The 144179-nt window shown below is 41.5% G+C and overlaps 4 protein-coding genes across 5 annotated transcripts; 1 reads left to right on the top strand and 3 right to left on the bottom strand.

The window, feature by feature from the left end:
* Window positions 1-38691: 38691 nt before the first annotated feature.
* On the bottom strand, window positions 38692-54670 carry frmpd2 (FERM and PDZ domain containing 2; the record flags this gene model as incomplete). The annotated part of the gene is made up of 28 exons (XM_083994898.1): window positions 38692-38737; window positions 39181-39318; window positions 39433-39499; window positions 40177-40391; window positions 41561-41756; window positions 41869-41954; window positions 42527-42620; window positions 43784-43882; window positions 43988-44169; window positions 45028-45144; window positions 45804-45911; window positions 46071-46151; window positions 48210-48310; window positions 48432-48630; window positions 48733-48892; window positions 48997-49182; window positions 49261-49413; window positions 50055-50193; window positions 50299-50434; window positions 50574-50748; window positions 51241-51312; window positions 51769-51925; window positions 52259-52346; window positions 53027-53102; window positions 53258-53437; window positions 53540-53605; window positions 54052-54215; window positions 54550-54670. 27 exons carry the CDS (start codon window positions 54668-54670, stop codon window positions 39281-39283), a joined length of 3456 nt encoding a protein of 1151 aa, XP_083851024.1. The 3' UTR covers window positions 38692-38737; window positions 39181-39280.
* A 3791-nt stretch (window positions 54671-58461) lies between these two features.
* Window positions 58462-90594, top strand: mapk8b (mitogen-activated protein kinase 8b). 2 transcript variants are annotated; one of them, XM_083994964.1, is made up of 12 exons: window positions 58462-58713; window positions 67054-67235; window positions 69646-69775; window positions 70254-70312; window positions 72042-72180; window positions 74815-74980; window positions 76963-77034; window positions 79658-79840; window positions 81351-81475; window positions 84160-84223; window positions 85195-85272; window positions 85851-90594. In XM_083994964.1, exons 2-12 carry the CDS (start codon window positions 67114-67116, stop codon window positions 86033-86035), a joined length of 1323 nt encoding a protein of 440 aa, XP_083851090.1. In that variant the 5' UTR covers window positions 58462-58713; window positions 67054-67113; the 3' UTR covers window positions 86036-90594. The 2 variants fall into 2 exon arrangements, with proteins under 2 accessions (XP_083851090.1, XP_083851089.1); XM_083994963.1 differs by having other exon boundaries at window positions 85846-85991.
* A 4023-nt stretch (window positions 90595-94617) lies between these two features.
* arhgap22b (Rho GTPase activating protein 22b) lies at window positions 94618-125693 on the bottom strand (the record flags this gene model as incomplete). Its single annotated transcript, XM_083994207.1, has 10 exons — window positions 94618-94840; window positions 96061-97096; window positions 97350-97471; window positions 97677-97750; window positions 97853-97985; window positions 98072-98279; window positions 101081-101209; window positions 111399-111486; window positions 116824-117023; window positions 125651-125693. The coding sequence occupies 10 exons, from the start codon at window positions 125691-125693 to the stop codon at window positions 94618-94620; spliced, it is 2256 nt and encodes a 751-aa protein (XP_083850333.1).
* A 9958-nt stretch (window positions 125694-135651) lies between these two features.
* lrrc18b (leucine rich repeat containing 18b) lies at window positions 135652-137237 on the bottom strand (the record flags this gene model as incomplete). Its single annotated transcript, XM_083994896.1, has 2 exons — window positions 135652-136080; window positions 136980-137237. 2 exons carry the CDS (start codon window positions 137235-137237, stop codon window positions 135652-135654), a joined length of 687 nt encoding a protein of 228 aa, XP_083851022.1.
* Window positions 137238-144179: the final 6942 nt, after the last annotated feature.

Genomic DNA, 144179 nt, shown 5'->3' with positions numbered 1-144179 from the left:
CTGAGTGTAAAATATTGTTTACAGCTTCTATATAAACCTAATATTTTTCTGGCTCTTTGTATACAACGGCACAACAGTGATATGTCATGATCTAATAAAGTTACTGTGCTCATATTTACCTTTGTAAAGGCTCCACTATATCCACCAGCTTACTAGCTGGTAGCTAGAAGACAATAAAGGTGAAGGCCATTGCAGATTTAGAAATACTGACGCATGCAGCCTTAAAGGGACTTATGATTGGTGTGTTTGATTGACAGATCAGACTGGTGCTTAATTCAGGTCCTGACTCAAGGTTTATTTGAGAGAGTCTTATGAATGGTTATACTTTGCTTTGGCCATCTCGTTCTGAGAAAGCATTATTTTTGGATCCAGTGAACAGGGGTTCAGTTCTCCCGTCATAAAATGTGAAACTGAGTCATAAAACTAAGGATGTGTGAGATAAATTTGGTGTCAGTCACACATGCAGCCGTCAGTGTCTGCTGCTGCCCTGTTAAATCCACAGCTTATCCGTATTTATGAGGACAGGTAGAAGGGGCTTAGGAAAACATCAGAGATGACAGAATATGAATATCAGATATCGAAGTTAAAATGCTTCTCCGCAGGCAAAACCAACATCCGTGTGGAAATGACCCAGACACACTTCTTCATCAGGCGTCCAGAATGAATCCTAAAATCCGACATCTGAGGGAACCTGAACCTGTGTGTGTGAGTGAGTGATAGGGGGAAGATGAGAAAGAAAATGATACAGATAGCGGAAGAGTGTGTCTGATTTGTCTGCAAGATTGATTTTCAAGGCCGACATGCAAATAAAAAGGTTTAGCAAATGAAGTGAGGAAGAGACAGAGAAAGGAGAAAAGACAAGCAACGACAGTTATATGAAGAAACGAGATAAGTAGATAGGTGAAGAGAGGAGACAGTTGGGAGAAAAGAAGAAGAGATTGATGGGAAAAAGACAGTGAGAGACAAAAAAGAGGCACACGGACAAAGGCTGAAAAAGAAAAAGAAAGACGGGCAGTTGGACTTAATCTCATCACTCATACAGGTCCATGAGTGATAGCAGCCAAAGGCCCAGTGAGCGGCCCGTCCCCGCCCGCCGTCCGCCCTCTGCTTTATTTCATCATGAAAGTTTTATGCGTGGAAAAATAACAAGACGCGGAGCCAAGAGGCTCGATGGTCGAGAGAAAAGAACGAGAAAAAAAACCCCGAGCCCTTCGAGACAAAAGGCTTCTGTTGTTCCTAAATCAATGTTAATTTGCGAGTTGGCGGACCCCCGGCTGGAGGAAGCTTGCGGTAAAGAAAAGAAAATTAGTCGGGCTATTTTGTTCACATTTGCCATTTGAGGGCCAGAGTTGTTTTTTATGCAAACCCTGTGGTTTAGCCTTAAAGTTTAGATTTCACCTCTGCCCCCACTAACACCCACACCCCTCCCAACCAAAATGACTTTCTGACCAAATGGGAATCAGCGGAGTGATGGCAACGAATCAGAGCAAAAGCTTCATCGTGGGATTTGTCCACATCAGAGCGGTAGCCCTCGTACAAGCCTTTGTCCTGCGTTTGTCCTCCGGATCATTTGTTCTTCAATGCCAGAACACGGATTAAAGTCAGTGCCTTTTAACTTCAGACTCTCATGTCTCTCACCATTGACCAGTTCATGTCACTGATCAAAGGGGTCACAGGAGCAGAGGGGCAAATGTACAGTTAAAGGCAGGATTTATACAGCCACAGTACATTAAACTTTATGGATCCCTCTGTGTTTCACAGTAACAAACTCAGGTTGTGGGAGCTAAGTTATGAAAACATCTTTCCTTTGTGTTTGGTTTGAGAGGAAGACCAAGTTAAATTGTTCACAAGAGTGCAAACTAGAGATGTTCTTAGTAGCAGGGCCAATCTCTCAATCAATCATCAGTCCTTTCTCTGCTTTACTAGTTTTGTCCTTTTCACCCATCTGTGACCAAAGTGTTTATGTAGTTCCAACAAACCCAACACATAACAGTGATCTGTCTTCTCTCTAGAAACAGGCTCTAAGTGATGATTTACTTTACTTCACCTCATCGCTGTAACAAAATTAGTTTTACTATCTTGCAGCTTATTTTACTTTTCTACATATAAAGTATAAATCATGTTAGAGTAAAAACAACTCAAATGATTAAATGAGGATTAACCATGTGACCAGGGCAAATATCCTAAATCAAACATATGGGCCATGTTGTGTGATCAACAGGTGCATGTTGGGGTTGGCTACATGTAGATGCTAAATGCTACAAGATGTAGCAGCTATTTGTTCGTTGTGACTTGATATTACATGAAGTCTATGAACATCCCCTGTAGTGTCCTGGTGTCCCCTTTCCTAGCAATGAAAGTAGCCTGGATAACAATAACACCTCTTTGTACAGTGCAGTTCAGCTCAACAGGATCACACACGTCTTCCTCAAGAATGATCTTCCAGTTAAATCAACTCTCCACCAATTTTAATAAAACCGATTTAGGTGAACACACACATTTATCTATAAGTATGTCTCATAGCCTAAAGGTCCATGTTCCATTCTTTACCCCTCCCCTTCCCCGTTCAATATATATAGAAAAAGGTCCACTCACTTGACAGCCATGTCTCTTAGATGTCTCTTAGGTCAAACACAGCTTTAGGGTCTTGTGCCAAACCATAACAGAAACAACCTAGATGCTGGTGAAAAGCCAAGTTGGATACCAATCCAATGAACAGCTGATATACTGTATGTATTGGGTTGACCCAGCTAAGCGAATCCAGACAGTGAAATAAGTGGCTCCTCATTTACCATCACCGGCCTCTTACCTCAAAGATATCAGTTGTTCCTGTTTTTATCTGCACCAAAAAATGAATTTACTTAACGATAAGTGTCAAAGTATGCCTGGGTATGAAACACAAACATTTACAGATCCACGCGAACTTGCAAACCAAACACAGCCTATATGAATCAAGCAGCCAAAGATAGAAAAGAGGTCGAGAGAAAGTGAGAGAAAATAGCGAGGAAGAAAGAAAACATTTTGCCCCATGTCCTGCTCCACGTTCAGTCGGAGGAAAAGCATTCCTGCTTATTCTCTCAGGTTCAAGACGTGAAATGAGAGAAATTCCATCCATCACCAACGATAAAGACAATGTTATTGCAAGACTCACAGTGTTGGGTTACATGATGTTTGTCTCCTTGGAAACAAGCCCATTGGAGAGGCGGCAGGGTTAGTAGCTGAGGCGAGATCAGAAACAGGTGAAGGCTCTCTCTCAGTCGGATTGTCTCTGCGCTGTAAACTGCACGAGAGATGGAAGGAGGCCCGACGCCAACAGAAATTATGTTCATTGTGGTCAAATATGACAATTTTCCTGTCAAAAGTAGAAGTGCTCAGTGTGTGTTCTGGATGGAAAGGCATTTGCAACTGTATTCAGCTCATCATGGGACACTAAACCCAGATAAAGTCAATTCTCTGAGTCTAAGCAGCTCATAAGTCTACATGGCAGCGACAGAGCACGGACTTTGTGTGACTAAGCTCAGCAACTTTGAGCTTCACCTGAGTGCCATCGATCTCCATTTTCAGGAACTGTGCACGCCGCATGAAAGCCAGGTCTGGACTTGATTGGGAGGCGAGCGGAGAGGCGGCCAATTTGTCATCATTTGGGTGACAACTTGTCTGACTGACGTGCTCCTTCGCTGACCTCTCTTTGTGCTTTGAACCGATAACGAAACTGTATGTGTGCGACTGTGCGTGAAGGGGCGGGGGAAGAAAAATGAAAACGATGAGGGCGCAGGCGACATTAAAGAGAAACGCAGGGCTTCTGGGTTAAATGGTACAATTCATAACTTTTCCAGACTCTCACGTCTTGATTTCATCTGAAGGTTTTGATGTGCATGGAGATTTCAGTTGAAACACAGGCTGCAATCAGATCCTAGACTTTGCTAGAAACCAGACTCACAGTGTGTATATCTTTCAAGATCAACTATATTCATCTATACATGCCTTAACTCTTCATGCAACAGCCAGATTTAGAAGGAATTTCAAGTATAATAGACCATAAAAACAACCACATTTCCTGTGGTTCGACAAAGAAAAGTGATGAGCTGGTGAACATGGATGAGAACCTACAAGCTAAATGAATGCTCAGCCATAGCTTAGTTGAACCAGCTTAAGTTGCCAGGCGTTTGCCTCAGGATGTGGCGAAGACTGAAACAAACATGCAGCCAAGTTGCCGGAAATATGGTCACAGTCTTCCCTCCGGAGGTAGAGCATTGATTACTGGCCAGATTTTACAGAACATAATGATGTCACAGTGAACTTGACCTTTTTAACTATGTGCATGTAAAATGTTATCACCTAATTTTGTCCTAATGGACATTTGAGTGAAATTGTGTCATAAATAGTGAAGAGAACAGCCAGAAATATCTCAATGAAATTCCCTCTTGGTGTTTGTGATATATTCCATACACAATACACGAGATTAACGTGATGTTACATTTACATCTTTGTCCACCAGAGTCTCAAATATGTTTGGGTCCATGGGGATATTTGTGTTAGATCTAAACAAATTACATCACAGAATATCAAACCAAATATATAGTGAGGTCACTGTGACCTTGGTCTGTGATAATCAAGATCTCATCATCAGTTCATCTTTCTTAAAAAGTTGCTAAATGTTGCCTGATGTGGTGCACTAATGTGTTTTATTGTGCTGAGTGTCAGAAGGTGGCAGCTCTTTACATCTGGTACAGCTGTGTTCACTTTTACTGTGTTTTTGTGCAATCGAATTCCCAATAACACTCTCTCCTTATTTACGTGTTTTGAAATAGTGAAACGTGGCCCATTAAGTCAATGTGTTAACCAGCAGCCACTTCCAAGCCATTTCCAAGCTGCTGTGGCGAAAGTGCTGACTTTCTTTCTAAGCACATCACCGTTCTGTGATTTTGCTTAAAGTTAGATAAAAACAATCATTCAGAGACGAAGTTAGAAAAAGCAGAATACAGTAGAATAAGGGATCTGAAAGGTCAGTGTTCCTTCTACAGCTTGCAGCTCCAACCAGAATGGTTAAAAAAACCCCAAACTAACAAAAACTAATTAAAAAACAAAACATTAAGTTAACTCAGGTTAAATTTCAGTGGCAGAACTTTACGGGAATCTGTTTCAAATGAAGTCAAACTTGACGAACTGTAGCGCAATCCTGTTTCTTGTCCAACAATTATTAAAGTTTGTCTACTGGAAGCTCCGTTATTATTCTAGTGCAGCAGTGTTTTGCTTTGACGTGTAAGCTGTCCACTCTGCTCAGCACCACAGTCTCAGATCTGTTTCATAAGTTCACAGTGTTTCTGTGACACACTTGTGTGGATGCAGTAATGAAATAGCTGGCTGGTGTTGCTCTGGCCTCTGCAGAGATGGAGCAAAGCATCACTCCAAATAAAAGCCAGTCTGAGTGTGTGCGTCTGTGTGCGCTTGTAAATTCACCTGGACACACACTTTGTACACATTGGTAATTACACTCTACAGTATATACACACAAGCATCTGAGCATCTGTATTTGAAGGGAAAGGTTTTGCGTGTTTACTCTTAACATCATGTCATATTAATAGTCACCATGATTTCAAGAGTGCTGCCATACTTTATTGCCTGTGATTAAAAAGACACATTAATGTGTCCCCAGACTCTTACTCACACTGTAGTATGTCAGATAGTCCGCGCCATCAGCATCTAAATCAGAAGAAAATGAAATGGCCTGGTTTTCATAACGCTAAGAAAAGCTGTAGTTGATGAATAAACCAAATCTGAACTTGATTACGAGAAGTAATGAGTTGTTCTGTTTCAGAGGCAGCCTTTTTATTTTTTTATTTTTACAAGCAATTGGTAGCTGAGCAAATAACCCTGCGCGGGGAAGCAGCCAGGTACGCAGGCAGGCAAGGCTGCAGGCATTGTGAAAGGTGAATAATTACATCGCCTAAAATGTTTTTTTGGCTTAAAGCATGGAATGGAAGATTAGCTCCCCAGAGAGAGAATTTAACAGATCCAACCTCTCTAACCCCGCTGGCTCGTGCACGACTGCTGAGGCAAACAAGATGTAAGAAAAAGCCAGATTTCGTTTTTTTTTTTTATGTGGATGAATAAATTAAAGAGAAAAGGTAAACAAGCCGCAGGTAAGTGTATGCCAACAGTTTTAAGAGTTTCCCACCTCTTTAAGTTGTTCATGGGTCTTTTGGGGCTCTCGCCGGCCAGAAAAAACGAGTCAAGGACAGAAGGAGGAGATACTTTGGAGCAAATTTCAGAGAACAATTCAGGAAACAGCTGGTGGCTGCAAACATTTGTAAAACAGACAAGTGGAGCAGACAGCAAAGGTCTTCACGGTTCCACTGGGTTCCTGCCAACCAAGACCACACCTGGAACCAGAGCTGGGACAGGAGTTGTTTTTTTATTCACTGTGAGGTAGGCTGCTGCCTGCAGGTCTCAGATCTGTGTGTCAGACCCCAGGTCGTCATCAAGTTTGAGAGTTTGTGGTTTCGATCCCTGGCTCCTCTAGTGCATGTGGTGAAGTGTCCTTGGGTAGGATACTGAACAAAACATTTGCCCTGATGTATCATCAGTGCATGAGTGTAAGGGAGATTTGTTTGTGAGTAAAGGGGTTACAGTAAGTGGTGTGTATGCGCTTTGATTGGTTGATAAGACTGGAAAAGAACTATATAGTCATACATTGTTCATTATCTTCTGTTGTCCAAGTCATACAATAGAAAAAGAGCGGATTTCATGTAAATACTAAGCAGAAGTCAAATCCTGCAGTGGGTGGATGGTGGTCCAGGTGGGCGGGGCTTAGGGCATGGCTGAGGGTGGTGTCTGTTGTGATGTCATAAAGTTACAGAAGTCCAGATGTCCAGTCCTGTCTCAGTTTGTAAAACACGCTGCATGAATTTCTGACCATGTTAATATGCTTTCAAAGTATTCATATAGAACCTAGGCAAATTGGATAACCAAGATGTGCACATCTTTCTTTGTACAACGTGGGACCTTTAAACTGATTTGTCAAATCTTCTGTTACTGCTGCACACATCCTGCAACACACATCCAGTCTTAACATAAAGACTATTGTAAGTGAGTCTGAGACCATATTCAGCATTTTACAGTACAGCCTCCAAGCTGCAATCTGAAACTCTCAAACCGCAGCTAAGGTGGAATATAATAGAAAAGCCACACAAAAGCTAAAATTACTCTCATTATATTCAGCTGCTTTATATCAGTGTAGTTGAAGTAGCTATTATTTCCTCTATCTCCTTGGATTTGAAGTAAACCCAGAGCTTGGTAATTTGAAATGCATTTACACAAGACAGAAAAATTGTTATGGGACTCAGTAGTCATGTCCCAGTTTCATATTTTACACACGTGCCCTTAAAATTCATTCTGAACTTTTCCCTGGTTCCTCTAATTATACAACACCAAGAGGATGAGACACTCTCTTACACAGAGGCCTTGTTTTCATTTTTTGGGAGTATTACCTGTAACAAGCAACATCTGTCTTTAATAAAATGTTGAGAGCCACAGAACAAATATTAAATAAGGCAGACTTGCACAGGACTAAAATCACACACGACAACTGCAATTACAAAACAATAGTTGCAGGGTTTTGTATGATTATATATGGTATATGCCTTTTTTAAAAATATTTTTTCACAAAACAAAGTAAAACTGCCTCCAAAGTATGATGCCCTGAAAACTGCAAACCTGTTTTTTGTCGAAAGCACATGTCCACTGTCCATCCCATACTTCACCCTTTGGAAAATGACAGTGGTGTTATCAGTAGATTGTTCAGCAGGTTTAAGAGAAAGAGACTGCTGCTCTAGGTGGGCTGCATCGGGAGACAACCCCATTGGTCGTTTATTTAGGCTGGAAGACCTGTTGAGTATTTTATGTAAATGCATGATTGCGTTTGTGTTACAGTTTCGAAAGAGCATGTGATGTTATAGGATAAATGCATGGCTCCCGCAGGACGTAGAGACAACAGCTTTGCCACACAGTTCGGTATGCTAACATGTCAAACAGTGGCTCTTTGTTAGCAGACAGAAAACACTCTCCCTGTGCGACCTCAGCAGGATGCAGGCCTCCGAGAAAATACACACGCACACACATAGGCGCGTGCACACATACAAGCTAAAGGAACTTACACATCACAGTAGTCGGCCTCCTATGAATGCTTAATAAGCGAGGACAGGGGCCAGTCAAAATTCACACACACACACACACACACACACACAAACTTAATGAGGGGTGTCTCACACGTAGTGCTTCAACTGACGCCAAGAATGGTGGGAGCGGGGAGGTGTGTGTGAGTGTGTACATGTGTGCGTGTATAGTAGGCCTGCCTATGTATGTGTAAAATGTGGGGGTGCTCAAAGGTGCGAATCAAACACTTAACTAAGTTGCTCCACTCATGATTCCCAGGGCTTCAACAAACACATCATGCTGCCTATCACATTACTGTAGTATAGAGAGTATACAGTATGTCATGGTAACTATACATAACAGACCCAAAATACATTTTTGTAAAAAATAAATAAATAAATAAATACTCAACCTACATTGAACTGTTTTGTCTCCAGATTGTTAAAGTGTTTAAACTCTAAATTTAAATTCCTGTTTCAATGTAGCTGCAATTTACAAAAGACTTTCAGAATAACTTCACGCCAGGAACCTGTTTACACAGATACAAGTTTTCCATCACCTTGTGTTGACGATGGATTTCCAGCAGCCCCGGGGCATGATAATTGCAGGCGCCATGACTTGAGTGTAAAACAAGTGTTTCCATTTCAATTTTGCGAAACGTTGCATTGTTCAGTTCTGTAAAAAAAAACACCTCATGAGAGCATATTTAACATTCTTTTGTGACATTACAGTTTTTTCTTTTTAGTTAATTTGTTTCCATCTCTTGTTTTAAGTGTGCAAATTAAAATTAGGTTAATAACAGCAATTAATTAAATGTAATGTATGACTATATGGCCTTATATCAAGAAAGATGTTGGCATGTAAGGCGATACAGTATTATCACATACATTCTCTGGATACATGATATGAAAGGCATATCATAAACCTGTGCACATGGAAAATATAAACTTTGAGTTTTATATGGCATTATATTTTGCAATACATGTTCACACTGTTTAATTTATATGTGCACATTTATTAAAACAACATAAATCATAAATTGTCATTGACATTTTTCCTCATCAATTATAAACATACATTTTAGTGTGCTTTGATACAGATAAAATATTGTGTAAATGAGTTCACTTTTTTTTGGTCCCAATTAGGGGAATATACAGTAGACAGTTATGTTCTCATCCAAATGGTTTCTACTGGTTTCAAAAAACGTGCAAAAATGTGAACTTGAAGCTTTACAGTAAAATGACCGTTCACACACCAAGCCATCATTCCTCTTCTAGACAATCAAATGTAAAAAGAAACATGCGGAGGTGGAGATTTTGTTTGTTTGCAGCCTTTTAACACCCTCATTGGTCTTGATTGGTGTTTGCCTGTACGGTACACACTGCGGTCTCTGGTGACGTTATTATTTCAAAGGTCGAACATCGGCACGTAGTTAAAACAATCATTGGCATCTAAATATTGTAGATTGAAGTCTGTCAGCATCCAGCATCTTCTGCTCTGCAATTTACATTGTGGTCGCACCCTGAGGGAATTCAGTTCCATAAAAAAACAGGAGGCGGATCAGAGTCTTTCAGACCAAACAGAGCTTTCAAAGCTCCTTCCAGCATGTTTATCGATTAATTTTTCAGTGACATGCGTTTGTAAACTGCAGCTCTAAATTTTATGTGAGAAGTAATTTCACGATAAAGGAAAATTCCCTCATCAGTCACAGGGCTACAGGCCGTATAAGATGTCCAACAATGAAGACTTTCTTAGAATGTGCTTTACCCCTTGTAAAAAATGTATCATCTGCATTACAATTATAATTTGCATTGGCCTCTTGATCTTCTATGTTTATTCTCACTGTCTCTGCCACTATGACTATCACTATCCACACAGTAGCGGCTCTGCAGGGCTCAGTGGCCGGCTCTCCACGGCTCTCCACGCCTCGTTGTTCTGCAGACTCGAGATCAGCTTCATCTATCCCTGAGCGTCCGCACACGTCCTCTCCTGTCGCAGCTATTTGATGAGCGTTTGCTTCCCCCTCAGGCCTGAGCTGTCTCTGCAGCACTCAGCATGTGTTTGTTGTTTCTTGCTGCTGCACAGCCAATTAAGCTTAATGTGACAGACATGACTTGAGCACATGAGAGCGTTTGAGGTTCTCCGAGCAAAATACTTCAGCAGAGAGGTACTCGAAATAAGTGTGTGTGTGTGTGAGAGAGAGTGAGAGAGAGATATTGGACGTACAGGACCTGAAGTGAGCCCGGAGGTTGTAAACAGCCTCCCTTTGAAATCACGAGATTCAGTATTTGTGGAATGCACAGTCGGATATAGAGATGTGTTTATTCATTTTCATCTTTTTAACTCTCAACTTGATGCTCGCTCATTCTTTTAAAATAAGAAAAAAAAGGAGCTATTCTTGTTCCTGCTTTTGAAAACAGCAGATTGTTGTTGAGCTTCGTTGATGCAATTTTTGTTTGTGGGGTATCAAAGAAAACAATTATGGGATAAGGGTAAAAACAAGATGTAACCTTGTCATGGGATGAGTCGACTCAGAAATGTCAATTTCACAGAAACTTTATCAATGTTAGAAAAATGTAGACCCAACAAGCTGCTTGCGTCAAAACCCTGACTCGAGTAAGCGGACAAGAATGTGCTTTATTTTGTTTGTGCAAAAATGACTTAATTACTTGGGGGCCGTAAACGCAACTTGAACGTATTATCACCTTATAAATTTTAATGTGTTAACGTGTTTGTGAATGTGTCAGGAAGCAGAGGAACATTAACAACAGTTGTTTCTTGCCACCCAGCTAGTGTCTCTTTGAGCTCTGTTTTGGTCTCCACCAGCTGCTGTGGGAAAGTCCTGGCTCTGCACTAAGCTGCTAAATCTTTCTCTATACTCACCAGCTAATCAAACTCTGACCCTCCTGTGTAGCTTTTTGGGTCAACACGCTGCCCGTGTTCCAACTTCCCAGTGTGATCTCAGTCTGGAGGATTCTTTAAAAGCAGATGCAGACAGACCCACACAATCGGTGGTCCGGTGCATGACGATCCGCAGCGCCCTGTGGGAAAGTGAATCCTAAAGTGTGCAAAGGAGACTCAGCACTAATCCAAGTTCTCACCTATTAAAACGAAACAGATCACCACCTCAAAGAAAGGGCAAAATCCCCACTAATAGCGGTAAAGGCCTGTGGCGTACCCACACACTCACACACACTGAAGAGACAGACAGTGATGAATTGGAGTGGGAAAATCCCTGCTGTACGGATCCTTCAAAGGCAGAAACCTGCAAAGCTCTTCAAGGCAGATCCTCAGCGCGCTCTGAGAGAGCTCGCTTTCCTCCAGTAAAGAGAATAAACCCGAATGAGAGCACTGGAAAGTCATTCAGGCACTTTATTAAGATCTCAAGTCATAAAGCCACTGGAAAGCCATCGGATCCACGGCCATTTGGCGCCGTGTCCTATAGACAGCAATCAAAAAGCTTGATGCATAGCGTACATCTGGGATAGTGCTTTGGTGCCGAGTCTCCTATACTGCGGACCAGTTGAGAAAACACTCACGGAGGTGAGTTGCACCCAGCGTTCTCTGTGTGCCAGTGCCTTTCAGTCCCGGAGGTTTTTCGTCCACTGAAACGCCGCAGCTGCTGAGACCTGCAAACTTTTTCCACAGCACTTAACTGAAAACAAGGGAACATTGGACTCATTAGGATTAAAGTCAGAATCACGCCAAAGAACCACGGGCTGCTCACAAAGTCATTAGAAGACACCAGATGAAGTGTTAACGTACTGCATCGCATGCTGGTTCAGACACATCAGAACAGCAAAGTACTGGATATAGTAATTTCTAAATATGATATAATCAATATTTTATGTAGCTATGAAGTGGATGTGGTGGATCTCTGGATGTTCAGCCATTTTGGTCCAAAAATATTTTAGCATCTTGAAGCTCTTTTTTTTTTGTTAAAGTCTTTTCATCAACTGTTTTGTCTCAATTTGTCCTCTCTCTGCACACACACATTAAAGGGATAGTTCACCCAAAATTGAAATTTCACTCATTATCTACTCACCCTCATGTCGACTAAGGGCTGGGAGAAGTTAGAGTACTCCGTGCCTTCTCGGAGTTACAGGGGGGCTCGGCGCAGCACTGCATGTCCATATGACGGTTGCGAACGGGGCTCGATTTTCTTCGTCCAAAAAGACACACCAAAAACCATCCAAATACCTCCACACAGCACAGCACGGAGGACTCTGAAACTTCTCCCAGCCCTTAGTCGACATGAGGTTGAGTAGATAATGAGTGAAATTTGAATTTTGGGTGAACTATCCCTTTAACATCTAAATGGTGATCATATGGAGTCTTTGCACCGGGAACACACTGCCTGCATTAGGATGCATGGAAGCTGATGTTGCTAAACTGCTGTAGAGAAACGTTATTTTCAACAGTATAGAGTGTAGTGAAAGCTTGATTTTATATCATGCAGCTGGTATGGTGCACATTTTGTAACAGTAACTGTACCAGTGCAGCAGATGTAGCGAAGCTGGATTTAAAAAGCCTGTACTGCATTAACACAAATACAGTGACATGTCAGTGTTGCCTTTTATTGTGTGAGCAAATGAAAATGTGCAACACTGTGGTAAACTCTGGAACCAGCAGTAAAATTGAAAATTGCTCAATAAAGTACAGAAATGTTGGTGAAAAAAAAAAAGAAAATCAAAAGATGATGGCTGTCTTGAACAGACTCACAGTGTTTGTGTTCTCAGTACACGAGAAATGCTTATTCATAATTACAGTAATTAACACTCCTGAAATGACTGACTCTCCTCCCTGACGATGACAAACATCTTTATGGTTTCAATTATGTGCGCTATGCAAATAGGCATCCTGTAAATTTGTGGTATTTTGAGGTTGTGTACCGATTGCAGGCGGCAACGCCGCCGGCCTCCACGCGAGCACATTTCACACACTGAGACAGACGCACACAGCCTTTTTTTTTTTTACAGCTCTTCAACTCTACAGTCGCAAAGCAGCGGTGATGTTTTTACGAGCTTCACGCAGAGGGAGAAACGCTTTGGCTCGGGTTGTTTTGCGTGAACTGAGCGATGATGACAAATAAAGCAGTGGAGGCAAAGTGTGATTCAGGAATATCATTAAGGAGTTGGACCTGTTTTTGTGCAATCTCATTAATAACCAGTTACACGGTGATTGTAATAAAGTGTTACCACCTGTCTGTCGTACGTTAGAAAACCTCTGCGTATGAAAAACATGAAATTATGACTTTAGTTGCATGTGCAGCAGCAATCTTGAAATTGATCATTCTGATTAGTAAACATTTTAGAAAGCTACTCTTCCTTTCCAAAAATGAAGGACGTGTCGATGCCTCAGTAGCATCCTTTAACCCTTCCTGCTGCTCTCTTAGGTTACACAGCTGTCCCATAAAGTCATCCTCTTCCTACCTCTGTATAACGTGCCCCCTTTTTCACAGCCTGGCCTCGTCTGTGTGTCGGAGGCTTGTAAAGATTTACTCTTACCAGATGCTCTCCGCCTTGTTAACTTCAGCTCATTTGTCCCATTGTGGCTCCGCTTGTTTAATAAGATTTGCATGGCCGATCGTGAAGTCAACAATTCAGGAAGCGAGCCGCAGCTACGTTCACAAGTCCGGTCCACTGAAGGCTTTTCTACGCGGGCTGGAGTATGTCATGAAAAAGACTTAACCGCATGTTGGAATTAAGCCTGGGCGCTGAGGACACCTATATGTGCTGCACACGGTGATCTATGTGTGACCTGATCTGCACTCCTGAATTACACCAAATCTGTCAGCTTTTACAGTATACAATACAGCATGACTTTTACTAAAATGTATAGAGGACACAGGACAGATCTATAGATATTGAATGAATATAAATCTTGCTTAGACACATTAACAGTAAATATTGAAAAAACAAGTGAACTAATTTTAACCTACAGTAAGCAAACTATAATCCATAAAGCCAGTTGTGTGCTGTAGGTGTTGGGTGCAGGAAGGGTTTGGAGAACTTTTGGAGTTCACTTTTGAATCGTCCAAAACACACACTATGAAACATCCAAATACCTCCATTCTGCTTGTCCATACTGACTCAAGTGTCCTGAAGCCACAACATGAAAAAGATGTTCAGAAAAAAATAATTTGATCTCTGTTTTTAGCCTGGCTGCACGAGATGTGCAAGATTTGCTGCAAAGATGTTCTTCTGTGTTTACATTATACATCCAATGGATTACAATGACAAACAAACATCTCGCAGCAAATCTCGCGCATGCGCACAAACATCAACAGAGCCACTGGGAGCTACTGTTACAACAAGGCTAAAATCAAATTAAAATCATTTTTTTTCCAAACAACTTTTTCATGTGGCGGCTTCAGGACACTTGGGTCAGTACAGACGAGCAGTATGGAGGTATTTGGATGTTTCATAGTGTGTGTTTTGGACAATTCAAAAGTGAGCTCTATCCGTCGCCATTATATGAAAATCCGTTGCCAGCCGGACCCCCCCTGGAACTCCTAAAGCGTTTTGATAACTCTGAAAGTTCTCCAAACCCTTCATTAGCATGAAGGTGAGTAGAAAATTGGTGAATTATCGTTTTGGGGTGAAGTATCCCTTTAACTAAATACACTGACTGTATAACCAAGCAGAATCAAGTTGTTTGGCTGAAAGACACCAGAAAGAGAGAGGCCATCCCAAAAACCTCTCAGTTTAAATAGTCTAGGTGTGTCATTCATGTAATCTGGAATACCTGAGAATAACAAAAAACAAATAGGCCAGACCAAATAAGGTAATACACTTACAGTTTGGCTGTGGTGATGTATAGTGTGTGTGTGTGTATGTGAATCTTTGGTTCAAACTGACAGTGTTTGATCATTTCAATGGGAACTATAGGGCCACACAGGCAGTGAATCAGTCAGGCCAACAATATCCAAAGCTGTCTGTGATATGAGCATCAGCATACAGGGAACTTATAAAACTACCTCTTGTGTAGTTTAGCCACGTCTGAGCATTTCACCATATGTGGACCTATGGACGTCAGATAGCTACAGCTAGCTGGACCTCCCATACTTTAATGTGATGCAAACAAAACACTGGTGTGCTGTGTCTTGGAAATGACTCAGCAGGTGTTGAGCTAACGTGAATGAAAGGTTACATCTAATGCAGGAGGTTCCAACTCATTGGTCCAGTTGGTTGAAAAATCTCAAAAATGCTGGTGGCCCACATTCAACCCCGTAACAGGAAGCTCAATTATTTATATTTACTTTATTATAGCTTTTTTTTCCTCCAAAGTTATACTGTTCTGTAAATGGTTTGTTGTCCCACTTGTAATGCTGTCGTGGCTCGCTGGTGGGCCTTGACCCTCGGGTTAGAAACCACTGATTCTAGTGATAATCAGTGCTAAAGTTAGCAAGCTGGTGAACTTGTACTTAATGACTGACAGACTGTGGCATAACTTCTATTCTGCTGAATATTACAGTACCTTCTCTTCTCTAAGTAAGAGTAAATTGCGAGGCAGACTTGACATCAGCCAGACATTGACCAGACTGTTTTCTGACTCCACCTCAGACTGTGTTGAGATGGAGCCGCTACATAACGGTAAAGGCATTCTGTCTGAATCATCTGATAGATAAGATGTGTCCCTCAAGGATATGAAAGGTTTTTAGTGAGACAGTGGAGGCTCCACACTGTAATAACTGTCTGTGTCTGACTGAACCCTTATTGGTGATCTGTTTGTCCATTTGTAAGTTTCTCATGTCTCATCCTTTGCCAAAGAGAGGAAGACGAATTAGAGATTAACAAGACAATGAAATATGATGTTGAAGTGTTGCACATGTGCGAACAATCACATTACATTTTATATAACTGAAATGACTTTTCCCCCTCATCTTTCAGCTCTTCACGGGTATTTGAAGATGAATCATACTTGTAAATGGAGTCGTTTCACTGCTTTAGATGTTGGCTGTCAGTGGCCAGGAGTGTGAGCTTGGCATGGGGACTGGAGGGAGGTGGTTAGCCATTAGAGATTTGACTTCAATTTCAGATGGAAAAAAAACAAAACAGGCTCAGCTGTAAAATTGAAGTGACCTGAAGTGGCCTAATGTTCATCAATGATCTGTTACTGCATGTAAGGAAAAGCCTTCATATGAATACAGCCTAATTTATTATATTATAATTAATAACGTGCCCAAAACAACATTTACTTGCTCTGATAAATGGATATTTAGGGTGAAATGAGTTGCGGTTGTATAATAATAATATAATATAAATAATAAAATGATATAATATACTGACTATGGAATTGAACCATAGTCAGTATATAACCTGCTGTAGATTCAGGACAGTGATCTGCCAGTTTGGAGAAGCAGCAGGAGCCCCAGCACAGAAGCTGAGTTAGAACAAAAAGGGTAGGGTAGTAAAACACTGTAATATGTCCACTAAACAAACCTCTGGCATTATTTTCTCAACTTCCATATCCATATGCATCAGCAGCACAGTATATTACAGCTGTTTCACTCATAAACAGCTGTTCAATAGCAGGGTTAAGTGGTGAAAATATTCAATATGCTATCAGCTTTTTAGTGGGACATTTCTTCTCTTGTATCACATCTCTAAGCTTCTGTCCTCCTGACTGACTGTCACTTCAATACTTAAAATAACAATTGCCACCTTAAATACAATGATTTCCAAAATGGATGTAAAACTGCTCAGTCTGTCAATGTTGAGTTGTATGAAAGCAGCGAGTAATTACTTTGCCTCTTGAATAATTATCAAAGTAACATAATTGATTTTAGTAAGGGTAATATTCAGAAACATTGCCCAACACTTGGCTTTAGTAGTAGTAGCGGTTACTACTACTACTACTTCACTGTGCAAAAAGCAAGCATCTCACTGATTGTTGTGCACACGTGCGCATTGATGCAAATCAGAAAATATCCAGCACTCAGAATTTTTGGGTCACCAACTTTTTGTCACCAGTTCTGTAGAAATAAATTAGAGATTTATGGCTGTGTTGACATTTCTGGAAGTAAATCATCTACTGAATGAGCTTATAAATTAAGTTAGTTGATTTTTACTTGAAATAACCTCAAATACTTTGGCTGCTGTAACTTTTCTGTCCCATTCCATCCACATAGCAACGTGGCCAGCAAAAGAGCAAATCTTGGTTCCAGATTAACAATTGCCAGACAGATATGGATATTAAGACTTAATCACAGTTATACTTCCAAAGATTAGACTTATTATTTTGTAATTTTTTTTTCTTTGCACCCGTTAACATTCCTGGTTCCTTAATGGCCTCTGAAGCTGTTGTCTTTCCTGACTCCTGGGGCCGCCTGGCTGGTGTGAAGTGAGACTGTGGGGGGTGGGGTTGCTCTCGTTAGCATTGGGGCCATTTAAAGCTGATTATATGGAGCTGGCTGTGCCATAAAGCGTTCCTTCATGAGAGATCACCCGGACAAACCGCACGTCCGACTGTCAATATGACGGCTGTTGCCAGGTCGGCCAAACACAGTTTTCTGGAATGCGTGTGTTTAATCAGAAGACAAATGCCATATTTTGAGCAGTTTGTTTTTACGGCGCAGCGGGGAGGTGTGAGTGTATGCATACATAAATGAGTGTGTATGCTTCTTTGAATGTGTGCGGTTTTATATAAACACACAAGCAATTATATCTCTCTTGTTTTTGTGCATTTGCTTTACATGAACATGCATAGATGTGTATGTGTCGCACATTCAGAGAGATGTGTGATGTTGCAGAAGTGAGAGAAAGTTAATTGCATATTTGTGTATGTCAGACTACAGTGTGTGTGTATGCACATGCAAGACAGCATTTATACAGTAAAGGCAAAAAGCTTTTGTGTAGTGTAAGAGCATGTGTGTGTGTGAGAGAGATTAAACTCTACATTGGCACTCTAGCATTTATGAGTAACTGAGTATGAATGTCTGAATGCTGTGCCAAGGGCCCAATGTGGCCACCCATGATGATCGCGGGGCCTCAAAGTAACACAGCTTGAATCAACAGCGAGACAAAACACATTTGAACCCCACTGAGTTTTCCTGTGAGGAGCCAGTTAATGGTCCCGTCCTGAGAGCACTAACAGCACACAAACCCACAGCTCAACACACAGTAGCAACCTTTGTGTGAGTCTGCCTTCACGCATCTATCCTACTTTGACACTTGTGTCTTCAATTCAGAAGAATGTATCGAATAATGCGAACTTGTCCGTGAAGGAGGACCTTCGAGTAAATCTTCTCTGTGGGAAACTGACCTCGATTCGACTAACTTCTGTTCTGGAGTCAGATCAGCTGACCCTCCCACACAACTGGATCTTTAGCCCATGCCAAATGTTGGTGTTGGTGTTTTAGGACACTCACAGTTACTGTCTCACTACCTATACTGAGAAAATCTTCACTATAGTATACCATGTTTTAAAGGGACAATGAGGAGTTTTGGAAAGCGAAGTGTTTTCACACTACATTTCCCATGAGCCTCCGTGCGCACGGTGAAGTTCGTGGACCGGCGCAAGACGGACGAAAGCGAAAACATTTGCCAAGAATGTTTTTCAGTCAATGGTTTCAATTTCATTGATCAAGAATGAAAGTCAGAAGTTCGTGATGATCAGGTCGTAGTTCTGACCATAATCGGCGATTCGGTGGTGTTATTCCCATGACCCGCTGGGCAGCGTCCGCGAAACCAAAAGTAGGAAATGCTGGGCGAGCCGACCACTAAATAATAATAACAAAATAACAATAAAGACAAAACAATATATTAATCGAAAATGGACCCATTAACTAGTGTGGGTAATGAGATTCATCCACATTAATATGAGACTTTTTTATAACCAAATACAAACTCCTCATTGTCCCTTTAAACTAGCCAGCCAGAACTAACACCTTAATGATGAGATGTTCAACCTCATTCATTTTCTGTACGGAAAATAAGTGAATCACTTTTCAAAGCATTGTGGGATTCCAGTAGTTGAAGTGGAAGTGACTAGAAATGCAGAAAGAGGAGTTAAAAAAAGCAAAGAAAAATGTCTTCATGCAAATGACTTGAGGGTTATGTAACTTTCCATATTTCACATATTTTACACATAATCTGTTTTTTATTTGACAAGTTGATCCATAAGAAGATATATTTGTGGTTTAAAGAACCAAAAGCCATTTAACTGTAGTTTTACATCTCCTTCCTCAAGCTTCTCTCAAGCTTAGGTAAAACACTCGGAGAGAAATCAAATGCCACAAGGTTGAATGGTGGGTTTGACTTGTGACATAGCTGAGAGTGGCTTTGTTGTGACATCACAAAGTTACAGAAGTCCTGATGGCTCAATGTCTGAATATAGGCTGTGTAAATTTCTCAGTGGACTGACCATGTTGATACTTGATTTATGATACAGTATTGTTATAAAAACAAGAGCTGCTTTATAATAAAAAATACATGGAAGTCTCACTTTGTAAAACATGGCACCTTTAAACTAGTGTAACATTGTGACCACAACTTTCTGATATTCTGACCCTGCTGCATATGCAGTGTCATAAAATCTGTCTTTCCTCACACTTATATCAGTACTACCACTACAACCTGGCATAGTGATGTACCAAACTGTCCAATGTGGATATTATTCATAAAGAAGCTAGTAACATCAGGGAATGTAATCCAACACCCCACAAAGCCCACAGGCTCAGAACTGCAATCTGTAACTATCAAACTGCAGCTAAGGTGGAATATAATAGAAAATCCTTACAAAAGCTAAAATTACTCTTATTATATTCAATTTCTTTACATCAGTGTAGTTGGAATAGCTATTATTTCCCCCATCTTCATGGATTTGAAGTAAACCCTGAGCTTGGCAATTTGTGAAATGCATTTACACAAGACAGAAAAATTGTAATGGGACACGTCAGTAGTCACGTCCCAGTTTCATATTTTACGTGCCCTTAAAATTCATTCAACACAACAACACAAAGAAACCCACACAATAAATCATGTTTTCAATTTCTGCGGGTATTACCTGTAACAAGCGACATCTGTCTTTAACAAAGTGTGGAGAGCCACAGAACAAATAATAAATAAGGCAGATTTGCACAGGATTAAAATCATACATGGCCGCTGCAATTACAAAATAATAGCAGGGCTTTTGGCAGGGAGATTTACAGGAGAGTGTATTTTTTGTTCCACTGCTTATGTACGATGCAGGGTAAATAAATGCATGATGGTTTTCATGGCAGTTTTTCCTTAAACACATTTAAAAGTCTGGAGAGTTTCGGTGCCAGGTATCCTGGGCTGGCTTCTGTAGATTAGAGGGGAGCTGGTTATGTCTTCCATATTGTCCTTTTCAAACTGTATGGATTCATTTTGTCCTGTAATTGATTGTTGATGCATTTGATTTGAGACAGGTTTGGAATGACGACCTGCAGAAATAAATAAACTTGAATTTCAACAAGCTACTACCGTTGCAGCCAGGGACCTGGAGAAAATATGCATTTAAATCAGTTCCACGCTGAACATATAAACACTATTTAGCATGATTAGATACACCAACCCCAAGGAATGGATGTGGATAACACTCGGCTACAACCACAGAGAATTTGTCCTGTTTTGTCCAAACCATGAACCGCTCAGTGGATGTTTTTCTTCACCCTGATAAGGCCTGATCCTCTCAGAGAACTGACTTTTACTTGAACATCTAGGTTGGAAATGATCCGGGTCAGTCAGTCAGTCAGTCTTTCTCTGGGAACCCGGCCCAGCGCTCGATCTGAATAACCACCAGTCTGTTTCTGAAGCGGAGAAATAAATAAGCGCCTATCGGAAATTCATGTCTTCCCAGTCGATAAGTTCAAACCTTTTACAGGAAAGCTCTATTTCGCTTCCCACTTGACATCAGTAACCTCTGATTGTGTGTGTTGTGAATGTGTGCGTGTGAGAGGTTGTGTATATTTATTAGACGTGTCCAAACCCCATGGCCCAAGGTTGCTGTTGCTCCAAGACATGAGAAGCATGAACCGAAAACCACAAGAGTTCAGTCACATACACAACAATGCTGACCAAACCAAGAGGAGGACACACCCTGAAAACACATGGAATGCCCCGTGTTTGTGGATGTAGCTTTTTGTAATCCTGATATTGTTCCCGTAATTTTACAGTAATTTGTGTGAATGGTTTGTTTTCCTTCATCAGGAGAAACCTTTAATTTCTGTCCTTCCTGAAAAACAACATAAAGGGGGGATAACCCTTAAAGGGATAGTTTAACATTTTTGCAAATTGGCCCCTTGCCATAATCCCTATTAGTCATAGCAGTACAATAGGTTTGTTACCTTTATTTGTCGGTGCAAGCTATTTTTAGAATGGCAGAGCAGAGCCGCAAGCTTCTCAGAGCCACGCTACGGAGGCTCATGGGATTTCTTGGTTTTCTTCATCAAACTCATCTAATACACAATCCAACAACTCCAAAACGCTTTTGTGGACAAGTTCGTAATGTTCTCGTAATGTTCCATTATTATCTCATAGTGTGGTGAATGTGCAGGTCACAAGTTGTCCACAAGAGTGTTTTGGAGTTGTTGGATTGTGTATTTGAGGAGTTTGATGAGGGAAACCAAGAAATCCCATTAACCTCCGTAGCGTAGCTCTGAGCAGCCCACGGCTCTGCTCCGCTGTTCTAAATATAATTTACACCGACAATTGAAGGTAACAAACCTACTGCTATGACTATAGGGACTATGGCAATGTGGCAATTTGTTGAACTATCCCTTTAAAAAAATAACCAGATATAGCTCACTTCACTGTGTGATGTTTTCATATCAATGCTGCATAACGTTACAATCTGCTTCCACCAATCACCTGATGCCCATTGGAGAAAAACAGAAGCAGGAAATAAACCCTCAGAAATGTGCAACTGTGAGAACTTCAGTGCCTCAAGGATCCAAAAGTGGGTTTTTCTCCAGTTATTAAAATAACACTGCATGTGTTGGTCTTGGGTCCCGGTCTAATGAGTCTCAGTCCAAATGTTTTAGGGATCAAAAAGTGGGAGGTTCTTCATGGTGACTGGACAAAAAGACTAAAGCTGGTTTTATACTTGATACAAAGGGTTAATGTTCATTCCAGTCCATAGCACTATAGGATCCTTGCTCTCACTCTTTAATTATATTCCCCACTTTTCTGTGCTTGCTCCATAGTCGTATCCCTGTCTGCCACAGTTGTTCTTCATCGTATCTGATGAAGCTCTGCACAGCACAGTTGTCAGCAGGCCCATGTGTTTACTACTAGTTTACACAGGAGTAAACTCATTTTTGTTGGAAAAGCATGAACCAGCACTGCATGTAGCCCATTGTTCTGCCTGAGCTAACAACTACCGTACTCGAGTCAACATTTATGCCTACAAACAGTTTAGTTAAACCAATCTTTCAAATTCAAAAAGATTCATACAAGCTTAATTGTGATTTGAGGAAACATTCTTTATACACAGCATTTGTTTGGGAAGCCTCTCCTGTAACCCTGCATCAACTTCAAATGCCAACAGGAATCAATGTGATTATACAGTATGTAGGCCTACAGTGAAAATGGGCTTTAGGGTGTAGTTAAGCTACGTTCAACTACTTCAGCTTTGTTTGTCTCTCTGTGGCAGTGCAGTTGTGACACTGAAAAGAAAAGCTTCACAAAGCAAGTTCAGTTGGAGTTTACAGGATGAACGTCATCACTCATCCAAATTCTATCTTGTCCCTTCACAGACACTGTTTACCATGACTTTGCATCTCTGTGGTCGACTGATGGAGCATTTTTGAGGCCAGCCTTGTAAGTTCAGCAACCATGTGCATAAGCATGAGTCCTTAACTTACAATTATACATACAGACATCGTATGATGAATACAGTCATTCTAGCTGCTATTGGCTGTATTAGCATATGTAGCAGTGCTTGGCCTTAATGCTAACATCGGCCTCCTAAAATGCATTACAATCGTAACATACCAGTTTTCAGCAGGTTGTTTGTGAGCAAAGACAACAATGTGGAATACCGTCTCAAAATAACTGCCTTAAAACATGTGGAGCCCAGAGATCTAGTATTTCATAATGTTTTTTTTTTTGTTTTTTTTTGTCAAGGAAGTGTTCTACAGTGTCCTGAGTCTGTAAAGAGAGAATAATGGAGTGTGTTATTGTTCTGTATGGCACTAGAACTGAGGGCTGATGGGAATATTGCCAGTTTCAACCCTTGTGGTTCTTGTCACACATTGACCACTGACTAAGCCCTTATCTTATTATTGTCAGTTTTTTTGTGTTTTTATTTTCTTTTTTATTGCATCTCCCCAGCCAGGGCAGAAATGAAGTCCAAGGTCTGTAAAGTTTATATTTCAAAAAATATATAAAAAAAGAAAGGTGCATGGACAAAGGACTGTGTGTATAATGAGTGAAACATAGAAAAGCAGAGGTTGAGTAAATGGGCTGTAACCTTCACTGACACTGATATCCGTCAGCAATGTAAAATAAATGGCTCCGGTAATGTCTATTCAACGTTTCTCTTCCTCTCCCCGCTGCATTTTTACCCAGCCAGGAAAACCACATGCGCAGCCTATATGATCTAGCCCATATCTAAAAACAATAAAGGCCAGCCTTTTCGGACCGGAGCGCCAATAGAGCTTTTGAATGGCGGTCAAAAGAGATCATGTTTTGTGTCCCATTTAGCGGTTTGGGAGAGGAAAGACGCTGGCGGAAATCAAAGACGTGTCTTTGTGGAAACAAAGATCATCTGTCTCTCGTCTATTCTCCTCTGACAGGAAAAAGAATGTCTGAGGCTTGTGATTAATGAAATTATGGCGAGGATACAGTAAGTTAGGAAACATGCTTCCACGCACACACACATTGGAGACACACAAACAGAGCCTGGGCACCTGGAAAGGAGGCATGAATATAATATCCATCACGGTGAGAAAAGATGACACATTTTCGGAGGTGAAATGTTACCTCTCACCAGCCAAGCTCAGCTGTGTATCCTGGGGCATTTATCTTTGGCAGGGAAACACACACACACACACACACACACATGCATACACACACTCACAGGAGCTGGAGGAGCCTCAACTGTCATCAAAGTTGTGGATGGAATCTTAGTTAGTGAGAATAATGGTGTTGTTATTACAGTGAGGTAATGGCAGATGGAACCGATGTCATACTACACACACACACACACACATCCACGGACAGACAAACACACACTTTAAGCTTCTATACACCTGTTCACATAGAGAGTTCACTCTCACACTCAAACCAAGCAGCGATACACACATAACTTCACGGCTGTCTACACACACAGAGGTTGCAATGGAAATATATAACTTTTTACTGCCACTCACTGTTTTGTGGAACTTCTCTTGAGAACTGAGCACCTCTACACATCCACCACCTCCCCTCCCCCCCATCCCTCCAGACCCACTGCCGGTTCTCACTGCTCCGTTCCCCTGCAGGAAACTGAGCCCAGTGTAAATGCGACATTTGCTGAGCTCCACTCACCGCCGCTGTCAGTGCTCTAGACTTATTTGTGTTGATGTTGGAAGAATTTACGGCTTCAAAACTGCCGCGGAGCCACAGATATTGACACGCGTTGGGCTAAACCTCAGTGGGTGAAGCCAGGGAACCGCAGGGCTCGCTCAGCGGAGGCCGGGGCGCAGAAGACGAGGCGATGGAGATGATGTTGAATCAGAAACCATCAGACGGTCAGATGGGTTGATTTACCCTACAGGTATTGCGACAGATGCCTCAATAAATCTATTTGTGGAGGATGACGTGTGAGGCTGTGTGTTTAGATCGTGTGTGGGTTTCTGTACGTCTTTTCAAGTCCGTTTAGACCCGAGTGCTGACAGGAGTTTGAATCCACCATCCATCTCGCCTCGAAACGCTGAGCCGCAAATTGAGTCGTTGGGACACGTGAAGCCTCGCGAAGGAAACGTGCAATCTCCCCCTAGAACCGAGTAAAATGATGATACTGATATGCATGTCATAACTTTTAATGCTGAGTTGTATAACTTTGTAAGGTAGCTTTCAACAGTGTGTGTGTATTTACTCGGGGAACAGATGGCGACTTGGCCTCGGGCGCTGAACCAGAAAAACAGATGCAACTCTGGTTCACTCTGGATACACCATTACAGCAGGCCGCTAATAATGGAGTTCTAATAACGTCTGTGTGTGTCGGGCCACATATGCACTTGCACATTACACATGCACATACATATATTCATGAATACACACACACACATATGCACGCTAATAGGACAAAAATTTAGCAATCTGATGGTCTGGTAACAGTCAAGCAGGCAAAGACGGAGTTAGATGGACAGTTGCATTTATCTTTAATGGTGACCACACACGCCCACATGCACGCACACACAGAATTCACAAAGTGATCTATGTATATGCACTTTTCCTCAGGTCAAGTGTAGTTAGTACAAATAAAAGGTACATTTCTATCAGCCTGAGATCCTGAAGGCAGCATATAGCGTATCTCATGACTTCTCGTTGGCTCCGGCCCCGGGCTGAGAGCTGCTGATTTACTCAGTGGAAGCAAACCTGTGGGACATGTAGCAGTGTGTGACAGGCTGTAATATTGACACCAGTTGAAGCTCTGCACTGCCATCTTCTGGATTTGCACATGTTGTGATAAGAAACTAATGTAACAGGTCGGTACAAACTATCACAACTCTACATCAAAGCACAACCAGAGCTAAATCATGAGAGGTCATATAAACTTCATACACTTGAATGAATTTCCTGAATCTCTATTCAGAGTCCTTACTGCACAGACTCATACTGGTGCTTATGCATCACTGCAGCCTATGGGAAAATATGTAAATGTCCCCAATGCATAAAAAAAAAAAAAACATGACTGAAAGAGATGTTGAGAGAGGCTGCAGTCTGATCTTATCCATCACATTAACTGTACAAACATTAAAAGTGTTATTCAAAGGCGTGCTCAAGTCAGCAAGCTGATCACTCACTGCAGCCCTGTGTGTTCACATACCACTGAAGACGACTGAGAGAAACATACTTGGCAACTTAATTACATATAATGACAAAAAAACAAATGAGGAAACGAAAGCATCTGCATATCTGTGAAAACATAGCCATAAATGGTCACTCGTGGTTTTAGTTGCTTGTGCAGCACAATAGCAGCCAGAGTGTAAAGTGTTTTGTTGTTCATATATCTTGTTAAATACTGATAAAGCCATTCAAAGCATGAATTTAATCAATTTGGGCACTTGGGCGCTATGGGAAAAAAAACAAAAACAACATGCATCACTAGCATGAAAGCCTTGCAGAGTGCAGACAGTCGCTAATTTAAACCTCCAGTAGTTATGAAGTGACATTATTCATAAAGTTGTGTTTTAGGCCAGTATCCAAATGTTAAATACTCATTCCATTACGTTCAATCACCAGCATGTTGCGTAATGTGTCTTTTTAAACGGTTTAGTCTGGTCCAGAGCAGCTCATCTAACATGGGTTTAGACCTCATTTGAATGAAAACTGCTGTCTGCCGTGACAAAAAACAACAACATGAAGGGATAGGAAAACCAAAATAAAAAAAAAACTCTGCACTCAGACACTTGTCATGGTTCGTCTCTGGTTTCCTGTTTGTGTCCTGTCTTATTGTGAAATTCCCGTGTTTTTCCAGCCTCCTTTGTTGGCTTGTCCCTAGTCTGCCTGTGTGTTCATGTGTCTGTGTTCTTGGACAGGCTGCCAATCAATCAGAGATATACAGTACATACTGTACAGACAACCATTCAACTTTGATATTAATTTGTTGTCTCGCTCTCGTAACTGTTTTTCATTTAGTGTACGTAAGAAACTGGCCACTCAATACTCCCAATCATCGATTACTGTAGCTAATGTTATATATCAAAATGCTCTTAAATCTGACTTGCTGACTTAACATAGCCTCCAATAGACTCTGTAGATTTGTCCTTGGATGCCCTTTTCTCACCCATTACTGCACGATGTATACCAATCATTGAATATGAGAAGATGCATGCACTGGTTACAGCTGATATACAAATGCATTTACTTTATTACCCATCCTATCTACAGCAGTATCTTACAGTACACCATATACATCAAGTTATCATATCAGACATTCTTCTCAGCTCTATCTTTCTGTTCCTAATGTCAATTATGTCAATTCTCTGCTCCACTTTGTGCCGTCTCTACTGTTGTGGAGCATGCGCACATTCATTGTCCAGCTTCAGTCCGACTAAGGCCTATACATGACGGAGAAAATCGAATTCCAATCGCATTATCTGGGTGTCTTAATCGGAGTTGGACTTTAGTCGGACTAAGGCGTTTACATGCACTTCAGTTGTCCAGTTATAGTTGGATTAAGGCAATAATTCGTTTTTTTCAAATGTCATTTAAACGTACTGACTGTCAGTGACTTATCCTGGGGTCATCGGGCATTCTGGGTCTTTCAACATCAGACCATTGTTCATGTGACCCAGTCGGTGTTGCTATAGGGGTCTGTGATTATGAAGCTCATGTGGCTCTCTGCTTGATCCACAGCCATCTTGACGCCCTCTCAGGGGCATCAGTGATCTTCCTGATGGATCTCCTCCTGCACGATCCTCTAATTCCCAGCAGCTTGAGTAGCTTGGAGAATGACAAGCTTGCAAATCCAATCCTCTGCACCCAGCCTCAGTGGGGTTGCTCTGGGGTTGGGACAGTATTCACATAACATCCCCTCATACTTGATCTTCTTCCTCTCAGATGCCTCCTGCATCATTTCTTCCCAGGGTACAGTCAACTCCAGAAGAACCACTTAACCTTGTCGACCAGTCTGACCGTGGCCAATGCAAAGGACTCTGGGAATCTGGGAAGGGAATCTGAACCCTCTGAGGAGAGCTGATGGTTCAGGTAGGTTTGAAGTGACTCCTTTCACATTTTCATGTTGTTGTTACATAATATAGTATAAAACTACAGGCCCTTTATGCTTAGTTACACTAAAGTCCATGTCTACATTAGCCAAAGTGCTTTTGTTGCCTGAACCCAACCACATGCAAGACTCATGGGATATGAAGCCCACTGTCCATTGCCAACGTTTCTTTGAAAACATACTGAATACCCTGTATATAAGTCTAATTATTGCAGATAGATCCACATTTATATACCACTTTTAGCAGGACTTCACCGTCTTTCATCCAAGTTCCTCTCCTGGGTTGTATTTATAGAGACTGAGGTCAAGTCTCATAAATGATTCACAACATGCTGAAAAGATTCCTTGTAGCCTTAAATTTGCCAAAAGGAAAAGCAACAGGAACGGCCATAGACACAAAATAACAGGTGGAGACAATTTGAGTCCGTCGGGTCAAAAACGCATTATGCACACAGAATTCTATACTTGCATGCGTGCATCCATCCTTGATTCGAGCTCCAGTCCACCTTGTAACAATCTGTGCATGCTGTGCATCAAATCGTCCATTCCAAGTGGTGATTGAAACAAGATGGACATCGCACCGGGAGGATGATTTGTAAAATACATGGCAACAAATTATTTACAGGGATCCGTGCCACCCAAAAACACGTTTACTGGGGAGAGAAGCTCGAGGTTTTACTGGCATGAATAAGACTTTTATGAGATGTGATGGACAGATACAGAGCTGAGATTTATGGCTCTGGCATGGCCGGCTTGTCTACAGGGATACATTAAGGAAAAAGATGGGAAGAAGAGATAAATGAGGATGAAGAGTAAAGGGTTGAAGGGGAGGAAGAGAGGAAGGAGAGTGCAAAACTAGGGCAGGAGAGACAAAAGAGAAAAGAGGGCTGTGGGGATACTTGGATTCCTTTCATTCACTGCTATTATCTTAATGTCAAATGAAAGAGCAGAGAGGGCAGCGAGGAGCGGTCACGGTACATTCCTCTGCAGAGTAGAAACACTGTCAACATCTTCCATTTGTCCTTGATCAGTTGACACTGATGCTGCTGTTGGACCTCGCACCGAAACACATCCCACATATTACATTTCCACATTCTGCACTCGGATATTATTGGACCCTTGTTCTTTACTCTCTATTACACATCTCGGGCCGCGATCACAAGGAATGTGGACATCCATCCGCTTTAAGGGGAAGTGGGAAGCACATTGAATTTTTTTTATTTTTTATAGCTTCAAGTAAACATGTCTGGAGCAGAGCTGCTGTAAAAGGAGAAATGATCTAATTGGCTTTGTTAGACCTCAGTGGGTGAAGACAGACAGATAAAAAAGAATCAGGTCAGCCAGAAATTTCACAACAAATGGAAAAATGAAAGTAAATTATCTGATAATCTTCTGACTAATCTAATGATTATCATCCCTCTTCCATCAATTAATTAAAAAAATAACTACTACCATATTGAGAACAGTGATAGCACATCATTTTTCAACATAAAGATCAGCTTATACCGTGTCTGAAGAGCAACAGGATTAACTGTAAACTTCTGCCATTAAATCAATAATGGAGGGAGGATACAACTTGACACTTGACTAGGTCTTCTTTAATATAAGCATTGATTAGTGCAGATTAGAGTACAATACTGTATTACATGAAGATATGACATTTGGGTCCTTTTTGAAGTATCCAAGTTTATTATTTACTTATATTTTTTGCAGGGACAGAGCATATTAAAGGAAGAAAAAAAAAACATTTTTGCAAATACAGTATGCTAGATTTAGCCAAAAAGTTTCCATCTGTTGTCCCTGGCCAGGTCTTATAAAGGCTCCCTAAAATGAAACAACATCTTTATTCAAATAATTTATGTTCGTTAATTGATCTGAATCTCTATTACTACTGTACAACAAAAACTCTTTGCTGTGGTTTTTGTTTGTTTGCCACTAATGCAGTGGTTGCTTCTTGGATCTCTGTATGATTTGTGATACTTGTGCACAAGATGGAGGCTCTGCAAAAGAAGGAAAAAGAATATGCCAACTCTGTAAAACACTTCCTGGCACCTTCAGGATGTGGTTGGTCACCATGAGACCAGAGCTCCTTCTTTGTTGGTTAGGATTTCACGCTTCAAAATGTTGCTGATCTGTGGTTCCTGCACAGTGAGGTGGTTTCTGCCTCTGGAGCGGCTCGGGGTCTTGGACAACATTTTCTTAAAGCAAAAATCTCAAGCTGTGAGCGTTAATGGGGCCTTGGGGGGGGAGAGGTCTGCGATGGGGAACAGGGCCTTTGAGAGAGAGTGGGGGGGAGGGCGGGCTGAAGGAGGGTAGGACAGAGAACGCAGGGCTTGTAAAACTTGTCTGAGGTTGATGCGGTCTTGCTGCGTTTCACAGAGGCTGATGTTAACGGCTGCAGCGAGGTGGAGGGTCCAAGCTGAGTGTGTTTATCCTGGACGGGGGAGGCAGCAGTGTGCACGAGGAGAGGGAGATGCCTCTGGATGATCCGGGCTCTGGGTGCAGATGGGTGGGCTTTACAGTACGTGTGAGAGTTATACTGAATGGGTTTGACCGCATATGTTCGTGAGGCAGATGCTCAAACTGCCCAACTGACAGAAAGATTATTTCCTTCACATCCATAAGGGACGTTCACATAGGAAGTAACTCAACTCCTGCACAATAAAATCCATCATTTACTGCGTCCTCTGTGTTGTACATGAACACGTTTTCTTCATTCATCTCAGCTGGATACAAACCCGAAGCAACTGCTACAGCCTGAACTTGTTGAGGGATGCCGGTAAAAGAGCAGACATCTTTGTTCTAAGGCTTCAGGATAGCACACAGTATGTATGTTGGTTCTCCTACTGTAAAACAACAATCCTCACTTTGATTTATTTCCCTGTCACTTTCTCATGCATATCTGGGTGGCGCATTACATCAGGACTCGAACCATAAAGTTTCAATGGAGCGTGCTTCATTCGACAGCAGCATTTGGTCCATTAACAGAGCCCAGGCCAGTGTCCCTTCACGGGACGGGCCTGTGTGGAGATTCCTGATTTCCTATGGAGAATCAACTTTCTAATCCCGCACTTGACTGAAATGTTTTACCAAGGGCCACGTTAGCCAGCAGAGGCTTGAGTGGTCTGTCATTACGTGTGTGTTTTATTATCGTAATTGCACAGGGTGAGTTGGCTTTTGCTCTTACAGCAAGCCCAGTGCTTTTCTGCATACCAGATCAGCTCTAGTTGGTGACTGACCAGCTTCAGTGACAGAGGTGGGCAAAAGGTCATTTCGTCCCAGTAAACATCGAGTTTGTTGGTTGACAAATGTAGCAGCTAGCAGCTTGCTATTTTATTACCCTTTCTCAGCCTCTTGAAAGCACCTTACAATACAAAGGTTAGATTTTAAAGGGGAACTATGCAAGTCCGGGTGCTTTTCCACTGTTTTTCTAACCCTCCTCCCAGCCATGTGCATTTGTTGTCAACGAAACTGGCGAGAAATCAATCCATGGAGCGGTGGATAACGTTATATATCATATACACGTTATAATGCATATTTGTGTAGTCTTATTGGTCATAAACAAGAGATTGCGGATTACGGGCTACGGGGCAAGTCTGTGTTGCAGGTGCTCTACCAACTGAGCTAAACACCGCCCCAAATGTAACATAGTTAAGGTAAATATCTTGCATAGTTCCTTTTTAAACGCATTGTTCATATTGTGAAACAGTATGTTTCACTTTTAAAGTTTCAAAACACCTTATATGATGAGGGCAAATGATGACTTTAGATGGGAGCAGTACAGAGCTGGACTACAGTCTTATAGAGACTACCAGTATTCAAGACCAGCCCCACAGTGGAGGTAAACGTCTTTTCAACCTGTAACCCCACTTTCATGTTCTGGCCTACTACTGTTAACAGATATGCTAACATTTGGGGGGGGTTACATTAAAGGAGAAAAACACGATATTTCATAATTTCCTTTTAAGTTTTGCTCTTGTATTCAGGGGTTTGGACAGAAAGAAAAAAAACAAAACACTCTTTGCAGTGTCATGCAAAGCACTTTCACTTTCAGCTTAATGGTTATGACTGAATCACTCAGCAGACGGAAACAGGAAAGAAAGTGACTGAAAAAGAATAATGAAAAATCAAAAGACATTAATACTTATAATTCCTAGATTTGTGTTTCTTACACTGTCCATGTTCCTGTGTGATTTTAGTTTTTGGCAACACTGAACTCCATCTCTTCATGTAAGTCTCATTAAGGCTTTTGGAAAAATGACTTTATTTGTCGCACAATACCTCATCCTTCTGGTCTTATCATCACTGTAAAGGGATCCGGGGAAATTAAAGTCCCATCACTCCTCTGGTAATGTCTGTTACAACTAAAACGCCTCCCTTATTGTAAGTCCATAACCAGGATTTTTGGCCTTGAACCATAGAGAACATCGGTCCCGGGCCTAACCTCCGCTGTGGGGAGACTGAAACTTTTTCCTTTTGGCTGTTTGATCCTCAGCACAGATGGTTTTCTTCAGGAAAAGGTGCTGAGTGAGAGATGAAAAACCAGATTTATGATATCAAAAGAATACGGACCGTTCGTGTTGTCCTGCCAGGAACGGCTTGAGCTAACAGAGGAATGAGCAAACCAAAGGATTCGACCTAGAGGTGGGGATAATTGTTTTTGTAGAGAGACCTGAGCCATAATCACATATGAAATGTCTTTTATGCAATTGCACAGACTTAAAATTTTCCAAATGCTGAAATAATATAGTCCAAAATATGTAGTTTATTTGTAGCATATGGTAATGATAATGATATATCATAACTATACTTTATATACAATTCTAAAACAAAATCTTTATCTTTCATGGATGTTTCATGGTTTTGGATGGTCAACAGGCCAAACTAATCAGCTTATGCACCATAACGATGACTGGGTTATGTCTCGGAGAGTCAGCCCAGTCTTGAGGGTCCAAACCAAACAGCGCTAGTGATGGATCTTGGATTGGACCTGGACTTTTTTCCCTATTCACTTGATTTATTATGATATAATTTCTTCACATGGCATTCTGCTCATATCCTGACACTCAACTCAATTATTTATTTCCTTTTTCTTAAACTTGCATCTGGACTCCATGTCTGGCAGTGATGGGCCGTCTGACAGCTCAACACTTAGAGATCAAACCAGTCAAGAAGTCCTTCTCATGCCACCATTTCAAGACCGAGTCTGATGTCATTGTGCCACTTTCCAAAATTTCTTCAACAATATTGGTTTGATTATAGATTATTGTGTGATACTCTCTGATCAGATCTTTTAACCAATCCTACTCAGGATGAAGTCCAGATGCTGATGCTCGGGTCATCTTTACATCAAATTAGTCCACAGCACTATGGGTGGACTTGCTATGCAGGCAATTACTGTGTAAGGCCCATGCAAAAATGTGTCTTTTTGTGGAAAGTTCGCTACTTTGTAACTATTAGCTAGTTTTCAAACAAGCAACAATACCTAAGCCAACTAGCTAGCAATGTCACTGCAGTAACATAGCCCAGAAGTTTTAGACAGTTATATCATAATAGATTCAAATGACACTAATACTGTTTTTGTGTTTGTGAAAAGTCTTTCAAATTCTATTTAACAGAATCACAAAATGTCAAATAACATTGGAACAACCTGCTAATGTTCGTTCTATTAGTTGGTTCAGTTAGCTACACGAGAGATAGGCTACAATGACAAACCTCCACACCACTACAGTTGTGTACTGCAAACTATTTTAGGGCTGGAAGTTTTCTCTCTCTTTTTTCTTTTTTTTTTGGACAGACACACCTGTGGCCTATTATTATCTACAGTAAAAATAATCATTTAGCAAGTCAGTTAGTTAGTTTGTTACTTAAGGAACATCAACAACAATAGAGGTCAAAGGAATTAATCAAATTACTATTGTAGATAATGAAAGGCTGTGAATGACATTGAGCCTAACAATTTTTTGTATTTGTTTTGTATTGCCAACTAAGATCATAATTTTTGAGTGTGATAAGCTCGTGTGGTGCCAGAGTGTCCCAGGACATGGAAACACATTGTGATTGCGACGGTCTCGCAACCGCAGCAATCAAGAGCTTTGAGCTTTATTTGGAGATTCTCAGCTGTCAGCAGACTTTTGATGCGGTGTGTAACTCCCAGATGTAAGTGGGTGTAACCACGTGTTAAGTAGGGTGTTACTGAGAAAGAGCAAATGCCATTAGACACGTTCCTATCACCTTTTTCTTGTTACATGTAGGTGGATCCAGTCGGTAGATCTCGAAGTTCCTGTGGGTGGATCGGGGTATTTATTTCACAGAGAGCAGAAAAGCTGTAAATCTCATCTAAGGAAGTATCACAAAACAGAAACTTTATCACGACATGGTGATTTGGTGCCACAAGGAGGCGAGCATACCGAAACTCACAATTTAGTGTTTAAATATTATATCTCTTTCACCTTTCTGACAAATTAGGGATACGATTCCTGTCATCGAAATGAGTAAATCTTTCACAGTCTATTCCACCCCATGGACTGAGACAACCACAGCTCTGGCTCCAGTTCAGGGCTCCATGCTCCTTGTTGTTTTGCTTTCCTAAAGCGGTGGAGATGTTTGATGAGGATTTCCGTTGAAAGAGCTGTTGAATTTCTCCCCTGTGAGTTGGGCGGCGTCCCCCTGGGGCGACCTCCCACACTGAACGTTGTTGACACATTATGAAATATTCCCCCTGATCCCTTCACTTTCCCTTCAACTGCAGTCTGTGTTTATGCGAATATGCACCCACTTGCTCCTTCACCCTCCATCCGTCTATTCGACATGAACTTTTATTCTCTTTTGACCATTTCCTTTTCATTGACGTCCCCTCAATTACCTTTTCAATCTCCGCTGCCTTTTCAACTCCCTCAGAAACCTGGAATTCTTTGGCTCGGTGCTCCCTTAAAATGAGCAATTACCATTGTTTTCATTTTTAAATATCGACTCATTTTGGTCAGGATACAATTATAATTAGGATATCCTTTGGCACTTGCCAGTAATAAGTCAGATGTGATGATTTCCCCTTCACGTTTCAAACAGGGCTGGGAGGCTTTTTCTGAGCCCAGAGTTTGTGTCAGTGTGGATGTTTGGCATCGCAGCCATGGTGATGGATTTGAGGCCCTTCTCAAAAACAACATGGCTTACCTCTAATCGTGGCAGTCCACTTTACACATTAGCACAATCAATTTAATTGGGGAAATAGCTGGACGAGAGGTGACATCAAAGACGCAGGCAAGCGGCCCGACGCATGCAATCACCCAGCATCCATCGCTGCTTCTGGACAGGGATGTGCGTCACGGTGGCTGCAGTGGAAAATGTGAATCGTTCACAATGCCTTGTAATGTAGAGCGAGGCCTTTGAGGCCTGCCAAGCTGCATCACCGTGCCCATTTGTCTTGGTGGTGTTTTTCATGTTACTTTGGGGGTCATGGAGCTCCGGCATGTGGCTCCACATCAGGAGCAGAGATGTTTATCCACATCCATGTGTTTTGGACGCGGTATGAAACAATATGCAGCTCTTACGGTTTTAAGAGCCAGATTCTCTTGTGTCACATTTTCCCTGCTTACATCCAGGTTAGGACGAGGTCAGACCGGACCCCGGCTTTGACTTTCCAATTATTGTATAACGCTGTCCTTTGTAAATCTATACAATACACACACTGCCATGTAACACTAGTCCACGAGCGGGAAATTGTTGCGCCTTGTGTGTGCCCCCTGCCTGTAACCCTTTGTGAGGAATGTAAGTGCAGGATGAAGCTTTTTTAAAATGTTTTTCAGAAAGCAGAGTTGATCCAGAGTAAGAAATGATTTGTTAGCTAAACCAAGAAATATTCGTTGATTTTTATGGCCATTTAGAAAGCGGGCAGCAGAACGAGCTGTTGTGCAGTTGCTATGGCTACTTTCAGTACTTCCTCTCCCTGTCCCCATTTTGCTCTCCACCAACATTCAGAGGAAAAATATCTGTTTTTTTAAGCTGCTAATTCAACATTAATCATCATTAGCTACTCTTTAATGTTGTATGTGTCGGTGCTAGGCTGGTAGCAGTTGATTTAGCTAAAACCAGCTGTTTATTGTCAAAAATAAGTTGATAGAGTGGGAAGAGTGAAGCAAAACAATGACAAATTGTCAAATCAAAACAATGAGCTAAAAGATGTTAAAACGCTCATGTGTAGCCAAGGAAAACTGCTGTTTCATTACAACAAGTGAGTCCTGCCACACTACAATAAACCATTTGACAAACTGTACAAAATATTACGTAATGCAGCTTTAATAAGTGGCAGAATTAATGCTACGAAATGAACTCAGTGGGTAAATAAAGATAGTGACATAGTGTCTGAAGCAGGTAACTAAGCGAAACCAGGCTCCTGTCCCAGAAAACACGGATAAAAAAGACTTCTTTTGATTGGCTGGGAACCTCTAATAATATCACTAATATAAAAAACTAAAGCAAACCACAAAATGGGTTGAGGTCTCCTCTCTTTGTTAAAATCATGCTTTTTTGTTGCGCCCTGTTATTGACTCACACAACACTTGGCAGCAACGCTAACAATGGCTCGAGTCCAGAATATTCATCTGTGAAGGAGCAGTTGGTGCTTGATGAAATGTTCCCCGGTGTGTGCAGGCACGCACCTACGAGGTTGTAAGCACAATGCAACTGCAAACAATCACATTTGCATGTTTTGTATGCTAAGTCCGTGGTCAACAGGGTCACCCACACCCCTCCATCCTGACCATTTACATATATTAAACGTGATGCAGGTGTCTTGACTGAATTTTTGGCCTTAAAATATGTAAATTGCATGAATCCAAATGCGAGGAAGGTCTTCTCTGTGGATGTGTGCGAGTAGTTTCTCTCAGATGTGATACTCTGACTCTTGATTTACCACATGTAAAAGTATGATTTAAATTCTTTAATTTTTTTTTTTTGCATATTCCACAACTCATTGTACACCCCTCCCCCTCCCCTTGGAAATCACTGCAGGACAACGGGGAGACAGTGATGTCAGCAGAAAATCCGTCCCCACCCTGTCTTTCACTCATCAGTCTTCACCACGTGCGGTGACCTAAGCAGAGGCTGCAGAGGTCACGACCACGCTGTCCATCTCTGTTACTACGTTCATGAATAAACACAGGCCGGCGTATGGGTGTGCGTGTCCGTCAGGAGCGATTGCACGCACGCGAAAAACGCACACACGCGCACACACACAGCCTCGTGCCGACTCCTCTGGCATAATTAGAAACATTTGGGATCATTTGCAAAAGGAACACGAGCTCTGATGGGATCCAGATGCACTACTGGGTTTCACCGAAATACAGGAACCTTTATTTATGAGGGGCCATTACTGGCTCCTCACCCACGGAGGTGTGTGTGTGTGTGTGTGTGACTGTATGTGTACATACTTCTTAGTTTGTCCAGATACTAAATGAATGTTTGGATGTGTGGATCATCCAGGTTCAGGTCAGTTGTTCTTTTTTACACAGGAAATGAGCAGAAAAAGAAGTTACATTTAGAAAATAGAATCCTTTAATAGTATAAAAATGGCACTGGTATTTTTTAATATGTCATGTAATTCTGCATAAGTGAAGCACTTTTACGGTAAAAGTACATTCATGACTGTCTTGGTGTGATTCAGCATTACTGTTTTTAACGTCCATGCAAAAATGATTCATTTACAATTGATCCCTGTCCACTTCGTCTTCCTCTTCTTCTTTTTCTTCTTCTTTATCTTCCTTTCTTGACATCGACATGTCTTTTGTTCACATTGTCCTGTGGCAAAAAACAAAACAAAAACAAAGCAGATGCTGTTAATTGAGATGCTGTTAATTGCTTTTAATTGGGAATGAAGACCAGGCATTCTTACCGATTGCATAGCAAAAGGGATCAGTGTTGTTACATGTAGTGCTATACTGCCACCTTGTGGCTACAATATGAATAGTCAATAAAAGTCTGAAGCTTGATGAAGGTTAGATTACATTTAGAGAATGGTTCAGGTCAGATGCGGTTGGGGTGGTAAACCTCCAGTGTGATTTAGATTAGTGTAAAAATGTGAACTTCTGGATTTCTGAATTTCTAAATGAGGAAGAATACCATGCTTGAGTTGATCCTGTTTAAGTTTAACTGAACACAATAAAATGCATTGTCATACTGCATATTTTCAAATTTACATCCAAAAAATGACAGAACTCATTTGTAAATCAGGTGCTGTTAGTATTGTGCTGTTTGCAAATATCTATCTGACGACTCCACGAGCTGGAATAGACAGATGACAGGACTCTTTTGTTCTTCAGTCTGTCGGACTGTTAAACTATAAGTTTGGTCTGTGGACGGGACAGGAGTCAGGTTACACTGGGCTCTGGTGCAATGCAGCCAGCTGATGAGTCTTCTTCTTTAAAGACCAGTGGAGGCTATGCAGGAAGCACTGAACATGATGGGGAGTGATAAAACTGAGAGCGCTGCTGCTACTTAGTCTTAATGTCTGATGTAATATATATACAGTATATCTAAAGTGTTCTTTCTATCTGACTAAATGTTGGGTCTGTTCTAGCCACTCACCTTTTTATCCAGTTATCCTTCACAAACCTGAAGGGTTTCACAGAGTACTGTAACCCAACTTTCACCTCAGTGCTTCCTGGTCCATGTGTCTTCACATTGCCTGCACATTAAAAACAAAACCTTTATTCTTATTATCACCTACATTCTGCAAAACTGACACATGCATCTCTCTGTACATTATGAGGTCTGAGGCACTAAAATGGGACAGAATCTGATTTCTGTTCTTGAAAATGTTATACATTCTCTTTTAATCTAATATTGAATATTCATATTAAGTTACATAATGCATCATGTTGTGTCACCCTGTGTCAGATTAACTAAACCTCCCAGCGCTCACACACACACACGCACGCACGCACGCACGCGCGTGCGCGCGCGCGCGCGCACACACACACACACACACACACACACACACACACACACACACACACACACACACACACACACACACACACACACACACACACACACACATTATAAACCTGTCACAACACGGCCTGTCAAATCGCATCACATGACGTCACATTGTGAACCATCACTGACCTTTCTGTAGTGTTGGTATTGATTGATAATATCAGCGTCACTCTCCTGTGCACTGAACAGGACGGCCTTATCAGCCACGACTCCATCGGTCCAACATCTCTCATGTGCCAGTGAGCTGATCGATGGAAGGAAGGACCCCTACAGGAAACACATTAAACAGGTGAGTGGAGCACTGCAGGTGGATGCAGGGATGGGTGCATCTGTCGCAGTGTGTGTGTGTGTGTGTGTGTGTGTGTGTGTGTGTGTGTGTACCAGGGGCAGGCCGATAGAGAGTCAGTTGAACCTCAGCTGGTGAAGTCTTGAACAGCCTCAGCACTTTCTACAGACATGAGAATGAACTGTTAACAGTGACAACGAAGCTGCACTGGTATATATGTTTACAAATACATGATTTTCAAGAAAATTGCAAAAAAAAAAACAAAAAAAAACCATATACAATTTACATAATGACATGAGTAAAAAACAAAAGCAGAATTGGTATATAGTGTGTTTATATGCACATGTATGTGAAATATGGTCAGAATATTGAACTGGTTCAGGATAAACACTCTTCACAGAGAACCAGTGCATTGGTTTCATCTATATAAATTAATATTATTGTCATACGCCTAAAGGTGCCCAGTCCAGACAGTCTTTCAGTTTATCTTTAGAGGCCAGAGAAAACAAAATAAAAGCAATACCAACAGTACCAACACATGGTACTGTACTGTTTATATGACATCACATACAGCGCTTTCATATGTTGTAAAAGACATTTAAACAAAACTGAGTTATGTCAAATGTTGTAAATGTAAACATGCAAGTAATCTACATGTATCTGTCTTGTTGACCAGATATCCAGACTGCAGTGTAACTCTAAACCAGATTTAGGAAAATAACTCTGCACGTTCATTAGAGCAGCAGAGTCTGACAGGATACTTGTCCCAGCTCCAAAAGTCAGATAATCTTCTGAGGTAAAACCTAACCTGAGGTTAACGGTTTGTAATCGACACATACCGGATAGGACAGCTCCTTCAGGGATTGGCCATTCACAGCCAGCAGGACGTCTCCCTCCTGGATCCTGCCGCTCTGCTGAGCCGGCTGGCCTGGGAAAAGCTCCTTTATCCGGACGAGGCTGCCAAAGTCCCGAGTGGGCGGATCCAGTTCGCACATGAGGAAGCTGAAGCCCAGGCCATTGGCATTCTTAGTCAGCGTCACCTCCTGGGTGTTTTCTGAAGGTTTCATAGTGATGAGGAGAAGATGTTGAGGTGGTCAGGAGAGAAAGGAATATGGGAAAAGACAGCAGATGTATAAGGATGAGAGAAAAAGAACAAACGGATTTCTGAGCTTTAAAATAAAATGACTACAATTCAAAAATAGATGAAAAAACAGCAGAAATGTTACTGTTCCATTATCCGTCTTGGGAATCTTCTTACGAAACAAGAAATGCAGAATTGGTATTTGTTGTACTGTAGCCTTGGACTTTCTCACTCCCCACAAGGATGGAAGGCGAATGACCATGAATGGGAAAATTAAACTCTTCCCTGTCCTAGCACAGTTGTCTTCCAGTAAAACACATAAAACTGACATCTCCTGGTGTGTATGTAGTGTACCAAACAAAGCAAATAAATTATACAGGGGTGCTGGTAGCCAGATGCTGCATTGCAGTAAAATATCCCCATGTTTTGCCCTGCATAAGAGCCAGCCTTACACTGATGATCCATAAGGTGCAATCGGGGGTTCAGTAGTTTGTCCACAGGAAATCAAGATTTGTCAAATCAAAATTAAAAAATCTTGACTTATCTTGAATCAGCACTGTAATGATAGCATCAATACATGTATGTGGTATAGGTATAGGTATACTGGTATAGTTCTGATGCTAAAAGAAACATTTTCACCTATGTTAACGGTTGTAAAGACGTTAACCTCAGATCAGGAAGAACTCGACTCTGTATCACATTATAACACGTGGCCCACTGTGCGATTTTCAGTGGAAGAGAGAGTAGAGAGATGTGGGATGACATATATAGAAGAACAGGCCTGAGGATAAGGAGGGCCAGAGGGATAAAGAAGAGGAAGGTCAGGGTCAGGAAGGAAGATCAGGACGAAGAGGAGAAGTGTGTGAAAGTTCACCTTGAAGCTGACTAGCAGACTAGCCTGGACGTTGCCTATTATGGACCAAACAGCTTAGAGCTGACAGGTTCTCTCACGAACGTTCCTCCTCAGCAGTGTGACGTCTTGTCACATGAGTTTCTGTCTCTTAGGGAACCGCACCAGCATTTTATTCATTGTAGGAAGGTTGCACGAATGCTCAGTTCCCAGAGAGAGATATCCTGGGCTTTCTTTTCTAGTTTTTGTACACTGAAGTTAAAATTACACTTGACTAGCTGAGAGGTCCTACCGTCAGTGACAAAGCCGTACTCCTTGGGCCGCTCACTGATGGTGTTTGGAGGGGTGGTGGTGGTGGAGCAGCTGTTTTGACTCGGCCGGCTGGAGGGTGGACTGAAGCTCTGATTGAACACACTGCTGCTGTTGTCTGTGCTGACAGAAACCCTGGGCATCTTCACCAGCTCCCTCTCCAAAACAAAGGTTACCACCTGAAGGAGAGACAAGGATTTGGTTCGAGCAGGAAATTGCAGTTAATTAAACAACATTATCATTACATGAATTAAGTAATTATGGCGGGGCTCTAAAAGCCATTCATTGTACCTCTCCAGTTTTACTCAGACACTCCACAGCCTGCTGGTAGGTGATGCCCTGGAAGCTAAAACCATCCACCTCCAACACTCTGTCACCTGAAACATAAGCAGATGGGGACAAAAACATGAATTGCAACTTTAACTCTTCTTGTCCAGTTCCATTGTGTTGCCTTCCATTTCTGCTCTGAAAGCATCAGGTCAAATTCCTCATTATTAGTAAGTGTTTAAAACAGTGGTTCCCAACCTTTTTTTGCTTGTGACTCCATTTTGACATCACAAATGTCTGGTGACCGGTCAATCAACATGCGCCAGCTCAGATATTTTTATATGCTGTATTTTATTTGAACTCGAATTTATATTAGAAAAAGTGAAAGTATAGAATACAGTTGTTTAAGATTGTGTGTGGTGTTTTTAATCATAATTTTAAAAAGAATAATTATTAGTTAAAAATTTATTTTTATCACAAATATTTTGTATCAATTACTAGAAATTTTAGGCGACCCCATTTGAATTTCAGGCGACCCAACATGGGGTCCCGACCCCAAGGTTGAAAAACACTGGTTGAAAGGTGTTTGCAAATCAAACATCCCATTACCAAACCAGATTCTTCTTCAAAACGACACATGCAGGCACTCATATTGTTGGATTGGACATCAGAGCTGTAATACCTGTGTGTACACGTCCGTCTCTCTCAGCAGCCCCACCGGGAACGAGGCTCTTAATGTAGATTCCTCCATTAGGAAGGCTGGTGTTGACGCCGCCCTTGAACAATCAATGACAGAGGCTCTTACTTCGACTTTCACAGCTTTCATAAGTGATACACTCATGGCAAGGAGGAAAAACATGGCTGTAATGAAAGTAGCTTGGGGGGGGGGGATCATGTTTAATGCAGTGGTTGTTGCATTCACTGGACAGTTGATTTACTGAAGTAGTTTTGAGGTACTTTATTTGAGTATTGACCAGTCCAGCAGGTTGTACTCTTGTGTTGTACTCCTCACACAGTTGCATTAAAAGACATTGGTTATCTTTTGAATCAGATAAAATTTTACACACAAAATCAGATGCACTGTCAAACATGTATAAAGTTGTTGAAGTTAGCTATTTCTGAATGAAGCACACATGATAAAGGGGGTGTAAGTTACAATAATGAGTAAGGAATCATAGAGGAATCATAAGTCATCGATAGGTAGCTTTTGTCCAATCAGGTCAATTAAATCGATCCTACTGGTTAAATACTTTTATTGCAGAACATTTTAATACTCTAATTGTTGAGTCTTCTTACTGTTGCATTGCAAATTTAGCTGGGGAAGCAGAATATAAGAACAACTTTTCTATCACTGGCTGCAGTACAGCCTGTAACGTAGTGGCGATCAGTTTGAGTGAAGTTAAATATACTCTCTCTCTCTCTCTGTTGTGCTCGCTCCCTCTCTCTCTAATCTTGTCAGACCACAGATGTTAATCAGATTGAGAGGGCAGACATTTTGACCCACTGCCGAAGATGAGAAGCTCCACTAATTGTCCTTCTTGACTGTTCGTTCCTGATGTTTTCAAGCACGTTCTCTCTAAACAAATTAATTAGCTGGATATAGGATTTTGCAGGCTGACGTCAAAACCACTACTTTTAGATGCAAACCAATTATTTGATAACAGAAAACGTAAACCTCAAGGGAGATAACAGTAAATCTCATTCAACTCAATGAAGCTCTCAACATGTATCTTAAGTTAAAACAATGAAATTTGATTTTGCTTTCCCAAATGCTGTTAAATGAGGTGATATCAGTAGGGGAAACAATGGAAGATTTTGATTAGATTTCATTTAGGGTACAAGCTGAAACGGTCGTCAGTCCAGTAAAGTGATGCTGAACAGAGACAAACGACGAAGTGCATGCACATTCACTCACAAACACAGTATTTTGGGAACTCACAGTGACGCTGATGCCCAGACTTCCCGCTATCTTCCTGAGCTCCACAGTTTTCTCCTCCGGCCTCACGCAGTTTAGAGAGGGAGCCAGAGAGCAGTTGTCCTAAAAGCAGCACAGACAGAAACATGATTTCAGAGGCCGTCATCAGTAATAAACATCACTAGGTATCATTTAATAAAAACACCTGAACCATCGCCATGATTCTACCTGTGCACCAAGGCCTTGTACTTCAACGGGGACGTGCAGCGTGTTGCCGGTCTTCGGTGTCATCATGACTGAAACGAGCTCATCCAGGTTGTCCTCTCCTGGTTGGCCATAGGTCATCAGTGGAGCTTGGGATTCGTGATTTCTCACCTCAGAGGAGCGCACACTGTTGGGACTGTTGGTGACTGCAGACAAAATTTACAAAGTTAAGTAACTTCCTGCAGATTTTTTTTTTCTTTTTGCAAATTTTCCAAAAATAACAAGCTGTTCCTGTTTTGTCGTCTAAATGTGAATGAACTGTTGGGTGTATTAGTAAATCTGTACTTACACTGCGGAGCTAGTTAGCATAAAGTCATTTGGAGATTGTGGTATTGTTACCTTTGGGCAAAACTAGGCTAGCTGTTTCCCGTGGTTTCAGTCTTTATGCTAAGCTCAGCTAAAGCTATTGTGTCTCCTTAAGCAATTCATTTCCCAAAATATATTTCCTGTATAGATCTAAACTCATTTTTAAAGGACAGTTTTGTATGTGTGTTTTTACTGCAGAGATAGCCTACCAAATATTAGCCTACTGAGGCACAGATTTTGGCATCAGTCATGTGACCCCAGATCAGACTGATTATTGCAAACCGTTACCACTGGAGTCATGCACTGCTAATGTCAAGCTAGCTTTTCTTCGTTTCCAGTATTAATCACTGTATGTTAAGATAAGATCAGATCAGATAAGTTACTCCCTCTAGCTTGGTATTTACTGTACAGACGTGTTATGTCAATAGATGGGTGTTAACATTGTGTGCTTTATGTTAGGATTTGATATAATAATGCATACAACAGTGGACAGCTAAACAATACAACTAGGGACAAAGAAGGCACTGTACAAAACCAAAGGAATTAATGCAGATATAATTTTCTTCATTCTATCAATTCAGAGCAGGTGCTAAAGGGTTATGACTAAATCACCCATAATTCACTGCAAACAAAGGAGGGTAAAGGTCATAGCCACGCGGCGGTCACATGCATACAGTAAGCACATGCACACAGAGCACCTTTTGGCTGTGAGATAATGAGCTGCACCTCCTCGGGGCTGCTCTGCATGACCTCTGCTGCCTCGCTAAAAGTGACGCCCTCCAGGCTGATGTGGTTCAGAGAGATCAGACGACCACCTGAGGGCAAAGGTCATAGTCAAATGATGCTGGTGTCCAGTAACAGTGGAGATGTGAAGACCCCCACCACCACCACCGCTTCTGAACCCACGTGTCACCCCAAAGTCCTACGACTGAGTCCCATGGATACATTCCCCTGTACAATCTCTGTCCTCATCTGCACTTTTCCAGCATAGATTTTCTTAAAACAGATAACCCACAATACATACGTAAGAGTTTTGGTTTGGAAGTATTACTGTAATCAAAATAATAATAATAAATGCTTATTTTAGAAAGAAAATAAAAGTAAACCAGTGGCAACATTTACAGGATTAATGTTTGATGAGGATGAAGCTTGTTTCTTTTGTTTTGTGATCAAGTTTTTATTATTTCACACCCCCCCTTTTACAATATGCCCACATTAAATCATATTCACAGCTACAGTACAAATTGACATACATATACCACTGTACATCTTACATACATAAAATGTATCATAATTATGTGAGCTATTGTCCCACCCTTATCCCACCCATACCACCCTTATCCCACCCATACCACCCTTACCCCTCTGGCTTGTTCCCCTCCCCTCCCCTTGCTGGATTCAGTCAATATCTGAACATAAAGGGGGAAGTACATAGCATACAGTAATAAAGCTTGTTTCTTGTTTGGGAACCTACCTGGTCTGATGCGTCCATCTTTGTCAGCTGGTCCACCCGGCACAATGGAAGCAACAAAGATGCCCAAGTCGTAACGTCCCACAGTGTCCTCTCCCACTATCACAATACCTGCAGGGCACAAACCACGGGTGTGTCAAAAAAAAAAAAAAAACACAAGAAGAAAGACCCTTCTTTCAGTCACCGCATGGAACTTGCGAAACATGATTTACAGCTGTTCACAGCAAAAGGACATTTTGTTCATTGTCTGATAAAGCGCGATGAACTTACCAAGGCCAAGCTTCGGGTCTTTCTTTAAGGAAACACAAATAACTTCTCTCTCTGATGGGGAACCAGTCTTAGTTGGAGTTTCTGTGAGATGCACAGTGAAAGGAAAGAGAAACATGAAGTTGTACAGTGGAGATGTTGCAAACAATGTATAATAGGAAGGTGTGTGTGCTCCAGGTGAGGCTCGAACTCACAACCTCGGCATTGCTGCTGAACACTGTCTTATAAGTACCGCGCGCTAACCGATTGCGCCACTGGAGCCCTGGATGACCTTGCTACAATGCTTGTTGTGTAGCGAATAGACGCTGTTCTCAGCTGGCACATGTACTGCTACGTTCAGCGAGGCTCATCTTGTATCAATATTACAGCTTGAGGTAAAGACATTTCTGCAGACAGCTCTGTTTGTCTGGGACAGAAAGCTTAGAGCTGCAGTTTAGTCTCTGGCTCTTAAATTGCTAGAACTGTCAGCAGCCTTTGATACAGTGAACCACTGCATAAAGCAAGCCAAGCACTCAAATATGATCATTAGGCAAAATCAATTCTTGTTTTGTTTTTTTTGTGTCTCCCTACAGGGCCGCCTCAAGGCTGTGATAAGAGCACAAAGGATAAAGAAATGTCACCTCCGAATACAGCTCTCTCAGTCAGAGCTCAATCAATGATCCGTGTTTCCATCGCTACATCATTATCATCATCGTACCTGCCCCCTTATCTCTCAAGGTTGCAAGAAAATAAGGTGTCATGATTGACAACCAAATCCTCCTTGAGCAGTAACATCTGACTACCTCTACACAATCCCCTGAAAGGAATTCAAAGCAGTTTTCTACTCTTATATACTAATGGTGAATTTTCGGGTTTCAACATCAGAGTGGAGCAAGAAGGAATTGATCTACCAACCCTTTGATTAGTGGTCTACCATCCCTACCTGCTGAGCCAACAAGCCTCAACAGGACAGCCAGTGCAGGGTGTTCCTTTCTTATCTTAAAGGGATAGTTCACCCAAAATTCAAATTTCACTCATTATCTACTCACCCTCATGTCGACTAAGGGCTGGGAGAATTTTCAGAGTCCTCCGTGCCTTCTCCGAGTTACTGTATTTGTCCATATAATGGTTGTGAATCGTGCTCACTTTTCTTCGTTCAAAAAAACATACCAAAAAACATCCAAATACCTCCATGCTGCTCGTCTGTAATGTCTCTCTTGTATTGAAGCCCCGACATGAGAAATTGTTCCGCCGGTAGGCACAGGAAGAGCAGTGAACTGAGACACTGGGAGCTTCCGCTACAAACAAGCTTAAAATATAGACTTATTAAATTTTTTTCGGAACAATTTCTCATGTCGGGGCTTCAATACAAGAGAGACATTACAGACGAGCAGTATGGAGGTATTTGGCTGTTTTTTGGTGTGTCTCTTTGGACGAAGAAAAGTGAGCACCATTCACAACCATATGGACAAATACTGCTGCGTGGACCCCCCGTAACTCCGAGAAGGCACGGAGGACTCTGAAAATTCTCCCAGCCCTGAGTCGACATGAGGGTGAGTACATAATGAGTGAAATTTGAATTTTGGGTGAACTATCCCTTTAAAGAATCTCATCCTCTCTGAGTGCACCTCCCCTCCCAACTCCTCAAATGCTGACATCTCACACTTACTGTCCTTCTTTACCTGGTTTCCTAGCACTTTGTCTTGAACAGAATAGATGTAGTAGTGCCTGCTCTGATGTCTTCTAGTCCCTGTTCAGACTTGTCAATATCTGCTCCAGGTGATATGATCACCAGTGGACAGCTCTAAGTGTAGGTGCGGACCACACCCAAGAGGATGCGTTTGAAATCCGATCACTCTGACCACATCAGGAGGTGATCTGGTCCTCAGGTGACTTCTAAACTGATTAGTCACAGGTTCTTCATAATCCAAAAATATTTTACTATTTCAAAAATCGAATTTCACAGTAGTGCTATGTGCAGTGATTTGCCCTACTGCACTGAAGCTTGAGAGTTGTCCTACCCTTGCTTTGGTGATAGCATCTGCCAAACGAATAAATGCTATGTAATGTCATGCGTGCTAGCGAGAGAACTTGTGGTACGCCATCTGTCATGGGTAGGTCGTCATTTTAGGAATGTGAGGAGCATGCTCGGTTATACTATACCTCTAGCTGCTGGAGAACCAGATGGGGCTTCAGATCCACTCCTCTGAGAGAATGCTGGGGAACGCATACCAGTGCTACTGCGCTGACTGCTGGAGCAGGTACTGCAGAGGAAGACAGAAAGACAGAAAATGATCTTCCAGAAAGTCTAGAGCAAATTTCTATAGAGTTCCTTGATGAATAAATGAATAAATAGATTTTTTTTTTAAGGTATTGACTATGTACCTCTGCTCATTAAGGCTCTGACGCTGCTGTTTAACACGAGCCTCAATCCTGGCTGCGACGTCGTCACACAGCTTGTTCAGGGACTCATCCTGAGGCGTGTTCAGACCACTTTCATCCTGTGGTGTTTCTGAACATGAGAAGGACTTGCGGCGGCCGCTCTGAGCACGACACACGGCTGCGTACTGCACAATGTTCGCCTCTGGAAAAACAAAAGGAGAGAAACGTAAAGCTTCCAAAAACTGACAGTTATCAGTCATATTTATCTTTTTACATCTTCTCTTTGTTAAATGAAGCAACTGACCTGAGACCTGGTTCTGGCTGAGCTGGCGAGAGTTCATCTCATTGTTGAACTTGTGCTGTGCTGAACACAGGTTACACAGGTATTTGGCTACCTTCGACCTCTCTGTGATGAAGGTGTACTTCTTCTTGCTGCCTCGGCACTCTACTACAAATTTTCGCCTCTGCAGGAACAGGAAGGAAATATGCTTAGAATATAAAACCAAAAATTCCACATTTGGATTTTGGGACATTTTTTCATTTTGGAACTGTTGGAGTTTCCACTCACATTGGAGGAGATGGCTGCTGTGTCCCTCCAGTAGAAAGTCTGACTGGTGGATCTGCAGCCGTCCTTAATCTCACAGACGATCACTCCTTTGGCACAAACCCCGAGGATAATCTCTCCTTCTAAAAGCTTTTTCTCACGCATCACACGGTGAAACAACACACCGTATTCAGGCAACTGCTGACACACCTAAATGGTAATATAAGTACAGCATGGTCACCATGATCAGATGTTAATCTTTACTTTCAAATGTGACTATTATGTTACCTTGAGGAACTCCAGCTCTGATTCGTCAGTGAGCATCTGAGCATTGGTGGTGTGGAGTCGAAGCAGCTCCTCCTGAATGTAAGGCAAGGCACGTTTCTCCATAATACTTTTGGAGATATACTGGTCAGGGCGGTAGTAGTTCCTACCGTACACCTAAACACAACAGATCAACAATATTGTTTATAGAATCCAATACTAATAGAGATTAACATGATATATTTTTTTTAAGTTGTAGTAACATGGAGAATCATAATACTGTTTTAGGCGCTCTCCCCCTGGATTCACAGGGTTGTAACGGAGAGAAAGCTATTGAATAGGGGACAGAAAATATGGTTTCTTTACTCCAAAAGCAGTAGGACTTATGGGAAATGTAGTCTTAAAGACACAGTGGCATCAAAAGTTTATACCACCCATCCTTTGTTCCCAGTAATTATTCAAAGCTATGTCAACGTATGTGACAGTTTAATCCAACAACCTTTGATTTGTTGTTGCTCTTAAAGGTGAAATCCAACAATTTTATTTATTTATTTTATTAAACCTTTATTTAACCAGGTAAAGCTTGCTGAGATATAGCATCTCTTTTTCAAAAGCGACCTGGCCAAGAGGCAGCAAAATTACAAGTACAAGCAGTAATACAGATAAATAACAATAGTTCAATAAATAAAAATTAAATTATCAGGGATAGATTGAAGGAAGTGCAACATCTGATTTTACACCTGATAACCAGTTTACTAGTCAGAAGGAGACTATTCCTTCAAAACTACAGGTTTTGTTGAATTCTTTAGGTGCACAACCTCAGGCATACAATCTCCATACTCCGCCTGCAGGGCCAGGGCCCCAAGGTACAAAGCAGTCTCCCCATGGCAGGACAGCCTGTCCTCCAACAGGTCTCTCCTGAGCTGCAGGTAATACTGGTGGCGGGTCTGTTTCTGCCTGTTGGAGAAGACAGCACACATTCAAACAATTCTAGATGTTTTACACGACATGTTTCATAACTGATGAAATGTGTCTGGTAATGAATAAAAGAAAGGGACTCACAGAAGAAGTGAAATGTCACTGACGAAGAATTTGACCCTGAAGTAAAGAACAAAGGTGCATGTAGGCACTTTCTTCCAGCTGTCTGGAGCAACTTTGGAAATCTTGGTGTCGTTGTCCACAAAGAAAAACTCATTATCTGATGACAGAAGAGAAACATTGTGTGGAATAACTCTTACACCATGTTGGGGTTTTTCAGCCAAGCAAACAGTCAGATGCTTTCAGTCACTCACTGACACATCATAGGCTACTTATATTTGTCTGTACTGTATCTTTACCATCGATATAAGCAAGGCCAAAGTAGAAATGTTCCATCAGGTTGGAGTGAGCCACAATCATGTCAAAGACGTCTCCTCCTCTGGATTTCACCTCACACTTGACCAGGATGGTCTGACCGTTTGGCATCACCACACTCAGCTCTCTCTGGGTGGTCGCCGATTTCCCTTTCTTTGACTGCCAAGAAAGTAACACACTTTTAAAAGAAACAATTTTAGATAAAGAAGGTGAAGAAAATTACCTTTTAAGCCCTTGGTGGTAAGGTTTGCAATTTCAGGTTTCGTTAAGGTTTCATATTCTAGTCATTTTGTATCATCAAGTATATTGTACAACATCACAGACACTCTCATTGACTGAAACATCGAGATGAATGCCCATATCGAATTGGCTGTTATCAAAGTTAATTTGTTTCCATATTTATTTCAGGGAAGAAATGTATAATGTAGTTGCAGAATCATGCCTAAACTGTTTGTGTCTATATTTACAAAGCTTAATTGAAATGGCAAATGGGATATTCAAACGTTTATTATCTAAAACACATCTCATATCTCTCTGGTCAGTCCCACTGAGAACAGTCTCCACACACACTCTGAGTAGGTGTGTCAGTTTATGTTAATGTAACCCTCAAAATTCACATTGACAGTTTTTTTTTTCCCTCCGTGAACTCACCACGATGGATCCAGGCAGCTCTAAGACGACCAGCGGCTCATCTACCATTCTGATGAACTCAGGGCCCATGTCCTGTGACAGGGAGGAAAGAGGAGAGAGGGAATACTGTAACCATGCTGTCAACCAATCTTGGTGACATTATCAATCAGTAACATTGATAGGACTTGGCCTCTGGTGTTTGAAATGCTGGAAAGCAAAGGGATGCCATAGGAGCTACAGAAAGAAATTCAGGACAGGCTTTTACTGTATTGATTTCATAAGATAGATAGATACTGTAGATAGATAGATAGATAGATAGATAGATAGATAGATAGATAGATAGATAGATAGATAGATAGATAGATAGATAGATAGATAGATAGATAGATAGATAGATAGATAGATAGATAGATAGATAGATAGATAGATAGATAGATAGATAGATAGATAGATAGATAGATAAGTGTCAGAGTGCTGTGTGCTGTGTTAATCTATGCAGCCCGGTATTGTAAATTACATTAGCCTACACAATATAATAATTAGGCTCACCTTCATTTTCTTGTCATTCAGACTCATTGTGGACTCGAACTGTGCGAGGGATCTTAAGTTGGCGTTACGATTACCATCCATGTATGGACTACAAGGGCTGCGGCTCATCTGCTGCCAGCTGGTGTAACTGTCTCTGTGCCGACCTCCTGAGGGAATCCTGGGAAAAATGAGTTTTCCGTCGTCAGTCCGATGGGAGTGGAGATCTGTCACTCATGAAAAGATGTCTAGCAACCAGACAATATATTTTAATTGCATTGTCAAAGAGTCCTTTGGGGGGTGGGTTGTCTCCCCGACATAGTTTCTGTTTCTTTTCCCACAGTGATTTTAGTATTTAATAGCACACTCTGTGAACTGTGAAATGAACAACATCTGATTCCACAGCGTTTTATTTGTTGCTACTTTGATTCAAATGTGCAAATGGGTTCATGACAGCGTATTAAGCGCTAGAATTATGAAGTGTGTAAAATATGATTGGACACAGACTTCATACCCTGTGGGCTCGGAGGGATAACATGCTCCGGAGAATGTTCTAGAAATCTTCTTCTTCAACGCCCATGGTGAGTGACTAAAAGAGCCCCCTGGAAAACAAATCGGCATGTCACAACTACGTCCACATGCTAATGTTACACTTTCCTGCTGAGAGTTAGACGAAGACAACTATACTCATGTCTGTACACAGTAAACAAACAGTGATATATTCATTTTATTTCAGTTTTAAATATTGTAAACATCTAAATGTGTAAATTTAGCTTATCTTTACAGGTGCTGAGAGGTGGATTTGGGATTTGGATGGTGTTAATAGCTGCTCAACCTTTATTCCAGGCTTAATGTTAAGCTAAGTGGCTGCTGGCAGTTGCTTTACATTAACCACACAGAAACGCAAGTATCATGTGAAGCTACAGCTACAGGAGCCAGTTAGCTTAGCTTGGCACAAGACGCTTGGCCTGTTGAAGTGGTGAAAATCTGTCTGCCAGCACCTTTAAAGCTGACACTCATTAATCCACACAAGATATCGATTTGATATTGAAAAACTAAAAGTATAATATTGAAATGTTAATGGGGGATTAGTGTTCTTCTTGGCTTGGAGCAGCATTATTTTGTGTATGGACTCAAAACTATTATGCAGTATAGCTAACATAGTGAGTGAACTGGTGTCTGTCTTCTTAACTAACTCTCAGCAAGAAAGAGACTACCAGTAAGTGCTTCTAAAAATGTGAAACTACTGCCTCAAATCTAACGAATGGGATCAGTATCTTACTGTGCAATCTGTCCCTGACCATTTGACTGCGGTCTGTTAGCTGGGATCCATTTTCAGCCATGGACACATGATCAACCTGCAAAGATATCATTGTCCAGCTCAAGGAGGAAGCAGAGAATAGCTACTAACTCAAAAGATACTAATCTAAGATGATAATTTAAACTACTCAAAACCAACTATGACCTCACATAACCAGCTTAAACCAAAATAAAACAACTGGAGCAAACTCACTGAGTTTCTGTAGACATCATCGACCAGATGTCTTACGAGGCGCTCTGGAGGAGGCAGCATCGCGGCCTTCTGGTGAAGTTCACAGGCTTCCAGCACTGTCAGGAGGTCGGTCCTCCTCAGCACCATGTCCTCACACATACTAAGCAGCAAACCCTCCAACTCTGCACTTAGATGGACCGGCTGCAAGGACACAAAGTGACAAGAAAACAGATGATGCACACATACTAGGAATACGAGAGTAAGAGTTTCAGAAAGAGATCGATAAAAGGAGGAGGAGAGTACCTGATTATGAGGTAGATGATAATCGACGCACCAGTAAAAGGTCATCCCCAGTGAGTACACAACCGTCTGATGGAAAGTAGAGAGAGAAACACCATGAAAAGTCCTTTTTTTAAGATTATAGTGTCACTATGTGTGCAGTTTGTGATTTAATGGTAAAGGTCAGACACAGTGTTTAGAATTATTAGAGCACCTAAGCAATGAAAGCTCAATCTAAAAATCATTATTTTGAAATAATGTGTTTTATGGACTGATTTCTTCTTATTTCATGATTTCTACATTGGTACTTAGCAATTTATCTTCCTCTTCAAATAATTGATTTTGAATGTAAATCTTTACTACAGGTACAATACATTATCCATCAATGTGTTTCACTTATTTATTTCTCTAGAGGCCTAAAGGAATAAAACTCCACAGTTTTTCTCAACAAAATATGCAATGACATGTAGAAAATATGAAAAATAAATACATTCTGAGATGTCCTCAAAACAAGTACACAGCCAGAGTTTTCTGACCTTTTCAACTGGAGTCCTGGTGGAGTTAGCGTGAGAGTGCTGAACCTCAGGAGCCGTGAAGGAGGCCACGTCTTCATATCGCACACAGCTCTTGAAGGCCAGACTGCCATTGGCCGACAGCAGCACTGAGCCTGGACTGAGCACGCTGCACATGTTGCCTGAACCTGAGCGAAGAGCAGAGCAGAAATCAATTCCCTTAGCAACTGAAAGGATTTTGAACACATTTGAGCTCAAAATCCTGTAAAAAACATGCGTGGTAGGAAAATAAGCTTGGTAAAAGATAGTATGATATAGGTATTAAAGGAGAACAAAGAAAGGGTGGGTGTGGGGGTTAAAAAGCAAATACAACATAGTCATAAGAATGAAAACATTAGTGGTAGCACATTTGAAACCTATTCTGTTCAGATGCTCTTGAACGCACCTTTGCACCAAGCCTTGTAGCCAGGTAACAAGTGGGTCTGGGAGGAAATACAAGTTGGGGTGTAGTTTTTTGGTTACCTTTTTTGGAGATGTCCAGTAGGGCCTCAGTGCAGGCCAGCAGCAGACACCAGACCTCATCCTCATCCAGCGGTGAACCCCGGGCCTCCAGCACCTCCGCCAGGGTCACAAACGTACCCATTTCTGCCAGGACACACAAATATACGTACATTTACTGAGCACTGCACATCCATAGATGTAGCTACTGTCATGAAATGCATTGGAAAAAGGCTGTATTGTTTTTTGTATCATAAATCATTTGAAAAATGTCCTTGATTTTTGATTTTCAGGTGACACATCCCAATGCACCGGACAGGACATAGTGTTTCAGCATTATTTGCTATAACAAAACACCAGAAGTTAAAAGTCCAGGAGGGCGTGTTAGCAAGAATGCCCCCCATTGACAAGAATCCCACTCAGATGTACGTCAGATGCTGGGGGTCAGAGGTCAGAGTTTCAGACAGACGAGCTTAGGGTTTAGAGGAATTAGATCTAATTGGGAACAAATCCAACACTCCAACATTTGTGCATTGTGTTTGTAAAATAGTAGATGTATCTATATGAGATTTTATGTAGGTCACTATATTAATAACTACACTCTTTTCAGTTGAGCCTGGTGAAGAGTTTTAAAGCTCTCATATGTTGAAGGATCTCTGACTTGATGAATTACCCTGAGAAGATTTCAGTAATTGAAAACATCCACTTCACGGATGACTACACATCATTAGTCCTGTGAAACCAATTACTTCAACAAGTAATGAATGCAGAACTCCTCATTTGCATACAGAGTTATTTGGATATTTTTAATATATTTAATATGTTTTTATCAGCTGGGTATATTCATTTCTTTTTATACTTTTTTCTATTTGTCTTTCTTTTTTCTTAATTGTCAGTAAACATCAATTAATGCCAATAAAATTTTTAATTGGATTTTTTTTTTTAATTTATTTGCATTTGTGTCCATTTAAGTAAAATAATACACTTATTGATTGATTGACTATGGGAAAGGAAAAAATAATTATATATGGCTTTAACAAATGTATTGTTGAATATACAGACTTTCAGAACTGATTTGTGCTGGGAGAGTCCTGTTAATGTTACGTAGTATAGTATTCAAAGGAGATGGAGTCTAATGGAATAGTAATCGATAGCAGTATTGGAAATAAGCAATAGGGCACGTGCTTCAAGCATAGCCTATAGCCTGGGTTTTAAATTGTTATCAGAGTACTATGACATGGTATGTTCGACTCTTACCCCTGACCCATTTGAACAGGAATGTACAGGCTGTGGCAGTAAACAGAAGGAAGACCACACTGAGATAACTGAGATGGTGGATGAACAGTAGACAAGTAGTGACAAAAAGAAAACTTGAGACTGTTGAAGTCTGTGGTATTAATGTGCTGCGACTAATGCCACTGGTGATATTAGATAAAGATCTAAATCTGATAAATGACCAAATTATCTAACACAACACAGTGAGATATTAACATGACTAATGACTAATGCCTATACACTGGGTTTCTGTCTGTTTGAAAATCAGATTAATGTCTGGATGTTGGTGTGAAAGCCTCTGGGTATTGTCTAATATGTTTTAATTCAATTGAATGTACTATACTTTTGCTGTGTAGAAACTGCTGGGCATTCATATTCACACACGAGCAGCATAACATCACTGTCAGAAACCACACTTGCCACTGTAATTTGATACATTGCCAAATAGCCCAGCTCAGTTAATCAGGTTAGGTGTACTCTGATTTAATTCGACCAACTTGGCCTCAGGCAAGGTGTCTATAGCTGCAATTAAGTGTAATATTAATGTGTTTATGAACACATAGCCTATAGAAATAGAAGTATATTACATTTGTTCATTTGGCAGATAAATGATCAATTATCAATGAAAACTAAACATAAAACAAATAAAGACTAATTATAAAAACTAAGAAAGTTTATTTTCACCTATTACTGACCAGATAATTGTGTCAGAATTGCAAATTCCACTGTTGCCCTTTAACACTGAGCATGTCACAGTGACAATGATTTTAAATGTGAAATACATTATTAACTCAGCTGTGGAGAATTTGAGCAAAATTAAAGTTTTTTTTTTGAAGTTATTGAATTTATCCAGGGAGATCTGATCAAGCCCACAGGTTCCTTTTTAAACCAACATCCTGCTTCTCACTCATGTTGTGTGAGTTTAAAGCATTGCTCAGTTTCACTCCGAGACCCTGCAAACACACTTCTACAGCTTTGATTCTAGTGGGAAATTATACATGTATGTTGTAACATCAGCTGATATAAAGAAAAGAGAACAGAACACATGCTGAGAGTTGGTTACATGTACCGGCTGCAAACAACGGGGTCAGCACTGAGAGTCTACAAACACACACTCATAGAGCTACAGGTGGTTTGATGGTTGATGAGACTAAAAAGCATATAATATGTTTTTTTTTTTTTTTTTTTTTACACATTATGTGGCCTACCTTATTTCATCCAGTATGCGAAGAGCTTCTTGTTAAGTTCCTTCAGACATCCGCCACTCTAATCCTTCCTCTTATGCATCCCCAGCTGCCATTCCACCCACCTCTTCCTGGTCCGAGTGCTTTTGTCTGTCATGGCTTGTCACACATGACAGATCAATTGTCTCACATCTCTCACAGAAAGGACACATCAGCTCCATAACATAATTTCCTCTGTGCTAGCGCCTAGTGACGTGTTGTTTCTGCGTTTTCCGTCATTTTCTCCTATATTTAGACTGGGGAACCTAAGACCATAATTGGATTTGCAGGGCAAGCTAACGGCAGATGGGGCAGCAAAGGACCAATCCATTGTAGGCGGCACTGTGGTAATCTGATGTTTCAACCACAAGTGACACAATAATTGTCCCACTTTCTTTTAGCGCCTTGCATAGCTTAACACACAGCTGACTGGGTAATACATATGGCTCTCTAAATAACCAGATTTCAAAGAAGATATTACATACACTTTTCTGCTAGCACCAGTGATTGGAAAGACATGTAAAACTTTCCTCAATTTAAGTAAGAATGACCATATTGAGTGTATTTAAAAATCTGATGAGGGTAAAAGTATGATTTTAAATGTTACATGATGTCATAATTTAGCAATAGTAAAAGTACTTTAAAAATATATCTTGGTGATAATAATATATCTAATATGTAATGTTTCAGGTCATATGGACAGATACAGCTAGACCTTATGTCTGTTGTGCAGTAGGTATGAACTAAATGCATCATCTTTATGTGCCTTCTTGTATTTGTAAAAAATTAAAAAAATAAATAAAATAAATATTAATCTTAAAAGTTACAGTCAGATTTAAAGCCTATAAGTTAGACACACAAATTATAGCTGTAAAACTATATAGCCTATATAGGCTATATTTGCAAATCAAACTCCAACTCTACCACCAGAAGGTTAACACAAAGGGAATTGCTTAAATGCCCTTTCTGAAACAGTTCCAACATAAACAAATGTCAAAACTGCAACATTTACAGCAAATTAATGTAGGCCTATAAGTCTCACTTCCTTGTTGTTGCTGGCCTATTTAATATTGTAATGACTAATATTTTTCAGTGGACTTTTTCTAAATAAGTTCCAAATTTACAACAATCTGAAGTGTTATGTCAGGTATTACATTATCTAACTCGTTGAAAAATATGTTTTATGTAAAAAAATATATATGTATGTTACATACTTGAAAGCATTATTCAAAATATACCTATGAATATAAACGATACACTGCTGTTTTCTTTATATGCAGCGTCATTTCATGTATTTGAAAACGTTGCAAAACGCTCGCTTCCGCTTTCACCGGAGCTGCGGCCGGGAACGCGCAGGCGGTCTTGAACGCGCCCCTGGTGCTGCTCATTGTGCAGCCGAGGAAACATCGCAAGCTTCCGACGACGTCGGTATGAAATGGCAGAAACTGCTTGTGTCACGGAAGCACAAAGATTAGGTTACGTAGAAGCTACACATGTATTCTGCGGCGACCCCGACCTACTAGTGTAAGAGGGGAAACGGAACTGTATCCGGACGAAAGAAAAGGGATTAAAGTGCTGTTTTCTCCCCCCTCTACGAACAACCACAAAAAAGAGCGGCCGGGTTGTGTCTCCAGCAGGCAGCGAACAGGCGGCGACTGCGGGGCGACACTGTAGGAATCAACCGGAGAGGGTGAGCTCGACGTATGGATGTTTTTTTCCTCTCTCTCCGTGTTTGACGTGTTATTATTGTCAACTGTTGGGGGGATGGTGGGGAAGGGGAAGCCAAATGTGGGTCACACACACGTTACAGTGGGTAGGTGTTACTACAACATACATGGTGAGCAGCAGCACACACAGCAGGCAGGACAGGTCTGGCCTAACTGGTGGAAGGCAAACCCGACTGAGACTGAGGGGGGCTACACCACTGTAACCTGTGATATCAGTGCTGCTGCTGCTGCTGCTGCTCGGTGTGGGTGGTGTGTGGTGCCAGCTCCACAACTATAGTGGAAGATACAACGAAAAACGCCTTTACTCCTCAGTCTGTGGCCACTTAGTCAGTAACGTTATCGTCCTGCATGTAAACACAAACCCACTTTGGACGCATCATGTTTGTAGCTAGCATCCGTCTGCGGACATTCAAAGCTCTCATACATATTCATACTGTGAAATTAAGTCAATTCCTTCACTGTTAACCAGGGCATAGGCGGGTTTACACGGGCTATTATGCTGTAACATCATTACTGTTCATTCAATAACAACAGAAACTGATCAATATTTGGCTGCACACGAGGCTGCAGTCTTTCTCTTTATGTGGCTCCTGTGTGATTTACACAAATGCTAATCTCTCACTGATCTGTACATTTAAACATGAGTGTGAAATCCTCTAATGGCAGTTGTGTAATACTGCAGCTTGGTTTCTTTTTTTTTTTTTAATGCAATCTAACTGGCACGTCTCATTATAATAATGAAAGATATCTTATCAGGACAGTGGATCTAGTGTGTAAATTTTTGTAATCTCATCAAATGATCAGCGATAGAAACAACTTGGTCCCCGGTCAAAGGTGCGCCGGGCTGACAATGTCACTAGTTGAAGGTTGTGTGTGTCCCTGTTATACTATTGAACAGGTATAAATAGGTGATGCAGCTCTCAGACTGCACTGCACATTGATAAAGCCAGGTTTGCTCGCTGTACGACCTGCCAAGATGAGAGCAGTGGTCAGCCAAAAGCACCGGGAAATCTGACTCCTGCAGCAAACGTGAAAGGTGTCCTGCAGAGACGTGGATTAAAACCCCCCGACTCACTTTATCATCATGAACCCACATTTGTATCTAAAAGCCCTGTCGGTTGATGGTAACAGATTCAGGGGCTTGTGAATGTGAATGTTGGATATTTCCATTTTCTGAAACATCGTGTGCCATTGTCGATTGATTCCTCGGTCACCTCATGATGATGAATTGTAATGTGTAAACGGGCTGTGTTGCTATTTGTATCCAAACTTCTTATTGTACCCACAGGTGCCTTGGGAGGTAGAGTTATTGGTTGATATAAAAAACAGCCCATTGTGCTGGTTGACCTACTCTAACCTGGCAGCCGAGATCAGCCCTGACACACAAGAAAAACAAACAAAGCGCCATGCCACAGTTGAAACAGTCACGGATGATGAGGGCTGAAAGCAGTTTCCCTGAGAAATAATCATCCCTGTTTTTCCACACCTTTGGATCAAGTTCAGATTCTCCGCGTTGTTTTTAAGTTGTTGTTTTTTCTTTCTTTGTGCAAGTATGTGTTATGATTACACCTAACGAAGATGTTAAAATAATATTTGTCTCGTTTCTGATCAGCCTTTTGTCCATAGCAGCGTACTACATTGAAGGATGTGATTGAAAAGCTTTCGTTTTCCCCTCCGAGTACTCATCTTTCACGCCTTAACCATTTTGATACCACAATGGTATCCAACCCTGGTATGACTGCATACCAGATGTTAGGTTGATAAGAATATTTCCTTATTATTGTGCCTCATCAGGATTTGCATGGTAGCTAGGATTATTGGTAGAGCAAAGCAGAAACACCCCCAAATGTGCTTTATGGCCTTTATTGGCACCGATATTTGGCCCACGATGTGGCCTTATGGTCTCTTATCAGCGGCAGTTACTTGGGCTGAATGTCTGAGTGGTTGACTGATTAAATCCAACTGATCTAAAAAGCCAGTGGACTCAATCATGGTTGCCCAGATAAAAACAAATCTGTTTGATAGTTGCAAGAATCCGCATGGTAGAGTAAGTGGAGTGAAAGAGGAGCAGACCTGTAATAGCCGGCGAGAGACGGATCAGCTCCCAGCAGAGACAGCATGATGGACAGCTGAGGGGGGGAGAGGGGTCGTGTAAATCTGGACAGGACTGCCAGGGCCTGCAAAAGCCACATTTGACACTTTTTTGGTACAGTTATCTGTCTTTTCTTTCCTGTCCAGTTGTCAGAGGCATTAGTTATCAGCTGACATTTTTTTCAATGGAAGACATCAGCCAGTGATGCAGCTACAACTGTGATGCCTCAGTATTAGGGAAGCACCGATTGTGAAATTCCGTTTTTTTCTATTAAAGGCGAGCATGAAATCTTAATTTCTCACAAAAAAAACCCACATTTTCGATCACTTACCTTTTAAAGGGATAGTTCAACATTTTGGCAAATTTGCCCATTGTCATAATCCCTATAGTCTTAGGTAGGTTCGTTACCTTTAATTGTCGGTGCAAGCTATTTTGAGATCGGCCGGGCAGAGATGCAAGCTGTTCAGCTAACGCCACGGAGGCTCATGGGATTTTTCGGGCTTTCCCTCAAAACTCATCAAATGCACAATCCAACAACTCCAAAACACTCTTGTGGACAAGTTGTGACCTGCACATTCACCACGCTATGAATAACGGAACTCACAAGACAGAATTGTTTTTCAAGGCAAATGCAAAGCCAGTATTGTGCTGAAAAGAGACTTGCCGGAAAATAACTGCCCCAACAAGAACGCACCCATGCATTTTCCTCGAAAAACAACTCTGTTTCGTAACGTTCCATTATTATTTCATAACATGGTGAATGTGCAGGTCACAGCTTGTCCATAATAGTGTAGGGAAAGCCCAGAAATACCATTAGCCTCCGTGGCGTTAGCTGAGCAAAATTTGCCAAAATGTTGAAATATCCCTTTAACAAATTGAACGTGCACGCACCCTCAGGCGTCTCGACAGAGTCACATCCCCCCAAAAAGGACAAAACAAAAAAGACTTCAACATTGGCCACTGTCATCAACATTTACCGATGGCTGATGTCAGTCAATGAAGCAAATATCGGCCGATGCGTTGGTGCATCCCTACTCAATATGTACATATGTGTTAGAGCCACAGCCTTTCTGAGGGATTGCCAGTAGAACTGAAGCCCTGCCAGCCGTCATGTATTAATCAGATGAATAAAATATTGCTATAGTCAATGTAGGACCGCGCAGAATACACTTGTTTACAGAGCCAGCAGCTTTCACACATCCACTCATTTATCTGTGTACAGTCCTGGCGGCGCGGCGCAGCACGGCGCTATGCGATGCAGGGCCACACTTACACAATTTTCTGCATCCTATATCAGCTGAATCAGGTTGACAGCCTGACACACTCTGTCATACTAACCGCTCAGCCTCGTTCTCACATGCAGCCACAGCCCCCCCACCCCCCCTGCTCCCACAGTAACCCTGATATGTACGACGACTGTCTTCACATGGGAGAGAATATCATGTCACACCATATGCTGAAGCCTAACATCACTTTAGACGTATTCTGCAGGTTATAGATAGACCCGCATGTACTTGCTACAGCACGAGTACACCCCCCCCCACCCCCTCATCCCCGAATGTGTCCTATATTTGATTTACCAAATGACATTTTGTGAAAAGCATGGAAGTAGCGCTCCGATGTTATTCCTGATCTCTCTGCAGCCATACACCATCGGCAAATGAAGCTGACATTCTTTTGCTGCAGGGTGAATCAGCCTCAGGAATATAAAGGAATGTATTAAGTTATTTTCTGCAAGGCGTTGGTGCTTATGAATCAGCGAAGATTTAATAGAATTTGATAACATGATGCGACATGAGATTGAATAGTACGAAGATATCGGAGCATGGAAAATGTTGTGTCAAGTTTTTATTGCAGTCATAATCTTGCATGTTTGATAGAGCCAAGTGATCACATGACAAGATTTCCACATGTTACCTCCTAATGAAACTGCCTCACCTTCCCTCTGGTCACCTGCATTAACAATACACTGAGTCAGTTTACTTCAGTGGCGTGGCTGGGTTAAGGAGGTGTCCCTGCCTGTTCTCCATTTGATTGTGCTGGTGTTTTTTTTTAGACAGGGTAAAACAGTGAAATGCGGAGAGCAGGCGATGTACGAGGTGGTCGGCGTGAGCTTTAATCTCTGTGACGCGATGGTGAAACAGCAGCAGGTGTTGGAGATACTTTGAACTTTAATTTAATTTTTTTTTCTTTCCAGCTTGTCAGTTTTAAGCAAAGCTATTACGGAAATGTCTTAGTGTTGAGTCAGCCATGATAACCTGTGTGAAATGTGTGTATAATAGTGGTGAGTGTAAGACTTGTGATTCTTACCAACAACGATTTTCAGTCAATGAATAAAAGGCAAACATTGTTCCTTATAATAACATTAGTATTAAGATAAAAGAGAAGCTCAGCCCTGGTGATGTGCTGGGAACTGCTAGAATAATGAAGTAGTTCATTTTCAAGATAATTGGAAAATAATTTGGATGATTTCTGTATTTAATGACCTAATAATTAGTCTTTGTGTGACAAAGTGGAAGTATTTGTAAATATGTTGTAGGGCTAATTATATTTTCATCGTCATCGTGACATGCGCGATAAAGGTTGCCTAAAAGGAGAGGGTTAAATTAACGTTCAGTTTAATTGATTGATTATTCATGTGCTGTTTGTATGCTCAATATATATTTTTCTATTATTCTATTGTACACTTAATTATTTGCTTATTTATCACAAGTCATATCCTTATCACAATATTGTGTCATTGCACATTTTGCTCATATCATACAGGCCTAATGTGTTGTATCCCATCACCTACAGACTGAAGTCAGTGCAGCGGAGCACCCACACTAACCGACACAGAGCCAACACACTGACCAACACACACTGCAGCGTTTTGCAAATCTACAGAACACCCAGCTGCAGTGGGGCGAGGAAATGCACTCATTCCTTAGTCTGTTTTATTTCAAAGCTGCACAGGCACATGGATAAAAATGACTCCCCGAGCCCCCCCCCTCCCTCATGTCAGAGCAGAGAGTGCTTATTCTTCACTGCTGGAGACGTAATGTTAATAACAACACAGCAGAGCACTCCGCCTTTTTTGTTTTTTTCTTCTTTTTCACCCATTAACAGGAGAACACACACAAAACAACTTGTGCCAACATTTCACCAGTGATGCTCGGCATCATTTTATTATTTTCATACAGACAGAAAACTCTCAGTTCAACTGAACAACCACTTTGCTCCACTGTATGAACTGCTCACCTACTTTATCTTATTAATTTATCATCATGTAATGATTCCATCTCATTTTACAACACAAAGCACTTTTACCATAAAGCGCTGTATCTACATGTCTTGTATGAAAGGAGCTGCACAAATAAAGATTATTAGCCTATTATTAAATAAATAACTTAAACAATGACGCTGCATCCTCTCACACACCTTTCTCGGCCGTCAGACAATGACCGTCATCAGGAGCAGAGTTTCATTTGCAGCTCAGTGGGTACAGGGCAGGAGTCGGTGGCGAAGCACACACGGCGCCGGGGTGAGAGCCAAAAAGACGGCTCGCCTCCTTTTTTTTTTTTTCGCCTCCGAGCCGAGGAATCGATCCAGAGCTGAAACCGTGACACAGAGAATTGGAACGGAATCAAAATCATGAGATTGCAAAGACTGCCACTCCTAGACTGTATTATTTATTATGCTGTTATAGTATGTGTGGTATTTTGTTTGTGTTGCTTGCAAAGAGCTGCTGGTTCATGTCGGCATTATAGCAGCAAAATGTGTGTGCGTGTTTGCCAGATACAAATGGAGTGAAAATCGCGCCCCGCTGGCGCAAACCGGCCTCGTGTCCAACCGAGTCTGTTCGTCCTTCAGACCAGAGTTTCCTGTCGGTCAGAGCTGTGTGGTTGGAATTAAGCCTCGGGTATGATTTGGTGATAAGTGGTGGGGTTAGTGATAGGTGTGGGCTCAGGACTAAGTTGGAGTGCAGATTAGATGAGTGCATTTGTCTGAATTTGTTCAGGGAGCTTTTGATTCCAGAGAAGCATCGTAAATGTGTGTCTTTGTGCTTCTTGTGCGAGTCTTCGCCGGCGCGTATATCTTTTCTCCAAACATTTGGCAGCGCGTCTCTTTCTGTCAGACAAGATAACAGAGTTCAGCCTCTTTTGCTGAACCTTTTTATTTGCTCGGTACCTCTCTGCAGCCGCAGACTGTCGACAAGGTCCTCCAGCAGGAGGGAGAGAGAGAGGAGATGACGTTATGATCAGAGTCAAACAGAAGAAGGCAGGGGCAAGGAGAGAAGACATGGATGAGGAGGAGCAGGAAGGATGAAAAGAAAAGGCGAGGCGAGGAGAGGAGGAGGCACGGGGGAGGACGGAGGGGAGGCGAGCAGGCGGCATGGCTGCAGTATTTAAGTCCAACATTAAAAATCACTTCCTGGTGTCTTGAGCTTGTCATGATTTCAGCCATCCTTGAAATTTGATTTTTCCTTTCCTGGGCAGAGCAAATCTGTGTGGAAACCGGAGCAATCGATGTGTTTCGTGATCTTTGAATAGGATTTTAAAATATTCTCCCAGTTGGACCTGGTCTCTAAGTCGTATCGCACTCAACTGTGTTTGGTCGCGAGGTGGAGAGAAGGCAAAACAGAAGAAAAGGAAGGAGCGAAGGTTTTTGAAGGGCAGCGCGATACCAAGAATAGACCCGGAGAGTTTAGCGGAGAGGAGGAGAGTGAAGGGAAGGGATGCCTAACCGATCCTGAAAGGCTGGGGGTGGGCTGGCAGTAGTCGGGGACATCCAGAGGTCGGGTTCGCGGTCCGCCGAACGCACAGCTATCATCACAAAGCCGACCTCCTCACCGCAATGTTCCAAATTCCACTAATGATTTCATCGTCTTCGCGGCATTTAACCCAGCTCCCTGCTTCCTCTCCCGCCTGGATCATCGCTCCATCACTCTGACCTTTGGGCCTGATATACTGTATGCACAGCTCCTCTGGGCTATGTGATGCATCACAGAAGCTTAGTAGTCATTATAATTGATTAACCTCACTTTTAGAGGCCCGGCTGGTTTGCATTTCAGATTAATGAATTCTTTTTTGGTGGTGAATCAAGACGGTAACCGGTTTAGGCGGCAAAATTATATCGATTTAGGAAATGAATAAAGTATTGTTTGCTTTTTAGGAAATGTATATAGTGGTGTTAAAGGGATAGTTCAACATTTTGACAAATTGGCCCATTGACATAAGTCATAGCAGTAGGTTCGTTACCTTTAATTGTTGGTGCAAGCTATTTTTAGAACGGTGGAGCAGAGCCGTGAGCTGCTAAGGAGGCTAATGGGATTTCTTGGTTTCCCTCATCATTCTCATCAAATACACAATCCAAAAACTCCAAAACGCTCTGGTGGACAAGTTGTGACCTGCACATTCACCACGCTATGAGATAATAACAGAACGTTATGAGACTGAGTTGTTTTCGAGGTAAATTCATGCAAAACTAATCCCATGAGGAACCCCGATAATACCAACGTGCAAAGTATTGAATTTCAATTAACTGATTGCAGTGACGAGGTGACACACTGTGCCAGGGAGGCTGCGGTGTGATGGACAGGTCTACTACCTGAGCAGTTCAACAGCAGTTTGACACTTTCACTGGCTGTGGTCCCAAACACTTGCTTTGATGGGGGTACCTTATAGACAGGGCCCGCTCACTTCACACACCCTGTTAAATAATGAAATGTATCTTACACTTCCAAGAATAATGGCGTCATAAATCATAAAGGACTCATAAATCCTTCGACTGGATTGACTCAGTCATTTGTAGATGGGAGCTATGGCTATGTGCTAAATGCATCAAGTACTTTTTGAAACTTTTATGTCCTAGAGCTGAACAATGAATGGAAATGTTATTGCAAACGAAATATAATGTGATACCTAAATCAAATTTTTTTGACCAAGTTAAATCTGTTACATGATACCTTCACTGAAAGTTTTTGGTGTTGGAGTCAACTGCTAATTATGTTCTCCACAACAAGCTTTTTTCAGTGAAAATTAAATTGAAAAAATACTGCAACTGAAACTGTGAGTAATGTCTGCCAAAGTATTCACAGTGTGACTTTTATCGTAGTCCAGTCAGTGTGTTTGTGGTTGTTTTGGCTGCTGTGTGGAAACTATTCTGTATAAACCAAAGACAAAAAAAAATGAAAAATGACAAAGCTTGTCTTTCTCTTCATGCTCTGCAGGTCTTGAGAGGAGAGCTCCACTTGGATGCCCAGGCACAGTGTTCATCGCAAGGCTTCACCATGAACCGGAACAAGCGTGAAAAGGAGTACTACAGTATAGATGTGGGCGATTCAACTTTTATGGTTTTAAAGCGCTATCAGAACCTCAGACCCATCGGATCTGGAGCACAGGGAATAGTCTGGTGAGTCAGAGACAAACAAAACAAAACACTATATTCTGAAATATTCATGTGTAAAAATACAATCTTGACCATGGAAGTAGCATGATTTTATTTTTTAAGGGAAAAAAAACTATCCTAACCAATAACCAATACCTGGCTGCCCTATGTGAAAAGTAATTGTCCCCCCTTGTTAAATCATGAACTAACAGTGATAATTCAGGGGTGTTGTGTAGTATCAGTAGTAGTAGTAGTATAAGTGAAGTATCTCAAAAAGCAACACACCATAATGTGATCTAAAGAAATTCAACAACAGGTGAAAAAACAAAATCATTTTCATCTGTCAGTCTGGAAAGTGTAACAAAACCATTTCTAAAGCTTTGGGACTCGGTGAGTGGGAACCAGTGAGAGTTGTTATGAATTCTAGGGCCAGGTAGGTTTGGATACCTTTTTTACATTTATCAATGGAATCATCATTTTAAAACTGCATGGGTTATCTTTGTCTAATATTAAATTTTGTTTAATCATCTTAAACATTTAAGTGTGACAAATATGCAAAAAAAAAGTCAGAAATCAGGAAAGGGGCAGATACTTTTCCATGGCACTGGACCTACCTAGCCAGGTGCATCACTTTTTAGTGTCCCACTAGAAACACTTCAGTTGTGTTGTGTGAATTTGTACCCCGTGTGTTGTTGAATGTTTTCTGAATTTGCAAAGCATTTGTTTTATTTGCTTGTGTTTTCTTCAGTTGCAGTTAATTCAGCTCTCAGACGCACCGTAAAATTGTCTCCTGCAGTAACCTTTACCTCTGACCTATAGTAACCTTTGCCTCCTTGTTATTGATTGTCAAACTTCAGAATGCAACTTTCCACGCAGAGGCTATCACATGGGAAAAACACTTGACGGAAGCTGCTGATGCAGAGCCGCGGCCCTTTGCCAGCTGTTGGCTCTGCAAGTTTATGACATCAGACCTTAGATGAGCGCTCGCCTACAACATAGAAATCAATGCATAATGTAGTGTTTGTTGACAGTGCGGCGTGGTATTGTGTTCCCCGAGGATTTCTGTAGACGTGAGAGGATTAGGAGAAGGGAGAGTGTTGAAACATTTGAATCTGAATCCAAGGATGAGGATTGGCTCCTTTTGATTATGTCCTATCAGCTGTAGTGCTGTCATTGCGTTGTTTGCATGTCCATCATTCCAGTGGAGGATTGATAGGAGCTTCAGATATTTAATTAATGTCTCAAGAGTGGTAATGCAGACGCACCTCTTGTAATATAAGCTAAGCGAGATGAAGTCATCACGGTTGTGCCCTGTCATTAACCTTCTCTGGTCCCCATACCGAACAGGATCACCGAGAAACACGTGTGTTACGTGAGGAATCACTGGCCTTTAAATATCAGCATCTGCTGTGTTTGTTTTGTTTTTTCCAAATTTGCCTTTGAGCAGAATCCTCATTTAAGATTTTTCTTAGAAATCAGTTTTTAAATTTCACCTGTCACACTTTAATCACAGAAGAGAGCCAAGTGCTCCGCTATCTTTTTCCGATTCAAGCAACAGCCTACGCTATATTCACAATTTGAAGGCATTGCGTCATAAGGTGTTTCTAATGGATTTGTTTCGCAAAGGACTGAACGTTTTGGATAACATTTCTTCACTGTGTGTATATGATGTATGGAAACTCAGGTTGGAGATAAAATCGCTAGACTGGAATGTCTGCTTTTGGTTTCCTCAGTGCACTGAGGCTGAAGATGTAGGGTTCACAAAGTAGCTCTGCTCACTGACCTGCCCACACACCTGATAACTGAACCAGAGAGAGACAGACTGTAGGTGACGTGTCGTAACATCGTATATGATATATAACGTTATTTACGGCTCTATTTATTGATTTCTCTACGGCTTTGTTGTAAACAAATGCACACGACCAGGACGAGGGTTAGCAAAACAGCCAAAAAGCGACCAGACTTGCATAGTTCCCCTTTAATGATCACCTGACTGACGGCTGTTTCTCTCACCTGAGTCTGATCTTTTAAGCACCTTAATCTCATTGTTTTTGTTTTGTCCTCTTTGTTTCTATTTCCTGCTGTTGCCAGACTCAGAGTTCACAACCTGCCCTCCACCACCAACAGATGTACAAAGAACATGTTGTTTTATTCCTTCCGATAATAAAAAAAATGTGTTTTCAGCTGGACTTTAATAGTGCCCTCTAATTTTCAACACGTTTAAAACCCTATGTTTAAAAAACCCTGCAAACAACCAGGGAGGTCCAAATGCTTCAAGTGAAAAGTGCTCAAACATTATGTGTGAAAAATGTTCCTGTGGTTGCCAGAATTGTTTTCGTTTTGGTTGTATTTCAGTTTGGTTTGACTTATGTAATTGTGGACTGAGTCTCTGCTGCTTTCCTTCTCACCCCCTCCCACCCCTCGCCCCTCACAGTTCGGCGTACGACCACAACTTGGAGAGGAACGTTGCCATCAAGAAGCTGAGCCGGCCCTTTCAGAATCAAACTCACGCAAAACGGGCCTACAGAGAGCTGGTGCTTATGAAATGTGTCAACCACAAGAACGTAAGAGCTCCACCGTCCTGTGCTGTTTCTTTTTCATTTTTTCTTCTGTATTTCGGCTCTGCAGTTAGGGATTGTATGTTTTCAGATGTGACACCTAAACTGGTTCCATCAGGCTCTGAGTTTAAATTTCATAATCTGTGTCATTTTCGCAGACGTACATTCCTGTCTTGCACCTGCCGAGTCATTAGCATTTTAAAAAGCTGCCCGCCATGGCTGATTGACAATTGATCTAGAAAACAAACAGGTTTCCGGAGGATTACGGCTGTGCCATATTTCTTATTCTTTTGAATCACAGAACGTGTTGTTTTTATTCATTATTGATGCTCAGCCTGCTGCTGTCTGAGCCTCTCACATGAACAGTTGGTCCTGCTGGGTTGGGGATGCAGAGGTGGTGATATTGTCATTCAATACAACCTGCTTGTCTCTCCTCCTGTTAGACTGAGTGATAACTGTGCTTTTATATATTTTTTAATTTCAGATAATCGGCCTATTAAACGTATTCACACCGCAGAAGACACTGGAAGAATTCCAAGATGTGTAAGTACAACTGAGCCAAATAACAGCAGCTCACTGAGTGTTTGTAAAATCAATACAGGATACGGCATACTGGGGGCTTCGATGATCTTTTCTAACTTCTAAGGGCTGTGCAGCTTAGCTGAATCTCTGGTTAGTGTGTTACAGTGCTGTAAATAATGCAGGGAGATGTATTTCAAGGAATACGTAATCCCAGGGACTGGATGTTTTTTAGGCTGTTTTTGTAGTTGGAGAAATTAGATTCACACAGTTGATTTTGAGGTAGAAATTCACATCTTGAGAACAATGATGAATGCAGCAATTGAACTGATATCAAGGTCTTAGTACCGTTTGGTATACATCAAATACACTAATGTCTAACTCTAATGGTTCTGGTGGAGTGCAGATCCTTGTCCTTTTCCTTTGTATACTCCGGCATTCATACATTCTCCATTTGTGTGGGCTCTGTCTTTAATAAGAACAACATGGGGGTATATTTAGCAGTGTCCTGGATGTGTTTCGACAAGATTCCCTTGTAAACTGGCTGTACAATCGCAGAGAGGGGAATACGAGACCCAAATGTGGGGGAAGTGATGGTTTAGCGGAGTATGAAGGGAACGAGCATGATTAATGCCATCTTCTAGAAGCAGCGTGTGGGTCTGTGTGTGTGTGTGTGTATGTGAGAGTGAGTGTCTGCAGTGCTGTGTCTGCTTGATTGGAGCTAAAAAGGAAACTGGACAAATCATAGCCAGAGGGTTGCAGGGCAAACACAGTTAGAGGATGAAGGAGAACACTCTGTGTGTTTGTATAGTTGGATGCATACTTGCATTACAGCATGACAGTGCACATACAGATGGAAAAAAATATGGATTTTATGTACAAGTATGTTCTTCAATGTGCACAAAAATCATAATGTGGTGTTTTAACCACCTTCAGTCCATATATATCTCTATAATAATGAGTTTATACAAATATCTGTCTTATTTTTATTGTATAAATTGCACACTCTGATACTGTGAAGGTGTTGCTTTCTGTTAAGGGGAAAATAAACAAAAAAATCTGTCTTGGTTTCTTTAGTCCTTTGTAGGAGGGTTGAAGGGACAGATGATATAACAAGTGCCAGATAACATAACATCATCACTGTTTAGAAAGGAGAAACCTTGCTGTCGCTTTCTAAATGCCAGGGCAAGTGCTGCGTGGGCGAGGGAAAAACAGACCAAAATCTGCTTTAACTTTCATTTTTGCTTGGTTAGTGTTTAATAACACGCTACTTTTTTACACTGTTGACAAAGCCAAAGAAACTAAAGCCTGTTTTCAGTTAAGTGGAATGTAGCCTACCGTAGGGCGGTCTAGAAAATGACGAGTCATCAAATCTTTGATGACTTTGATTATACAGTAATACATGTGTTTTAGTGGTATTACACTGTCACAGAAGTCATGAAACTACCTCTCATTTGAAATAATTGCTTATATGAATGATATACTTGCCAATATGAGATAGATAGATAGATAGATAGATAGATAGATAGATAGATAGATAGATAGATAGATAGATTCTTAGTTTAATCTGAGCCATGCCATTGTGCAATGACAGCAGTCACGTATCCATCCAGCGTTAGAAGTATACAGCTTGTTTTCAAGGCACTGGTATCAGGTGTTGTCTGATACACAAGTTCAGGTATCAGAATCAATATAAGTAAAGAAATTGGATCGAAACATTTCACCTGTATATGTGTGTGTGTTTCCCCTGCAGGTATCTTGTGATGGAGCTGATGGATGCCAACCTCTGCCAGGTGATTCAGATGGAGCTGGACCACGAGAGGCTTTCCTACCTGCTCTACCAGATGCTGTGTGGAATCAAACACCTACACGCAGCAGGCATCATACACAGGGTGAGGCTCTCTAACATACTGTATATATACCCACAGAACAGTGTGCCTGGATCAGCTCCAGTTATTAGGCCACACATATGCAAGATTAAACCAGTATTCATCTGTAAATGAAACATTTATGATTTAGCAGCTCTCGATGTCTTAAGAGTAGTAATATAATATAGTAAAGTCATAAAAGGATGAAATACAGAGCAAATAAGAAGACTGTTAAGTGAGATATTAGTTAAACTCCTAATCTTGGTGGAAGCAGTGATTCAAAATGTGGCAGGTTGAGTTAAAAAGTTGGTATAAGCCAAATGGGCAGTCACAAAGTGATCCTGTATAACATTTTAAAGAATAGGTCAGCATCTTAGGAAAGTTACTTATTTGCTTTTCTGATGAGCGGTGAGTTAGATAAGAAGATTGTCCAGTCATTACTCCCTGCCAAGAAAACCACACGCATTGTGTTGATTATTTTAATTATTGATGATGCTACTAAATTGTGAAAGGCCCGTTATAATTGCTCACAGACCAAGCTCACCATTAAAAAAAACAAAGATATTCAATCTACTGTCTTATGTGACAAAGAAAAATGTAGAATCCTTTGATTGGAGAAGTTAGAATTTGCTATATTTGACATTCTGCGTAATTATATTGCTGCATAGCCAACATTAGCATTAACAAATGTTTACTTATCACTCTTGCCGAGAGGTTCAATAATAATTCATTATACAGGAGGTTAGAAAACAACTCACTGTGCAGCTTTAGGGCGGCCTGGGCACTGCTGTGGCTCGGTATCGGAAACTGATAGGAGAGGCCGACCAGTGATAACAGAGGCAAAATACAAGTTTTCTCGTTTCTTATAGACTGATATGAAAATGTTGCAATAGTAAGAGCAATGGAAAAAACCCACAAACATGTCCTGACTTAAATGACTAAAATGATTCACCTTCAAACACATGCACGCACTCAGGTGCTCATATTCACCTTGAAACAGTATGACACACACACCCTGAAGCAGCAGCACCAATATACAAGAATCCCTCTTGTACGTATGCGCACACGCGCAGGCACACACACACACCCACGGCACTCTGTCAATCACCCTCGGTGAAAGAAGAAGCAGCAGTAGATTAGCGGAGCTCCTCTTGCTCTGCCAGGCAGAACTAATTCAGCCACAGGCGCAGCTAACCAGCCTCGCTCGCTTTGGCACGGCTCAGCACGCAAAGCTTTCATAAGGTGAACAGATGCAATATGAGTCATGGTTGCCAAAGATTCAGGTCTCTTGTTTTTTGTGGCCATTGTCCCCGCGATGAAAGCTCCGTAGTCCTCTTAAAGATGCTCACAGTCACAAAGCACTCACTAGTAGTAAAAGTTATCCCAACCACTGAGGCAGTCGAGCACAATCAACTGCAGTTTGAGAGAAGTTGAGATGAGTAGTGTATTTTTCCTAGTGTGCACTGCAGCCACCTCGATGTTTTCGGCCACTTGGATGGGAGCCGCTGAAACAGCCGTTGCATAACGCTCCAGTGTAATTGTCGCAGTGTAAGTCACGCTGAATAGTAATTAGCAAAAGCTGTCATTGCTGGCAAATTAATTGTTGCAATAAATCAACTGGCACACAGTCATTTGTAAGATTATAACCACAGACAATGAGTCTCATTTCTGACAGGATGCTTTTTGTGCTTGAGATTTGAAGAGGAAGAAGAGTTGATATCAGGTCACTTTGTCAGCATCAGCTTCAGAAAAAGAAAGGAAAGATGAGCAAAGTTAAGTGAGAGGAGGCGAGCGGTGCCAGCAGGAGTTAATGCTCAATATACAGTATGTCTTGCTCCTTTGGGAGGCTTGAGATTCTTCCTGTATGTGTCAGGTGATTGATGTGAAGCTGTGCAGCGTGTAATAGCTAAATAATATCAAATTAAAAGTTGGACGAAGCAAAACAAAAACCACCCACTATTAAATCAGTTTTCAACCTGGTTATTAAAGGGATGTTTCAACATTTTGGCAAATTGGTCCATTTCCATAATCCCTATAGTTTAGTTTTGATTGTCGGCATAAGACGTTTTAGAACGGCGGAGCAGAGTTGTGAGCTGCTGAAAGCTACGCTACGGAGGCTAATCGGATTCCTTGGTTTCCCTCATCAAAGTCAACTTCAAAACGCTCTCATGGACAAGTTGGGACCTGCACATTCACCACGCTATGAGAAAATAACAGAACGTTACCAGACAGAGTTGTTTTTGAGGCAAATGCAGAGACTGCTTGCCGAAAAACTAAGACCGCAGACAGGAACATGAATCAGCTGTTTTGCATGAATCTCATAGCGCAGTGAATGTGCAGGTCACAACTTGTCCACGAGAGTGTTTTGGAGTTGTTGGATTGTGTATTTGATGAGTTTGATGAGGGAAACCAAGAAATCCCATGAGCCTCCGTAGCGTAGCTCTGAACAGCTCACGGCTCTGCTCCGCCGTTCTAAAAATAGCTTGCACCGACAATTAAAGGTAATGAACCTACTCCTAAAACTGTAGGGATTATGGCAATGGGCCAATTTGCCAAAATGTTGAACTATCCCTTTAACATGAAACGTAAAAAAGCTACAAAAAAGAGACTCTAAATCAGGTTTGTGATTCTCACTGTTTTTCACTGTTCTTCATCCAGGACCTAAAGCCGAGCAACATCGTGGTGAAGTCTGACTGTACTCTAAAGATCCTGGACTTTGGCCTGGCCAGGACAGCTGCCACCGGCCTCCTCATGACGCCCTATGTGGTCACCCGCTACTACCGCGCCCCCGAAGTCATCCTGGGCATGGGCTACCAGGCCAATGGTGAGTGGAGGAAGCGGCTTCTTGACAGTGACCGGCCAATGAGGAGCTGCTGCCTGGCCTACTGCATGGCCCTCCCCCTTTTTTGAGATGTCTCAACAGCACCTCCCAAACACGCGCACACACACACACACACTCTCCCTGTTCCTGTAAAGGTCGCACTCTGGGGAAGCTGGCATGTCGGGCATCAGTGCTTTGTGGGTAACTTCTTGTCAGGGGACTCTGGTATCCAGCTGTGCTTTAGCATGTGTTTGATGTTTTATTAACAGCCTGGCTAAAAAAAAACAAACAAAAAAAAGGCCAGTATGGACACCTTGCCACTTGCACGTTTCAACAGTTTCACTTAGCGCTCCTGCTTGGAACATCTCATATCGCAAAATGGTCTAAAAGGGATAGGTCGGTATTTCTGGAAATATGCATAGTCATTGGTTTTAAGATGGGAAGATTTATGTACCACTCTCACATCTGTTTGGATTTGGTTAGCTTAGCACCAGGACAGGTAACATAGGGCAACAACTAGCCTGGCTCAGTGTCAAATTGCCAGACTGAGCTAAGCTAGCTGTTTCCTGTCCAGTCTTTATGGTGAGGTAAGATCATGTTTCCTGGTTGTAGCTTTGTACTGAGTGTTCAGAAATGAGAGTGATATCTATCCATCTATGTAATCCTTGGCAAGGAAGCTGACATCATATTTTGCAAAAATATTTAATTATTATTTTGATAGAGGCCTAATCAGGGTTTACCTACCTCAATTTTTAGATAAAATTTCCATTTACTCCAGGCATCATGAGGTGTATTTCAAATGCTAATGCTCTCTCATCTTCAGTCCTTTGGACCAAAAACATTGACACTAATTTTTCCTGCTGACTTGTTGCATTTTTTTTGCTTATTCTCTTCTCCCTCCTTTTATGCTGCGCATATTTAGTGGATATTTGGGCTGTGGGCTGCATTATGGCAGAAATGGTTCGCCACAAAATCCTTTTTCCAGGAAGGGATTGTATCCTTGAGCTGCTTGCAGCAGTGTCTGGCAATTCTTGTGAAACGAACGGCACCGAAAAAAAACAACCCTCTCTTCAAACCCATTATTTTTCATCAAACGGATCGCACGGAGATCACATCCTGTGAGCAACTATAGAAATTCTATTTCTTGGATTTTGCCTGACACCTCAACCTGCATCCACCCACCTGCTCCTCCTACAGATATACACACTCACTTGGCTCCCTCCTCACTCACCTTAGCAGCAGCAGCAGCAGCAGCAGCACTGTTGCCTCATGCTCCATGACAGTCACATGAAAAACCCAAAATAGAATTTAATAGTTTGCTCTTCCATAACAGAGAACTGAACGGCAAAAAACACCCTCTTATCTCCTCAAACTGCTTTCCATATGTCTCAATAGATACCATAGCAGCAGTCTTACAAAAGATCAAAAAGGGTATTTTATAATACTGAACAAATTGGTGCCAAACATTTTTTGATGCTCCCAGTCTTCAGTGCAACACATGGGAGTGACAGTAAAGCTCAAAAACAATAATTGCTGGCCTATTAGAATATCATGCTTTCACACATGCAGCCTGCAGAGAGGACACAGAGGGTGTTAAAATGCTTTTCAGAAGACCGTGAAAGTTAGAGTCTCACATTTCTAAACCAATGATTCACAGCACCTGAAGTAGAAGGAATATTGAACATTTCTTCTGGATAGTAGTAATAACGCTGTTGTTACAGAAATATGCAGTATAGCGGTTAATGCTGGCCAAAAAGAATATCAATTTTTTTCCTTAGCCTTGTGGGACGCTGACCCAGGTTTGAGAGTGCACTTAGCTGCATGCAATTCATTTTGTCACCAAATATACACATCACCTGGCATGTACTACATCATGTTTTGTTTTTTCCTGTTACCCCTTCGGTCTTTTGATTTGTGTATGTTTTTTTTTTTTTTTTTTTTTCAGTCCTGCATGCTAATTTGGTGGTTGTCATTTCATTTTTCAGTTGATGTCTGGTCTGTTGGCTGCATCATGGCTGAAATGGTCCGGGGTAGTGTGTTGTTTCCAGGCACTGATCGTATCCTTGAGTTGAACTTCCATCCAACCCCCCCCCCCCCCAAAAAAAAAATCCTGTCTCATCCTTTTGTCTGACATCTTCTTCACATCTTTTTACACAATGGGATGCCAGGAGTCATTTGCAGCTAAAATGAAATATTACAACTATTACTAGCATTATTCAGGTTGCCACTGCTGTTCCTGTTGTTATAGTTATTAGAGAGAAATGGCCGTAATCGTCTTCAGTGTTGGCAGTCATTTCTGTCAGTAACTGAGTAGGAGAGGAGTCAACTTTTTCACGCAGACTTTTTGACCCTGTATATCAGGTAAAGCACAGGTGTAATGACATCAAGGATCCTGTTTCGTGAAAGTAGCAAAGCAGTGAGTTAACCAAATACATGACTAAGGACCTTAAAGCAGAAGTGAGTGATCCGGTCGTTTTCGCTAATGCTGCGTTCCAGGCAGGCTTTTGAAATCGTAAATTACAGCTTCAAGTCACAACTTACGACTTTGTAGCGTTCCAGGCAACCCACTCGTGTTTTTCCGACCTGTTTTACCGGTGAAAGTCACTATAACGGCCACTCGTAACTTCCGACCGGTGAACTCGTACCAGATCGAACTGGTACCACTTCACGGTCGGAAAAATACGAGTTTCCTTGAACGCACCATAACAGTCCTCGTCGCTACGTCACCACATTCACGGCGTTCCTTGGCTGCACACACAGCCCTGCATGCCGTTCTCTCTCCTCATTGGATAAAAACTGTAGGATACGATAAATGTTTTCTCTTCGGCTCAGAGCAGAGCAGAGGGACTGAGAGACCCGTGTTTCAGTCCAAACACTCTATGTAAGTGATTGCTGTCGGAAGATATAACTATTTAAGACTTATATTAACACAAATATATCACTCACTTCTGCTTTAACCTGGTCAGAATAAACAGAAGGCAGACATCATCAATAATAGGTTACACCTGTGTTTTTCTGATAATGAAAATGTCTACCAGGAAAAATAGTCTATTCTGCATTTTAACCTTGTTTCATTTCTCCTTTTCTGCGCGAGTTGTTCTTTATTAATATCCTAAATAGTTACAGTGAGCTTGATGGTTTTAATTAACAAGTTTCTTAGCCGATCATGGAGAGTATTAGGGGATTATTTGGTTTTTTGAATAGTATCTGGTGTAACTGTTAGTCTGTTAGCACAAGCCTTGTGGTGTATCAATATCCATTTGTGCCCTTTTTGTGATTACCCGGTGTAGCACCTTGTTTTCTGTGTTAAGTTCTTTAGAAAGAGAGCTTATATTGACAGAACAAACAAAACAATAAGAAAGGGATGAGTTTACTTCCTGGAAAACCACCAACCTGGTTTGTGTGACTAAGGCTAATTCAACACAGGCTAGCCTGAATTGGTGAACCTTAAGGTGAGGATTGCTTTAGCTAACATTGAACAAGCGCTAATTAACTCGCTTGCACTGTATCTCTTTGCCAACACTGTGGTTTGGAAGACATGAGTACAGTCTAACTTTGTATTTGACTAAAGTGAAAATATTCCATCTTATTTCAGCATAAATTGGCTTTAATCAATTAGTCAGGCTACTGGTAGCTTAACTGCCATTTAGTGTTTTACCTCATTATTCAGTCTGATGTTGTTTTTTTGGTCAGCTGTTTTCTGTTATAGACAGAAACAGTTAGTGGTGAATGACTAAGCTGTTATGCAGATGTGATTTTCAGTTGAAATAGAAACTGAGGTAGTGATGCTAAGAGCAGTTATCCCAATGTTTTTCAGAACGATGAAAGAAATATGCAAATTCAAGAGTTGTTATTTCTGTAAGTCGACTAAGAACAATGTGAACAGCTCCTGCCTTTTGTGGCAATTAGTCTGCTCTGGTTCTGGCCGAAAAGATAATCCCACCTGCAAAATATTTTTAACTGGCTTTGATATTTTTTCAGCCAGACTGGTCTTCTCCTTGTTGTTCATTCATTGTTAAGGATGAACAAAGATGTGAACAAGAACTTTTGTGTGTCCTACAGGTAAATCTTTTCATGTTACATTTATGTATTGTCTCCCAGAAAAAAAAGTTGCACGTGTATTTCCAACATCTGGATTATTGAAGGTGAGCGTCACCTGCCTCACCTCATGTGCTGTTTGTTACAGTACAGATGTTTGAAATAATTTTCTGCAACACAGTTCATAGCCTATGTATCCCACAGTCTATCATGGCTGACTCTTCACAGGTTTGAATGAGATTTTAATGTGCTATGTCCGTTTCCTCATCAGTAAAACTGCCAGTAGTAAACACATCACTCTGAAGACAGCCTTTCGTGGCTGTTTGTGTTGAGAAACCTCCCTACACAGTGTATAATCCTAACCCATCACGTTGCAGCAGAGGCTTCCATCTGCTGTGCCTTTTCTACAGCCTGTGCCCAGTAACAGATTTGACATTTTCTTTTCAGCACACGCACAGTTACACAAGTGTTTTAGGAAGAAGTCAGAACAATGTGGTACAAAACAAACCACCACCAGAAAGCTCTCTTTCTATTATTCAACAGTTCAAAATATTCCTCAAAAATGACCCAGACCAGCTCTGGAAAGGGCGCTCCTTTTGTCCAAATCCAGTCTAGGGCTTTTCTTAATACTTATACCACAAGATATCGACCAGTGGAACAAGGTGATCGAGCAGCTGGGCACGCCATCTCAGGAGTTCCTGATGAAGCTCAACCAGTCGGTGAGGACTTACGTGGAGAACCGGCCACGGTATGCCGGCTACAGCTTCGAGAAGCTCTTCCCCGACGTCCTGTTTCCTGCAGACTCTGAACACAACAAACTGAAAGGTAAAGACCGGGTGGTTTCTCTTAAAGGGATAGTTGTGATCTGAACATTCACCACGCTATGAGACAATAACGGAACGTTACGAGATGGAGTTGTTTTCGAGATAAATTCTTGCAAAACCGCTGATGCGTATTCCCGTCAGGGGCAGTTTTTCGGCAGTCTCTGCATTTGCCTCGATAACAACTCTGTCCCGTAACGTTCTGCTATTATCTCATAGCGTGGTGAATGTGCAGGTCACAGCTTGTCCACGAGAGCATTTTGGAGTTGTTGGATTGTGTATTTGTGTATTTGTCAAAAATTTCTTGAAACCAAGAAATTCCATTAGCCTCCGTAGTGTAGCTCGCGTCTCTGCTCCGACGTTCTAAAAATAGCTTGCACCGACAATTCAAGGTAACAAACCTATTCCTAAGGCTATAGGGATTATGGCAATGGGTCACTTTGCCAAAATGTTGCACTATCCCTTTAACGTCTCTTAACGTTATGTAAATTGTCCTGTGAAGGCTTGCCTAAGTGCATGACAATTGGTTTTTATGGATGTAAATACATTTCCTGCCAAGAGTTCCAACCACTTCAGTGGATAGCTGCTCTACCACAGGTGCATCACAGCCACATACCAGAAGGTGATAGGAATAATGAGGCAATCAGTGTTTGTAGCCTCGATTTTGGAGCCCAACATCTGAATAAAAGACCATTTTAAAGCTGGCTCTCTCAACCTCCTTCTCCGTATAGCATCGGTTTATGTTACGCCACGTGTTTACGATGTCCCAAACATCTGCCGGAGGCAAAAGCCCGAGTGACACATGCATTTTCGGCGGGCTGCCTTGGATTAAGCACTTATTACGGATGCTGACAGCTCAGGAGCAAGTTGTTTACTGTGAAGAGGAATTTACCTCGAGCGTGTCTTCATGTGTAAACGGAGAGAAGATGACAGCAACACTCGGAGCGAATGCACGCCGAGCTATTGCAAGGATGTTGCAAGGAAAAAAGCAGCTCATCCTCTCCTGCCCTCGTTAATTTACACAGGAATGGGTGACAACAGTGTATTCCCCCAAAGAAGCAGTGTTAAACTGAATGTGGTGGAGCTTTGATAGGCCACGGTGGCAAAGCTTTCACATGTAAGGTGATAATCAAGGGGGATGTTCTTGACGACCCAAATACAGACCAGAAACAGCTCAGTTCATATTATTGATCTGATTATTCTGGTGAAAGTTCAAGAAGTTTTAACCACTAGCAGTTCAACAATTTATGTATCTCTTTTATTTCTGTCATGCGGGTTCATACAAAGCATCTCAGTGGTATATACCGACTCTGATAACTCTGTGTAATCCTAAGACGATGCACAGAAGCCAGAAGCCATTATACCCTGCCCCGACATCCTGTTTCAAGAGGAAATGTGTCACATTAGTGAAGCCAGACACTCCCAACTGGAACAAATGGCAGAATGGAAATCATCTCAATTGGAAGTTAAACAGTCTCATTTTAAGCGTGTTCTCTGCCACATTTTCTTTTCAGCGAGCCAAGCGCGAGACCTCCTATCCAAGATGCTGGTGATCGATGCATCAAAGCGGATCTCAGTGGACGAGGCTCTCCAGCACCCCTATATCAACGTGTGGTACGACCCAACCGAAGTGGAGGCGGTAAGTACTGGTGTTAATTACTGTTTGGGTGTAGTTACAGTAGAGTGGCAAAGCTGTGTTGCTCAAATAAACAACAGAAAATTAACGAGTGACTATTTTGACAATGAATAGATTATTTAGTCCTTAAAAAAAAAAAAGAATTCCAAAATGATTTGCTTCTGGCTTCTTGCGTGCATGTTTGTTGCTTTTCTTAGACTTTTCTTATAGTCAACTGAATATCTTTGGGCTTTGGATTGTTGGTTTGACAAAACAATACATTTGAAGACATCACCTGAGATTTAGAGAATTCATGATCCAACAAAAAAAATGATTTAAAGGTAGAGTCTGGAGTTTTGTTCGTTGCAAACCATTCAAACTAGGCCCCTCCTCTTGGGCTCAACAGTGTAGCCTCCTGCCCCAGACAGCAACAGTTGTCAGGACCACAAAGGAAAGGAAATACAGCCCGAATGAAGCGCTGGAGCTGGGGCTGATACCCACCATCGCCAACATCAGGAGCCTCTGGTGTTGTGTTGTTATGCCGTTGTGGTGAGCTGGGAAGACGGTGTTAGCGGTGGATGCTAACCGCTACCGCTAGCCAAAGTTAGCATCGAGCTAGCTCGCTACAATGGCCCCGTACTTGTTACCACTTGAGGCTTTAGTTGTCAGTGATGGCTGGGTATCGCTCTGCGGCTCCAGCGCTTCACTCAGACTGTATGTCTCTTTCTTTGCTGTCCTGACTGCTGCTGCTGAGAGAGAGAGAGACGAGCTAGCCCTCGGTAGCATCAGGGACAGCTAGTGCGGCTAGCAGCCCTGAGCCTCCTAGAAAACACCCACTCTCTCGCTCTCCACCCAGAAACGTCCCCGTGCACAACAAAACAAAGCAAAAGACCAAAATACAGACAGGGGGAGGGGGCGCTGCAGACACAGCCACCACCACACAGGACTAGAAGCCCATAGGTGATGATTAAGACAGATTTCATTTGTATAAGTCTAGTGTTAATTTTTGGGCACAAAACTCCAGACTCAACCTTTAACAAGTGAAGAAAAAAATACACAGTTTAAGAAATATTGAAAATCAATTTATAGCTGTAGTTTGAATTCTTTTCAACCTAAAAACGTAGCATAATAACTCTGATGGCCCATCACTGAGACCATTGTCCATCAGCACACAACTATCGTCGTGCCCGGGCACAGCAGACAGGGGAAAGAAACACAAATATAAAAAGGCATCAGAAAGACTAACATTGTGTTCCACATTAAGGAAATTGTGTTTATTCATATTAAAACTGCGTGTATAAAGACTGAGTTATTGTTATTATGTTCCTTGTCTCCCGCTGACTTTTTCCTATCCTGGCTCCGTCATGTGATGAAGAGTGAAATTGACTCCCATCCCACAGGAATCCCATGACCCACAGGATTCATGAAAGTTGTCAGCCCCTAGTGTGCAGGAGAAGTGGGTTTGTGCCAGGATGTCCACGGCTCTCAGAAACCCTGAAAAAAAAAAGTTTCCAAAGTTGAGACTTCATGTCTGGTGACAATCCCTTGATGCTCTCCTTGGAAACACAATGACTCAGCCAGTGAAAATTGATTTTGCCTGTGATCAGGCGGTCCGGGAGACCGAGTGAATTGTTGCTTTCTTTCCTCCCCTCTCCTCTGTGGCATGAAAGGATTCCTCACAACTGACAGCTCAGCCTTGAAAAGTGCAGATTTGTATAGAGTTTGCTCCGACACTGCACGAATACATCAAATCTCAGTTTGACTGTGGGGAGGACAGATAACTTTATCTCATGGCTGGCTTTGGCGTAGTTCATCCAAACCCTGTTGGGGCTATAAATTTGGATTTAGGAGTTTGTGGTGTTTTTCTGGAGAGGTTTGTGCACACCAAAGCAGAAAAAATCTGCATTAAACCGGTTTAATGCGAGGAAGATTTAATGCAGCGGTTTTCTATCTTGTGCCGTCATTAGCTGAGTCTGGAGGTTTTTCAGTTTGAGCTGCAGCAGCCGAGCTCTTCGTCTGTACTTCAGGTTCTGCTCATCAGTATTCGGCTGCTGTGACGTTTAGTTGGAGAGTCGATTGAAAAGCTCAGGTTTGGTAACGGCACAAACTGATAGTTGTCTTTGTGGTGGCTGACTTGAATCACAAGAGTCTGATCCCAAACAAGAGCCACTTGTAAAAAAAGATTAGTTGAATAATCGGAGAGACAGAAAATGTATGAAACAATTTGCTAATTGATTTTGACAGTTTATTGTTTCAGTCATTATCAAATAAAAAATGGAAACATTTGCTGATTCCAACTTTGTAAACGGAATCTTTGTCGTACATGATGTTAAACTAAATAATTTACTAATTTGACTATTTCTGATGTTTTTTAGACAAAACAAATGATTAATAAATAATTGTCAGATTATATTATAATAAATACAGTCTCTTCAATAAATACAATATGCAAGTAACTCAACTGAATGCAATGAGGCAAGAAGGCATGTGAGAAAGCATAGTTTATTGTTTTACACACAAGTGCAGTGATGTTCTCAGGAGGTCAATGAAATATCAATATGTTGTCTTGAAATATTTAAATATATCTGCATTCTCCTGGTGCTCTGTCTTTGTCTGAGTCCTGAAGGCCTTTAAACTCACTCAGATGTCTTTGTGTTTAGAACAGAAATACAGTATATAACATGTGACCTGTCTGTGTGTGTTTGCAGCCACCACCAGTGATCACAGACAAGCAGCTGGACGAGAGAGAGCACACAGTGGAGGAGTGGAAAGGTAAAAGAAGATCCACTGTTCCTCTCCTCTCCTCTCCTCTCCTCTCCTCTCCTCTCCTCTCCTCTCCTCTCCTCTCCTCTCCTCTCCTCTCCTCTCCTCTCCTCTCCTCTCCTCTCCTCTCCTCTCCTCTCCTCTCCTCTCCTCTCCTCTCTCCACTCTCCTCTCCATAGACTGTCATAAGTGCTTAGCTTTTTGCAGTGTGTTGCATAAGGTTGGTTTGGCATCATGCTTTGCAGCCTGTGGGACATTTAATCTACACTCTCGAACTGAGGTGAATGTTCCTCTGCATAATCTGTGTGAATTCATAGATGTACTAAGAAGTTCCTGCTTTCAACTCCTCAAACAAATACATTTGATTACAGATAATCTTCTGGATCCAAATCTGTAATCATGTAAAATTATATAATTCACTGAAACATATGAGCTGCCTACCTGTGATGTAATAGCAGATAGAAGCATGACTATATAAAGAAGTGGAAGAAACATACACAGGTCAGCCAAACCATTAAACACAAGTGACTGGCCTCCTCTGTCCAGATGCTCTTTTCAAACTGACAGAGTGATAATGGCAGCAGGGGATTCACACCCAGGGTGTGACAGGTTTGTGTTTCTTGGTTCACACACACTGCTGGAGGACATATCATCCAATGTGTCTCTTCTTAGAATCAGTTTATCCAGTAACAGTGGGTGTGTGTGTGTTTACTTTGTCAGGTTAGAGTGAAACTGGTTAACATTAATATTCAAATATCACACTTATGTAATCTAAAACCCTTTAAGGTGACGGCAGTGAACTGGAGACAGGCTGCTCACTTCAACCTGCCTCTTCACAGACACAAGACAGAGGAGAAACCTCTCATATTCACCTTTAATAGGTTGAGGCTGATTAAAAAAAAAAGCAGATTTTTAAAGATTTTACTGCACTCACTCCCCCCCATCTCCATATCTAACCAAATGTCTGTGTTTTGTTGCAGAATTGATATATAAAGAAGTACTGGACTGGGAAGAGAGGACAAAGAACGGCGTCATCAGGGGACAGCCAGCGTCCATAGGTTAGTGCAGTTCTTGTATGTTTGTTCACGTGAGATTTTACTTTGGATCTCTTTGGTTTGTGGACAAAACAAGACTTCTGAGGACGTCACCTTGTGGTTTGGGAAACACTGATTGACATTTTACATTTTACAACATTTTATTGACCAAACAACTAATTGATTAATCGTTTAAATAATCTACAGATTAATCGATTCGATAATGAAAATAATCCCTACTGCGCAGAGAGACTCACACATTACTAAACAAAAACACCATGTGATGATCAGCAGTAACACTCAGTTAGACGGTGGCATTCAGACTGAATTCATGGTTACCACCAGACTCTGCTGCCTGAGCAGAAACCCAGATTCAGACCAGGCTACATTTTTACAATTCTTGTGAATCTGTATCGACTGCAGCCTCTCGAACCTGATATTGTTGTCAACTGTTGTAGCCCATGGACCTGGAGCTTCAGGATGTTGTGCGTGCTGAGATCTCAGAGCTTCCTCTCACCAGCATCGCCCAGAAAACTCCATCAGCTCAACTGTAAAACGTGTGATGGCTGACCACAGCTTTTCTCCTGCTCCTCACAGCACAGGTGCAGCAGTGAGCAGTGGCCCCGACCAGCACCACCAGCACCGCCCCTTCACGTCCTCCTCCGCCTCCCCCATGTCCACCGACCCCACCCTGACCGACAGCAGCCTGGAGACGGCCAGCGCCGCCACTGTCGCCACCGCTGCTGCTGCTACGACCGCCGCCGCCCCCCCGGGCTGCTGCAGATGACTATCATCTACTCCTTTTCCTGGGCCGGGCCGGGCCGGGCCATGCTCCCTGGTCACCTTTGAGACCGCCAGCCCGACACTGGCTCTCGGCCCCCCCGCCCCCCTGCATCTGCCTCCTCCCACCTCCTCTATGTGCTTGTCTTCAGTAGTGTAGCGATTAGCCAGCTAGCTGTTTGAGAAATATTTCCTGAAAGGACAGATCTCTTTTTTTTTCTTTTTTATGACAGTTATAGTCTTTTTTTTTCTTTTTTTTTTTCTAAATTAGAATTTCTTTTCATTTGAGTCCTAGCTGTAATTTATTGTGGCATTTCTTAATTTTTCAGAAACCTAAGATGATGATAAGAGAATTTTTATTGATTTCACTATGTTCCGGTTTGTATTAACCGACAGTGAGAATTTAAAGAAATATCTGTAAAATGTTTAATGTGATCTATTTTTCTGTTGAAAGTCATTTGTTTTCACTCGCTTTTACAACTTGCCATATAAATATAGTTTGTACAGATTTTATGGTAAATGTAGTTTTATCTTCGACATGAGTTTGCAGTGAGCCATTGAAACATAATTTAATTGACAAATGTATGGTCTTAGTACTTCCCTCACTGTTTTATCTCTCACAATATGGATATTGATAAAAGTGCATATCCATTAATTTCAACCCAGGTCATTTAGATTGGTTTGTAAAAAGTTTTTTTTTCTTGTGAGTCACTACTACAGCCTACATTGTAAATTTCACCTCAATGAAAGCTTTATAATTTCCTTCGCTTCCTGTTCAGTCAAAACTTGGAGATTCACATTCACCATACGATTTACTTTATGATCTACAAATTAAGCTATGGGATTGATAATGGCACAGTGATGTTCCGCAAGATTACTCAAAGCATTTTGACCACTGTCTTCTGTATTTTTTAAGTGCTTTAAAGTACCTCTTCTCTTGTCTGCAACAGGCAGCGTGACATGATGGAAGTGGAGGGACGGTGTTGGTTTTGGAGGGCTGAATGCAGAGAGCTGCCTCACGTTCTCCTCTGGCGTTGACTCGGAGGTTATTTGTGAACAGTTCGGGACTTTAGAATGTTTTTCGTCGTGCTTAGGGAGGTTCGTCAGAGACGTAGAGTTGTGTGAGGTTGTGAAATCGGTGACGGTGTAAGTAGAATGTGCTTCAGTCAAGTAGGGAATTGTGGTATCGAGAACGCTTGTGAACGTGTTGATATTCGGTGTCTTGGAGGATGGATGATGAGTCTGAAACTTGATGGAACAGTGTGAGAAAATGTCTGCTTCCTTCTACCAGATCCTCTTATTAGTAATGTACTGTACTGAATTTAAAAATATGAAAGTGATTTTTTTTTTCTTTCTCTTAAAAATTGGCCAAACACTTTGCGTACCAGACTTGCCTACAATTATGAATAAAAGAACCTAACACTTAGCATGTTAAACAGCAGCAGAAACAAACTGAGTAATGTTAAACAAATTATTCTTACTGTATGCAATAATAGTGCCCTTTTATTTAAAAATGATTTTTGATTTATTTTGAAAGGAAAAGTGCCTGTTGTTTGTCATTCATTCCTGAGTACGTGGGAGGAAGTGTATTCACTATGTGTAGGTTTTCATGGCGTCTGGGTAACAGCAGTAGTGTCCACATCAAACCTATAATGTATGATGGGGGTTGTAGTTCTCACAAATGTATTGTATATTTTTCTACTTGTTTTGATTTTGACCCTTTGGCAGGAGACCGTGGTGTCTTGCAGGGTAGGAAGGTGACGATGTATGCAGCGAGACGTTTAGGCATATGTTTGAGTCATTTCAGAAGAAGAGGCAGTTTTATCAAGGTCTTTCATCAAAGTAAAAAGAAGTATTTCTTTGCAGTGACAGCAACCGAAATATAGGTTTAATAACAGTTTTTTGGCTTTTTTTGAGTACTAATTCAATGTGATGATTGTAAGTAAGGAAAACAAATTGAGAAAGTTCAAGTAAGCAAGTTGAACTACAGGAGAAAACTTAACGAGTGAACTCTTCATCATTGACAGTATTTTGTGAATGGTTTTGGAAAAGTTTACAGCTGAAAGACAGGCTAAATGCACAGACACGATTTTGAGAGGCAGAGCTAAACAACCACAGGGTTTCTGACAGAATTAATGTCAACTAGCTTGAATCGATCAAGGCAGAACTGTTAGATGACTGCTGAAGATCATGAACATCGCGGTCATAAGAAAATAAAACAAAGGGAGTTGATGGTGTTTTCTAGTTTAGCTATTTGCACCATCTACAGAGCAGCAGTTCTGCCTGCTGGAAGTGTCAGTATGAGTCTGGATGTGTTGTTGTACTCTGTCATGGATCATGAACAGGTGTTGTGGACAGTGCATACAGCACAATGCAAGGATTGTCCAAACATGTAACAGACAGCGCATCTGTCGAGAACATGTCATAGTGTTTGACATGGACATTCACCTAGTAAGCTCGAAACAAAGAGGTCGTCTGTAGACTGTAGCGTACTCTGTACCTCTGCTGTGCAACTTGTTATTGTCTGCCAACTATGTATGGTTAAACACAGATATAGCCATTCATTCAACACTTAATGTGTGTGTCCGTCTTAAGTTCTTAGCAACAACATTTCGTTTCAAACTAGTAATTTACTAAACAGGGTTGCACCATGAAAACATCTTTGCTAGTAAAAACCTGAGTGATGATCCGTAGCACTGTCACAATGAGATCTAAACTGGAATTGTAGCATTATAGGCTGTAACATAATAAGGTTATAACTTTGCTTTATTTATGTGTGTACGCCAAGTATGCATATTTCAGAATTAGCATTAGTTCATATTTAGTGGGAAATATCTCTTTAACATAATTGGTTTTCTTTGGCCGCCTCGTCTAACAATGTTTTGTAATTTGAGGTGTATAGTTGTATTTTTATGAAATTTATTTGAAATTTAAAAAAGCCAGTTTCCTTTAATATTTAACAGGAGTGTTGACCATAATGCATTGCTCTGTATGCTTCTACTATTCATCATATACGGGTAATAATGAAAAGATCAAATGTCAGCTTCGTCACTGAGCTACTCAACAGTTATTCTAATACAGCTAATGTTAGCTTTGTTAGTTACGGTTGCTACAAACGGTTGACGTTTAATATGTTATCAAGCTAATGTTAGCTTTGTTAGTCATTGTAGCTACAAATTAGATAATGTTAAAAAAAAGTAAATGTTATCAAGCTAGTGTTGGCTTAACCTGGCAGTCGGATGTAAATATGAGGTCACAACTCTTCATGAAAAGCTAGTTGATGTGGTGCAACCCATTTTAATTTGTGACGCGTATACCTAACACAATATACAGTATGTCATAACTAGACAACAGCTTCTGCTCTCTTTCAGTCATCAGATGGATAATAAGCATCAGTTTGCTAGCAAGGTGCAGTGTTAGCAGCGGCAGAGCTTTATTAGTCCAGTGTAACACTTGATTAACTCTGCCGTTAGTTATCGTAGATCACAACAGCAACAAATGAAACTGTCCAGACTCCAGACATGGAGAAAAAAAAAGGACTTAAACAGTAAAAAGGCAGCAATAGCAGGGAGAAAAAAGTGACATGTGTCCCTTTGTCATATTAGTCCGTTTGTCCAATTAGCTAAAAAGAACCGATAAGAAAAAAAACCCGTTGTTGTCAAAAGTGCTCTTAATTTTCTCGCCCAACATCAGGGGCTTAAATTTGAGTTGTTTGTTTTTTCTTCTTTTTCTTCTTAGGTTGTTGTTGCTATTTTTTTTTTATTATTATTACTGCATCTCTCCAAACAATGTCATTCTGATTTAAGTCGACTTTGATGAACTACCTCACGCTGAATTTCTGCCAGTTCTTGCATATATTTAGTCGCCTGCAGAATTAGCTATTGAAGACGTGTGAATAACAGATTCCATTATTTATTTATTTGAAAGTGTACTATTTGTCGGTTTCAACAGACTTCTAGTTTTGTACATTATGTATACTTCACCTAGAAGTAAGAGAATTGTTATATGTATTTTTTTTTGGTTCTTTTTTTTTGTTTTGTTTTTTTTGTTTTTTTAAACTAAATGTGCAATACCTTCAGCAAACTGTGCTAGTAGTATGTGATGGGCCTAGCCTTTGTTAGCTGTCTCCTGAAGGTAAAGAAAATGTTTGGTACTGTCAATCCATGTTTTCCTTTTTTATGAATAAGATCAATTTTTATTTCTGTGACTTGTTTATAGTCATAATGTTACGTAATCAGTCTTACCCACCAAGCAGACCTGTCAGCCACGGTTGGATTTAGAGACGGGAAGTTCTCAAAAGTCGCAACATGGTCGACAGACTTTGATTTGGGACGTGGTGAAGACAATAATGTTAATAAACACAAAAAAGATCATTATAAATCATTATATGTATGGTGCTGGTTTGTAATGTTTGCTAGTGAATCCAGCCATGCAAGTAGTTTTAAGAATTCCTGGATCTACGCGTCCCAAAAACCGCAACCAACAAAGAAGTGCACTACTAGAATACACGCACTGGGATCTGATGATGCCACCTCTTAAAAAAAAAAAACTCAAAAATAAAAAAACATGTACTGCAAATAAAAGAAATACACTTTGATTTGTGGCTGTATGTCATCTTTCTCCAGTAACATCATGCTGCCAAAGAATTTCTTGCTGGTGGCAGCCACTACTTCAGTGGTGTAAGGACAGTTAACCTTTAGTTTCTGTGTTTCTGTGGTAATTATATTGACTGTTGTGTGCACAATCCATTTGCAGTCATGGTAAGATGCACAGTATCTAACCTGGTTATTCCCTCCCAGGTCTTGACTTGCAGCCTCCTTCAGCTCTTCCCTGTGATGAGGTCTCTGTCTTTAGTCTGATCTTGTGAACTGCAGCTCAATAAGACTGAGCTCAGATGATGAAGATGTTCCTCTTCTTTCCCATGACAACCTGAAATGTGAGTTTTGGCTAAATCTGACCTCACAGAATGCTACACTGTTCACCATTTTCTATTTGTGCACTTGCTTTTAAGAATGTATCCAAGCTGGCTTCCTTTTTATGGGCACATTTGCATTGTCACATCTTTACTCCACATATTTATGAATTCTACTTCAATCACTTGGGAACTCTCACTTTATTATACTCATGTGTATTGTATTTATAATTTCTTTGAGCAAATAAGTGATGGGACACTTGGTAACACTTTATAATAAGTACACACTATTAAACATTAGTTAAGCATTAATAAATTCCGAATTCTTCATTTATAACACATGAATACTCATTATAAATACAGTTAGTGCTTATCAATGATGAGTAAAACATTTTTAACTGTTTATAAACTACATAGTAATGAGTATTCATGTGTTATAAATGATGAATTCCGTATTTAATGCTATAATGCTTAATAGTGTGTACAGTTTTCAATATATTTTTCAACATTTACATCAAAAGAAAGAGTGAACACAGTTTATTCAATAAGATGAAATACTCCAAATTCACTGATGTTACAGATGAGCTTTGTCACCTTTATTCCCGTACATGTCCATTCATTACAATAGTGGAAATTCATAATAAATAAGCACCATAGATGATCAGCAGAGACAGAAGAAACACTCAGTCTTGATCAGGAGACATAAATAAGTGGAAAATCAATGTCTCTTTTGAAATCAAAGAACCTGCTATAGATGGAGACCATCATTCTGTGGACTGTGGTGGTTGTTTATAGGCATAAAACTGTAAAAGAGAATTACCTTGTAAACCTGTGCAATTAAAATGGGTAATGTAAATCCACTGATTTTATGTTTCTTTATAAAATATAAAAAAAAGAACAGTACAGTCACATTATTCAACCAAAAGCACACTTTCACTTAAACTGTTTGTAGGGCCCTTACCGAGACAAATGCCACTTCATTCTTCTGATTGGTATTAAGATGCTAAAAAAACATTTTCAGCAATGTAACCACATGCAATTCTCACAAAACAGATATCTGCAACTCCTCAGTTTGGAAACATAAGATTCATAATCCAATGGACCAGATCTAGAAAACACACCACAGTTACCTGATGTGGTGTTTCCCACAGCATCACATGTTCAGTATCAGCCAGATAACTGCAATCAGAAATGCAGTCTTTGTCTTTTTTTCCCCTTGTTAATCGTTTCCATTTTTTTTCATCAGGCTGGTTTCATCAACAACACATTACATTCACAACAAGTATACATTCTTAATTCAAAACTTCCATTCAATTCACTTTCAAAAAAATTGGCACCTTCTTTAGGGAGATCATGTTATTCATCTTCAGCAGTTTGTTGCCACATTAAAAAAGAAAAGAAAATAAGAAACAACCAACACCAATGCAGCCACTGTGTGTACTATGGGCGAATATATGCACTACATCTCTGGACAAGCAAGCAACACTACAGTTTTCCTATGTAACAACACTTCCCTGAAGGCACGACCAGGAAATTCCATTGTTTTGTTTTTTTATTTTTTTTTGTTTTTTTGAGGGCAGTGTTCAGCTTCGTGTGCCAAAATCAACATGGCTTCCAGGCAGGCCATTCAGATTTTTGAGTGAGTGAACAGCTGAGGCGGTCCAGCTTTGGTATTTACTGTGTACCCTAAATGGTCTTCACCTACTGAGCCTCATCGCCCTGTGAAATGAGGCAGCATGCGCCAAGTCAAAAATGCTTGAATAGTTGTTTTCGTAGTCCCTGTTGTATCATCTGTACATTAAAGGTATAATGACATCTATTATGTGCGGTGTGAACCGCGGACTGAGACTTTGTCGTCAAATGGACATGGAAACCATGTAGATGGTGACGAGAGGCACTGGAAGGGCCTGAGGACAAAGAGGCAGCGACAGGAAAGGTCCCTCAGTTTCACTCCGTTACCAAGAGCAATTGGAAAGTTAGTTTCCTGAAAATGCTTCAGTGTTTACACTGTGGTAAAACACAAAGACATGTCTGCAATACAAATACAGGAGGGGAGGATAAAGTGGAGGAACCTCTGCTAAAGCTACCACTGTTGTGTAAGAGTCAGTTCACCCAAATTACAAAAACAGCATATTTTCTAAAGTCCTAATTAATACTGTCTAGCCATGGTAATGGCTTTGGTGTAATTTGTCTGGATTTTGAGATATCCATCTGAGATTCTGGCTGAAGAATTGATGATTTGAGTTTAATTTGTGTTGTTCACAAGATTTAAAAAAGAAAAAGGAAAAAAAAAGTCACATTTAAATGCACCTCAAATCCAGCCAAAGGAAAAGCAGTTTAGGCTGCTTAGCCAGCTCTGCTACAGGCAGGTGAAAGGTTTTTTTTTTTTTTTTTTTTTGCTGTAATCTGGATAAACCCACAGCACAGTTGAAGAAATCTTGTGAGGAAAACATTTTTGGTAGTCAATATTATTCACTGTCTTGCTGAGAGTTAGATGAGAGGATTGATACCACACTCGTATGCTAATATACTGTAAAGCTAATACCAGCTAGCTTAGTTTAGCATAAAGGCCTGAACTTTTTAACCACAGTCAGTGTTAATATTGGGTGTTGACAGGCAGATTGAGTGTTTACAACTGCTTGACAAAGTCACCAAACACACAATATGCAATTTTGTTAAACTGACTCACAACAGCTGCCCACTGTTTGAGAGTTTATTCAAGAATTTTCTAGATTTTTGCAAGGTGTATTAAAAAAAAGGAAAAAAAAGGTGCTGAAAGGTTCTGAAAAGTCACTAAATCAAGTAGTGACCAAGTCAGTAGGTTGGCAACACTGCTGTGGCATCATATGATGCACGCCGCAGTTTGCACCCACAGGAAACGTCACACTGCAGCATACCTACTGGACCATTGATCAGACTCTGCTTACATGTACTGTACACCATAGAAAGCAAGAACCTGAGCTTCTATGGGAGCCTGGAAGTACAAAACAGCCTTCTCTGGAAAGAAATACTTAGTTTTTTTTTTTTTTTTTGGGCTGGAACTAAGACAGTGGTGTTCAGCAGCGTGTGTTAGCAGCAGCAGCAGCAACAGCAGCAGCAGGTAACTCTCTGCAAAAAAGCCAATTAGTATATTTTCCCAATATGTTTAAGTGTTCCTTCAAGATAAATATCAGTCAGCTGTCTGTATTCAACGTCAGTGTCTCTAGCAGGTCGTCCAGTTTCAGCGTGAATCCACCTCGCTGAGTGTCCTTGTAGAGTAGTGGTCAGTGCTCTCCAGTGCAGAGAGGGTCAGAGAAGTTACATAAAGTTCCATCAGTCACATTCAGGCATCTGCACCGTTACAGCCCCGCCTTCAAGACAAACCCTGAACCGGTCACGAGGAGTGTGATCGTAGGAGGACTGCCTTCGTTACCAATTCGCGCATACCGTACTTAAGAGAGTCGATACCTGGTGCATGACGAGATGATGGACCACGCTGTCAGACCCGAAGTCCTTCAGAATGACCTCCATCATCTCCACATTTCAGTTTGTCCTGAATATACACAAATATGGCCGATTCCTTTATTTTTTTGTTTTCAAGGAATACCCTGATGCACTGAAAAGGATGTTCGAAGACACTCAACCCCCCCTACGATATTAACCCTGATGACAGCCACAGTTTTGGGCCGCACACGTTATCAAATGTCGCTAGTCCTCGCACCCAGGGCCAGATCTCCCAGTGTGGAGAAGAAATCCTCCATCTCCTTCTCCAGGAGCCGGTTGCGGTTCTCTGCGTCCTCTCTCGCCCGCTCAGAGTTTCGTAGTTTGATCTCCAGCATGCGTTGCTTCTTCTTCTCCTGCTCCATCTCTTGTTCCAAACGCTCCATCTGTGCACACAGGGCGGCGCTGGACTCCTCCAGTCTGAGGAGATCAGAACAAGAAAGACAGTGAAGATCTTTGACATTCACTTTTGTTACATTACAAGGTGACTTGCTGCACTGGGCACGTTTTTGCTCTTACTGGTACTGTATCTAGTCATTCTCAGTAACTCTCAAACCACTTTTGGTATCGTGTTTTGGAGATGTTCCCAGCATGTGGGGAACAAATTAAAGCAGGTGTTCTAAGAAGCACTCACCTCATACAGGAAAAGCACAACATAATTATGAAAATATAAGTCATTATGTCACAGTGCCTGAGAGTTTGGCAGCTTATTACTTGTTAGTTTATCGCCTCTATATTTTGCATCTCTAAAATAATCCTGTGAGGAGTGGAAAACTGACATCATTGTGTCCTATTTGCTGCAATGTCATCTGACAAATCACCACACACATAAATGAAAGACAAATGCTGTGCTGTGATTTTGGCAGTGTGTTCTTCAGGTTATTCACAGACAAGGTTAGATGTGACAGAATATCATTATTTATAACTGTATCTTATTTTGACACGGCTCAGCGTCTGTGTCTGGGAAAACAAACTCTGCCTCTAACAAGACACCAGAGACTGATTTGTTGTTAAATAGTCAAAAGGTTTATCCAACATTTTTCAGGGTGCTTTTTTCAAACATTCCCCACTGATAGAAACTGTTGGGACCAAATGTTGCAGTGGGTCGACCATTGATGGAGCTTCAGTTACAGGCATTCACTACTAATACTCAACTGTTTCAGTCCAGATGAAACAGACTAACAGTCAGTGATTCCCGGCCAGGAGGAGTAAAGACTGATACGTAAAGAGAGTGTTTGCTGTGGGTCTGAAGCAGGTCTGAGAAAATGATGATGATGACATTATCTCAGCTTTGCCCGAGAGACTCTGTTTACACAAAGCCTACTTTATAACCTGGATGTGTGGAGCATTATGGGCCTCCACCAGGCAGAGAGGATCTAATAATAGATACAAGTGAGTTACATTAGGAGAAGTGTAGGATCCTGTGTTTAGATGTAGAAACTAAAGGTCAGGATTCTCAGAGTGTGTTTTTTAAAATCATACTGCAGTATTTCTTATATTTCTTAGTTCCCCAAGCGTTTCTCTTTAAGGATCCACCATACAGTATCTGCTATTGTGTGTCTTGTATGTGTATTACAACCGGTTTACCTGTACAACAAAGATGTTGGTGTAAAGTGTTGTGGATCCTACTACACACTTACTTTTGTATCCTTGTTTCATAGGTCGTCTTCTGTTTCCTCAGCTCGTCCTTCAGTTCTTCCACCAGAGTGCTGAGTGTTAGGTTCACTCCATCTCCATCCTCAGACATGATAATGGACGGCACGCCAGGCGCCATGGCCGTGTTCCCGTTCTCGCTGCAGGCGGCGCTGCTGCTGCACAGCTCCATGGCCTCACAGCTGTCCTGCTCTGAGCTGGGCTCTGTCGTCATCCCTCCATCCCTTCCTCTGTCCGCCTCCCTCTGGCTCTCCATCCACTCCACCTTCTCCCCACTTTCGCTCCCCGCTACGCAGTTCTGGTTTCCCGAGGGCTCGCTCCCTGAGTCGGGGACGGAGATCTCGCAGGAGGAGGTGGACCACGGCGTGCTGGACACGCTGGGGACGCTCCCCATGCTGGAGGAGGAGGTGACGTTGTCGTAGGTGGACAGTCTCTGCGAGGAGCCCGTGGAGTCGCGGTCGCGGTTGGACCTCTCGCCTGAAGACGTGCGCCTGTGTCCCCTCAAAGAGGACAAACCGTTCATGAGCCAGTTGCCCCCACCACCACCTCCACCTCCACCCCCACTCCCTCCACCACCAGAAGACACACTGGTTGTATCTGCCGTGGAGCTGCCACCACCACCTTGCTTGGCCTGTGGCTGAGAACGAGGTGCTGAGGAACTTTTGAAGGAGTATTTCCAGGAGGGCAAGGCCTTGGCTTGTTTACTGGGGCTGACCACTGTGTCCCCCTTTCCTGATTTTGGTACGGGGTTTGGGTTCGGGGACTGGGTGGGTGTGACGGCTGCACACAGCTTGGCATCCAGAGAAGAGGCGCTGCTGTGCAGCTCTTGGTCGGGGTTGGAGACCGGGCAGGTCTGGAGGTCCTCCTCAGAGATCCAAGCCCCCAGGCTGCGGTGTTGGAGCTGATGCCCCTGGATGGGGAGCTCCGTCTGGGGTATGGCTGGTCCCTCCTGGTCCCTCCCTGAGTACAAACGGTCGTGTTCCCTAATGAGCACTGTCATCAGGTGCTGGACCAGAGAGGTGCCTGGACAGGAAGGACCACATTCACACACAACATATTATCTCACAGAGTTTCTAGCTTTACATTCAATGTGTTTAACCTCTGTCTGCATTTTTTTTTACTTTACCATGAAGTCACTAAAATAGAATAGAAACTTTATTGCCATTGTATCAGATACAACGAAATTGGAGATGTTCCCCCTAGTGGTGCATAAACACAATGCATATACATAAATAGAATTAATTAATAAAAAAAGAAGAAAAATGGTCCTCCATACCTTCCATGATAGTTAATGGGTCCTCCATCTTGGGTCGAAGGATATTTGGTCCAAATACTGTGGCGAGGTTCTGGACGCTCATCTTGTTTTCAATACAGTGGGACTGGACCTCATCAAGGAATCTAATGTAAGATACACAGTTCAATATGTAAGTTGTATTTAATCAATTAATTTAATGTGTTTTTTTTAATCAAAAATGAAACTACCAGGCAGGAAAATAAATGACAGCACATATAGTATGTGGATATGTCAGTGGCGCCATACTGTGTAAATCAAATATTATACATTTAATTGACATGAAAATATCAAAAAACAGATAGTACTTACTTGCATATGTACTTAAGGAGATTGAAATTGGGTAGAGGTAGAGTGTTAACTTGCTTTCCAAGCTCCTGGACCCCCTGATAAAACACAGATTGCAACAGTTTTAGACACATTAACACACAGACACACAAATATAGTACACACACAAATGTATACAAGGGAGTTTATACTGCACAAACCTCCTCCTCATCTTTGGCCAAAAGCTGTGCGCAGGTTAGAAAGTCTTCATATTTGGAGAAGGGAACGACGGGTTCAGGCAGCTCTCGCAGGTACAACTTCAGTAAGGACGCCACCGTGTGGACCTCTGTGTTACTGCAAGGGAGGACAGACAGACACAGTCTACTGGTTGCTCTTTCATTAACTCACAAAAGCTGATATAGTAACGCTCTTGTATCCACCTGTCAAACAGAGGCTTGTCGCCGCAGTCGAAGGCCTCCTGCAGCTCTTTGACAAGATTGGCCTGTCCTGGCATCCTGAAGAGGCCCTCCTCGTCCAGACCCCTCTCCCTGATGAAGTCCACACACTGCTCCACCAGCAGGGGGGCCAGCCTGGGGCCAAACTTCTTCTCATACTGCACAGTGTCCTCCAGACGCTGGCCAAAGATCCCTGGGGAGAGATGGAGGGAACTTGAAATATGAAGTGAGTAAATCACCTCATTCACTCTACTTTTGTCTATCATGATGTACTTTTGGACTCCAGGATATGTTACAATTAAGACAGACTATGAGGACAGTTGTAACATTTCACTCCTTGTGTTGTGTGAGATTAAATCACATTTTTTGTGTGTGTGTGTGTGTGTGTGTTGTTAACACTACCAAAATACTGGCTTAAAGCTGATGCAAGATACGGGCTAAAATCTTAGATCGTAGACTTTACTTGTACAATGAAATTGGTCACATAATCGAATAAATACAACAAGAAAATAATAGATTAAAAACTCTGAAAAACACATATTGCACATTGGTTTTAATGAGCATTCAGGGCAACAAGCAAAATGTCAGAAATGTTCCAGCCATCCCTGGTCTACCTATTTTCTGTTTACTGGCAACAACATAATTTTAATGATGCGCTGACACAAAAATATTCCATCTCTCACTTCTTAATGAATCTTGAGTCTGAATGTCTCATGGTCAAACTAGTCACACAGCAGTCTTGTGACACTTCAGACAACTGAATGATTTTATATAATCTCAAAGTGTTATTTCTCATTGAGGATCCTGAAGGTCAGACAATTCTGCAATGTCCATAAACAAAGGCTGAAACATCAATGACACATTTCTACATAATGAAGTCATTCTAAACACACTGGACAAGAAAAGGTTAAACCTTGTCGACCTGTCAATAAATTACTGTTGTTTGTTACCTGTTGACTGGCTGCAGCAGTCGCAGCTGGCAGACAGCTCACAATAATCATAGTAATTCACCGAGCAGGAGCTGCACAGCAGCAGAGAGCGTTTCTCATAAATCCCAAATCCACATTTCACCAGGGTCATCCATTCTGGCTCAGGCATTGGACTCCTCTGGTAGTTTAACGCTGCATTTACAAAGTCCCGGACCAAAGAACCCAGCTACAGTTGAGTTAGGGGGACGGCGCGGTGGAAGCTGCCTGCAGCTGACGGAGTAGAGAAATGCGACCGGCAGACGGGGGTCAGTGTGCTGTGACCACCGTGCTGCTGTTAACGACAGGTCTATATGTTGGCGACAGATCTATTCTGGACCGAGAGCCGAGAGACAGACACCCCCTGGCCTGTCAATCTGAGAGGGCAGACAGAAATATGGGCGAGCCAGCGTGCACCAACCAATAACATATGATCACCACACTTTATAGATTGGTGTTATGTGTGATCATGATTCTTCTTTCCTCAGTTTTTTAAAGTGCATTTAACACTGGTCTATGTGTCCTATGCTTTGCCCCCCTCCCTCCTGTATCATCTGTGCCACAGCAGAGCCAGAATTGGCTCACTCAGCATAATTGATTTGTAGTTTCCTGCATTTTAAAGTTGCAGTGATTCATTTGTTCCATCATTGGCAGTGGAAACAGGCAGAACACCACACTGACATGAGATGATTTAACTGCTGACTGTTTGTATTTTTATAGTGTAAATCCAATATGTACCTTCCTTTTAATCTGAACCTAGGGAAATATGCATAATGACATAATTCATCTTCACCTTCTAACCATTACTATTCACTAGACAGAATATATTTTCACCAAAATCATCAAATAGCAGTTTACCTCTTTACTTATGACCTCTAAATCTACTTCCATTTGTTCTCAAATGTGTAAATTTGATGCTTTTTTCTATTCTATATACTGTATTTGTCAGACATGTATGAAACATGAGAAAGTACCAATCAGCATTAGTTGTAGCTCTAGTAGTTGCTTGTCTCTGCTCTGCCAGCAGAGCTTAAACTTGGCAAAGTTTAAAATGAGACCAGTGACATCATATACTATATCATCGGTGTGTTATTCTACATTTATGCCCCTATTAATATACTGCTCCTTTGTAACCCAACACCACCCTGTTCAGCTGCTCCTTGTGTCCCAAATTCACACCCAGACGGACCTGCTTATATTTCTGGCCCCCTGTCAAATACACTAGTTAGACATCCAGACTGGAGCAGACAGGGTGAGAACTAACCACAGGCTCAGAGCTCCTCAGAGAGGGACTGTGTAGGAACAGAAAGAAAAACATCCCATAATGCACAGACTGCATTCAGTACATGCAGTTTCTAATGTGCTGACCCTTTGTCAGTCATCAGGCTCACCTCAACAGGTGCCAGAAACATAAAAGAAGCACTCGATCTTCTATTTTTGAATCTAAACACTATACTATACTGGAATAGACTGTAAACTCTGATCAGATACGGTGCAGGAGTTTGACACCAGGAATAGAGTCATCAGGGTGAGAATGAACTGCCAGCTAAAGGAATGATACACATCAGGAGGGTAGATGATACTCTGCATGACTGGGCTCATGTTGGTCACTTATATAATGAAGATATAGCGGGGCGATCTTTTCCTATATCAGCAGCAATATCTTGTTGCAGGAACTGCTGCATAGAAATGTAAATAGTTATTGGCTGAGGCGTGGAAAGAACTGGCTCAGTTTTTCCCAAGCTCTCATCTTTTTCAACCTCACTGAGGAAAATTATATCTTCAAATTCTCTGAATAAGCAAAAACTCCGGCATTTCTCTTGCTGGTTTTGCTCTGCCTTTTACTATATTTGCCTGTTTCCCTTTGTTGTTAATCTATGCATTGTGTGTTACTTCCTGTAACCCTGACATTCCTTTAGAAAAAGCCTACAGTTTTTAATTGTTGTTCATTTTAACGAGGTCAAACGTGTCCAGTAATATGAATCTGCGATCATATCTCTCATGTTTCAGGTCAAAGGTTTGGCTTTACCTCCTCCAAACGGCGCCCAGATGACCCGCCGTATGGCCTTGACCCAGTCATCCATGTCTGTCTGGGAGTTTGCCATGAGCAGGAAGGATTCATGGCTGATTGGTGCCCGGTCCTTCTCTCCTGTTCCTCCTATAGTGACAAACAAAGAAAAGGAGGTAAGATTCAGGATTAAAGATTCAATGAGTTTAGTGTTATGTATGGACAGTAAAACACAGCAGTTTAGACCAAACAATTAAACCCTTTCTTCACTGGTCACCCTTTACACAGAAACAACAATGAAGAATTATTGAAGTAGAAGTTAGTGGTAATAAACACAAGCTGCAAACATTCACTTCTGTGCTTGGGAACACTGGAATTTATCCTAGAATTAATTTGTGGACATATTATAGATTTCCATATATCACGTCACATCCAAATAGCCATATCATTAAAACAGGAAATGTTGTGGCTGACTGATTTATACCTGTGTGGCCTGTTTTAAGAGTTCATTCTTTGCTTGAAGTGTAAAGTGCTTTGAATGGTCGATAAGACAGATATGTGAGTGCAGTCCATTTACCATCAAACTGTGCACCCACTGGTTAATTCACATATCGATACCTGGAATTCATCCAACAATGAAATTAAATGAAATGGAGAAATACGTGACCATTAAATGTTAAAAGGTAGAAAGAGAGAAAAAAAAACATAAACAAATCTAAAGCTGAGCCAGCTGCTTTTATCTGGGGTTGACACACTAATGTACTATAAAGGCTTCAGACCACTAGATGGCACAATTGCTGAACTTTGAATGCTCTGGAGTTGTGGTGTAACCCTCCTGTCCTGCAGTGAAGGTGCCGGTAAATGCCATTCACATTTTCATGAAAGGCATTTAGAAGACGCTGCAGATGTTTGAGCTTTATTTCTCATAATTTCTTGAATTTATAAACGTACGGTAAGCAAAGTTCACAGCTGACCAGAAACACATCCAACCAAAATAGTTCACAGTGACGTTAGACCAAGACAAGAACATTGGACGTCTTTGCTTTTTCTTCTACAGCAGCACAAAGGTGAAACACGTGATCAGCTCCGACGCAGAAAAACACACAGACACAGCAGACAGTTAATACAGTCCATAATTCACTACCGCTATGTATATTCTCTACTCTGCTGGTCCATCCATTAGTGTTGCATGGCGTTGTTGCCACAGTCACAGACCATTGTTGTCACAGCCATTTAGCTGTGAGGAGGGAATCCAAATATAAACAGTGGTGTCATAAAGTTAAGTGCCATTGTCACCCAGCTTTGCAAACTCACACTGTCATGAGGAACAACACACCGCAGCCTGTCTTCACATGTGCTCCACTGTCTTGAAATCTTCAACAGAGGAGTTATAAGGGTTCCTACGCAAGTATGGAAAGTATGGAATTTGATTCCATACATTTCAGGTCTGGAAAAGTATGGAAAATGGAAACTGTATGGAAATGTATTTATAATACTTATCTGGGTTTAGTCTTATCTGAAGTTATTTGGGAAAATTATTTTGTATTCCTTATTGTACCTAGCTATAATCTCCTGGAAATTATTTGGTGACATTATGGCATACACATTCCGAATAATGAAAACAAACGATTGATTGCATTTATTTACATGATACACATCTAATTACTCAAATGTCACAAATTATTTGAATTTTTTTACAGAGAAGTCTGGAAATTAGGGTCTGGAAAAGTCTGGAATTTTGAAATAGGAACCCCGAGTTATAATTATTTGATATTTTACCACGTGTGCAGTGTGTGCATGGATGCGTAGAATAGAAATTGAATGACTTTTGTCATTTGTCCTCAGGAAAACAGGCAAATCAGACATGTGTAAAAACTCAGACGTGAAGGAGCCTGAGCTCATCCAATACTTCCTCCTCAGTGAATCATGACCTGATAAGACACACACACACACACGCACAAAGCCACTTAAAATCAATCTTGACATAGCTGACAGAAACCAAAATCATTGGAAACATCCGAGCCTGGATGGATGAGCATTACAAAGGTCCCTTTTTTTGGAGCCAATTAAGATAACAGTGACTGCAGGGTTCACAGAGGCACACATCAAACTGGGCTGTCCTCTCAAAGTCCCAGTGATGAATTTGATTTTAGCTCTTCCTCACGCCGATCCTACGGAGGTTGACATTTGAGTCTGTGAGGAGGCGGAAGTGTTTACAGCAGGGGATGCTGCGTGTTGAGTGTCTGTTTATTGAAGATATATTTTTGATAATTATAGCTGCAGTTCTTAAATGTCAGACGGCTCTTAGTCACTGTTGAATGGGAGATTAAGAACGGAAAGGAGGGAGGATGAGGCACAGGTGGTTTTAACAGTGCAGAGGAGGAGCCGTTATTTTTGCTAATGCCACTGCTTGAACTTATTAAATTGTCAGTATGGGACTGGGTGGTGGTGGTGGTCAGCACCAGAGAGCAGGCATGTGTGGTAATAATGTATTTGTTTCTGAATATATCAGAGTGGGTAATTTTCACTTCAAACTTTTATTATCTCCACTGAGCTAATTAGAGTGTGAATTAAATTAAAATTTTGAGTTATTAACTTTCTTATTTTTTAACAAGGATGAAATTCTTAGTTTGCATTCAGAAGCCCTGAGGTGTTTCTATGCTAATGAACAGTATTGGGCCAGATAAATGTCATTAATTAGTGTGGATGCTTGAGGCATTCCCATATTGTTTTTCTAATTACAAATAATCACATTATGAATGAGTAATCACATAGCTTTAGTCCACATTGAAATAAACTTGTTACATTTTTTGGGGGTGGCAACAGCTCTGATGTTAGAGTCTGTTACTAACCATCAACTGCTAGACAAAGGTTAGCCCTGTTCTACTTGTCCAGAAAGTTTGTATCCCTCCAACTCAACGAAACCAGATGTCTCCTGTATGTAGATGCACCAATTAGCAAACGTTGCATTGACCAGGAGGCTAATTTCTCATTACCTCAATCTGTTGCGCCATGGCAACACTTCTTGACCATCAACCACCCACAGAAACAGAATATCAAGACATCAGACCAACGATCAAAGCAACAGAGTAACAGTATCAAACTGAGACCATGTGACCTGAATAAGCAGCTGCTGTAACTCAACTCCAGATAATAAAAAATAGTGTATTCAAGCATCACACACCTATACCAAACAGTTTTGCAGTTATTCTACACTATTGCAGGAGCCTATATGTCTTGTCCCTGAGGCCATGTCCTCTATTAATAATGGGACTGATGATTGGGCTCTTTGAATTGGTTGGGGATTAGCTATACGACCTCTGTGCTGCTTGTTATTAGTATGAGAGAATGAGAGCCAGACAGATACAGACTGATAGAGAGACACAAAAGCGTTAGTGAATATGGAGAGAGACAGACAGAGAGAGAGGGGGGGGGGGGGGGGGGGGGGACAACTGAGGACCAGTCGGAGCAGCCAGTAGCACTGATTGTACTTAATATGCAGTCAGTTATAACTACATGATGATAAAAATGTTCAGCCTCATACCATCACCTTTTCTTTTTGAGTCTGAGACAATTCACATGTTGATGCGACTACACCACAACTTTCCACTCATGACATGACAAGCTGTTGTTGCAGCCTTGTCCAGATGAGACTCATTTTATAGGACACTGATAGTGATGTGGTTATTGGCTCAAAAGTGCAAAGAAGATATTAAAATATTACTTGAAAAATACGCATTGGCCAGACTAAGGATCCTCATAGTTCATTCATACAACCACAGACACCCATCATGCACTGCTGTGGACAAAACAAGCTGTCACCACAGTATTTCTACTGTAGGTGTGACACACAGTACAGTATACACCGAACCAAAGTCATATTGCACCAGTGGTGTGTAAATCAATCAAATGCAAATAACTGACAAGTAAATGTACAATTTAAATAAGCTGCTGTGACCAAATTACTTTCATTTGACTTTAGACCAGAACAGCAGGAGTAAAGAGGGAGAGAAATATCTATGCTGCCATGTATTTAAAAAAAAGAGTAAAGCAAAATGTAATAAATCTGCTAAAAAGGAATTTACACCTACATTCAAATGCTTTACAGAGATAGACAGTTTACTGATTAAACTAATATTGCAGCAAAACTTCACTCTGAGTATTTTTGCTCATCCATAGGACATTATAAAAGTACATTTTAATCCAGTGTTTAACTATACAATGTATCTTCTTGCATATAAATAGGAGTCAGTACCTTAATGCTATGCAAAACAGCCACAAATAAGAGTTTGTTCTAAGCTGTAGATCCCATCAGTCTCAAAGCCACTCAGGCGCTCCAGTCCAGTCTCTACTACTCTTGTAAAAAAAAATCTCCAGCATCTGTTTCCCGTTACCTTGGAGATGTTGTTTCTTCAGTCTGTCCGGCTTGCAGCAGACCGGCCCCATGTCTGAGCGAGCGGTGCAGGCTGGGGCTGGGACTGGCTCCGGCCTAAAGCTGCAGCATGAAGAGGCGGCTTCTCTGCCGGCACCAAGCCCGTTTGGAAGCAGATCAGTACGCAGGTAGCACTGACGGCCAGAACCTGCCAGTGAGGCATGCTCGATGCCAGCCCAGACAAAACCCGTCAAACGAGTCCCACTCCTTGCTCCTCACTCGTCTATTCTGTCCATTCATTCACTCTTTTCTTCCTGTCCCTCTCTCATTCAGCAGTGTGGGCAGCAGGTCCGTTCCCTCAGCTCCCCTGGGGAGAAGCAAATCCCTGAGGAGGAGTGTAACAAGGCTTTCTCTCTCCCCTGTCTGTCCCTCTCTCCCTCTCCCCCTCTCTCTCTCTCTCTCTGAGTGTGTGTGTGTGTGCAGTAACTTGGAGATGGGCTGTCCTCCAATCTTTGCCAAACAAACTTGTACACACACAGACACATAAACACACACACAATGCCAATCAATCTCAGTGAGATACAGGCAGTACAGACTTTGGATTCTTCCCTCAGTCAGATAGGATTCAGGATCATAGACTATTTTCTGTGACTTTTTGTATCTAAAACTCAAATGTTCTGCTTTCTGTCACAGAATGGCGCAATGTCAAGGCTTCAACCTGTAACCAGTGAGTGAGAAGTGTGGGACCAGGAATATTTCAACGTCTTTTGATTATAACGACACCGCCAAAGACGGTATTCTCCAAACCAAATAGCTTTATCTACAGTAAGTTGATTAAGAAGCATTCTCACTCTTCTAAATATTTACCAATCAGAAGCAGAAGCTGTCTGAGGTGGTCACTGGTGTCTTTGAATGGCTCCACCAAGCTGAAGACACAATATCCAATAACCACCACAGATAACCATATAGGCTCATAGACCTGTATGACTTTGGTTAACATCCAAAGCAAAGCAAATCCAATGCACATTGTACAGTTAAGTCGGTAAATGACGTTCATGAGATTACACTCTGTCTGTTCTGAAGTCTGAGTTTAATTCAGCACAGAGACTGGAAGCAACAGCTGGACAGGTGCTGTCCAAAGTCAGCAGAAAACACAGCTTCTAACTTCTAACTCATTACCATGTAACATGTGTTTATTTAATACGAGCACAAACCAACATGTAAGTTGCTTCTAGTTGTTTTCTTCTGCCTCGAAAACAACTCTGTCTCGTAACGTTCCGTTATTATCTCATAGCGTGGTGAATGTGCAGGTCACAACTTGTCCACAAGAGTGTTTTGGAGTTGTTGGATTGTGTATTTGATGAGTTTGATGAGGGAAACCAAGAAGTCCCATTAGCCTCCGTAGCATAGCGTAGCTCCGAGCAGCTCGCAGCTCTGCTCCGCCGTTCTAAAAATAGCTTGCACCTACAATTAAAGGTAACAAACCTACTGCTATGACTACAGGGATTATGGCACTGGACCAATTTGCCAAAATGTTGAACTATCCCTTTAAACGAATATTACAGAAGAATTAAAATCACTTATTCTTTTGGTGCATCTGAAATCTCATTGTGAAATGTTCCTTTAGGCCTCTTTTGTGTACCCTGCAGTGTTGTTAGGATTAAACTGACGGCCAACACGTACAGTTGTGTTAATGTCACAAAGGTCAAAGACTAAAGGTTTTATGTTTCAGGTGATAAAACAGGACTCTGAACCCTGATGTGGGTTTGTTGGTGTGTCTTTGACAAATGGTATTTCTGGGACATGCATGGATGAATGTGAGTGTGTGGGCCAGCCCACAATAATGAATTAGCAATAGCTGTCACGTTTGCATAGGCGCAAGTGTGTTTTGTGTGTGTGTGTGTGCTGTTTCCCAGATGGCTTAATTGCTTCACACTACCACAACAGAGAGCTTATAGCCTTGAGTCAACCATTAAAGACAAAGAATATCTTAAAATAACTAATTATTTGCCCATTTCCTTAATTCCTCCAGGCTTTAAGACGAGCTCAGACTTCTGACTCAACCACATGACATGGCTTTGTTTGGGTGCCCTGCTCCCTCTGTCTGCATTGGGCTGCATACTGATAAAAAAAAACAATTTTTAATTGCTTGCACACTGAACAGCTGCTGATGTTTCACCCAAAAGCCGAGAGGAAATGATAAATATTATAAAGTTGAGCTTTGTTATCCATCCGCTTCCACTGCACAGTGTTCAGCGAAGATACTGCAGGATAAATGTGCACGTGGAGATTTCATAGTGGCTATGACCTTGAGATTGTTTGCCCACAAGACATGTACCGAGTGATAATTTCTTTTTTTTTATTTTCCAACTTCAATTTATGAGAAAGTGTCCCCGGTTAATAGCTTTTTACCCACAGTCAAGAAAAGAAGAAAAAAAAAAGAAAATACATTGTGCACTGGAGACATTTGACATACGCGTTAGTGTGTGTATGTGTGTGTGTCAGTGGCTCAGCATCTTGTAACAACTATCCATCTTGTATCTACCTTGTGCAACAGGGCTGGGTACCCAATATCTCCACAATAAACATGATTTTGCCTGTGGCTGCACACACGCACACACACACACACGCACAGAAAGCAAGTCAGAGAAAAGCAAAGTCCATCATTCAATGACGTGACCCAGATGAAGGGATGTCAAGGTCCCCGGGCTCCTCTGAAGGACAAAGCTTCTGTTACAGTGGACAAAGCAGAGCTGAAAGTGAGAGAAAGTCAGCAGCTGATTTATCAGCTCTGATAGAAAACGAAACGACTTCATTTCTGGGCTGGCTTGACCTGTAATTGAGGGTTTATCCGTCTGGGAGTGCTAATAGATGTTTTCAGATGTGTGGTTTTGTGCTGTTTGTACGGTATTGACTGCTCAGGCCTGTACAGTACACTGCACACAAAACGGTGCATTTTTAAACTTTTCCATTACCTATCCCAATAAAAACCAACTTGCCAGAAGAATACCAAAAGATGAGCAATGTCTTAGACTTGTTCGTGGGTAATTATGTTCAACTTAACCTTAATAAATATGAGACAGAATTACGGCTGCAGTTAATGATCATTTTTATTATTTTCTTGATCAATTGATTACTAATTTGGTCCCTAAAAATTATTTTTTAGCAATAAACTGGTCATTATTTATTTTCTGATAATAGACTACTGATAATAAATTTGCATTGCATCTTGATTTTACAATACAGTGCAATACAATACATATTTATTTATATAGCACATTTAAAAATACAACCCAAGTTGTCCAAAGTGCTGTACAATAATGTATGTAATAATGTAATGGATGTAAACCTGTATCCCATTTAGCTTTATTGTTACAAGTTTTACTTGTGTGTTAAAGTAAAACTAGTAACAATAAAGCTAAATGGGATACAGGTTTACACCCAAACAAGATCCATAGTTTATTTGATAAAGCCTGAAGAGTTTGGAGTTAATAGTAGAGTAAAAGAGTGGAAACAGGAGTGCTCACTGAGCTGGGAGCTGAACACAGAGATTTCTTTTCTACCTTAGTCACCACGTCAGGTGATTTTCACCAATAAGCCTCTCAGTTTGAAGCCCTATTGTTCATGACTGGACACCATAATGACTGTTTTTAAAGAGGCACTATCCTCCTTGAAGCCTTACTATGAAGTCTGAAATCTCAAAGTCCATTCATTTCATACAACAGGAGTGAATAAAGCCTTCATCAGTCTAAGCCGATTACAGGCTCCAGGAAGAGGAGAGCAACTCATGTGTTTCTCCCCCTGGAGCCGACAAATCTAATACGCTGTAAACATCAGATGTAGTCAGCATCGAGTTGTTACAGGAGGAAGAATGTATCTCAGGCCGTTCGGAAACACAATCTGACTCTTGCTGCTGACCTGAACTGAGGAGCATCCACACTGTAAAGAACAACTAATCAACATTTCAACCATAAAGTCTTGCCCAGACCCATCATGTTAAAAAAACATTAAAATAAAAAAAAACTGTCTCCTCTGACCAGTCTGTCTCTTTCTCTACACCTCTCTTCTCTGGCTCTCTGCATTTTTATCTACCTTTTCGCTCTCTCTCATTTTTTCTCCCAGAGTGCAGAGCCTGTCTGCAAGAAGCTATAAGTTAGAAGCTCATTGGGGTTCACACCCCCCTGCTATGTTGACAGGCCATAAAGAAAACACACAGAGACTTACAAGCCTGGCAGCCATTCTAAACACAAAGAGAGACCTCTGAGCAAACAGTCACAGGATGACAGAGTGATAGAGAGGAACAGTAGGATGGACTATGGTTACACTGTAAGGTCCATATTAACACCGTAGCCTACCGTACACTTCTGAACACTATATTCTTTTTTACTATGTGCAGTTAATGGTTAAATGCGCACAACAACAAATACACAGCTCAAGACACGTACAAAATAAGTGTTGTATTGATTGAGTAGAGCCATGAAAGGTCACAGGAGGTCAGTCTAACTGCTGCGCTGCTCAGCCACAGGCAAAGCTTGTGAGTGTGTAGGGTACGGCATGTGGAGCATGACGGCTCACTAACAGTCCTGAGATGTACAGTCACATGGTGGCTCAGAATGATGGAGGTGCCATTTCGTTTTCTATTTATTTTATCTTGTTTGTTGCCAGAATTGACTTTCACGCTCCAGGAGCTGCAAATGCGACGCTGCTACCAGGACGTGTCACCACCAGGTTTGCTGCAGATCATCCTTGGCTAACAGTGCCCCCTGCTGTCTGAAAGCTGAATAGCAACAAGAGGGTAGTGCTGATCTTACTCCAGGTTTTTCCTTTTCAGGGTAAGAACATAGACCACTGGTTTTTAAATGTATTTCTTGTTAATAGAACATGTGTTTTCCTCTAAGTTACACAAAACTGCATCTTGACAGTGAACGCATTAACTTCACTGGCACATACTAAACAATAGCAATACCTAAAATCACTTTTGCCTCTGTAATCAGTCTAGTAACTAGAAAGGCTACGGAGAAACACAGTTTTAATCAATCATCATCAACACAGGACTTCATTGTTGTAACCATGGTGACAAAGGTCCTTTAACCTTAAGGAAGTACTTATTTTAACCCAAATCATCTTTTCCTAACCTAACCAAGTGTAGCACCTTAACACAGCAGAGTCATTTCTGGCCTAAACCTTAACACTTTATTATTGTTACCATAACAATGAATCTCCCTGTATACCTACCACTAGGGTGTATTGTTGTTGTCATGACAACAAAGGTTGGGCACACCAGCTGCTAGTTTGCTTCACTCGTTTGTATCCAAAGCGACGGAGAATAAAATAAAAGGAACATTAACACCAGAAAGTAAAAAAATGTAGCCTACCCCAAGATAGATTATAAATACATTTAGTAAGTGTTAATGTGTCAGGGAAATGGAGAGTGAATGAGTAATCCAGCAACTGTAAGATCTTAAAAGTAAGTTTAGAGGCCAAATATGAGTCCACAGTGATCTGATCTCACAAAGCATGTTTTAGTGTTGTGTTTACAACAGAGTGAATTTACTGACTGCAATTCAAACCAGCCATCCTTAACAGGGCTCCAGACTTACTTTTGTTTTTTGTTTGAGTGCACGCAGAAAAATGTAGGGGTTCACATTGTAAATCGACTTGCAAAGCAAATATTCACATTTCCTTTTCATTCATGATCCTCACATGCATTGGCCTGACACCTGTGATACCAGATTCATTGAGTCACATCTTCCGCCCATTTAGGGGCAGTCTGGAGCTGTGCTTATATGTCAGCCATAACTGATCTGCAACCATGTCCCTGCATGTATTTCCACTGCGGCTTGAACAGTGGACTAGGAGATAACAAGTGAGATGTGTGTTTGTTTGATTGCAGGGCATGTTGAAAGAGTTGAGTGGGAGGAAGAGATGGTGAAGGATGGAGGAAGAGGAAGAGCAAGTGGATCTTACCCGGTACGATCTCAAACAGATGTCTCCCTGGTTCGTCTGGGTTTGCTGTGAGTTCATTCACCTGGCATCCCTGCAGAGGTATGCAGCCCTGAAAAAGAGGCAAAGACTTAATTTTGTCGCTTCCTTCATTCCTTCTTTCCTTCCCTTACCCCTCTAAAACTGAGCAGGCCCAAACAGGGACTCACACAGATTATCAGAATACATTATCTAGATCAATACCTATTTAGCCGAGAGAACTGAGGCCAAGTGAGCTGTGAAGAGATGCCAGCGTCTGTAGGTCGGCCCCTTTAATCTGCGCACTGGCATCCTCCATCAAATGGGGAGAGGAGTCTGCCAAACCGCCTCAGCTGGAGGGCCGGGCTGTCGCCAGCATTAGTCGCCATGGCAACAAATGGAAGGGGCGGGAGGTGGGGACGGATGGAGCACAGGGGCAGGGCAGGATCCGGGGGGGAGGGAGAGCTCCCAAGGGTGCTATGTGCTAGGAATCACGCGAGTAGCTGGCCGGGGATGAATGGGTAGGAAAAGGCAACACGTAACCCGAGAACACAAATCACAGGGACACGCTGTGAAGGATGAAAATGTACGTAGGACAGTTTGTCCTTTTATGTCTTACCATAGTGACATAGTGACTCTAAAAGGTAGAGCTTGTGTTTTGTTCCAATCATTATAAAACTAAGCCTTCACAAATGACATCATCGTCCTGGACCAGAAAACCAAGACCAGTTCCTACTTTCATCTCGCTTTGGTAATGTCCACCAGTGCCAAAGCAGCCACTTTACACATCGTTATTGATTTTCATCGGTACCATGTGTATAGGCCCTAAATGAAGGTCCATACACACCTCAGCCCCCCATTGTTAAACATGTGCCTCAAAGCTCTGATCACCTCCTTCTACAGCTGTCTCCTCACACAAACAGTCAATCTGTGCCGATACTGGCTCCCAGTCAAAGCAGCAGCATTAGCATCATCATCAGACTCGTGCTCAAAAGCATTGACCTGACTTAAAGGGATAGTTCAACATTTTGCAAATTGGCCCATTGCCATAATCCCTACAGTTTTAGGAGTAGGTTTGTTACCTTTAATTGTTGGTGCAAGCTGTTTATAGAATGGCAGAGCAGAACCGCGAGATGTTCAGAGCTACGCTACGGAACATTATGAGACGGAGTTGTTTTCGAGGCAAATTCAGAGACTGATTGTTGAAAAACTGCCCCCGATGGGAACGCGCATCAGCGGTTTTGCATGAATTTACCTCAAAAAGAACTCTGTCTCGTAACATTCCATTATTATCTCATAGTGTGGTGAATGTGCAGGTCACAACTTGTCCACGAGAGCGTTTTGGAGTTGTTGGATTGTGTATTTGATGAGTTTGATGAGGGAAACCAGCAAATCCCATTAGCCTCCATGGCGTAGCTCTGAGCAGCCATTCTAAAAATAGCTTACACCGACAATAAAAGGTAACGAACCTACTCCTAAACTATAGGGATTAATTTGCCAAAATGTTGAACGGGACTGTAACACTTTCTAAACAACCTCCTCAGTGAGTGCTTCCTTACATTGCCATGGACACCAGATGCATGAGCTTCATTTTTGTACGAACAGGGTTTGAATAGTTTGCTGCTATTACCATGAAAATAACAGCTTAAGCTTTTCACTAATTTCCATAGTGAAAAAAATCAACTGGAAATAAGAGTTACATGTCACTAAGAAATAGAAACTGAGAGTTCTGGGAGTGGTGGTTTGAGAGAAGAAATCAGATGGAGATTCAAGCTGCGGGAGACACAATGAAGACAAGCTCAGTTTGTCCCAGGGGGTCTGTTTCTCCAAATCTGCAACATGCAAGCTGTTTCCTCTCTCAGTGATATTGACACATCTCACAAAGCAGGTTACTTGTGGCCATGACCCATATGTGAGCCTTGTAAGAGACAGATTTATGAGCAATTTGCAACAGAACGTACATCTCCATCCATCTGCCCCCAGCATAAACATGCATTATATATATTCCAGCTCAGTAGGTATAGAGTGTCATCCTCTAATTAGAGGGTCGGGGGTCTGACTCCTGACTCCACTAGTCATGTAATGTGTGTGTAAGGTAGAAATGCAACATACGAGCAATAATATGTACGCTGTATGAATGTGTGAGTAAATGGGTGAATATGACTCCCATTGTTAAGCATTTTGAGTGGCTATTAAGACTAGAGAACCTATACAAGTGCAGTCTGGTTATCAGAGCCACAGCTGTTAGACATATGTGTCATCATACTATCAGCTGTTGGATGTGCTTCGTTTTTGTCCAGTAGACAATAGGAAAACTGGAATTCATAATGGTGAGCCAAAACCACCAAACTACATCAATGGATATATCAAAGACAGCGACATCATCATCCACTCTGCGAGAGTCCACTTATCCCTTTTTTTATATATATAATTTACTACAAATGGGTTTTTGTGTCATGAACTGCAGCTGAAGACTCATTTTCTATTCAGAAAACTAACGACCCCCTCCTCCACCATCACCACCACCCATGTTGTTGTCTTGTAGCGAGAGAACCTAATATGTGATAAATGAAGACCATTTGTTTGCTTGTGGGTTTATCTCCATGTGATGAAAGGGGAAAAGAAAACCTGTATAGATCCTGCATCAGTTTTGTCTCTCCTTCCACCAATTATCGCATCCTTTCATCTCAGCTGGGGGGGAGGAAGAGAAGGGAAGGAGAGAGGGAGGGAGGGATGGGTGTCTGGTTGTATTGCAGTGATTTGCCTACACCCCCTCCCTCCCCCTCCAACCCCGCCACCACTCCCAGCCTCGAATTTCCGATCGATTAGAAGATGAGAGGGAGAAAAAAGGCCGGAATGACACTTTCTCACACATCCTGCTCTCGGAGGGGGAGGATGCGTGTGTGCACATAAGTGTGCGTTCCTCTGAGTGTGTATGCGCGAGTGCATTCAGCCCTGTGTTTTACTTTAATCCACTGGGAGTTGCAAATCAATGTGTCCTGGATGAGTATTGACAGCCTCTGATTAAAGACAGTCTGTCAATGGAGACGGCGAGGTGGAGAAACACGTCATTCTGTGTGGGTGTAGCATGTGTGTAGTTGTGTGTGTGTGTGTGTGTGATGACAGGGCCTAAAAGACAGTGATGGCAGACGGATGCTGTCTGCATTAAATGAACGGCCGTCATGCTGAAGAAATCAATGCAAGTGTCAGCATTTCAACGCAAAATGTAAAGAGATGATTATTGTGTTGCGTTGTTTTATGTATGTGTGTATGTGTTTATGTGTGTATGTGTGTGTGTGACAGCCTTGGCCCTGCTGTCTTTTGTTGGATTACATCACTTCTTCTTATGACTATACAAGACTGTCTGTATTGACAAACCATCCCAATATTCTTTATGTTTTGTGTGTGTTTCTGTGTGTGTGTTTGAGGTGAGTCCAGGCCAGCTACCGCACTGCTTGTGAACACTTTGGTTACAATTATAATGGGAAAATCATGAGTCAGCACCTGGCCACAAACAATGAGCACGTCTCATCAGACAGGCGATGGGATCGATTAGAGATTTACAGTACAGTGTAAATATTTTTACGATGGTGTACTAATGGAGGAGGAAACCAAGCGTTGCATGCTGCTATTTGAACTGATGCACTAAAATGTCCTGAGAGTGTGGTGAGTCATCATTAGTGCTGACAGGAATGAATGAAGGGCCTGTTTGAGTCTGCAGATGGAGGATATTAAATCTGGGCTCTGGCAGTGACTGACAGGTCGGTGTGGTGCTGCTGCTCCAGCTGTCAACATCATCTTTTTTACATTTCAGAGGTCACAAGTGTGACTTCTCTAAACTTGGCAACATTTCTGTGTGACTTCAGGCAATCCTCGGTCTATTAGATTATCTGGGCAAAATTGCATAATTGTGTTATTGTAACTTTATTACTGTTAAATCGTGCTGCCTGTGGCCACTACCCAGGTAGCTCTATCACTGAGATATATGACATGTATTTGATTATATTCATATATAAAAGTTGTTTGTGTTGTATCATAGATGCAATACTCTGCAAAAGCCATCACAACATCAGGGAGGCATCAAGGATTGCTCTTAAAGGGATAGTTCAACATTTTTGGCAAATTGTCCCATTGCCATAATCCCTATAGTTTTAGGAGTAGGAGTAGGAGTAGGAGCTCTGCCATTCTAAAAATAGCTTGCACCGACAATTAAAGGAAACAAACCTACTCCTAAGACTATAGGGATTATTGCAATGGACCAATTTGCCAAAATGGTGAACTATCCCTTTAAGTTCTGGCTGCGGCAAACCCAAACACACATTACACCCATAATGAACTATTTTCATAGGCAAGTACAAAGAGTCCTGCAGCAGATGGTCTGGCCTCCACAGAGCTATGATCTTAATGTCATGGAGTCAGTCTGGGATCTTTGGAACAACCGACCCGCCTCGTGTCCTGGATAACTGTGTGCAAATGTACCCATGAGCACTCGTGCAGTCGCTGCTGTTATTAAATTATGCTGAATGAAATCTTAATCAATCCCGAGGGGAATTTAAAAAGCCATGGTTTTAAGATAATCTATCCATTGATATTTCAATGACATTGTGCTATGGGGCAAGAAAGCAGATTACTAAATACAAGAGGCACCATCCCACTTCAAATCCAGTTTACCGACCTCTAAAACAGACAGAAAGGTGACTTCTCTTCTGAAACACCTGCTTTGGACAGTTTGAACTTCAGGTCTCCTTGGTATCTGCCTTTGCTGCCATTTTTTTTTAAAAATTCAACAGCAGATTTTTATTTCTTACTGCTCGTTGCACACATACACTTTCACTAAATAATCCTTTGTAGGGCTTTTTTATGACTATGCAGCAGTTTGCTGATTGTCTATTAGTGTTGTATGTGTTTGTATGGTTACAATACAGGCTCCAAACCAATTTCCCTGTGAGTACAATAAAGAAACCATTGAACCTTTGAAGCCTCTGGGGACCATGAAGGTCTGACTTGAGTGATGGACTGAATGGCAATGAATGAAAGGCAGAATTCACATTCTCTGCTACTGGGATTTTGATAGAAACCAGTTGACATTTTAGAACTGCAAACACAGATTCCTCCAACAAGAAGGTATTGGAAGAGTGAAAAAGGGCTCAGGATCAGGCCTGTGGTTAATGGTCAGCCTGCTCTACCACCTCAACCATCACAAAATGTTTTCTCTCTCCTCTGACCCGTTCTTATGCTTCAGCCAACGTGAAAGACACCAACATTAAGCAACTGCACATTTTACACCTGCTTCTTATGGACTCAATGACTCATCAGATGAAATAGAAGTCTCAGTCTAAAGATAAAACACTTTCATATCATTGTGTAAATGTGATCACACAAGTCAGAATTTTACCAATCCTGTTAGTTTATGTCTGTGGTGAGTTGTTACCTGTGGTTTGGTTTCTTCTTCGTCTTTGTAGAAGAAGAGCTGATCCGAGCGCAGCACAAACCAACGCAGCTGCCAGTTCTTCATGATGCTGCGTTGCTTCTTCAGCCAGCCTGCCTTCAGGGCCCCCTCCTGGAGGCTGGGGGAGGCCGGCCGGCATGGGCCCCGTGACACCTCGCCCATCACCATGCTCTTGGACCGGGCTGTAAACACACGAACACACACATACACACACATAAAGCATTTTTTTATTCAGCGTACACATGCAGGCAGTCAGAAAGCGAAAAAGGTTGGGCGGGTCAAAGAGGATTGAATTGGTTGTTCTGCTTGTATCTTCAATTTGTCTGGCTCGTGTGTTTTCATTTTCTCCCTAATAGAAGCCCGTGTTAGCCCTCATTCTGTATGCTGTATGCGCACACATGCTCTGCCAGGATCCTCAGTCACGAACACACACACACAGCCTCCTGCCCCTGGGCTGCTCCGCCTCAGATAAAGGGGGAGAGGGACCACAGGCCTAAATAATACCAGAAAGCAGATAAAATAGAGGCTGTGAAAGGAGGGGTGGTGGGGCAATGCACACACACACTCATATACGCACACACATAGAGAACACATAGCCTCAGGTGACAGGGATCCCCCCCCCCACTCGCGTTCAGAGGACCTTGGAAGAGACATATTGTGCGCTGCCAACAGAATAGCAGAGGCTTTTGAGCAGAGATAATAAGACCACATGGGACTGACTGATCGGCTGATTGACTGGCTCCCTGACTGAATCACTCTGCACAAATGTGTGTGTAACATGAACTCAGTCTGGAGCGGCTTTAAAAAAGGGGAAAGGATGGCGATGTAACAGGTCTGAGCCTCTCAGGTCGTCCTTGTATGACATCACCTTTGGAAAAAAATCGATTATTTTTTGACATTTGTTAGAATAGCTGACTTAAACATGACTCCTGCGAACCCACAAGACCGTCACGCATGTGTGTGTGTGTTTTCTAAAAGGTTAGGAGGATAAATTTAACTGGCTTAAGGTTTTAGGCTCTCGCCATGTGGATATAAATTCTGATCAGGCCAACAAGGCAATGTCATTTGATGATCATGTATAATTTATAGAAATCAATTGTGCAGACATCCTCCCTGCTGGCTCGCATTTTGCGCCACACATACTGCGTGCACGCGCGCGCACACACACACACACACACATGATCAATGTTCAGATGGTGCAGACGGAAGAAGGGGGTGGATGAATGGAGAGGGGGAAGAAAAATCAATGTTTATACCATTTTATTGTCTCATCCCTCTCTCCCCCTACGACCTACATGTAGCTTAAAGGACACGCCTCATGTTATTTTTATTTCATTTCTCTGCCTGCTCTGACAGTCTGCAAAGCCTGTTGATAACATGTTAAATGAAGAAAATGCACAGATTTTTTGTTTCCTGTTTTCAAAGTGTCCATCTGACTGGCACTGTCCAACAAGTTTGACAGCGAACTGATTTGCTCAAATATATCACCTTATATAATAAAAAAAAAGATCTGGTTCCTAACCAGCTAAATGCTCCACTGAGCTCTCTTGTTGCTGTCCTGTCAACTGGTGCTGTGCAGGTATGGTACAGTGGATTTATGAGAGCTTTTTGCTGAAAACCACTGCCTGCTCCAGTGATGAGGGCTTGGGAAATGCCCTTTAGAGAGTTCTTCACAGGCTCCATTTTTCTTTTTCCATTTCATGTTCAAGTTGAATTTAAATGTCTTGTTTCTGTGTCTTGCTTGTGCCCTGGCATTATTCTTGTTCCATGCTTTTCCAGTAAGACACAGTAATATGGGCAGATTACCCAGATAGGTGGTTTAATTCAGGTTTTCTTAGCAATTGAGGATATAAATCAAACAACACTGGAGAATCCATGACAACCAAATTGGAAATTAACTCATTGAGTGCCATTGACGTCTATGGACGTCAATCAAAATCCAACGCTTGAGTGCCATTGACGTTCATAGACGTCAAATGCACTTTTCTGCGGCTGGTAAATGGGGACGCTCTCTCGCACACTCTGAGTAATTTTGGGGCTTCTGGGATGTGTAGAACGAATGAGACTGTAGATCAGAGCAAGAAGTGAAGAAGGAGGAGAAGACGAGCGCGATCGGTATGGAGATAACAAAGTCGGAAAAAGTTTCTATTTCTAGAGAAAACGACGGGCAGAGCCTGGAACAAGTGTAACGTGGAGCTGGAGGAAAGCTTAGCTACGGATGCTATTAGCATAGCTCCAGCATGAAGTGATCGGAGGAGGCAGGAAAGCTAAACTGATCTAGATGATCAGCACCAAAATGCCGAAGCGAAAGCGGAGGCGGATCGCGGAGTCAGTGACCGACGTGACGACGAACCGAGAGATCAGCGCGGTGCGTCGCTGCCGCGGCCGCGTCCAGCACAGAGGCTGAAGACGCCATGACGTCTCCCTCACTACTTCAGAGACGAGGGGATGCAGCAGGAGGAGGAGGAGAGGAGAGGAGAGGGGAGGGGGGAGGAGAGGGGGGCGTAGGAGAGGCTGAGGGGGCAGCAACCGCTCGTACTCGTTGTATTTTAGTTGTTGTTGTTGTTGTTGTTGTTTTTTTTTTGTTTTTTGTTTTTTTGGGGGGGGGGGGTCAATGAAAAAACATGTGAAATTAAATTTTCAGATGTCTTACATATTTTTGAAGCCAAAATTAAAACGGATAAATCACTATTTTTCTTGAGAGACTCTCTTTCACAAAAATGCATTTTTCTCAGCTTTCTAGAAAAAAAGTGGTCTTTTTGGTGCAACCAGGCTCTATTCAACTTAAGATATATCAAGAATGGAACAAGGTACAAACAAATGGTTTTTTCCCTAGTTAAATAGAGAGTCTCCTCTTTCCTTTGAGCTGTTTGGTGTTTTCAGAGTCATAGTACAAAATATTCTCTGGGTCTTGACATATTACTCAAAATGCCCCAGAACGCTGGCACATGGCACTGACCATTTTATAAAAGGTCTGGCACTCAATGAGTTAATGATGTCTGACATTTGGTTTAGGGCGACAGAAAAACAACAGAAAAAACATACATGGAAAAACATGATTTTAAAAAGGAAATAATCTGCTTTCTGTTTTCTCCCCACTCCTGCTCTCTCTCTCTCTCTCTCTCTCTCTCTCTCTCTCTCTCTCTCTCTCTCTCTCTCTCTCTCTCTCTCTCTCTGTCTCCACTCCCCTTTCTCCTCATCTACCCATCTTGTGTTAATTCTAGTCTTTTCCAGCTCTGTATTTCACTCCACAGCCCCGTCTCCCTCCGTTTCTCTTACTTTGACTCGCTCTAATTCTCCTCTCCCTCCTGACGTTCAGCACTGCTGGTCCCATTGAATCAAACCTCTGTCATTACTGAGAGCACACAGGGCACATGCACACATGCAAAAACACACAACACACACAAAAGAAGATCATTGTTCTCACCACTGGCACCTAATTAAAGCATTTTTTGTCTTATAAATGAGTTTTTGGATTAGAGGCACATTTTCATCGGCTATTTCACAAAATATTTAATTATTTCTTTTGTTTATGAGAGCAAGATTAATTCTAGGTATTGTAATACAGCTATTTAAAACAGTCTTAGAGGATGGTATGGTGGCTGCTCATCTGTTAGTGATGTATCATACTACAGTTCACTTGTCATTGGTTTTACTCAAGAAATCCAAACCAAATACTGCTTAATAGAGCGAGACAGAATTTTAAGAGTCACAGACTCACATGTGTACAGCAATGATAACTGCAAAAAAATCTTCTGCAAATAATTAATTATATTCTCTTTGACTCAAACGTGACTTTTGAAGGTGTCAATTAACAGAAAGGAGCACACAGTAACTGGTATTACACTAAATTATCTGGGCTGTGCAAGTCCTTTGCACCTTTGCATTTCCTTGCTTCATACAATAACAGTAACCAAATATACTATCTAATGTATGATTTGGCATGTGTATTCCTGTATAAAAACTACAAACACCAATCATACATATTAAAACCAAAAGTATTGAAACATGTAACTGTATACATCTCTTAGTCACTCGACAAGTCTTTTTCTGTAGCTGACTTTTGAAACAATTCACCATTTGAAAATACTGTTGACTGTGATGGCAAAAAAGGGTAGGCTGTCTGCCTCAGTTTTTCCCCATCACGAGGAAACTAATCAAGTAGTACTTTTAGAAATGTAAACATCATGAATGTGAAGCGTAACATCCCACCCTCCTCTGATCTGATACTCTTCCCATCCCAGTCCCAGTGAGACATGACATTGTGTCAGTATGACTACTCTATCCTTCACATTGCTGGTGAAAGTGTCGTCCACCACTCTGTTTTTCCTCACTCCATCATGTCCCTTGTGTCTTCCAGTCCCTTCTGGCCACAGTGTTAGCAGAAAAGCGCACCACTGTTCAGCACATCAGCTGCCTGGATCACAGACTGAGTGGAACATACACTGGCCGATGATTCACGCCTGAGTCACGACAACTGATTTTTGAGTGTGTGAATGTGTGTGTGCCAAGCTCGACTACCCACTGCGCCAATTTGGACCTTCTGCTCGGAGTGATTCAGTCCTTCCTTGGCTTGGGTGGAGCTGCTCTGTGGTCACTTCTACAACTATCAACCACAATGCTGAGAAGAGACTGTTTTACTGTAAATGTGCATAATCACTGCAATCCACCACTATAGAAAGCATAATTGTGGCTCATTCATTTACAGTAGCTAGCAGTTTAAGAAGCGCTCTGTCCAATAATAGGGCTCAGCATCATGCCCGACTGTGTGCACAGATGTACAGCATGCCCCACATTTGTTTATCATGGCGTACCCCAGTGACAATCTATGCAAACTGGCCCATGTGTCATGTTAGCATCATAGATGAATAATTCTGAGCATGGAGCTGAATATCCAGGAATACCAGATGGACTGGCTGCTCATTCAGTCATGAGCTCATACATGATATCATGAAGGAGAGAGGGTGTTTGTGAGGAGGGGGGCGCACTACGGAGACCTTATATTGTAAGAGCACTTCATAAAACTTTAAGTTTACGATATAGGAAAAGTCAAAATTTAAATTGAACCAGAGGTGAATGGCTGATATTTTAGCCAAATTCAAAACAGCTAAAATATCAGTGAATCATTAAGATCTGTGGTTTAGCTCACAAGGAAGGAGATCTGTGTGGATTTTTCATATTGAGCTCAGCTTTGGCGGAATATAATGACAGAATATCTATCTGCCGCTGGAGTATAAACTGGTCCATAAGAGATGTTGCTGTCAGACAGTCATAATGAGGGAGTCTGTAGTGTGAATAAGTCCATTTACTTGATAAAAGCAAAAAATCAATGTAATCAAAACTCTTGCACAGACTGGTTTGTAAAGACGTAGATGAATGTCACTGTGGAAACATTAAGCAGTAACAGCCAATTGCAGCTTTACATCTATATCTACTGATGTGAATTTGACTAAATTAGCTCATTTAAGTTTTCAGTTGCCTAAATTAAAATGTTGTTTTCGAGGAAAATGTAGAGACTGCTTGCCGGAAAACTGCCCCCGACGGGAACGCACATCAGCCGGTTTTCATGAATTTACCTCGAAAACAACTCTGTCTCGTAACGTTCCGTTATTATCTCATAGTGTGGTGAATGTGCAGGTCACAACTTGTCCACGAGAGCGTTTTGGAGTTTTTGGATTGTGTATTTGATGAGTTTGATGAGGGATCCCATTAGTCGCCGTAGTGTAGCTCTGAGCAGCTTGCGGCTCTGCTCTGCCATTCTAAAAACAGCTTGCACCGACAGCTAAAGACTATAGGGATTATGGCAATGGGCCAGTTTGCCAAAATGTTGAACTATCCCTTTAAAGATCTACCTTTTCAGTGGTATTCACTTCCATTGTATTTGGTAGAGTGAAATCTCTAAGAAAATTATTTGAAAACTGGTGAAGAGAAAAATCATGGCTTGATATCAACAGGAGAATCTGTTAAACTAATGCTCCCCTGCATATGTTGGAATTTGAGTTTTCACCAAACATACTTTCAGAAACACTGTCTAAGCTTGGTCACAAGAGTTGACAAATCACATGAGAATAGGCTATATATAGGCTATATAAAAAAAAACTGGCAGGGACAGTGTGCTACAGGGCAAAGAGGAGACCTCTGCCCAGAAAAAGATGGATTCACCATTGTGATGTCTAAGTATGCAAGTAATGTAACAATGTGAACAAATGGTTGTCTGCAGATCCAAATCAAAACACAAGTGGTATGGCACATGAAGGGGGCACATGAAGGGGACACTTGATGCTCCAGTTGCACACACACATGCCAAAACACACACACACTCTGGGCCCCTATGATGTCACTTAATGTAGTTTGGAGCCGTATTTATCATCAGCAGGAAATGGATTTATGGCTCTTATGCACATCACGGAGCAGCCCATCCATTAGCATGGTGAGGCGGGTACTCCACAATAACTAGACAGTGCTACAGTACACTGATGGCTGTATCTCACACACACACATACGCACACACACACACACACACACACACACACACACACACACACACACACACACACACACACACACACACACACACACACACACACACACACACATGTTGGAGGAATTCAATTCCATTAATTTGGTTGTAGTGTAGTGATTTATGGTTCGTGGAAAATAGCAGAGAGTTACAGGTGCATCAGGGCGTAACTTCCAGTTAGCCTATCACTGTTGATTAATGTGTTAACCGTTATGTGGGTGTGTCTGTGTGTGTATGTGCATGTGTATGTGTGCGTGTGTGTCTGTGGCAGCCTTCCTTGACAGTCTGGGGGTGTGGCCAATAACATACAGCCTGTATGTATGTGTGCAGTGGGGTGGAACTGATCTGCAGCAGCGGGTGTGTGCGTGCATATCTGTACATTTCTGTGCATGTTATCAAGTGCACATGCACATTATCCAAGTGTGTCAGCGTGTGCCTTTTTTTTTTTATCCATGCAGCTGCTATCTAGTCGAGGCAAGGGTGTTCATTCATATACCTCAAAAAGGCAGAATGTCAGGGTGTTGCTACATTGTAGGACTTTGATCATAAAACCATGGTAACGCGGATCAAAAAGACACAGCAAGAGAATGAAGCAGCAGCCATGTGGGCAATTAAAGCTGCTACTAGATTTCTGATGCCAGCCACAGAGAAATGCGGCCAGGGCCCTGCTACAGCTTTAACATGTTGATGTTCGTCACAGTTCCTGAAGGACAGCAGTCACAGTTTTCTTTTCTGTGAGAGATTCTGGCAATGAATTGATTTTCTGTCCTAACAGAGTGATAGAAGACAGACTAACCTTCCAAATTTCATACAAATCAACTTATAGTGTCTGTAAGTTAGTTAGCTTGTTCGCGACCTTTCAAATTAAAACAAATCAGGGAATCTTTACAGTGCCGCTAAGATGGTTAGCATGTCACCTGTCAGCAGCCACCAAGGATCAATAGAAAAGTCAATGGCGCTGATATTATTAATTTATACTTTAACTGTATTCTCTGACATTCCAGTTAAATTGTCAGACGCAGTCCTATTCTGCCACAATGCATGCTGGTTAGTGTTATGTCCCTTTTATGACCTGCTCTGACCCTGACTGGGTACGTACTTCACGACCACATCTGTCACATACCCGTTTATTCATGGACTTCATGCAACAAATGTGATGCTGTCAGCAGCGGAGCACCAATTTGCAGAAGGTATGCAGAGAATGCTTCTCACGCAGGATCATAGAGCTGCTTTAATCTCTTTAATTTCCACTTTCTTAAAAGAAATGCAGCATGAGTGGGTTTTCCCACCTCCTTAATTATAAGAGGACAGCTGCATTTAGTTTTTATGTGCAGGGCTCCTATATAGTAGACCCACATGAGACCTTCTTTCTCACTTAATGAGCTCAAAAATACACCGTGCTGCTAAAGTTAACCCGTCATTTCAATGCTGCCTAATTGTGATCAATTAAGTGCAATGCACAAAATGTACACAGTCAGTGAGTCTCACTTATTGGGCCATTTGGATCTGTTCTGCTATTTTAATAAATGCAAATGCAGATATAATCCACTTTCCTACCAATTTCAATCTGCTCCAGCTGAGGATTTACACATCACTCTCCCATTCTTGGGAACTATTAATTTCATTTTAATCAGATTCAGCTACAGTGTATAATTGCTGTCATGGAGATTAGTGCCGAGGAAGGAGCGATGGATACACACACTTGCGCACATGGACATATTAATACGTCCATCCACACATGCTCATACATAACATAAATGAGTGTAAACGCACAGGTTGCACACGCACACGCACAGCAGCAGCAGCAGCAGCAGCTGACGGCAGCCTGTTAGTGCTGAGCGTTGCAGTGATGAAACTAGAGATGCTGCTCGCTCCTCTTAATAGAATTCACACTGGCAGCGTCGGCCAGCTGTAGTAGAATGCTAATGTGCGCGGGAGGATCTTTGCGTGGGCAGATCAACCGCTTCATTCAGAAATACAGTACCAAGCTGCAGTAGGAAATCAGATAGAGTGGAGAAAAAGTGCTTCTATAGATATGCTTGAGAAAAATCCTATTACAGTGGGGGGAAAGCACTTTTAAAGAAATACTATATATTTGTAAAAGTGCAGATCAGTGTCCAAAAAGAGTCACTGCATCACTGACATATCCTCTAATCTGATACTCTTCCCATCCCAGTCCCAGTGAGACATGACATTATGTGTGAGTACAGAGTTAAGGATGAATAGGCAGCTAATGCAGCTGGCAGGTACAGTAGACGTGAAGGTAGAGCAAAGCAAACCATGTCCTACCTCTCCTGGTCTGTCTGATCTTTGGGCTCAGCATTGCTGTCATCGCTCGTCCACGCGCTCTCCTGTCGGCATGTTCATGTACATCCAAGCACCCCACCCCTGTCTCTCCCTCTGCCTGTGTGTCTTTGCCTCTCTCCTCTTCCTCTTCTCTCTCTGACCTTCTGCAGTGCGGCCGGCAGCTAGGGGGTTGGGTGAACAGGGGAGGAGGAGGAGAATGGAAAAAGAAGGGGGTGGTGAAGGAAAAAGGAGGAGGAGGAACTACCCCTTTTTTTTCTCTCTGTGTGCACACACGCTCAGTGGCCTCCACCCCTCCCTGTTACATTATTCATAGTGGTACATGTGCCCGGGGTTGATGGAGGAGGAGGTTTTTGGTGAAAGTCTCCCACCACCAGCAGAATGCACATCTGACCAGCTAACAGATGCTTGATTATAAGTGTTCTTATTGTTTTTTACAAGGACTGCCTTTTCATTACGATTTGCATGTGTGTGAAGGAGGGAGAGAGAGAGAAAGAGAGAGAGAAGGAGAGGGGGTGTTCATCTGGCAGGTGTCTCCTCCTTCTGCACCTAATTAAGCTGTAGAGGTCCTCAGCTTGTCTCCACCTCCTTCCTTTAATCACTCATTTCCCCCACCCTTCTCCCTTCCTTCTCATTTTCTTCCCACCTTTATCTATCTCTATCTCTATTGCTATAGCAAGCTTTGATCTTTTCTCTCCCACATCTCTTGCATCACTTCCAAATTCACTTTGAACACTTCCCTGAACCATTTTAGTGTCTCTTTATCCCTTTTGGATTTCTAAGAGTACTAGCTGTATTTATTTCAAAGTCAGACGTGGGAAATTCCCAACCCATACAGTAGGTCAGAATTACATCCTCCAGGCATTCCAGTGGCACAACACAGACAAACCAGGGGAGTAAAACATACAGTTCCCGCTCTAGAAAACATGTCCTGTCGCCTTGATCTACAATGACCTGCAGCAGACTCAAGAAGTGTGAAGAAGCAGCTCTGTAAGCAAGATACATTTATAGCAGAAAAATGCCACCAGTGCATTTTGTGTCAGTTGCTGTCATTTGACAGAAATGTACCTTTAATTTAAGTCACAGCATTGAAAAAGAAAAGAAAATATATATCTAGCTATTATTATTAATGGATTAAGTATTAATAATGATGAACTATGGTGAATAAACTATAGGACAAAATGTTTCACAGCCTAAAATCTGTGCTCACCTCTGCTAATAGAAACAAAAAACCTAAGAAACACTAACATTATGTCCAGCATGTTAGCCTATATCCTTTGTTTTATTTATCAATCTTTTTTTTTCAATTAAGTCCACGTTGCTTGTATTTTTGTATTTTTTACATTCACTGCTAACATTAGCTTAAGTTAGCTAACAGTAACATTAGTGGCAGAGACAAAAGGCTATACTGTGAATGTGATGCTATATTTTCAAGAAATTGAGGTTATTACTTGTTTATCCATCTGTGTGTCACTTTATCATTTAGTTTTTATTCTTCATCATAGTTTTTTTGCTATTTGCTATTTTTAACTTAAAGTTCTCCTACTATGCTACTTAATCAACAAGCATCAACAGCTGTTTTACTTACCAGTCTAATAGAAACATTGTGAGTTCAACATCAAACTTAATTCCCTTTCTGAAAGAGCTGTCTTCAGAGTTAGGTGGTCAGCTCTCTACCGCTGACATTAGCATGCTAACCTCACTCATCAGTTTCCATGTAGCGCTGCTCTCTGTGTCTATCATAACTTCTTGTCTGTGCAGTGACTCCAGCTCGTTATGAGTCAATCGCCACCACCTGCTGCCAGGAAGAACAGAGAGAACTGACAAACAGCCCGTTTCATTTGAAGCTTGTTTTGATAAAAGGTTTTGGTTCATGAAATTAAAACAGAATGTCGCCATATTTATGGTGGAAAAATAATAAAACATTTAAAACAATTAAATTTTTATGGATAAAAAGTGGGCAAACCAGAAACTGGTTAACCAAACACTGTCAGCTTTTACAACATAACATTTTTTCCAACTGAGAAAAGTACCCAATAACATACATGATATTCTGCTCCCTTCTAAAGTCTGAATTTCTGACTTTCAGCCCTCTCTTGAAGGCGGCATCGGACCTGTCGTTGCTGTAGCAGCTGTGCTGTGTTTCCCTCCTCCTCCAGTGTACAGAGGATAATAGCCTTAAGTCCTGCACTGCAATTGAATCAGAGCTGGCCTCACGTCAACCACAGCTGCTCTTATTACAGAGCAAGAGGGAAAGAGACTCGAAGGGGGTGGAGGGCTGTGTGTGTGTGTGTGTGTGTGAGAGAGAGAGAGCCCTCACCTAACACACAATACACACAGAAGGCAACAAGCAGCTAAAATGAAGCAGCAAATGCGCAGATAATGCGCACACATGGAGCCGTTCAAAATGGAGCCAAAATGAGTCTGACAGAAACAGAGATTGAGGTCAAATGAGCTGAAAGGGTGAAAGAGGAGGGCCATACCGACAACTAACCAAGATGAAGCAGAGCGAGGGAGGAATGACACAAACACAAAAACACAAACACACCAAAAAGCCAAAATGAGACAGCAATAAAAAGCATTCAGTGCTAGTGTTTGGTTTAAGCCTGAGTCTGGGTGAAAGTGGTGTGGCCACACAGAGCTGGGTGTGGCTCTGGGTGTTGTTTCACTCATCATTATGTACCGTCATGACAAAGCGGGATGTTGAACTTAAGAAAAAGAGACAGGGAGGTGAGAAGAGGAGGGAACATGGGCTCAGAGGGTGGACACTGAAGCCACACACCAAGACGCATGGCAGAGTCGCAAACCACCAGGGCAGCACTCAGCCATTGCTTTCCTGTTTTTGTTTAGCCATAAACATTGGGTTGCTCTCTGTATACATTTCACTGACACCATAACGTCTGTATATACAAGCTTCCACGTCTATTTCAGAGCCCACTCAGTCGTTGGGCTGTTCTCTCCAGCCTGATGTGAAGGAGACAGCTCAGTATCAGACTTAGCCCCTGTCAGGGTGGAGTGCTGTGTCTGAGGTTTGTAATTTCCATGCTTGTCAAATCTGCTTTTGGTCTTCTACATCCAGCCAAGTGGTTGATTTCTACATATCTCAGAATGATAGCCTTTGTCAGGACTCAGGAGGATACCGTAGTCATATACCGTAGTCAAGAAACTCCTCCATAAAGATTTGAACTCACTATTCTTATTGTCTTGTTTTACACAATTTGCCATTTCATATGCAGAAGTCTTTATCCAGTGTGCCCAAAGTCTTGTTTCGACATGTTAGCTTGCACAAGATATTGATCTTGTTGGCACAGGTTATTATCCAAGTCACACAAGTTGTTTTCTTGTCTGCACACGCCAATACCAATCTTGTTTGCATGAGCTATCTTGTGCACACAAGATAATGTGGTGTGTGAGCCTGATAAAAACAAACATGATTAAATCTAGACTTGTAAAAGAGTGTACGGTGGAGTGGCTTCTTCACCAACAAAGACCTCATTTATCTGGACTTTGGCAGCAGCATTTGGCACTAAGAGTAAAACCTGCAGACTAGAGCTTGGTTTGGATGATGTGGATTAACTTTGAGTAACCGGGCAGTATAAGTTAACACATGTAGCATACATTAGAGCTGCATTCGTACACACATGTTACAAGTTAATAGGATATGCTGTAGTGGATCTGGTTGCCTGGGTCTGATATATACCAAGGACACACACATGTTCGATGTACTGAATCTATCAACATTTACCATGTATAGTTTATTATTATGTATTATTCATCACTCATTAATAAATTAGTTTCACAACATTGTGAGTTCACCAACAGTGGTTAACACTGTTGCCTCACAGCAAGATAGTCTGGGATCAGATGCTAGGATGTTCATCTTGAGCATGTGTGCGTCCAAAGACATGAGCATGACTCGTAAGTGCTCATAGGTGTGACTGTGAGTGTTTTATATGTGTCTGCCCTTGTCCAATTTTTGCTGGGATTGGCTCAAGCCCCACCCCCCACGACCCTACAGGCATAAGCAGTATAGGCGATGGATGGATAGATATGTTTGTTAACCATCTTTCTCATATTTCCAGCGAGTCACACAAAATACTAAAGTCTTTGCACGTCCTGTGTTTGCATTTTATATAGATTTTATTATAAATAATGCATGCAGTCTTACTGGAGAGGATATGCTTCTCATGTAAAATGAAGTCACCTGCAGCTTCCAAGTATGACTTATTGCACCACTTTCTGCAAAATTACCATGAATGTGGAGGAAGGTTAAATGTCCCCATCTTAAATATCACTCATGCCATGGACATACATTTTAGATCAACTACAACAAAAACTACACTATAGATAGTAAGATATGAGAAAAAAACATAGATCTTTGATTAGAAACCATTAACAAGTAAGTGTGACTAAAAACTCCTGATGTTTTTTCTGGTTGTATCATCACTCAGACACATTTATCCATCTAATTTAATCTTTAGATGAGTAACTCTATGATCATACAACCATCATGATGATCTAATGCTCACAAGTTGTTAAAATCACTCCCATGTCTTCCATTCATTCCTTATGACATTAATGTGATATTATACTTCTGCTTTTCCTGCTGTGAAGAGACAAACCGCCTGCTGTGATAATGCTCTCTGTGATGCACCATCCTATTCCGCTGGAATATAAATCGCTTCATTAAAGTGGTCGGATTTACGAACACTCGCAAATCAGGAATCGGTGGCACAGATATGTCTATTGTCGACTTAGCAACCAAGCTAACCGTGCTTGCTGACACACGAAAATGCCAGCTGGTTTTGAGCAGTCCTCCAGCAGGTCCTGGGAGTATCACTGCATCACAGAGCTTCATGCACCACCTGTTTCACAAGGTCAGACGTGAACTGTACAATCCCACTCCATGCAACCAGGGTTAAAGTCTGCTGACTCCATTTCTGCTGTCATCATGTAGTGTAGTATGTGTAGAGTAAATTTATGCAGCACCTATGTTGAAAATGAAATCAATGTTGCTCTTCTCATTACTGTTTGTGTTTCTGCCTCCTCCATCACCTCTGCTGAGGTCAAATGTCGCTGTGGATGAACCACGCTCTGAATACTAACAAGTCCTCAGAATCCACAATGTTTAAAAAAACACTCTAAAATATTGATAATGACTATGATTAAAATTTCATATTGGTAGGGATGGGCTACACTAAAACGGACCCGTGGGTGGCTGCTGAAGGTGTGACTGTTGACTTAGCATTATTTATTGATCGCCAGCGACAGACTGTGGTGGGGCACATCAGTCAAGCAACTGGGCTGCATTGACTTGACCCTCTAAAGAATTTTATTTTCATGGTTAATTTTACATAATAACTTAATCAACCAATATAAAGATATGGGAAACTGATTTATTTTGAGATCAGTAGACAGACATATATAGAGGGTTTTATTCAATACATTCAGTAATACTTTTGCATAATGTCACACTATGGAATCTTTAAACTACACTTGATGATGTCCTGAAGATAAACTTCTAAATGATTCCATGTTAATTACACATTGCCAAGCCTCTGCAAGTCATGATTTTCTTTTCTTTTCTTTTTTATTGTGCTTTTATATTACACACACATTGATTACAGAACACACAGAACAGATGCATGATATAATGGGACCAATCAAAAATAAATAAAGAATAAAATAAATTAACAGAAATTGGACATAACATCATGAATAGGTTGCCCTCCTGCACCCTTCCCATCCCCCAGTCCCCCATTACTCTTAACCCACCCTTTCAAGTCATGATTTTCTAAACCTAAACTAAATCAGACTTTAATATTTATATACAGTGTGTTAAAGTTTAAACAGCCCATTGAGGCATTCATTAATCAGAGTCCTTGTGACTTTTGTCCAGTTAAATATTTAATTTAGGCAAACTGTCCCACCTGCAGTGACAAAACAACATTGTGTGAGCAGATGAAGACTGAAACGACAAATCTTTTATGCAATTACATTGTAATGATAATTGCATTTAGCCAACAAGCTAAAGCACAGTTTTGCTCATTAAAACCCCATCTCTCTAATAAGTAACAGTCCAGTGACTGAAGCTCTCGCCCTTTAATTGGGAGAAAGAATTAAATTGGAGCCGGGTAGGACCGTGTTGTGACTGACTGAAGAGACATCAGCAGACAGGTGTTTTCCCTTGAGTTCTGTCTGTCCGTCTGCCTCTGGCTCTCTCCCTCTGCCCCCATTACCCTCCCTCACTACTCTGTCACTGACAATTAGCACGGGGGCCATGATGTCATCCGCTAATGGTTATGTGAGGAGCAGACAGGACTGCGGAATAGCATATGCAATATGGATGGCAGTCTTCTGCCTGTCTGACTGTGTTTCTGTCTCTTTGTCTGGATCTTCTTACTCAGTCTTTTTGTCAGATCACAGTCGCTGCACAGAGGCGTTTTTTTTTTACTCGGCCTAATACAATTAGTTGCCTTTAATGCCATTGTCAGGAAGCTAACGGCATGTCTACAGAGAAAGCATTTCAGTTCAGATGTCTGTCTCACGCATCTAACAGGGCTGATACGCTTCACTTTTAATCAGTTCAGCTGTCCACACACATTTCCCTGATGCTGTTGAAAAGGCTAGACAAAGTATAAGAACCACAACCCGGTTCCCTGCGTAAAATATTGATCTGACCTTCATCAATAAGTCACAAGTACAGGCAAACACAATGTGCTTATCACAAACAAACACTTATAATATATTGTGCATATACGCTGAGAGTGCTGGTGTATAAAGTAACCTTAGATAGATTAGAAGCATTTCTACTGGGTTCATCGCGGTCCTGCAACATCTTTGAACAACCACCCTGACACTGACATTGTAAGATAGATACCTTGATAGATTTTGTTGAGCCCCCAAATCATGATGCTACCTCCACCTAACCTTTGGGAGGGTGTCTTCATGTTGGCATGGTTTTCATTTTCCTCCCAAACAATTCAGCCTTGGTTTTATTATTTATTATTTATAGGTTTGTGTCCAACTAGCACCTATGAATCCGTTAAACCTGTAGCTGTTACTGTCTCTTCTGTTTCTGTGAGCCATGGTTCACATCAGTAGATGTTTCTTGTTAAAAATGAAGAGGTTTTTGTCCGTATCTCCATAAGTCAAAGTACCTTGAAGCTTCATTTTCAATTTTTGTTAAATCAATCAGCCAAGGGATTCACTGTGATTTCAAGGGACAACGAGGAGTTTTGGAAAAGCGAAGCGTTTTCACACTACATTTATGAGCCTCCGCGCGCACCGTAAAATTCTTTGACCGGCGCAAGACGGACTCATGTTTTCATTCATCAATAATTAAAGTCAGAGGTTCAAAGAGGTTCACATACCATCGTAGTTCCGACCATAAACGGCGATTCGGGTGCGTTATTCTCATGACTCGCCACGAAGGAAACGCTGTTCGGCTCGACCAGCATTTCTGCCACCACTAATAATGACAAAATAACTATAGAGACAGAACGATATATTTATCGAAAATGGGCCCATTAACAAGTGTGGTTGGCGGAGATTCATCCACATTAACGTGAGACTTTTTTTTATAACCGAATAGAAACTCCTCATTGTCCCTTTAAAGAATAATTTGAAATAAGACCAATACAAGTTACTAGAAGCAATATGATAAGTGTTGCTGTAATATTAAAGTAATTGACCCTTCTGTCCATGTCAGCTCATTGTTTAGGTTTACTGACTCACAACCGCACAATATACCCATCCCAAATTGTATATAGACAGAAAAAAACAATCAATGCAAGACATTTAACATTATTATAAGTTAACTTGATTTTGAATGGCAATTGTAAAAAAAAAAATGTTAAAGAGCCTTGACTTGATTGAAAGCCACACAATAACTTTTTGAATTCCCTGTTTCATTTCTTTTAATGTAACAATGTCCATATGCCCTCTATCTCAGTCAATTACAGAGTCAGAGCCGGGGAATCAAAATGAATTACCTTTCTATTTGTGGCTGCATTGCTTTGCCTTCGCAGCACTTCTGTTTCATTCATTCTGCCTTCCTATGTGTGTTTGGGTGATTGATGTCCACGGAGAGACCGAGGGGGGTGGAGAGACTGAAGGAATGGCTGAGGAAAAAAAAAAAACGTAGGGTGAAACAGAAAGACAGCATGTGTGTGAATTGATTTTCAATAGGTTTGGGAGTGTCCGTGTGTACGGGAGCGTTGGCCAAAGAGCATTAGACTGCTCATCTGTGACCAACCTCCAGCTCGATGCAGGAGCTATTTAAATAAAGATCACATAATAAACCAAGCGGTGGTTAACAACAGAAAAGCACCATTAAAGAGGAATAAATACCAAGGTATGGGTGTACACCATGGTAGATATCATTATCATATATCATACTAAACCTGAAACAAAAACAATATTCACAGAGCTGACTTTATGTGGTGTAAACATAAGTAACCCCACAGACAAACCAGAAAATGCCATAGATTGATGTGCTACATCTATAAATACAAAAGTGGTTACAGCAAGTACTGTAACATCTTATTTCCAGCAGTATGGTTGACTTGTCACATCCATCATAATCTCAATTCATATGTTTGTCTTAAGAAAAAAAGAAGAAAGAAAGAAAAAAAGGAGTATACCACCGCTCTTCATGTTTTATCTCTGCTCAGTCTCACAATATGGATGAGTCAATACCAGGCAGCTCAGGCAGCCCGCCTCTTAATGAATCTATCTGCCGAGATCTTAATCCAGTCCACTCAGCACTCTTCAGCTCAGTGAAGTGGTAAAAAACGAATGACGTGGACCTCTGAGGTTATGCTGTTTTCACATGGTATTGACTGTTTGTGTGGAAGTAGGAAGGCAGATGACAGTGGACTGAAGAGGAATTGATCTTGAAATAGTATTAAATTTAAGAGGAATAAACAGATGGCAGATGATGTAGCCCTCAACCTGGCATCTCTGCTGTTGTCTGATCAGGTGCCCCTCCCCTATGGCCAGAGTGACAATGGCTGAAAGTGCACTGTCTAAATGAGGGGATACGTGAAGTAGGCTACATTGTAGAGCTCTTCAGTTTGCCACTTGTGATTATTCATCTAGATCCTCAAGAAACCCCTTTCCATCTTTTCTTGCATACTTATTTTTATTTTGGAGCATTCTTTAGGCCTGTCTTTGCTACTGCTGTTATTAACCACCACTACTTAACCAAATCAATGACATTTTAGGATCATTTATTCAATGTATTTTACTTTGAAAAGAACACAACAATAATGTATCATATTAGTGATACATATTATTCAAAAGATTAAAGCTGTAGTGCGTAACCTTTGTTGACCCCTAGAGGAATTAGAGAAACACTACCAGCACTGGTATGTGGCAGTATAGGCTGCGGTCACACAGACACAAATAACATTATAGTTGTGATATTCCTATTCACTTCCATGCAAGCAAGGGGCGAATAAAACATCTGCTCCCTGTAGCAAAGCAAATCTGCGCTTATACTTAGTTTATACAGTAACAGAATGTTTCTGTGATCAAAGTGTCCCACCATTAAGCTGATTTATTTCAACATAAAACTTTATTTTGAATAACACAAGAGGCCAGTGTGGCTTTTTTGTTTTGTTTTTTTCCTGCAAGAATCCATGCTCTTTCCAGTCGTCCCCCGTCGTTGTTTATCTATACTGCCAGTGTTAAAGCAGCAGATGGTGCTGTAGTGTAAGTTAACACCACTCAGTTTGTGAGTAAAGTTCAATATGAAATCAACCAAGTGCTTGAGTTTACAGTGAGGTCAGATAAAGGGAGGTAGGAAGGAAATCATTAGAAATTTGAAGAGTGAGTCGTTGATTGAACTACAGATCTGCCAATTATACACATTTATACAGTTTACTATCCTGTATATACTTACTGTACATTTATCCTATTCACACCCCTCCATTTGTATAGCTGTAACAAGTTTTCACCGCAAAGTCTTTCTTATCTTATTCTTAACTCAATTCACTTTTCACCACATCTTCTATCTTCCTCCTCTCATCTTGACACTTATTGAAGCAGTCCTCACACAGGGAGCTCTTTGTGACCACGTAAAACTGTTCTGCTGCCATTTTTGGCCCTCGGCCGTGCTTCTGCTCAGGGATGATGGGGTTCCTGTCCAGGTTGACCTTTTCCAGTTTCTTTAACCGTGACAGACAGACGGGGACCTGGGTTAATCGATTGTCGGAGAGGCCGAGGTGGCGGAGTTCTTCCAGGGCTCCGATGGAGGAGGGAATAAACTCCAGCTGGTTGAGACCCAGATTCAGCGTGTGGAGTTTCCTCAGAAGGCCCAGCTCACTGGGGACACTGCTCAGACGATTGTTACACAGGTTCAACACCTCCAGGCTCTGGAGACGGCCGATGGTCACGGGGAGCTCCTCCAGCTGAAACACACAGGGACACATTCTGTAGTAGACAATACAACCATGACCAGGATTTTTTTTTCTTCCTGCTCTTTTGTCTCAAAGTTTTGTCTTTATCAGAGACCATGGCGTCCAGCCAGACTCCCAGGGGCCCAGAGACCGTGTGCTCATTGTGTGGTCTTTGTCGTAATTTGAAACATTGGAGATTAGTGTGTTAATACTGTGCACCATAGTATAAACAGTCTGAGGCCTTCATGTCTTCATTTATTCAACCTGTTATTATTTGAGATTATCTTCTGCTCATGAAGCACATCATCCTTAATACAGTAATCCAACATCCCCAACTGATAATAACTAATAATAATAATGATAGTTATAACTAAAAGGGGGCGGCATGTCATTACATGAAGGCCACACATTCCAGCCCTGTAATACTGTGTAAAGTTAGTAAAAAAGAACATAAAACAAAGGCCCCAAGTCAGAAAAACAATGACACATTTAAGATATTTTGTCTACAGTAAAAAGTGACATCAGCATTACTAAATAATGATGTGATATTAAATTGAGTATGACTCTGAAGTGGGGGTCAGCCGTTTCCAAAATGCAATTTACCAGCCTATTTGCATTGCATACTCATGTCTTCCAGATTCAAAGTCTCAGTGGGAACTGGAGACTTTTGTTTCACTGTAAAACTTCTAGACTTCCAAACCCTAGTTAAGATGGCCTTCATGGTTATTTTAGACTTGACAAAGCTCCTTCAGAACCGGAGAAAACTGAGCTTTGTATAAAATGATCACATTATCCCTTTAAATAAAGCCCTGGTCCAGTTTTGACAGTATCTGAGTCAAGTACTCTTCAACAACAAAGCGATAGAACCAAAGAAGTTGAAGCTCTCCTCCTCATCTTCCTGTCATACTTACATAGTTACTGTGCAGATCCAAAACAGTGATCTTGATGAATTTATCCATGAAATCTGGGATTGTTTTGATCAGGTTCCTGCTCAGGTCAAGTTCCTCGATGTCACACAGCTTCTGGATGCACTTTGGCACCGTGACAATCTCTTTGAAATTGAGGTCCAGGCGTCGTTTACAATCATGCGTCACCACCACGCAGTTCTGAGCCGTTTTCAAGGAGATTGTCGGCCCTTTAGACTGTTTGCTTTTCTTCCCTTTGGCCATGCTGCTGCTGAAGCTGCTGCTGCTGCTGGGAGACACAGTGGACAGTGACAGCGTCTGTAGTTAACAGCGTTCGGCAACGTGCTGTGACAGAGGAGTTGACAGTTGAACTGGTCTGCAAGATTAAGTTTCCCAACACGGTCCAGCAGCTGTAAGAGTAGACATAGTTTTACCTTTCTCTTTGGATAAAATATGCGTAACATTATCGCTCACTGTTCCATGACAATGCAAATTCATTAACACTTTGCAGGGGACAGTTGTACTGTTAAACAACAATGCTGTGATCAGATCAAAGGTCAGAAAATAAGTCAGAAGTGTCCTTGTGTTAGTGAATAGTATTATATTTTAAATATAAATATAATATACAAATAAAGAATGAAAAAATGACATATCCTCACCAAAGAAATCTGCAAAACCAGTGCATATCGAGAGAAAAGGCAAAAAGAATCAAAACTTCATTTTCTCTACATTAAAATTTGCTCAAAGAGAGTTGGACTTAGAAATGTAATGGTCTAAGATAAGGAAAGAGCTAACATGTTGTGCAGTAGCTGTCTGGAATCCTGCTGTTTTCTTGGAATGGCATTTGTTTCTCTTTGTTTCCAGGCAACTGTTGTTTGGCCTGAAAGTGCAGCGACCATGCAGCTACAGCAGGAGTGTCTTCCTCTGGTGGAGGTACTTGGAAGTCATTTTAAAAAACACAATAACTTTCCAGGATCATTCTCTCTTAAATGAAGTTGACAGAAGAGGGTGTCAGTGTTGCTCACTCACAGCGAATGGCAGTGGAGGGTATGATTTTCCTCAACAGCGTTTAGGTTGCCAGGTCTCTAAATAAAGCAGCATTACCCTGTCATCCCATATAGCCTCAGTCAGTGGAAAGTTTCAGAGGAAAAATTACAGATGCTCAGAAAAACTGATAAAAAAGTGTAACTAAACATAATCTTTCTGCACTGAAATGGCAAAATTAAATATATTTTATTATCAAATTTGATTAATTTATCATCAAAACTATTAATAAAGAGCACTTTTTTCACTCAGTTTCAGCACAGCATTTTTCCACCCCTGATTACTTCACTACTGCAGTCTACATAACAAACTGAGGGGTCACCTGTCAATGTCACAGTTAACTTTGCGTACAATGCATACTAGAGAGGTGAAAATGTCTCTGGAGCAAAAAGGACAAAGATAATCACAAAATTTGCCCAAAAGAGGATGCATTTAAAACATGCTGGATCCCTTTGTTTTTATTCATTTAATCCAATTTCATAATCCATTTCTGGATACTTTTTAACGGCAATTTGTTTGCATGCAAGTGAAGTGCATCATCCAAAATATGTGAAAACACATAATGAATAAAAATGTAATTAAAGTTGCAGCACACTGCCCTTGACACACAGACAGATAACCTCTGCTCTTTACTTCCAGCCTGTGTGTTTGTAGTTTCCAGTCTGACTCATTTCCCAAGCTTTGATATGATACAGCAGTCACACGGCTGCAATGATATCTTGTGCACACGCACGCACGCACGCACGCACGCACGCACGCACGCACGCACGCACGCACACACACACACACACACACACACACACACACACACACACACACACACACACACACTTCTGTCAGCAGTAAGTGTAATGTATCACATACTGTAGTCTCTCACCTTAGAAATTACTCAGCTGTGACCGGACTAAATTTAGCCACACTGTCTCCTGCCAGTAGGTGGTGCTGTTTCTGTGCTAATCACAGTTGTCATTCTAAATCCAGTTCCCAGTTAGACGTCACTAAAAGAGAGTTGTTCAGAGGAATTATAAACCACTGTGTTTGGTTCTAGATAACCAGATGATTTGCTGAACCATTAACACAAGGCAAATGAGAATTTCTAGGATTTTGTGCATTTTGTTTTACCAACGAGAGTGCGAGGACAGTGAGAGTGGTGGATAAACGTTTTTACGATGTGTGTATTTGTGTAGTCTTACCTGTCATAAACAAGATATTATTGTTTGTGTAGCCTACTGGTGCCGCCGAGACGAGAGCTGGGACACCAGATCAGAGACACTGATCTTGCAAGGAGAGCCTCCATTCTCCCCATAACAAGTCATTTACCCATCACAATTAATCTGAAAGCTGTTTAATTAAGGTAAAAATATTGCATAATTCCTCTTTAAAGGACTACAGCTGGTCATTAACCACAGGTTTTTAAAAAAAACAACAACAAGAAACTGACAAATTATTCAAAGTCAGGTAGAAGAGAATATTGTGTCCCTGTAACTTGAATCATGGCACTAACTATACTAGAGCGAGGAGAAAATCTGCTTACACACGCTGTGGCTGTCAGAGTAAAAGCAGCCATGGTAATGTGGAGTGCGGAAAAACTGGCCACAGAATCCATTTTATTTGTAATGTTAAACGACAGACAAACCCAAACCCCTTTTTACTTCCTCCCTTATATTACCCATGTCTCCCTGCCCCTTCTTGGTCATTTATTTCTCCTGAAACAGCAGGCGACAGCATAATATGGTCTGTTAGCTTGAGTCATTTCCCTCAGCAGTGTGATATACAGGTCGGGAGAAATGCAGGTCACACTGGAGGAAATGGTGCTGACCTAATTGAGTGAGGTACTGCACACAGCAGTTCAGATTACGTCTAATGATAAGAAATGTGAGTAGTGTGTGTGTCTATGTGTGTGCAAGCATTGCTTGACAGAGGCAGGGTGGGATAGAGAAGCAAAGAAAATGGGGGGAAAAAAGGAGGAAAATGAAGTTTGTTTTAAAATGTGTGAGAAAATATTATTTCTACAGCCCTGTTCTTTTCTTAACCTGGTGTTTTAAAACCAAATAAACCAGGGATAGGAGTAAATTGCAGTAGCTACCAAGCTATTCTATTAGAAATTCATAAACTTGAACTCACTGAACCCTATATAATAGATGCTTAATAGCTGACATGGCATATCAAGAATTTAGCAGTTTATGAACATTTAACTGGTTTATTAGAAACTGTAATGTAGCTGATACATGATATATATGTTTTATTATTGTATTTGTCATTAGCTATAACTGCTTCTCTGCTCCACTCCACTGCTCCTCTGTGGAGGCTGGATGAATGACAGTATAAATGCTAAAGTGTTACTAAATAGGAACAACCAGCAACCAGTAATGCACCAGCAGATATAGCCAAAAATATATAGAAATAATAATCACAGCCCCAGCACTGATATCATGTGTTGTCATCCTTATGTTTCAATTCTACAAACTTGCCAGTGAGGATTTCCTTTCTTTCATCGCTCATTTCCTTCCTTCCTGTCGTCTTTGTCAGCCGCTTTTCAAAACAGCTGCCTGCCGGTAACCAGTATGGATTTGTACACAGACATCATCCATATTTCTTGTAATAGTTAAGACTTCAAATAATATACTCCTAATGAATGTCTCTTGTGTTTCTTGCTCAAACTGGTGAAATTACTTGGTGACGATTGGCTGACCAAGGTTGGAGATAATGTTTATCCTTGGTATGAAATGGACTGAAACAAATAAAAACAAAAAAAACAGACAAAAAACCCCACCAAATTAGACATAATATCAGATTACTGATATAAAAGTGAGTAAGAATTGTTTTGCTTTTATTAAAAAGTGCCCTTGAGCAAGACCCTAGATTTGAAATTTGGCAATTAAAGACATTTGATAAACCACAATTCACACTAGAATGATGACAACATTTATTTCTTACCGCTACGAATACCATCATATTGTTTTTGCGGTTGTCTGTTTTTTTTTTACCATGTTTTGTTTTGAAAGCATGACTGGTTTAGTGTGCGTGTATGCAAATAGATGTGAATCAGGACAGGGAAGTGGTTGCAGGACTATGTCAGATCCTGCTGCTGATTGGCTCCTTTTGGGACGATTGGTCTTGTACAAACAGATGGTGTGGCTGCACTGAAAGATTTGCATATTGGATTATACCATGCTTATACTCTCTTTGTACTGTTGTAGAGATTTGGTTTGACTTAAATTTGGATAGGTTGCCCAAAATGTGTGATTTTCTGTGACTTCTCAGTTTTGCTCTAAGGTTATCACTTCCCCTTAAAGCAGCTTTGTAAGGGCAGATTGTGATTGACACAGACAACCACTTCCACAAAAGTCTAAGGGGAATTAGAAAATACTCTGGAGCAGCTGCACAATGGGCTGACATAAAAGACTGTGTAGCTGCCAGGTGTTTAATTAAGCAATATTACCCGAGAGGGTGTGCTTTAACGTCATTTGAGCACGACGGTGATGCGGTCAGGACCGAGGCGCTTGCGCCGAGGTCCGCAAGCATCACCGAAGTGCTCAAATTACGTTTAAGCACACCCTCGAGGGTAATATTGCGATTATACAACAATTACCAACAAAATAAAGCGTATGATTAAATAAATATTCATGTTTATGGACGTTTTGCTCTCAAAATTTAAAGTTTTTTGCGAGTGTGCTTCCCGTTTCCATGGAAATAATTGGGGTCTGACTAATAACTGAAACACAATCAGTCACGTCAGTAGACTCCTATGTGTAATGGAACCTAGTTCACCTCTACAGCAAATAGTCCGAACCTTAGTAACGACCTAGCAACAGAAATGATTTTCTAGTCCCAGATGAGTGAACTCTGAGCTGACGTTCATGTTTTAACGCGGTCTCGGACTTTCCCGAACTAAATCAACACTGCACAAACTCGCCCAAGTTATAACAAAGATGCCGTTTTTTTCCTTTCACAGATGTAGCTTCTACAACCACAAACTCTGCATGTAAATGAAGCTATATAGCTATATAGCGCCGTGTCGCCGACACAGCTGATAGAGAAAGCCAAACTACAGATTATTTAAAAGCCCAAAAGGCGCAAGCAAGAGAGAGGGAGAGAGAGAAACATACAGGTAATCACCTCCGTTTTATCCAATGAAATATTCAGCTCCAGGCCATATTTTAAAAAACATATTCACCGCGATCACAACTCGTGTCTCTCCGACTTTGTAACGTTAAACACATGGGAGGGAGTCTCGAGTCGGCTGTAACGGGGAAGTTTACAATATATTAACAAAAAATAAAAAATAATAATTGTTCTATAAATGTGACTTTGGCAGCTGACAGGAACAACCTACAGGAGGTCAATGTAGTTTGTGATTTATTTTCACGAGTAATAAATGACGTTTCTGAAAATAAAAGGGGGAAAAAATCCATGTTGCCATGGAGATGTATAAACAACATGACATGGCGAAGTAATATTTTCAGTGATGAGTCAGCCGTGCTGTAATGCTGATTTGAGCACGTTCTAAATGTCTTATTGACCAATCAGATTGCTTGGTCGGAACTACTTGTTGTATAATATATTCTATTTAACTGTCTGGAATGTGTGGATTGAATGGATCATCTATTTCACGCCCAGTCAACCTTTACCGGATACAGACAGTTTTTAAAGAAACATAAAATCAGACAGAAGGAAGCATCTTTCTTTATCCCTCTCAGGAACATACACAAGTCCAGGCTCCAGGATTTGTCATGGGGACTTTGCGATTCTTCCTTTCCAACATGCTTCTGCATACTTTGTCTTCTTTATGTACCACTGTTTGTGTGTACAGGGCTGAAGCTGCTTTTGTGTAGGGATGAGTGATAGCTTGTTGGATATGTTTAGGAAAGCTGGCACCGAGGGGGCAGAGGCATTCATGTGTTTGTCTAAGCGTTGAGTGGATGTGGCTTTCCTCTCCTCTGACTGGGAGACTGTTGTGTTGTCTTTGCTGCAGGGCTGGAAGTTCAAAGAGCTCCTTTTCCTTTTGTCCATGTTTCATTCAGGAAACATGGACTTGACAAAATATTCACTTTGCCTTTGAGAAAGTGTTTTTGAGTAAGTCAGTCGTGTGGTATTTGTCTGCACACGATGAATGTACTGACTGGGTCAGGATTAGTATGTCAGGATTAATGCTGTTTACATGGGAATGGCTGCTTTAGAGTCAGATTTATAAGACATAAAGTAATCAGTCATTACTTATGAGACATCCTAATCATTTCCACTGGCTTTCCTGGGGGAAATGCCTCAAGCAGGCACATTTCTGTCCATTTACAGATGCACACATACTTAGTACATTGTACATAGTTAATATGTTGTGAACCAGCGCCGAAATCTTGTGCAAAAGTGTCTTGATATGCAGCTTGACAATTTTATTGTGAGTATATTCTATTGGTTCAGAATCCAAACCAATCAAATTATCGAGGGACGTACACAAACTTCTGGCACTGTTTTTAGATTCCTGACAGTTCCTGGTTGCCGAAATCTTAAGTATTTTTTTTTAATTTTATTTCAATGCAATTCTCTGATATTCTCCTCTCCATCACTAACTAGCTTGTCAACAAGAAGCAGAGTGTACTTTTCAACCAATAAGAAGTGTTAAGGGGTGGGGGGGGGGGGGGGGGAATGTCGTCCAGATAGAGACAGAGCGAGCAGGTTTTTCAAGGTTGGGCGTCATCGCTGGACAGAGTGATGTCGCCCGCGGCATGTCAGGACAAGCTGATTTAAAAGTATGCATTCTAATCACTTTTTCTCGCTTGCGTCGCTGTGGCATCGCTGTATGTCAGGATGGTGTGTTTATGACCTCTCCACATTAAGTTTTTTTAAAATCTGCATCTTTAATCCCCCATCCAGTTGTGTTAAAAAGTGTCTCGGCACTCTCGCAAAGGAAAATATCCCTCTGGATCAGTCACAATTTATTGTTTTATTGTTATCTGTTGACCATCATCAGAGTTATTTTTATAACAATGATCTTAAATAGGTAATGTGCAAACCCACCAGTCTGATTAAAGATTAGGGTTAGGGTCAACATGAAGAGGAGGTGTAGTTTGTAGTCTAGTCTCATTTGTTAGAGACTGGCCTTTTTAAACAGACATTGGAGCTTAGAGAGATCACAACTGGGATATTTACTGATGTTTTGTTATT

Source organism: Trachurus trachurus (assembly GCF_905171665.1).
Source record: "Trachurus trachurus genome assembly, chromosome: 19".
In the NCBI taxonomy this organism is placed as follows: Eukaryota; Metazoa; Chordata; class Actinopteri; order Carangiformes; family Carangidae; genus Trachurus; species Trachurus trachurus.
Note: the sequence above shows the minus strand (reverse complement) of the source record. Positions and strands in the feature narration are given on the sequence as shown.

Coding starts and splice junctions, on each gene's coding strand:
- mapk8b (XM_083994964.1), top strand. CDS start 67,114: ATGAACCGGAACAAGCGTGAAAAGGAGTACTACAGTATAGATGTGGGC. Junction 79,841..81,350: donor TGAACACAACAAACTGAAAG/GTAAAGACCGGG, acceptor TTTTCTTTTCAG/CGAGCCAAGCGCGAGACCTC. Junction 84,224..85,194: donor CACAGTGGAGGAGTGGAAAG/GTAAAAGAAGAT, acceptor GTTTTGTTGCAG/AATTGATATATAAAGAAGTA.